Consider the following 106,206-nt stretch of genomic DNA (forward strand, 5'->3'; position numbering starts at 1 on the left):
TGATCAGTTCTTCATAAGATGAATACCTAGATGCAGGCAGTAATCTTTGATTATGGGGGTGTCATCATCACATTATTGCCTACAAAATACTTGAAAAGACTTTGTTTTGTCAAACAGACTACTTTATGAATTTTGACCTGTTTCAGTGGTAGCCAAACAAAGAAATACATTAAAATAACACAGTCATTCAAAGTTGTGTGATATTGATGACTGCTATGTACAAAGATCTATCTATATCACAACAACATAATAAGAAAACAAATTATAGCCAAACAGAGTTGGGGGGGGGGGGGTAGAGGAGAGAGGTGGGGAGGGGGGTAGGAAGGGGAAGGGGGGAGGGAGGAAGAGATCTGACACAATAGATCAACATAAACCAGCAGAGTTTGTATGGGATGAATACTTCCCATAGACTTGTGTGCATTGCATGCATCCTCTATAGTGAAGGTCATATTTCTCATTTGACTTTTAAACATCATAAATGTGTTTTTGATGATATTTGCACCTACATCATATGGGAAATTACACATTCAAGGGTTATAAAGCTTCTCAAAGGGACACTTTTGAAACTCACACCCTTTGAGGGTTTTTTTTTTTTTTTAAATAAAAATGTAGTGTTGATCAGTTCTTCATAAGATGAATACCTAGATGCAGGCAGTAATCTTTGATTATGGGGGTGTCATCATCACATTATTGCCTACAAAATACTTGAAAAGACTTTGTTTTGTCAAACAGACTAACTTTATGAATTTTGACCTGTTTCAGTGGTAGCCAAACAAAGAAATACATTAAAATAACACAGTCATTCAAAGTTGTGTGATACTGATGACTGCTATGTACAAAGATCTATCTATATCACAACAACATAATAAGAAAACAAATTATAGCCAAACAGAGTTGGGGGGGGGGGGTAGAGGAGAGAGGTGGGGGGGGGGGTGGGGGTAGGAAGGGGAAGGGGGGAGGGAGGAAGAGATCTGACACAATAGATCAACATAAACCAGCAGAGTTTGTATGGGATGAATACTTCCCATAGACTTGTGTGCATTGCATGCATCCTCTATAGGGCTCCCACCCATAAATATTTCCCCATAGGGATGTGTGTTAAAAATCAAATTTCAAAAAATTCTGTAAAATAGCTGGGAGAAATGAAGTGTTTCAGCTTCACTAACCTGGATAAGTTAGATGTAACCTTTCATCAATCAAATTCTCAGGGTGGATAATTCAGTTCAAATTCTGTCCAGGGGTCCGAAAAGCCAGACTACGAGTTCTTGTCACTCAAAAAATCACCCATTTTCCGTACACGTACCCAATGAAATATAGTCCCCTCAAATTCCACCAGAAAAGCTTTCATCTTCTAACCAAAATGCAATTTGTAGAGGAATTCATACTCAATATCTACAGCTATTCAGTTTCTTGCCAAACTACATCACTGATTTTTAATTAATTTTTTTCTTCATTTATTTTGGTATCTTTGGTACGAATTTGTGAAGGGGTCTCGGACATTCCATTGTATTTACGGGTGTGAGCCCTATAGTGTGATTATGACTACCTCTCAAGTTGCCACCCTCCAAAATGTGTTGTATTTCGTTGAATAGCGCCCTCTGGAATAATATGCTAGACAACTTAACTATGATTAATTTTGGCAAAGATTGCGATATCTACCGCGCCATGGCCGTGTATCACAATGGAAGTGGAGGGTTTTATTCATTATCATCGTTATCAATGCACTAAAACTTTCAATTTGCCCATGGACAGAGCATGTTACTCTTATGATGTGGTTATCTTTTATAATGATTAAGAATGAAGTTGGTGAAAAGGATTACCTTTCGTAATATTGCAGCATATATTGCAGCATATAATACTAATTTATACCCCCTTCCTTCGAGAACGGTCACTCCAACTAACGGAAAACTATTGATATTATTATTAGAATTTGAACCGCAACTGGAACACTTTTAAACAGGTGATTGAAAGTTTAAAAGCAAGTTTACATTGACATCCTAGGCGTTATTCTTATGAGTTACAGACCTCCCAAGTCAAATATCCAAGATTTTTTCATTACTTACAATCCTTATTACAAAATCTAATTATTAACAACAAATATTGTTATTTTATGGAAAATTTGACTGTTGACTTATCTAAGTTTTAGACCTTGAAAGCCGCCCAGATTTTTCTTGATATTATTATTTCTTCTTCTTTTCTACCTGTCATAACAAAAACCAACTCGAGAACCCAACCATTCAGCAAGTCCTATTGATAATATTAAATCTTGTAATAAAATTGTGTAAATCAAATCTACTGGTTAAAATCACGGGGGAAAACAGTTCCTTGAATTGTCTTCTTCAGCTCTGTCTGTTATTTTATTGGCGAACAAAGGCAGATGTAGAGTGGTTTTGAACAAGACTGATTAGAAGAGGGTTACATCGACAATCATCGTACTGTAATTCTAACCCTGGAGATGACATCCCAGCTTTTTATGGACTCCCAAAGATCTATAAGACGGATACACATCTCAGACCCATCGTCAGCAATATCAACAGTGTCACATACAACATCGCTAAACTACTAACATCCATATCTTGAGCTCACTAGTCGGTATTTCGAAACATCACATCCGGAACTCTAGGGACTTCATCGAAAAAGTGAGGGACATGAAAGTTGAAGAAAATGAGACCATTGCCTGCTTTGATGTGGCTGCACTGTTCACGAGTATCAAGATCTACCTCCCGACAAAGCCATTGAGGTCATTGTGAGAGAGCGCCTGAGAAGTGACACAAGTCTACATCAAAGAACCACCCTGGATCAAATTTGCCAGTTGTTAGAGCTGTGTTTATCCACAGCGTATTTTGTGTACAATGGTACTTTGTTTAAACAGAAGCATGGCCGTGCCACGCGCTAACCCATATCTCCACTTCTGGCTAACCTGTACGATATTCAATTGGATTTTCGCCTTGGGACATGTGCACTATGGAACAGTCTGTTTGAAACAACAGCTCTAGACCAGCGTTGCCAGGTCCCAACAGAGCAAAATCACCAAAAGGCTTGTAAAAAATCACCAAAAGCCATCAAAAATCACCAAATTTGGAAAAGCGTAGGTAAGGCTTCAATTTCAAGACAAGATTATGTCAATAAACCTTTATCAAACACTCTGAGCGAGTCTCGGTGCAATTTTCGGCGCACCGTAGTCACACATAGACCTACTAAATGCAAAATGTGTACGATGTGTATGGATATGACACACACAAACACTCACATTGTGAGTGTTTGTGTGTGTCGAGTGACAAAAAAGGGGCACATCTTATGTTTCTACAGGAAATAAGGGGAAAACTTTGGGCAAAATGCATTTCCGTTTTCAATTAGTGTGATTATTTTTCATTGGTCTAAAAATCACCAAAAAGTTACCAAAAATCACCAAATTTTGATTTGGTTACCAGGCTAAAATTTTGTCACCAAACAACTTCAAAAATCACCAAATTTCACCCTTTTTGGTTCCCGAAATCACCATCTGGCAACACTGCTCTAGACTCATTAGTGGAACAGCGCCCTCACACTGGTACAGGTACGTTGACGACACACGGGTCAAGTCTGCTGAATTGGACAGCTTCTTTCAGCACAACAACAGCTGTGATCCGTTCATCGAGTTCATCGTGGAGAACATTGAGGACAACAATCTTCCCTCCTGGATTGCTTGATCACGGTCAACAAAGACGGCACTTTGTGCTCTTCAGTTTACCGCAAACCTACACAGACCAGTACGTGTTGTTTGACTCTCACCATCCATTTATCCACAAACTTGGAGTTGTAAAAAGTCTGTTTCATGTACAGAGCATCCTACCTCCCTTCTTCTGAAGAGACGAAGGAAAAATAACACCAACACCTATATAGGCTACACATCGTCTTGAAAGCAAGCGGATACAGAAACTGGAGCAATGAGAAAGCCCTTCACCCTCGCAAACGTGACGTCAGAGACAGGGACCCTCCAACGATCGAGGCAAAGGAGTTTCGGTTCCATACAAGGACTGTCAGAGAAAATTCCTGTGTATACTTCAAGCCTGCCAACACTCTTCGGCAGAGACCAAATTCCAAAACACAAACGGAGCAATGTAATATTTAGGATTCATTGTCAAGGAAAGGACAGTAAGGACAATTACATTGGTGAAACCAAACAGCCTTTCCACAAACGTCTTTGGACCAACATCGCAGATCCGGATCAGCTGGGAACGATCGAGTCTGCCGTGTTTACCCACCTGAAGAACACGTGGCACCATTTTGAGGACAAAGAAGTCGACATTATTGATAAGGACACCAGATGGTTTGAAAGAAGAGTCCGTGAAACTGTGTATGTCAACGGGGAAATTCCTTCACTGAACAGGGGAAGAGACTCCAACACAACCTTTCACCAACATACAAGTCGGTGATCTGGAAAATTCCTCGACGTAAAGGCAATAACATCGTCGGGGTAACATTGCCCATTCACATCACGGGTGAATGTTCGCCAGCCAGACAGAGCTGAAGAAGTGACTCGGACGAGTCACAAAACTGTTCTCTCCGTGATTTTAACAAGTAAGTCTAGTCGAACAGATTTAATTTACACACTTTTAGCATACTACCTGCCATGGATGAATCAAAATCTACATTAACATAATTATGTTCTAATGTTGGAATTGTTTCATCAGACATACCAGATCATTAGCCCCTTTCCACTCATATTCCCGCCCTTAATCGTAAAAATACTTTAAAGGGCACATGTGTGCCGTGGACACCCCTGTGCGTCTCTGGATACTTTCCCAAAGTGCCTGCGTCAGTTTCACAGGGTCGTATGTCTGCATGGATCGAAATACATTTCTTTGATGATCACGGCCATTTTAAAAGGGCGCATTCAGCTTTGGGCAAAGTGGCATTTCGATACCCCCAAATTTCAAGGGGCATCACGGCCATTCGATTGGGCATTACGGCCACTTTTAAAGGGCAGCTTATTTTGGTCAAAAGGACACCAAGACCATTTTTTTTTCTGAATGACAAATAACGCAATGTAAGGTACTTTGGTACCAGAATTGCAATACACACACACACACACACACACACACATATATACATATATATATAGTGTGAAAAGAAGAGCCAGGTGGACGTAGCTAGGTCAACGTGTCTGTTTATTGCCACCGAGCTTTCGGTCCCAAACGGACCTTCATCAGGGCTGTAACGATACAAAAATGACTCACTCGTATGGCTACACTAATAAATATATATTCATATATGTATACTAATATAAATCTAACTGGCGTGAGTCTGTAATGACTGTGTAATCAATCAATCCGTAATTACAGCTGTATATAACATATTCCAATAATCATATACATAATCAATTGCATATTATTGAATACATTTCATATCACACTCGTGTTATTAATTGAGGTGAAGGTATATAACAAAAACACCAATTCAGTATCCTCATCTTACGTGTTGTGTGACAGACGACTGTAATAATATCAAACTAGACATTTTTATGTTGTCGACGATAATACAGCATGTGGCAGCATTGCAAGACGTAAGTGGCTGTATAATACAGTACAACAGCCACGCGTCATCTTCTGGCTATCGTATAATGAGGTAAATAATACTGATATACCACAACCATTCATATACATACAGTTGTATTATAACATATAACAGAATATTACATAAGGTACAGAACATGAACGGTTCACATAATAAAAAAAGGATTTACCTTATTAATGGCGGATATAAAGGCTTGCGGCGGTGTCTGTGTGGGTTGAGTGTGTCTGTTCGTGTGTGTGTGTATGTGTGGGTTGGCGTATGGTTGCATATGCGCATCACATTGTTGCGCATGTGCAGTTAATGGTCTGCTGGTTAAGGATCAACATTGATGCCATTTGGCTGTAATGTTTTTAGTGTGGCTATCCAGTAGGATTCACGATTTAGAATCACAGGGCGGGTCTTCTTCTTGATTAGTTCAATGGCAGTGATTTGTAAGCAGTTCAGGCTGTGTTCTGGGAGGTTGAAGTGCCTTGTGTATGGGAGGTGTTTTGATTGTGTGTTGAATGTTCGTATTTCTGAGCGAGTGTTGTTGAGTCGTGTGTAGAGTGTGGTTTCTGTTTTGCCAATGTATTGCTTCTTGCAGAGTGTACATGTCAGTAGATAGATGACCCAGGTTGATTTGCAATCGATGTAGTCTGTGATGGGGTATGTGCGATTTGTGGTGGTACTTGTGAATGAGTTTGTTTCTGTAATGTGTTTGTGTAGGATGCATTTGTTTGATTTGCATTTGTAGAAGCCAGAGCGAGGGTGGATGTCTGTGTGTTGGTGGTGTGTTTGTGTTTTCGGGTCTTTTGCATTAGCTAAGATATCACGAAGTGATCTCGGTCGGCGGTATGAGATGAGAGGGGGTTCGGGGAAAGTTTTCTGAAGTGATGATGACGACTGTAGTGTTGAGAGGTGCTGTTGGATGATGCGTGGAATTTTTTCCGTGGCTCTGTTGTACGTGACTGTGAAGATTGGTCTTTGTGTTTTTCTACGTTTGTGGTAGGTGAGGAGTTCAGGTCTGGGTTTTTGTTTTGCTCTTGTTATGGCATCATCTACGGTTTGTGGGTCGTATTTGCGTCTTACGAAATGGCTGCGAAGTTCTTCGAGATGATGCGATTCGTCTTCTGGGTTAGAGCAGATGCGTCTCACTCTGAGGGCCTGGCTGTATGGTATACTGTGGAATGTGTGTTTGGGATGGCATGATGTGGGTAGAAGGTATGCATGTGTGTCCGTGGGTTTAGTGAAGATTTCTGTGTTTAGGGTGCCATTGTAGAGTAGGAGGTATGTGTCAAGGAAGGTGATTTCAGTGTCGGATGACTGAAATGCCCAACTGTAGAAATTTCCAGACTCATCGATGTACACTTACGACCGCTTGTTCAAAAATTGCCCTCTTTCATTCAAGACACAACACACTTCTTACAACACATACAGGAAATAAACACCAAGCATGCCCCATTTTCACCACGTAGCATCCTAGTATCAGCCGACGTGTGTAGTTTGTACACAAACATACCTCACAATGAGGGTATCCTAGCAACAAAACGCGCACTGGACAACCGCATCAATCCACATCCCCCGACTGACCAACTCTTGCGCCTTTTAGAGCTTGTACTTAACCTCAACTACTTTCAGTTTCAAGGCAAAGTATACAAGCAAACTCATGGGACTGCCATGGGGACCCCCTGCGCTCCTTCATATGCAAATCTGTTCATGGGTGACTTAGAGCAGAAACTGATCTTCTCGAAAACCAACACCACAAGCATCTTGTCAGGCAGTTCTTCTTCTTCTGATTAAGTCTGCCTCCTTCAATAGACTGAAGATTCTTGCAGACTGGTGCTATTTACAGTTGGAAACGCTTCGTTGACGACATCCAATTCATATGGCTAGGATCACCACGCACACTGTCAAACTTCCAACTGTCCTTAAATGAAGCGCACCCCACTATCAAATTCACATTTCAGTCATCCGACACTGAAATCACCTTCCTTGACACATACCTCCTACTCTACAATGGCACCCTAAACACAGAAATCTTCACTAAACCCACGGACACACATGCATACCTTCTACCCACATCATGCCATCCCAAACACACATTCCACAGTATACCATACAGCCAGGCCCTCAGAGTGAGACGCATCTGCTCTAACCCAGAAGACGAATCGCATCATCTCGAAGAACTTCGCAGCCATTTCGTAAGACGCAAATACGACCCACAAACCGTAGATGATGCCATAACAAGAGCAAAACAAAAACCCAGACCTGAACTCCTCACCTACCACAAACGTAGAAAAACACAAAGACCAATCTTCACAGTCACGTACAACAGAGCCACGGAAAAAATTCCACGCATCATCCAACAGCACCTCTCAACACTACAGTCGTCATCATCACTTCAGAAAACTTTCCCCGAACCCCCATTCATCTCATACCGCCGACCGAGATCACTTCGTGATATCTTAGCTAATGCAAAAGACCCGAAAACACAAACACACCACCAACACACAGACATCCACCCTCGCTCTGGCTTCTACAAATGCAAATCAAACAAATGCATCCTACACAAACACATTACAGAAACAAACTCATTCACAAGTACCACCACAAATCGCACATACCCCATCACAGACTACATCGATTGCAAATCAACCTGGGTCATCTATCTACTGACATGTACACTCTGCAAGAAGCAATACATTGGCAAAACAGAAACCACACTCTACACACGACTCAACAACACTCGCTCAGAAATACGAACATTCAACACACAATCAAAACACCTCCCATACACAAGGCACTTCAACCTCCCAGAACACAGCCTGAACTGCTTACAAATCACTGCCATTGAACTAATCAAGAAGAAGACCCGCCCTGTGATTCTAAATCGTGAATCCTACTGGATAGCCACACTAAAAACATTACAGCCAAATGGCATCAATGTTGATCCTTAACCAGCAGACCATTAACTGCACATGCGCAACAATGTGATGCGCATATGCAACCATACGCCAACCCACACATACACACACACACGAACAGACACACTCAACCCACACAGACACCGCCGCAAGCCTTTATATCCGCCATTAATAAGGTAAATCCTTTTTTTAATTATGTGAACCGTTCATATTCTGTACCTTATGTAATATTCTGTTATATGTTATAATACAACTGTATGTATATGAATGGTTGTGGTATATCAGTATTATTTACCTCATTATACGATAGCCAGAAGATGACGCGTGGCTGTTGTACTGTATTATACAGCCACTTACGTCTTGCAATGCTGCCACATGCTGTATTATCGTCGACAACATAAAAATGTCTAGTTTGATATTATTACAGTCGTCTGTCACACAACACATAAGATGAGGATACTGAATTGGTGTTTTTGTTATATACCTTCACCTCAATTAATAACACGAGTGTGATATGAAATGTATTCAATAATATGCAATTGATTATGTATATGATTATTGGAATATGTTATATACAGCTGTAATTACGGATTGATTGATTACACAGTCATTACAGACTCACGCCAGTTAGATTTATATTAGTATACATATATGAATATATATTTATTAGTGTAGCCATACGAGTGAGTCATTTTTGTATCGTTACAGCCCTGATGAAGGTCCGTTTGGGACCGAAAGCTCGGCGGCAATAAACAGACACGTTGACCTAGCTACGTCCACCTGGCTCTTCTTTTCACACTGAATGCAAATAATGAAGGCCACACACTGGTACTGTAAATGGTCGATACCCCTTCTCACTCTCTATGTATTGATAACGGTCATCGGCCTGTATCCGGGAGTCACACTCCAGTGGATCCAGTCCAGTGAGGACGGCAGTGCAACGTCCGGGACCAGAACATCTAGGTCCCCACAAAAGGATACGACAATGGCTCACTACAACACAATAAGGAGAAATTTGGCAACTCTCAACCATCTACACGCACAGCAAGACTACCTATTTGAATGTAAAGAAAGAGACATCATTCCTAAAGGCCTACTCCTGAGGAAATCATGCGCGCTCAACTGCGATGATGACACAACCAGCGAATGGCGGACTACACTTTGGCTTGCATCTCGCCAGCTTCTAGACATCGTCTCCTCAGAAATCACGCGGAAAATAACAAGCACTCAATCGAACATAGAAACGGCCAAAGCTGAACTCTTTCAAAATACAACCCCGAGAGTTTACCATGAACCCTGAACTCAATCCATGGGAAATTAGCAAAGCAAAACCACGAAGAAAAGAAACAGAAAGAACGTAAACTGAAACGGGATGAAAAATTGTGTGAGGAAATCAGGGCGTCAATCAAACGCAACCAGAACTGTGGTCCACCGGACAGTCTACCTGCCAGCTCCTCTAAGCCAACACAGCCCGGAACAAACAGAGAAATAGGCGATACAACAAGAGAGCATACACGAAAAGAAGAAGAATCAGTAATCCAAGTAATACAACTGACTCCAACAATAATGAAACAAGTAGAGAAGGAGAAGAATTGGGAAATGTAATGGTGCCAATTGTCAACCTTTCTGACCATGTACTTAGCCCTGCAGAGGTCAGTCTCCTTTCAAAAGGTCTTACCTTCTGCCCAACCCCTCCCAGTATTGATTATTTGCAAGTAAACACAGACTTTCTTAACTTTGAAAGACAAATGAAATTGAAAGTGTTTTTCAGTGAAAATGATCGACCCCAAGATGAATCGGCTCTTGACCCCACGGCCTCATTAGCAGCCACCACTGAAAATGTTGACAATTCCATTGTGTCAGAGACACAACGACGGTTCCGCCCCCAAAGCAAGTGGAACCCACCTGTTCACAATGCACATTTAGAGGTCTTTTTGGAAAACGTCAAGTGTGACATCGACAATATGGTGCAGAGATACAATAACCGCACTGACAACCTCTCCCAACCAGAGAGACAGGCACTACAAAGCCTATGCAAAAATAGGGACATTGTAATCAAACCGGCGGACAAAGGCTCATCACTGTCATAATGTCAACCACTGACTACATCGCTGAAGGCGAACGACAACTATCAGATAACAACACCTACACACTACTAGACAAAGACCCCACACAAACTTATCTAGAACAAGTAAAGGAAGCCATTGAACCACTAGAAATTGATCCCAAGGTCAAGAGGGTACTGACCCCACCACACCCAACCTGCCCTAACATTTATTTCCTACCCAAGATTCATAAAGAGAACAACCCTGGGAGACCGATCGTATCCGGATGCGCATGCCCAACTGTAGAAATTTCCAGACTCATCGATGTACACTTACGACCGCTTGTTCAAAAATTGCCCTCTTTCATTCAAGACACAACACACTTCTTACAACACATACAGGAAATAAACACCAAGCATGCCCCATTTTCACCACGTAGCATCCTAGTATCAGCCGACGTGTGTAGTTTGTACACAAACATACCTCACAATGAGGGTATCCTAGCAACAAAACGCGCACTGGACAACCGCATCAATCCACATCCCCCGACTGACCAACTCTTGCGCCTTTTAGAGCTTGTACTTAACCTCAACTACTTTCAGTTTCAAGGCAAAGTATACAAGCAAACTCATGGGACTGCCATGGGGACCCCCTGTGCTCCTTCATATGCAAATCTGTTCATGGGTGACTTAGAGCAGAAACTGATCTTCTCGAAAACCAACACCACAAGCATCTTGTCAGGCAGTTGGAAACGCTTCATTGACGACATCCAATTCATATGGCTAGGATCACCACGCACACTGTCAAACTTCCAACTGTCCTTAAATGAAGCGCACCCCACTATCAAATTCACATTTCAGTCATCCGACACTGAAATCACCTTCCTTGACACATACCTCCTACTCTACAATGGCACCCTAAACACAGAAATCTTCACTAAACCCACGGACACACATGCATACCTTCTACCCACATCATGCCATCCCAAACACACATTCCACAGTATACCATACAGCCAGGCCCTCAGAGTGAGACGCATCTGCTCTAACCCAGAAGACGAATCGCATCATCTCGAAGAACTTCGCAGCCATTTCGTAAGACGCAAATACGACCCACAAACCGTAGATGATGCCATAACAAGAGCAAAACAAAAACCCAGACCTGAACTCCTCACCTACCACAAACGTAGAAAAACACAAAGACCAATCTTCACAGTCACGTACAACAGAGCCACGGAAAAAATTCCACGCATCATCCAACAGCACCTCTCAACACTACAGTCGTCATCATCACTTCAGAAAGCTTTCCCCGAACCCCCTCTCATCTCATACCGCCGACCGAGATCACTTCGTGATATCTTAGCTAATGCAAAAGACCCGAAAACACAAACACACCACCAACACACAGACATCCACCCTCGCTCTGGCTTCTACAAAATGCAAATCAAACAAATGCATCCTACACAAACACATTACAGAAACAAACTCATTCACAAGTACCACCACAAATCGCACATACCCCATCACAGACTACATCGATTGCAAATCAACCTGGGTCATCTATCTACTGACATGTACACTCTGCAAGAAGCAATACATTGGCAAAACAGAAACCACACTCTACACACGACTCAACAACACTCGCTCAGAAATACGAACATTCAACACACAATCAAAACACCTCCCATACACAAGGCACTTCAACCTCCCAGAACACAGCCTGAACTGCTTACAAATCACTGCCATTGAACTAATCAAGAAGAAGACCCGCCCTGTGATTCTAAATCGTGAATCCTACTGGATAGCCACACTAAAAACATTACAGCCAAATGGCATCAATGTTGATCCTTAACCAGCAGACCATTAACTGCACATGCGCAACAATGTGATGCGCATATGCAACCATACGCCAACCCACACATACACACACACACGAACAGACACTCTCAACCCACACAGACACCGCCGCAAGCCTTTATATCCGCCATTAATAAGGTAAATCCTTTTTTTAATTATGTGAACCGTTCATATTCTGTACCTTATGTAATATTCTGTTATATGTTATAATACAACTGTATGTATATGAATGGTTGTGGTATATCAGTATTATTTACCTCATTATACGATAGCCAGAAGATGACGCGTGGCTGTTGTACTGTATTATACAGCCACTTACGTCTTGCAATGCTGCCACATGCTGTATTATCGTCGACAACATAAAAATGTCTAGTTTGATATTATTACAGTCGTCTGTCACACAACACATAAGATGAGGATACTGAATTGGTGTTTTTGTTATATACCTTCACCTCAATTAATAACACGAGTGTGATATGAAATGTATTCAATAATATGCAATTGATTATGTATATGATTATTGGAATATGTTATATACAGCTGTAATTACGGATTGATTGATTACCACAGTCATTACAGACTCACGCCAGTTAGATTTATATTAGTATACATATATGAATATATATTTATTAGTGTAGCCATACGAGTGAGTCATTTTTGTATCGTTACAGCCCTGATGAAGGTCCGTTTGGGACCGAAAGCTCGGCGGCAATAAACAGACACGTTGACCTAGCTACGTCCACCTGGCTCTTCTTTTCACACTGAATGCAAATAATGAAGGCCACACACTGGTACTGTAAATGGTCGATACCCCTTCTCACACTCTACATATATATATATATATATACATATAATCATTCCCCGTCGAGACTCCTGAAGAAGGTGGAGGCCACCGAAAATTTGAGTACAATAAACTCAATCTTTATTGGCGAAATAATGCATTGTACTAGTTTATTTCTTGATTCTTCGTTTTATATATATACATAATAATAATATACATACATACATACGATGAGCCTCTGTCTTTAGCTCCTTCTTATTTCATATTCACTGTGAGTTTCAGCGTAGGCCTATATCTTGACTCCTGTTGGTCTCAGGGCCTTGGTTTCTGTGGGTTTTACCCAGTATTGACTTCGGTTTTTGCTATATAGGCCTACTTCATAGAATTTAGCATCTCGTTTATACTCCGTAGGCGGTTGGAGCTGAAGTGTAGCATAAGACGTATTTTGAAATTATAAGCAATGACTGATACAATTATGAATTAATTAATTAATTAATTAATGCATGCATGACTATATAGATAAATGAATAGAACTGTATGCCACAAATGGTTAATTCTCTACTTAGCCCACATGCATCTGGATCGATATCGCTCATCTCGTACTGAGGTATGGCAAGCATAAATTTCATTTAGTTACTGCGGTTTATTTTGCTTATGGCATACGAGGTACTTGAAAACTGATTTTTTTTCTATCAATTCACTACGTGAAATACTCTTTAAATCAACATCAGACAAAACACAAACGATAGTCTATTAAATGTAATTACTTTATTGTCTTATAGTTCATTAACATATACATGTATATAAGTTGACTGGGTTTAGGGGTCAATCTTCGAATAAATACTATTTATAATCTTGAATCGATGTTACACTTCCAATACAGATAAGCTTCTTATACTCTAATACTATTCATAATCGTTCACGTTTCGAAATGACACTTCCTCAGATTATTTTGATCACATTGCATTTTAACAATTCTTTTTGTGCGACATGTTTTGCCCAACATAAACTTTAATGACGTTGGTGAGATGATGCGAAACCTCTTATGATATATGAAAGAGCATGTAATTCTATGAGGAATTCAACGTTTATTTGATGAAAATTGGTTTTGAAATGGCCGAGATATCCAAAAAAGAGGGATTCTAATAAAGTGTGGGACCCACACTTTATCGCGATTGCTTTGTTTTACTTTTGTTTTTGGATGTTTCAGTCATTCCAAACCCGATTTCCATCAAGTAAACTTTGAATTCCTCTTAAAATGGTATGTCCTGTACTATAATCATGAGTGTTTTCTTGGTACCGGTATCTCGCAAAAAAAATAAAAGCCCAATTCTCATCCCCACCAATACTGTACCATCCCTTTAATGACACCCAAATACTTTAGGTAGGTTAAATTTTTTTTTTGTAAAGTCTGCGAATAAGTTAAAACAAAATAATGATGGACACTACGTTACGTAAGCATAATACACCGTACAATCTACCGTAAACATATGCATTTTCAGAAGGAAGATTAAAATGTAATAGACTTGTAGCCAATGTGACCCCAGCCCCGATGGGACCATCCCTGGATCTACCATACCGTAAAAGTGTGTTTGCTAATAATGTATATACAGAAATTATTTCTGTTTTTTTTTTTTTGAAGAAAAAAATGTTGTTGTTGTTTGTTTGTTGGTTGGTTGGTTGGGTGGTTGGTTTTTCAGATTCTGTAATTTTGGGGTTCTAGGGGTCCCTAAGGGGGTCCAGGGGGATGGGGTGATGGTGCCCATTTGCATAAATATATATTCTGTTACCCTAGATTCCGGTTTAGCTCTTGCCCCCTAACTACGACGTGTGTCCACACGACGAATCTTAACCTCGAGGTTACGAAACCTCGAGGTTAAGCTTCTGCCCCCGTAACTACGAGTGGGTCCCACTCGATGTTAAAACCACAAAACCGGAAGTTTCAGCCCACACTGCTAACAAGGCGTCTATTTATTCTTTAGTCCAACCCTGTCGGACTCGCTTACAGGTACTCTTTTTCTCTGTCATGGTATGCAGAGATAGCACTGCACTTATGACTTTATGCCTTTATGAAGATATTCGTCGAAAACATTTTTTTTTTTTTTAGCGTCGGAGAAGAATATAGAATACAGTAGCGAGTTCGACGTGTTCAGTTTCAGAAATCAAGCGCATGGGAAGAAAAGATGATGTTGTTGTGTCGTGCGTCATAGGTTTTTCACGTGTAGTGTATTTGTGGTGTACGTTTGGGAGGTTGACCCGGAAGCAGAGGGAAATTGTGGGGGCTGGAGTTTACGGCGAGGTCACTCTTAACTTCGAGTTCGTTGTTTTTTGTGTCCACACGGTGCTTAACTACGAGTGGGGACCCCCGCGGCTCGTGGTTAGAGCGCTAACCATAAGATTTCTCGTGGCTCGAAACATCGAGCAAACCTCGAGGTTTGCTAACTACGAGTGCGTCTTCACGGTCCCTAACTACAAGCTCTAACCTCGAAGTTTCCTAACTTCGAGGTTAAGGGCTCCCGTCTGAACGTAACTAATAACGTACTTACTAATTGCATTAACTTTTATCACTTCTGGCTCTGTAAGATCGTAAAAAGTGTATAATTTGGTGTCCATTTGAATAAATTGAGATTCATGCCTCCCTATAGGAATGCTATGAACCTGCAAAGTTTGATGAAAATCCGTCAAGGGGTTTTCAAGAAGAAGCTGCAATTTTAAAATGTTCAAGCACGACGGACGCCAGAAGATGAATGGTCGCAATAGCTCACGTGACCTGTCAAATCTTGGCTCCCCATTTCGGGTGAGCTGAAAAGAAAAAGAAAAAGAAAAATAAACCTAAGACGAGGGGAGGGGGTCTCGCGCTCACCCAGGTAACGCAAGTTCACCTTCCACGCATTCTTGCAGACTCTTACTCTGAGAACATTGCAAACTTGGGGGGGGGGGGGGGGGAGGGGCTAGCTTTGAGAGCTTCTATGCGAGCATGGTGTCTATTTTCATATTCCATCACACTGGCAGAAATACCTGCCAAGTACTAATACACTGTATTTTTGTACACTGTAATTTGACTAAGCATTAAAAAAAAAGGACGTAAATTCAATGGTACGTCTTGACAATGTGTGATGAAAGTTTCATATGATTAGCAAAATATTAGAATGACATGTTTGTCACAAATGTGTTTCACTTCACCTTTGACCTTTTGCCAAATAACTTTCCCAGGGAATCTCCATTGTGTAATACACGCATACGCTATAGTTTCAAGAAAAATCCTGCAGGCATTATTATATATGAGGAAAATAATGAAATTTTGAAGAGTTGACCTTGACCTTTGACCCATGACCTTTAACCCCATGACCCCAAAATTCCCTAGATAATCACTGCCTATCAGTACATGCATATGCACTAAGTTCCATGAAGATACCTTGAACCCTTTCCGAGATATGGAGAAAAAAAAATGCATTTTTACTTGACCTTTGACCTTATGGTCCGAAACTCTCTCTACAGAGAGTATCTTTATTGGGTGGTACATGTATCTACTAACTTTCAAGAAAATACCTCTGATAATAGGTAATCACATGTATTGATATCCTGCAGGCATTATTATATATGAGGAAAATAATGAAATTTTGAAGAGTTGACCTTGACCTTTGACCCATGACCTTTAACCCCATGACCCCAAAATTCCCTAGATAATCACTGCCTATCAGTACATGCATATGTACTAAGTTCCATGAAGATGCCTTGAACCCTTTCCGAGATATGGAGAAAAAAAGTGCATTTTTACTTGACCTTTGACCTTATGGTCCGAAACTCTCTCTATAGAGAGTATCTTTATTGGGTGGTACATGTATCTACTAACTTTCAAGAAAATACCTCTGATAATAGGTAATCACATGTATTAATATAGGTAATGATATGATAGGCTATAATTATAGGTAATGATATGATATATAGGCTATAATACATATTGTAGGTAATGATAGGTGACAGAAAATAGATATGAGGGAAATAGTGAAATTTCTAGCTTTTGACCTTGACTTTCAGCATGTGTACCCAAGAGTTGATAGGTACAACTTCGCCCACTCATACATTACATGCCAAGTTTCATTAGGGTAACTAGAACGTGTTTTGTATGTGTGTGTGTGTGTGTGTGTGTGTGTGTGCTTTATTTTGTTTTTGTTTTTGTTTTTTAGTTACGCTGTCAACAAAGTGATTACGGACGGATGGATGGACGGACGGACAACCCCAAAACATAATGCCTCCGGCGACACTTCGTGGCGGAGGCATAAAAACTGTCCCCCTTCGATTCTCGTCCAAACCTGGAGCTACTATGAATCACCTTGAAAGTGCACTCACTATATTTCCAGTTTATTTATTTATTTATTTATTTTTAAGATAGGGGGTTCTGGGTTCCAGAAGATTCTGCTAGGATCGAAAGCTCATGCCCCTTTTGACTCCATTTTACTCCATTTGCTCGCAACTATTGGATAAGCTGTTTTCAGCAGCTTTTTTTTTTTTGCTACGCTAAGTTTACAAAATGTCACCCTTGTGATAACGCACTGGGTTTGGTGACAAATTTGACCATGTGTTTTCGAGAATAAGAAAATGTGTCGCCACTCCCCCCCCCCCCCCGCCCACCCCTGCATCTGCCTCGAACAAATTAAAAGCTCCAGTCACCAATCTACGTCCTCACAACACTAACTTAGCTTAGATTTTTGATATTCATTAATTTGGGGGTTTGGGACCCCCTGGTACCCCCTAGGTGGGACATGGTGCCCATTTGAAAAACTTGAGGTCATATTTCTCAAGGGATGCTATCTGCTATGTTTGGTGAAAATCCACAGTGGGGTTTTCAAGAAGAAGATGAAAATGTACAATTAGGCCCCAATTTGGACCCTTCCATCCCCATCCCCTTGGCGCCAAGGGGGGGGGGGGGCACTCCTGGATCCGCCATGAACAAACTTAAAACTACAGGCATTAGTATACTAAGTCATATTACTTAGCTCTATCATTTCTGGTTCTAGAGAAGAACATTTTCAAATATTGCTTAATTTTCGGGGGTTTGAACCCCCTGGGGCAATGTGCCCATTTAAACAAATTGAGATCCTACCCCCTAGGGATGCTACCTGCAAAGTTTGGTGAAAATCCGTCAAGAGGTTTTCAAGAAGATGAAAATGTAAAAAGTTTATGCACGACGGACGACGCATGACAGATGCCAGACAAAGAGTGATTGCAATGGCTCAATTGAGCCTTAGATCGGATTTGCTCTGATGTAGCAGAATAATACAATCGTACGGTCATGACGGTGGCAATTACTTTAGTACTATGAAACTTTAAGTTTAGTAAGCAGAAAATATCCGAAGGAAAAGTTTGGTTAAAGTTTTGATGTCATATTGTGTCACATTTGTTTAGTTAATAGTATATATCATATATTGTATCAAGAATTTATCCTCTTGTGATTGGTTGAAAGAGCTTCACGTGATTAAAGGCATTTCAGCTATGACAGAATGTTGGCATGCTTGACACTCCATGGCGTACTATTTGCAAAATGACGTCACTTTCTATGATGACTTTTTTTTTCCAAATAGGTTTATATTTTGGATCAAAATATTATCCTCTGGTGACTGGTTGAAAGAGCTTCAAGTGATTTTAGGTATTTTCAACTATGTCAGAATGTTGGCATGTCCGACACTCCATGGCGTACAACTTGCAAAATGACGTCACTTTTATGACGACATTTTCAAAATAGTATCTACTATTTGTGAAATAATGTCACAAATCAGTTATGACGTCACAAAGCATTCTGATATCGCGCGCTGATTCGTACCGTCACTCTGTGAAATGCAATAGTTTGAGTTTGAGTTTATTTTTTAGTTTGAGTTTATTTATTTAACCACGGTAAAAAGGTTGCTATCAGCTAAAAGCTGTTTTTCAGCAAGGCCGTGAAATGATAACAAAACATAGAAATCATACAATGAAGAGAATGCAAATAAAAACTTGAAATAATCATTACAAACGAACGCCAAAAAAGAAAAAGTCACAAAGTATGCAAAGTGTAACATAAAAAGTATATACAATGAACGAAAGAAATCAAAATGAGAATTGAGGAAAAGAATTATACAGAAATGTACAAAGGTTTGAAAAATTGACAATCATAATATCGCAGTGCAAACAGATTTAGACGTTTGAAAATGACTGACGAGCTTTTAACGAGGGGGGGGGGGCGTCAAATGAATTGACAGACCTGCTCTGTGAGCAAATATTTGAATGTACAAAATATACACTTGGATATAAGTTGAATATAAATTGTTGCAATCATACAAGTCTTTTCTTTATTTCTGTTATAAATAATTTGATATCATTAATTGTCTAAAGACTAGAAGTTGAATATAGTGAGCTTTTTCTTTAAAAATTGGTTCGTGGTTTTGGGAGAACAACAGTGGTGTTATCGTTGCGGAGATTGTAATAAGACTGAGATCTAGTTTAAATAACAAATAATTGTGATATCACGAAGCAATTCTCACATCGCGCACTGCTTCATACCGTCATTTTGTGAAAAACAATTTTTATCCACACAATATTGTGACATCACAAAGCAATTCTGACATCGTGTGCTGTCTCATTCGGTCAGTGTAGGATTTCTCCACAAAATCGCATCTACTACACGACTTATCGCCTCACATTTCCCCTTCTTCTGTTCAAATTTTGATCCAAAGTATAAAACAAAGATACTCTGCCTAATATCGAGTTTCTAGTCAGCCCATAGGCCTCGGTGCTTCTAAAAGTACTATTCTCTGCGGGACTTCGGGCCCCTTAAAGGACAAGTCTACCTTCATATACATAAGGATTGAGAGAATGCAGCGATATTAGTAGAATGCGCTTATTAAAAAGGAGCACATAATTGGAGTCTTTATGGATCTTAGTAAAGCATTCGACACTATTGATCATGACATTTTACTTGAAAAATTACATAATTATGGCGTGAGAGGGGTTACTTTGTCGTGGTTTAGAAGTTATCTAAGTCATCGAAAACAATATGTTGCATTTAAATCCAGTTACTCATCATATTTGAATGTGTCATGTGGTGTCCCTCAGGGATCTATCCTTGGGCCCCTATTTTTTTTAAAATTTATATTGATAATATCATTAATTCCTCTCCTCGTTTAAACTTCATTTTATTTGCAGACAACACCAATGTTTTTTTATTCCCAAAAGGATATTGTAACACTGGGTGATACATTATATATGGAATTAAGTAATATTTCGAAATGGTTAAGAAGTAATAAGCTTTCATTGAATATTGATAAAAACATGTTTTATACATTTTCATACGCTTCAATCCCAACCCACCCTTCCTCAAAGTATTTCTATTGATGATATAAACATTGCTGAGAAACATTCAACCAAGTTCCTAGGAGTGACCCTAGATAGCAATCTAACTTGGAATACTCATGTCCAGAATATTATAACAGCAATATCTAAAGCTACTGGTGTTTTAAGGAGAATAAAATACTTAATTAATGATCAAATTTTAATAATGTTATACAACATCTTATTTTTACCATATAATAATGTACTGTAATATTGTATGGGGCAACTGTAGCAAAACCAAATTGAACACAATTTTTCTTCTTCAGAAAAAGGCTCTTCGTATATGCACACATTCAAATTTTTTGGCTCACACTGATCCCATATTTTATCGCCTAAAGACTCTAAAGGCCCATGATATACATTCATACCTAACTGCTATATTTATGTATAAACACATTCGAAATTTATTACCATTTTTCCATAATGTTCTAGTAACTAATGACTATATTCATCCATACGCTACCCGTCGTTCCCATGATTTTCATTTAAGTAATCCAAAGCTTTTACTTACTCAAAAGTCGATTAGACATCACAGTTCAAAGCAAACATAAAGAAGCATATTTTACTACAGTATACTTCGAATACGAATTAAGCACGAATAATTTATATGACTCATGTTTGTCTCCGATAATAGCAACATCGTAAGTCATTCCCTCTTCCAGCAAACCAATTTTATTATTCTAAATCCCAGCCTATCTGCCCCTGTGCACTTTCAAGCACTTGCACGCACATTCACCACCATCACACATCAGAGTTTATTTTCCCCTGCTATCTTCGTAGCAGAATTTGTATTGTTACTAATTTACCTACCTACCTTTTCCTCGGGCCGGCCATCTTTTCAAGCAATGCTTACAATGGCGGCCCTCTGCATTATCGCCTCTTAAATGTGATATTGTTATTGTAATCCCAGCTGCATAGACATGCATACTGTAATATCATTAATTTCCTTTTATATCGTTGTTTATGCAAGTCAAACGACTCTGTTTCAAATATACTTTGTATGTTTCCCATGTTCATGATTATGCAATTTATGTATATATTGATTTGCATAAAATAAAGTCTTCATTAAAAAAAAACACACACACACATCAGTGAAAGTTTGAGGAAAATGGGACAATCCGTTCAAAAGTTATGAATTTTTGAATTATCTGCGCAATTACTGCTGGATGAGAAGACTACTACAGTGTATGATGTCACATGCGTACAACGATATAAGGAAAATAAAAAGAGAATTTCACAAAACTTTACTTTTTGACTAAAGTTCACATTTCTTCATCTTGTTACTGACGTATGTTAAGGGTAATATTATTCCCCGTGCCTTCTGAAAGAGAGAAGTCAAGTGTTCTTTTGTTATGCAAGAAAAATGGAAATATGTTGAATTTTCTTTATTCTTTCTTTATATCGTTGTACTCGTGTGACATCACAAGCCATACTAGTCTTCTCATCCAATCGTGACTCAGCAGAAACTTCAAGAATTCATAACTTTTGAACGGATTGTCCGATTTTCCTCAAACTCACTGATGTGTTCTACTAATATTGCTGCATTCACTAAACCCACATGTCTATGAAGGTGAACTTGTCCTTTAAGAGAACAGTATCATTTTGGAGTCACCTCCCAGAAACCAGAAACTCTGAGGCAAAGTATATTTTTACTGTATACATATCACATGCCAGATTTTGAATTCTTCACGATATGTACTTTATACTTGACACCGTCCATAGGGCAAGGGGGGGGGGGGAGATTTCGGGAAAGGGTATCCCCCTCCCACGGTAAAGAACTTTAGCGTTATAAAGCTGTAAATCTTCTCACGCTTTGGCGCATGCTGAACATATTTTGACTTACTAGTATTGTGAAGAAAAAAACAAAATCCCGAAATGTCACCCCTTTTGGTGGTTTCTTTCTTTCTTGGGGAAGTTCTTTATCTTGTTCGTTCTGTTAGCTTGTCAAATGTATACCAAATACATTGCATTGGTGATATCTATAGTGCATGTGTCGTTCTCGGCTGCCAGTCAGGTATCATGAAATTGTTATTTTATCAATATTGTCTGTTAAGCAGTCGCAAATGATTCCTGTCGAAACATTGGCCACGATCGAACCAGGTTACATGTATTCGCTCTCCCACTATCCAAAATGGTAACGGTCTCGGTCTCGGTCTCACCTATTCTGCCGAGTATGTTCCTCTATATGCCTTTAGATTTACTTGCATTTTACACTCACACAGACTCTGATACCTTGTTTTGTCTCCTGTTTTGATATACGGGACAAAATCAGCTTTTATCAAGGTTTTGAAACACAAACTGGTCCTATTCCGCTTTAACTCAATCAAGTTTCAACTTGGACAAAATTTTGACTAGGCCATCTGACTGCGCCGGGGGGTAGGGCGTGTGACCGTAGATACCTCGGGAGCCCGTCCATATTATGTCTGTTGGGAGTCTGTTTTGGATTGCCTTCATTATGTGCTTTAATATGCTCGAAGACAGAATAAATCTTGTTTTTCTGCATTAATTTGGATATACTTTCCTTCCTGAATGTGTTTCGATTAATTCTCACTTCTCAATGCATTTCCTGTATACAAACCAACAACTACCGTCTTATTACTTTGTGTGACAATCGTTCCTGCTCGCCATTACAAAAAAGCAACGTATCTGTAAATGCATGCAACAAAATGCAAGTAGCTTTGACCTGTAAGCTATTCGATAACACCTTCTGGTATAGTCTGCCATTAAGAATCTACAAACTTGATACTGTGTTTAGAGGCGTTTTCACATCAACCCGATGTTTCGAAATAGCGCGCTATTTTCTGACTTGGGAAATAGGAAAATATCTCTTAGGCATTTTCACATCAGCCCGATAAAAATCGAAGCTCGAGATATTTTTTAACTTAGCAAGTCAGAAAATAGCGCGCTATTTCCAAACATCGGGCTGATGTGAAAACACCTAGTGATAAGCTTCATATATTTATTCATTTATGCAACGTCTAGAAAAATCCATGTACCTGCTGTTCCAGCTAATTGTTACGTAACGTTGATACTCGATCAACTCACGGGTAGACACATAGGCGTTTTCACATCAGCCCGATAAAAATCCAAGCTCGAGAAATTTTCCGCGATTGCGAGTTAGCGCGCTATTTCATTTCTTATTCACATCAGCCCGAAGAGAATCAGCTCGAATTTTTGTCGAGCTAATTCGACAGCTGAGTATATGCAAACAGCATAAGTAATGTGTGTGCCCTCTCAAAAATTCCTCGTGATTTGTGTGCAGTTTGCCTCGATCGATCGGATCACACACGCTAGGCATAATGCGATGCATCGCGCTAATTTCTCGAGTCGTTGCGTTTTCACATCAGCCCGAAAAAATCCAAGCTCGAGATATTTTCTAACTTCCCTAGTCAGAAAATAGCGCGCTATTTCGAAACATCGGGCTGATGTGAAAACGCCTGATACGCGCTACTATCCCGCTATTTCAGAAATTTCCCGAGTTTCTCGATCAGAGCGATACAATTAGCGCGTTAATTTGTATTTAGGCGTTTTCACATCAGCCCGATATTTCGAAATAGCGCGCTATTTTGCTGACTATTTTCTGCGAAAAATATCTCGAGCTCGGATTTTTATCGGGCTGATGTGAAAACGCCTATTATCAAATAGCGCGCTATTTCGCTATCGGGAAAATTTCCCAAGTCAGAAAATAGCGCGCTATTTCCAAACATCGGGCTGATGTGAAAACGCCTAGTGTTCAGAATTCTTCCTTCTTCAGAATTCTTTATTTGACGTTTTCACATCAGCCCGAAAAAATCCAAGCTCGAGATATTTTTTAACTTCCCAAGTCAGAAAATAGCGCGCTATTTCGAAACATCGGGCTGATGTGAAAACGCCTAATGGGGCGCAGTAACAGCTGGTATTTTTATTTTCACTGCACTACAACTGGTTGTTGGATGTCTTGTTCTTTTTTTTTCTTTTTTTTTTGTTTGTCTGGATTTGCAGGTGCATGTGTTCTCTTCTCTATATACTTCCCCGTCTCTTCTGAAGACACAAAATGCATGATTTTCTAAAACTTTTTAAACCGTGTACCATTGTCATTATACATTGATCCACATTTGTTATTACTGCCAAAATGATAACGGCTCATCCGCTTACAACATGTGGCTTATCCGACCCCCAGACCTGTATGAGAGATGAATTTGCAATATCCCTGCACATTTGTGTGTTTTTTTCTCTATGTTTCGGTCATCTGTTGTACCCGTGCTCCTCATATCAATTTGTAGCTCGAATTTAATTGGGACCTACGCTCCACAAGCTTGCTTTTTAGTAGGTTCCTTCATATTTCTTTAGCATTCATTCCCATATTCCAACTTTTTTCGATCGACCACTATGTGTTATAATTATGTTTACAGTATTCTATGTGTGTCTCCTAGTTGGACATCATGTATTATTCAATTTTGTTACATTTGATGAATTTGTTATTATTAATTAAGAAATATGAAAATAAATGAAATGAAATGAAATGTGGAAGCTTGAGAAAGACCCCCGAGGCGCGAGTCTCATGTCTAATGCTTTTATATATTGTCAATATTGTATCAAAATCCATAGTTGTTTCATTGTTCAATATCCGAGGTCGATAGATGTCAGATGGGAACGATTTCATATGATAACTATATCAACTTGACAATTGATTTTGATGGAGGACGATGAAAAAACAATTACTGTGAATACATACACGGAAAAGTCAAACAGATATGAGAAAGAGAAAAAATGGCTTGTTAAATGGTTACAATATCATTAGTCTTTGCAAGTAATGTGACTTATAGAGTGTAGAAATTCCATCTAGTCTCATTGATATAGGACTATAGCTTCACTGTCGCAAATGGTGAAAAACATTATATACGAGTCTATCGTCCTATCTGCACATTACATCCTCACTGTAATGATGCAGTAGTTACTAACTTCTATATAAATCATACCTGTATTGATATACCGCGTGGCGTTTTTCCTTTAAGTTGGTCATAGTGTCCTCACAGGCATCAAAACATTCTGAAGATTTTTTCTTGTGTATATGTATATCACTTCCATTCACCAATATAATGTATAAATAGAATGAGTTACCTATCCAATGTCTGCACTCCTTGAACTCCAATTTCAGACTACCCCTTCTTCAAAGAAAGATAACATGTGCATAGGTGTATGTTACTCCTAAATGTGTATGGAAAAAGTCAACGGTTAATAAAAAATGAAATGACCAAGAAATCACTACAGAAAAGATATGAGATTAATTGGAAGGAAAATTTGACGAAAATTATCACTACAAGACGAAATTGCTTTTACTGCTATGTGTGCAGCGAGTGAGTGTAACGGATGAATTTGAAATGTAACTGACAAGAACGTGTGGCAAATGACTAAGTTGAATAGACTTTGTTCGAAAATGATCGACAAAAGACGATTTTGAAACTAGGATTGGCATTTTCCAGATTTCTCGAGAGGAAATTGAACTAAAAATCCGTTGATTTTAATGAAAAAATGTTTGAAAACGAACGGGAAAACCTATACAGTATGTATATATATATATATATATATATATATATATATATACGTATAAATGCGTGTGTGTGCGTGTGTGTACAACATCTATTCAATCCCTCTGTGAACAACCAGAACAAATCCAGGAAATGGTGTGCACCCAGAGTCAACTTTCCTACTTGCACTAAAACTTCAATATCTTAACTTCCTGTAGGAAGTTTACCTAGTCAATTAAGAATACAGTTGACAACTTTTAATGTCCAGCCGTCTCCCACAAAATTGTGATTGACACCTGTTCCCCTCTTTTTAATGTCAATACAAGCATTTTTGTAAATGAGAAACTAATATAGCAATTTATCCATCAAGCAACAGAAGAAGTTAATGATGCTACGAATACTTCAAAGAGCAGAACTCACTCAACAAAACAGATTTATATGTTTTATCCCAATGAATCTCACTTACACAAATGATATTCGAATGATATACATGTATCTATCAACATACATTAGATCAATACTGTCACTCAATACCATCCCTACATAACCAATCTGAAGTAAACACATGGTCAAACAAAGATTTATCCTCTTCATTGCCATAAAAAACAACGAAATTTAGGATTTCAACAATCGACAACTGCAACGTTATAGATACCACAAGCATGACAAGATGTTAAGTCAGTTGTTACTGCATACATTAACCAAATTACCAAGCACCAACAATTCATATCAGAAAATTATTTAATCTTTTTAAATTACTTTGTCATTTAATACTTGTAAAATCTGTCAGCACGGATTAACAGTAATCATAATGAACAGATCCTCCTCAGCACACCACGCGCTAGAGAAATCCTATCCCTGTCAACAAAATCGCCTACAGACAAAACTTCATAAAAAAGACAGTCAGAAGCTTGAATTCCTGACCAATCACACCTCATAATTGAGAGTCCGTTAAACACTGATCACCTGTTAATTGTCAGGAAGCAATGATCGACATTCAGTTTTACACAGAATGATTCAAATCATACCTTTGATCTTTCACTATTGACTTGGTCTTTCCAAACATTTCAGATTTTGTTATTCCACTATTCTGATATCTTATTTGCAAAGACTCAATTCTCATTGGCATGTCGAGTAACAACAAGTACACAAGTACACAAGTATAAGCAGTCAGCGATCTATCATCGACATGTGATTGTCATGATACAATGTATTATTGACATCAATAACAAAGCGAACTCTCCACAACTTGAAACAAAAGATTCTTCAAAACAATAGTTAACCCCCACTATGTTAAACAGATTACATTCACAGTGGTCATTCAATTCAAAACAGCACAATGCCCAGCCTATGTTATAAACATTCGTGGCCCCAAATTACAAAGGAGCTCCACCACCCTCTTGATATATATATATATGTACAAGAACTATTCAATCCCATTGTGAACACTACGTTATTGCCCACCAGAAGAAATTCAAGAAATGGTATACCCCCAAAGAGTCATCTTCACCAACAATACATACGATGTGCAATATCAACACACAAGTCCAACACACTATTTAAAATGAAGTCATCCATAATCACTTGATTTGTTATATCTCACGATACGATACGTAAAACGATTAGTGTTCTGAGCCAAACATGATAATGGTGGAAATGCTGCTTAACATTTCAATAGCTATGATCATTTTAGCTGAAAACTACAATACTATGTAATTCTTGCTTATATTTTGTTAATAGAGTACAGCAAATATGTGCAAAATACGTAATACAGTCTATGGAGGCTCACAAGACGAGATGCTATGACATGAAGACATTCAAATCAGGATCCGATAAGAGGTCCTCTTATCCTCCTTGTCCCTCTTATTTCATTTTCTCACAATCAAAAGAATATGTTGGGTGTACTTTTGAAATCTTATACGCCAGGCATTCAAGTACCGAGTACCATCTGGTAAGAATTCAGCCTTGTACACACAAAGCCGTTTTAGAAAGAGTATTCCTCTTGCACAATTATTCCGCAAACATTTTTGGATCAAAAACTTCCGTATTGTTGTTTTTTGGCCATCATCACTCACGTCCCAGAAACCCTTATCACTCTGTAACTGTCATCGCTGTACAGTACTCTCCGCGTAATCGGGTATCGCTTTAAACGGGTACTCCGTTTAATTGGGTAGTAATGTCGAAATCAGTTCCAATGCACATTAAAAATTACCCGATTATCGGGTTGCCTCTCCGCATAAATGGGTAAAATAATTTTTTTCATATCTAGTTTCTACACACATTTTATCGCAGATATAATACTTTAAGAAATCATGAATGTCAAATTTTCCAAGGCTAATGGCATTCTCTGCTTAATTTGGAAAGAAGACCGATCATTTGGGGAGTGATTAAACATGAAAACACATGTACCAGTACCAATTTGCCACACGCAACATTTGCCACACGCACTCACAAATTGTCATAGACAGACAGGAGTTGAACACAATTGCGCTCCTCCCTTGCTCCGCAACATCATTCACAATACGAGAAGTTTGCAACGAAAATGAGGCCATGCACCAGTTCCATAATTTTGCTTTTCCCCCAGTCACTTCTCGAAAAGTTAGTAGGGCCTAAACCGACGTTCTACGTGACTAGTGCAAGGGAATATACGTGTTCATTTCTGAAAACGCCTGCCTGTTAGCGAGGAGTCTATAGTCAAACGACAAAGTTTTCTGAAAACATAACTTTGTCCATTAAAAGAGTGTAAATTATTTCTCGTGACTGAGCAGGTGTAAGGTATGCCGTGCAAGCACCCATGTTAAGCATACAGTGTAGATGTTTGGTACAGTGTACAATGCATAGTACATACACATTGTGTGTGTCAAATGTGAATGAGACATGTTCTTCTGTTAATCGGGTACTCCGCTTAATCGGGTAAGAAACGCTCTGCCCGACCCTACCCGATTATGCGGAGAGTACTGTATTAGCATTTTACTGCATGAAAGCAAATCCGCACGCCGTTCGGATTGCTTGGACATCAGCTGGTATATCGAAGCGAAATGGTCCTGATAGACCCAAGTGGGAACGGGCAGAGAGTATGGCTTCCTTGATAGCGAAGAAGACAGATATCGCTAGGAAGAGTGGGGGTTCCCCGATCGCCTGATGGATCATGCAAAAGAAATTTCAATAAATGCAACTACCATGAAGCAATATACAACAAGAAAGCAATTTTCATATTTATAACGGAGAACACCGTTTATATAAAGAATCTTTCCCGACTGGATATCCCCATAATGACGAAAATAACATTAATCAAAATAGTGGCTACTTATATGGGGCACAAGTCAACCTGTCGGTGGAAGATAATTGAGGATAACGAAAAACTGGCCAAAAATACATATTCAACAGAAATTTTGTTGGTGACATTTTCAAACTGGTACACATAATTGCCTGGCTGGTGAATGGTAGGATTTGCCCTTACTTTACTAGAGTAGATGGTGTTGATCCTTTCTTCAGTATCTCGCAGAAGGGTCACGTTGAATTTGGCGGGAATGTCTGACGCCAGAGGGATCTTGTACGCATTTGGAGCAGGAGATAGTAGGGGCGCCTTCGGGAGAAAACTTCAGACGTTCCATGACGAAGTAGCCATATCCTTGAACGAATGCCCCTTCGATCTATAAAATCATGTCAGGACGAGAGAGAGAGAAAAAAAAAATTCCACCATAAGTACTCCTGATGGAGTTTCAACGGCAACCGCTATTCCCTTTTCAGGAATCTGAGCAGACCCTCGAATCGTCAGTTATCATAGTGAGATTAAATATTTCTTTAATTGAATGAATGTCCCCACCCCCGCTCTCGCTCATTTTTCTTTTATTAAACTCATTGTGCCAGGCAAAGAATTGTATTGCATTTCAATGCTGTCGAGACTTGCGCCAGGTCTTTAATCGAGATATACTACGACTACACACATACACATGCATACATAAATATGTAATAATGATATATATAAAAATATGATACAATAATTGCTGTCTGTGGCGTTATGAACTTAAGATGAAAAAAAAAATCTTCAAGCTCCAAATATCCGTCTGGCAAATTCTTTGAAAGAGAAACAATGTTTTGTTAAAACTGACGAAAGTTGACGAAAAGCTGACATAAAAAGTATGGTCATGTGATAGAACTGACGCAGGCACATGCACACTTACATCTGACCAGTCGTTGCTTGAAGGCTATGCTATGCAGCACTACCATTAAGGAGGTTCAATTTCTCATAAAACAAGGACCACACGTGTGCATGTCTGACATTATATACTCAAAAGACAGAATATCTGCGTGTGCAAGAATAAAAATATTGTTGCATGCACGCTTGACATGTAAAAGAAGTAGGGCCTAAGTGTTATGAAAAAGTTGCATGCCCTTTACTGAAAAGCAGTTAAGCAATACCGCATCAACGTACCACATGCCTGTTCCATCTTAACGTAACTTAGCTGTTGTATATTATTGCTATTTGTAGGAAAAAATCAGCAGATGAGAATCCGCAGTTTTCCAGCTTCTGCCAAAATTTACTAATTCAAGACAAATATCTATCTGGATATTGGTAACACCCTGTCATAACCTCTAGGAGGAGAAGGGAGTCCCCATGACTATATAAATCTCTCATTTCGGACAAAACTCGGACAAAAGAAGGCTGCATCACGGTCATGACGGTGGGGTTTATGAGGAATCGTCAACTCGACTTTATTTCCCCGAGCGCCATGTGCGTCTCTCGAAACTCTCGAAGTTTCCACTACGGCATGGGCTCCGCTTGCATTGGCCCTACGTAATTTGCATAAATTTATGCAGATTCATGACAAACCTTTCTGACTTTCATCTTTGATTTTCGTGGTTGTGACATGAAAGCAACTTTAATTGTGCCTAATTTTAACATTACGCACTAAACTTTCAAGTTATTTGATTTCGGCAGGTAGATGATAACTTTCAGGGCTACACAAATAGCACATGAAGACTTCTGGAAGAGCAAGTCAAGCTTATTACACGGAAAATAAGTTGACATGCTAAGATGAATTCTTTGATAGACCAAAATCATCGTCACCGACCTGTCCTACGTCCAAGGCTGGATTGATGCTTCTTCCAATCTCCATGACAATGTCAGTGCGGAGGACACAATGCTCTCCAGTAAGGACATCCACCTCAACTTCGGAGACAGCTGCTCCATAGGTGTAATGGTTGAATGGGTTTCCTGACTTCGTGTCCCAGCTCCACGTTATGTCCGGCTCTCTGATGGGAAAATGAAGTATCCGGCAGTAAGGATTGATTGGCAGCAGCAGCATTCTCTTGTAATAAAGTATGAAATGAACATATCAAAATAAGAAGTACATCATAATACTGTCAAAAACGCTGAAAAAGTGACCTACTTGTAAAATCCTGTGGCTGATAGGTTGACTCTCGCAGAGTAGGCAGCAAACACCTGTAATTAGATAACAATTGGTTATATATTGATGTATATCATATTGATATATAGATATATAATATTTGTATAATGTTATGTACGTTTATTTCGTATTCAATATAATATACTGTATAATGAGTATTGTTATTTGAACATTCTTGTAGATGAAAGACACATTCATAAAATGGTTGAGCTTTGTATTGTAATTGAGTCGACGAGTGCCACAAGAAAAGGCATAGGGTATACGTAAATATTTTGCCTGAAGTCACATAGATTCGATATCATCTCCATACATGGGGCACCACGTAGTAATGGATACTGAAATGTGCAACATTGGATTTGAAAAAAAAATGGGATAGGGCATCTCAAGAAAAACAAGAACTGTATCAAATATTGCTGCATACCATTCAACCGTCTGCCTCCTCAACCCCGCTCCACGAACAAGGACCTGCTGTACGCCACTGGGTCAGTGGTCGTATTACGTCTGAATACTCATAATGACGTAGTTTGAGGAAAATTCGCAATGCTTTTACTTGCTGACAAAGCGACAATGAAGTCTATTCGAGCACCGTATTTTTAGTCTGAGTGTTACCACAACAATGAATAAAGTGAAATCAAATAAAATATATCCAGAGGTTTCATCAAAATCAACCTCAAAGGAATGTTAAGGTGACTAAGTTTGGTGCTACAGATATATCAAAATATAAAATTCGAGATTTTACTAGAAATCAATTCATCAACTATAAATTAATAGATCTGTAAAAAAAAAAACATTTCAAAATTCCAAGTACATGTGATACAAAAGTTAATCAAAAACTTGTATTTCTTATTGTTTCTCGATTCCAAAATCAGCTTGGAACAAGAAAAATAACAAGGAATTCAAAAAGCTCTAAAATAATTATCATTCATTCAACTCCCTTACATAAGGTATCAAATCGCAAAGCAGGATCTGAGCTATCAGACTAACTCACTCTTGATCTGCTGCCATCTATAGGGGTAAGACAATGCACAGCTTCTAACCTGTCTGAAGTTCCCCAAACACATATTTTCTATATACTCTGTGTGCAGTGGGCCCAAGTGGGCCCGAGTTGTGAAATGTTTTTATTTGCTGTGTTTTCTCAAAATTTTGTGTTTGAGATAATTAGGTTATGGGTTTACTTGATTGAGCTATGAATAGCGCTTTGTAAGATTGAGTTGATATTTTACACAAATCATGATAAAACGCTGCTAAATAGGATGGCTGGGAGTTTTTACGATGCATTTTGCACTAGCCCAAGCATGAATACAATATAGCTGATTTTGTGCACGATCAAAATTATTGAAAAATCTTTCATTATTCCACAGAATTTCTAGCTAAATTAAGCATTACAATATGATACGTCATCACAACAAGCAGATTTAGACTATTTTGGGTAATACAATTTGACTCCAGCTTTGAAATAGTATTTTTAAATACAGATAGTATGGCCAATTAGATTTTGTGATGTCGGATTATATGTGTGCTCAAAATGAACCTGAAGACAAGTCATGTTCACCCATGATAGAAAAAAAGAAATATGTACGCAATACTGGACCCCTTACTTCCTAGTGCATCTTTGTCAGAATAAGGTGTGTAGCACCTAAGTCAAATCATCAGCTTCAAATATTGCGTAATAATAGCCTTGATACCAACGCATAACAACAATGAACCACTCAAAGTTTTATACACATATTATATGTGTGTGTGTGTTTGTGTTTGTGTGCGTGTGCGTGTGCGTGCGTGCGTAATATATCTTGCACATAAGGAGTTTCTGTGGCTGTTTATGGAATAAATTCGTGGTCTGAGATCAGCTCAGGTATCCACTGGACATTTGATTCGTTTTTATTGTTGACATCAGAATGACTAGTAACTATATCCAGGTACACTATTAACATGTACATTAGATCGCAAATAAAAGAAGCAATGAGTTGCTACAGGAAAGACCCCATAGATTTCTCTTGTGTTCTTTCGGATAGCGGACTTATACAAACAACTGAAATTGCGATGAAAATTCGTATTAGCCAATACAAAACCCATTACATACCATCAGTTGCCATGCAAAGCCACAATGATCTCATTTCTGCCAAGACCCCGATTACGCTTACAGATAGTTATAGGTAAAAATATATAAAATCACGGTAGAGTTCACATTAAAGAAGATAGAGGTCTGCGTAGCTTACCCATTCTTCCCAAGTTCCATCAGCATTGATCTCTTTGAACGGCTGCAGTCTCTTCAGTAACTTATCACATGCGATCTGAAAACGAAGTGAACAACAAATAACTGTTTTCCTCTTTCACCTTTATTTGTACGTCCTTGATACATGCATACAGGCCTACATAATGTGTGTGTAGTGTTACATCCAATATGTTTGCACTTGGCCTAATCGATTCAATCCATTATGTGTCATAATGATTATGTAAAGTAGTTATACGAACCATGGTCTTGTTGGCCTAACATTACGTTTCTTAAGCCCCCCCCCCCCTCCCCCAAAAAAAAGGGGGGCGGAAGACTGTATATTATATAAAGTTGAAATTATTGGATATTTATAGTATTAATGAATTTCAGATTGCTTCTTTTATGTATTCCTTCACCAAAGAGTTATTACCTTATGCTTTTAATGATTATTTTATTTATAATTTTGATGTGAATATGTATGTTACTAGAAATTCCCGTAAAATGTATATTCCTTTTTACAGATATAGATTCTCCAGAACAGTGATTTCATATAAAGGTCCTGTACTTTGGAATAATATGTTAGATAAGTTCAAACAGTGTTCCACTTTAAGTGATTTTAAAAGGAAGTATAAATTTCATTTATTACAGAAAAAATAATATGCAATATGTTATGATGTATCTTTAAGTTTTATTGATTGCCTGTTGTTTGCTCATGTATTGTTTGTTATTGTTGTTGGAGCTCATTAGCTTGTTTGTATTTGTCTTTTTAGTTTAGTACATGTAAATCTTGTCATTACTTCTTTCTATCTTATTCTTGCCATGTTCTCTACTGTCTTTCTTTTTGTCTCCTATATGTTCTGTGATTTAAACACAATTTTTAAAATGCAAACTTATAAGATGCAGTCCATCAAGGGTTTGACCTTTGACAGGCCAATGGCCTTTTGTCATTCCCACACATCTGCTGCAGTTCTTACTGTTTTTACTGTGTTTATACTTCACTGTTCACTGTAACTGTCCTTGTACTGTTTATGCCTTGTTTTGTGTATATTTCTGTGTTCTGTTCTGTACATTTTATACATACATGTATGTCTATCATTGTGGGGTTTTTTTTGAAAGATGTGAAATAAATTGAATTGAATTGAATTGAATAACGATGTACGACCTTAACAGCGCTTCCGAATAACTGCGTCCCGGTACTTGCTGAGGTGGGGGTAGTATTTGGTGTACGGTCAGTTGATGCATCGATAATGTTTATCTTGCTGGCCGGTATGCCTAATGTCCCACTGGCGATCTGTGAGTTATCAGCCAAAATTCAAATAAAGAGATCACACAAAGAGATGACAATTCATTAAATCGATTGATAAGAAGATGAAAATAAAGAAATAATGAGAGCATAATTGTATCTTCACTTACAGATCAATTTTTTGTTCTCATCATATTTATGCCTCCTCACGTCTCCATTCTATATTTACGTTAACCTTGACAAAAAGCGTCGAATGAAATAGGCGGGATAGTTGTGTTACTAAAGTCGGGTTAAAACAAAAGAGCAAGTTATTAAACGCGATAGTTCCACATTATTTTCTTTCAGAAACAATGACATCGGTCACAACCTCACGAATCCTCTTCCATAGCTTAGTAACGCAAAACAGAGTTCATCACGAGTTTGGCATGGTTGATAATGTAGCAACAATAACCTCCCCTCAATATCTACCCTTGCATTTAGTGAAATTTAGACTGGTGATGAGTGACGAGATGACATCATTACTTGGTGTTATTTGCCAATGTGACGGGTAACAACATCTCTGTTTGAAAAAAAAAATCTTGAGGAAGCTCATTGTTCTGTTTGATTTTTCTCTCTCAATAATCAATTTATAAAATGGAGTGTCGCTTTGAGGACTTCTCCAAAGTCCTTTTTCTTTTCATTTCATGAACGCAATGAAAAAACATAAATGTTTGAGCGGAAAGGAACAATAATGAGAGAATATGTTTCATGAGTACGTAGTTGCGTGCCCTTTATTCATTTTTTTTTTTAATTTGTGAATAAAATGTTATTATTTTCAAACTGTATAAAGATCTTAATCAATATATACACTCGGATTACGCCATGTGTTCAACGCATATTCTTCACGTTAGAGAAAGTCGATAGCTTCATGAAAATTCGAGGAATTTCGGCTTTAATTTGATTTTCGATTTCACAACAATTGACTAATTGAAATGCAATCGATGTTGCGGCCACCTGCGGCCGACAGGTATGTTGTGGTCTTCACAGTTATTTCCAGGTCCTCATTCGAGTTTTGTCTTTTTAATCGGTTCTAAAGGCCCCGTCACACTATAGCGTATACTTAATCAGCGAATGCCTAGCGGATGGGCAAAATTTGGCAAAGTCCAGATACGCTCGAATCCGCTCGAATTCTCAAGCAAAATGTGGTTTTCGAACGTTCGCCTAACGAATGATGAGCATATGCTAACCGTGTTAAGGCCCCGTCACACTACACCGTATAAATCAGCGAATGCCTAGCGGTTGGGCAAAATTTGGCAAACTCAAGATACGCTCGAATCCGGTCGAATTCGTAAGCAAAATGTGGTTTTCGAACGTTCGCCGAACGAATGATGAGCATATGCTAACCGTGTTACGAGCGGATAAAGTAACGAATGAAAGCGAACGCGTACAGTCCATCCAACGGATGCTGAGCGGACAAAGCGAATGAGCAGCGAATGCCCAACATATGCAGAGTGATACTGCGGCAATCACGTGACGGATCTCGGCTGACGCACACTTCACCAAATCATTTTGAGCAGTGACAGTGTCAAGTAATGTTGTGACTGTATGGATGGCCCCCAAAAGAAGGAAGCAATAGTCACCACCAAGTACTCCTGATGTCACTACCCTCGACAGTTCTCAAGATTCCCCTAAAGTGCACTTTCTGATGATCACGTTGACAATAATGTTGGTAGTCCAACATTCTCCATTGCGTCTGGTGCCTCCAACTGGAGTCGAACTTTCACAATTCCCAATTTCCATGCAGAGATTCCCATTTACTACAGGTTGACTTTTATAGCAGCGGTTTAGAATAATGTTCTTGATACAAGCACTGCAAGTGCGGTTATTATCTACCATTATTTTATTACTTAATGCCAGAATACGTATAATGAACAGGTTATTTGGGGGCCGTGGCATAGTGGATAAGACTCCCGACTCCCGAACCGAGGACCCGGGTTCGAATCCCGCCCAGTGCTTACATGCTTGATGGGCAAGATTTGAAGAGTTTGTTCGCAAAAACCGATAAGTCCATATTTGCCAAATGGAGATATTTGCGATTAAAGGTCAAGAAAAATAAAGAGAATAATAAGATCTTTTGCTCCTTTTGACCATAACTTCAAAAATGTACCTTTATATGTAGTGACTAATATATCATTTAAAAGGTATATGATTTTGTACTGTATGACAGAGACGGTTCTTCAAAATCTTCAAAAAAGGACTTATCGGTTTTCGCGAACAAACTCTTCATTTTTTACCCACGGTGTCCTTCTCGACCCAGGTGTATAAATGGGTACCTGGCAACGCTAGGGTAATAATAATGACAGGGCCCTCTGGTAGAGCAGTGGCAACACTGACGAAGCTATCCTGGGTAAATAAGACTTTTATTATTATAATTATTATCATTATTATTATCATTATTATTATTATTATTATTATCATTATTATTTTTATGTGCGCTGTGAATATCTTTTTTTTTTCTACTACGTTTGATTAACGTGTGTTGCTGTGCAGATTTGCTGGGCGAATTTGGACGAACGGCGGACGAATAAGAAACGAACGCAGAGCGACCAAAACTTTCGATCAGCGGATGCTAAGCGAACACAGAGCAGATTGTCATTCCGTTCGTCATCCGCTCAAGATTTTGGACATGTCCAAAATCAAAATTTGGCTCCGGCGGATCTCTGCGAATATCTGCGAACAGCTGGCGGATACAACGAACGTCAAGCGGGTCACGAACGACGAGCAACGGATGTGAGCGTATCTCCAAATTTTCAGATCCGCTGGGCATTCGTTGGCTCGATCTGCTCTAGTGTGACGGGGGCTTTACGAGCGGATTAAGTAAAGAATAAAAGTCCATCCAACGGATGCTGAGCGGACAAAGCGAATGAGCAGCGAATGCCCAACATATGCAAAGCGATACTGCGGCAATCACTGGAGGGATCTCGGCTGACGCACACTTCACCAAGTCTTTTTGAGCAGCGACAGTGTCAAGTAATGTTGTGACTGTGAAAATGGCCCCAAAAAGAAGGAAGCAGAAGTCACCACCAAGTATTCCTGATGTCACTACCTTCGACAGTCCTCGAGATTCCCCTAAAAGTGCACTTCCTTGTGATGATCACGTTGACGATGATGTTGGTAGTCCAACATCCTCCATTGCGTCTGGTGCCTCCAACTGGAGTCGAACTTTCACGATTTCCAATTTCCTTGCAGAGATTCCCATTTACTACAGGTTGACTTTTATAGCAGCGGTTTAGAATAATGTTCTCGATACAGGCACTGCAAGTGCGGTTATTATCTACCATTAGTATTACTTAATGCCAGAATACGTATAATGAAATGTCATGTGGGGGGGGGGGGGGGGGCTGTGGCATAGTGGATACGACTCCCGACTCCCGTACCAAGGACCCGGGTTCGAATCCCGCCCAGTGCTTACATCCTTGGACAAGATTTTTTTACCCACGATGTCCTTCTCGACCCAGTTGTATAAAATGGGTACCTGGCAACGCTACGGTAACAATAATGGCAGGGTCCTCTGGTAGAGCAGTGACAACACTGAAGAGGCTACCCTGGGTAAATAAGACCTTTTTTTTTTTCTTATCATTCTTCTTCTTATTATTATCATTATTATCATTATTATTATGTGTGCTATGAATTATTCTGTTTTTTATTCTACTACGTTTAATGAACGTGTGTTGCTGTGCAGATTTGCTGGGCGAATTTGGACGAACGGCGGGCGAATAAGAAACGAACGCAGAGCGACCAAAACTTGCGATCACCGGATGCTAAACGAACACAAAGCGGATTGTCATTCCGTTCGTCATCCGCTCAGAATCAAAATTTGGCTCTCGCGGATGTCTGCGAATCTCTGCGAACAGCTAGCGGATACAGCGAACGTCAGATGGGTCACGAACGGATGTGAGCGTATCTCCAAATTTTCGGATCCGCTGGGCATTCGTTGGCTCGATCCGCTCCAGTGTGACGGGGGCTTAAAGAACTTCATCACTCTGTACTAACGACAAGACAATCAACATCAATATTCCTATCAGCCACCATTCAAATAATCATTATGTATTGACCTGGAGACATTTTGTGTTGAGTCCTTGGCCCATTTCAACTCCACCGTGGTTGACAAGGACTGAACCGTCCGTATAGATATGCACCAATGCAGCTCCCTGTGATTAGGGGAAAGGATGATGGACATAAATAAATATTTCATATACGACAGATGGTACTTATCTTTTGCATTAGGCATAAGTTTCAGGAAATACTCGGCGCTCTCCTTGAAGTACCAGAACAGCTTTTAATTAATGTTAAGAGAGAAACAGCAAATGCGCCCGTTTTAATGAGTCGAAGAATGTTAGAACTGAATAATCTGGGAAAATTCCACTTTTTGGTGCCTTATAAACCTGTTAAAGGGTGTTTTTTATCATACTCGGAAATGATGAAGCATATAGGCCTACACCTGATGTAATATTACGAGGTGTTTTCGAAGATTTGCCAAGTATTCACTTTACTTATGAAACCCCCTGGTCTATCAAACGACAGGCCCCAAAAAACTAAAAGATAGTTATGGCGAGTATCAGATCTAATCAAGATAAAACTAATCAGGTTCTCTTTTTACGCAAAATATTATTGGAAGCTGTATGCACAGAAAAAGATCAGAATAGTTAAAGACTAACTTGGTTGAGTGGTATGTACTCCGAATAACCGATGCCTTGCCTTGTCGGAACTACTGCTATCCCTCGCTTCTTCCAACGATTCTCTCTATGGAAGAAAGCACACGCCATGTCAGCAAATATACGAAATGCAAATACGTGTGTACAGGTTCAAGCTGCTCTTTTCAAATCACGGTGGATTGCCCATAAAGAAATGATAAACAATGTTACATAATTCATTATAATTGGTACAATATAAAAAAATAGTTCTTTACTATAATAATGTAAACAGAAGACACAAATATGTCTGTCACTATGAGATATATAATGGTACATTACATTGTCTGGTGACTACAAAATGAATGATGACAGTAATGGAAGTTTATTCTTATCTCTTATGTCTCGCTAAGTTAGGACTCTTTTGAAAATCTCTTCCGTGTGTTGATAATAAGTTATCATGGAAGTGTCACATAAACAATATTTGTAATGTAATTGCACGTAACATAGGCATAATGAATAGATTGAAATATTATCTTCCTTCTTCGGCTTTGATTACGCTTTATTCAAGTTTGGTATTGCCGTACTTGAATTACGGAATTCTTGCTTGGGGGAATACATATTCGACATTGTTAGATAAACTTTTTCTTCTGCAAAAGATGGCGCTCAGAATCGTTTTTAAACTTCATATCCGAGCACATACTGACAAGCTTTTCCTTGAACACGAAATTCTGAAAATAAAAGAGTTGTATTTGTTTCAACTTGGTCAATTTATGTTTAATTACAACTGCAACCATCTACCCAAAATATTTTATTCTTTATTTCACTGTAACAGCCACGTACATAATTATCATAATTATCCCACGAGACAATCTAAAGAATTTCATCTTCCCTTAGTGAGAACTGTACACACTCAAAATACATTTGTTTATACCGGACCCAGATTTTGGAATAGCTTAGATAATGATCTAAAAGAATCTGTGAAGTTAATTACATTTAAGTATAAACTCAAAAAATATTTGTTTTCTAAATATACCAGTTAATTCTGTTCAATGAAAAAAACCCGTCATGTTTCGCTTTTCCTTGAGATTTTGTAGTGTGTCCACAGACCTTTTCCATCCCTCTCCGTTTCCTTCTCTATTCTTCCCTGCTCCTTTTTCCTCGCTCTTTCTTGTCCAGTATCTGTCTGAGTGCATTTCCTCAAATTCTGTTATTTCTGTGTATTGTGTTATTGTTGTTGTTGTCGTCATGTTTTTTGTGGCCGATTGCATATCTTCCTTTCCGTTCAGTTTTCCTGGCACACCTGGCCCCATAGTGTCTGTGCCACAAATGTGATATGTTACATAGTTGATACGTTTGCATTCTAAAATCCTAGTAAGTATTGTTTATAGTATCAGCATCATATATCAATGAGTAAAATGTACCATAGTATATAGAAGAATTTAAAATGAATATGTCTTATTGGTATAACAAATTGGTGCTGTTGTTGTTTTGTTCCAGTGTTCCACGTCTTACAAGCTTGGCTTTTTTAGTGGAACACTGTTTTCCATCATTGTGATTATTTACTATTTTTGTTGCCATGGCAAAGTGCATCGTTTCTTTTTTACGACATCATTCGTGTATAATATACTTTATATTGCATTGAAAAAATCCTTCATCAGACGAGTGTAAGAGAAATGAGAAAAAATTGTATCACTTTGGATTATGTCAACTTTTTCTTTTCTTTTCTTTGTGATGATGGAAATAAATAAACTACTGAAACTGAAACTGAAACTGAAAATAGTCATATCTTGCTATCGGAATATAAATCATCTGTAGTTTTGCGGCGTTTGAACACGTGAAACGACTTCAGTATACCAAGGATCTTCTTCTATAGAAACTTTAACCTTCCTTGCTTAGTATGTCTCCTCCTATAGTCTTAGATATTGCACAATTTTCAGTGCAAGTAACCCTGCAGTAAAGCAGTGACAATGATGTACATTTACAGTTCCATCGGTCAGAAACTTAGAATGAAATTCCGCTTTGTCTTCAAGTTGACTTTTTTTTTAAAATGGGGTGACATCAGACAAAGAGAATGGTCGACTTTTCACTAGAAAAAAAGAAAGCTATGAGATTTTAAAGTTTCAGATTTTTTTCCAATTTCATGAGAAAAATGACATTTCCAAGAAGTCTCCGATTGATTACAACATTGCAAATTTTTTATACTAAGGATACGTTGTAATTATTTTCCCTGATTCCATTTCAAAGCATGAAATTTAATGAAGATTTGTGAAGAAGTTATCTGAAAGATCCTAAGGTAATGGCATCATCTCTTTCTCTCTATAACTTGCTGACGTGGTTGTGACCATTATGACTGTTACATGAGAACATATATAACTTTCTTACTTCATAATTGATGGTAATAATTGAAACTTCATCCAATATGACGGATTGATTTCAATCGTTTTATGTATGTCAATTTAAATGCGTATTAATTGCATTGCACTTTATGCATGTGCAGTCCATTGCACATTGCACAGTCAATCGTAAACGGCTTTCGCGGGGTTTCTTTATTGTACTGATATTCTGCTTTGGCTATTTACAGACATGTCATGTTACCTGTTGAAAGCGAGTATTTCTTCTTCCTTCTTTACAAAGTTACTGTTTTGTAAACACATGTCCCAGCATTTCCTCACGATGGTCATGTTTGCTCCTTTCTCTCCCGGGTACATAGCCTCTCCGTCACATTTGAAGTTGATTTCACGAGCCTTTCAGTGAGAAAAGAAATATGGTAACTGACCTCATGAATAGATCACCCATTGTGATTTAGGAGTCACAATTCAACAAACATACTGTAATATACATGATCTAAAAAAAGCGAATTCTAACAGTTAGCGGGTCTGTTTATTTTCACAATCCATATGACACTTTGTAATTCTTGCAAAGTGGAACTCCCTGATATTCTAACAAGAGCTCTAAACTCATGGCTGTAGAAGCATCGTCATAGTCTATATTAATTCTATCACAGAATGAGGTTAGAACGTAATTAAAATGACAAAAGACGGCTGAATCCGCTATATGCGTTGCTGGCAACGAAGAAATAGTAAGGTGTAATATAACGTATATGTCTTGATCTGATGTTAATACAAGCTATGTACTGTGTGTATCAGGATTAGAAAAGCCATATAGAGATAACAATACAACTATTAAACGTTTCCAAAAATGGGTGATGAAGTATTTGTACTATAAAAACAACCCTGTTGCATGGCATTGTAACATATCTACTTACCTCAAAGTTAAGTCTTAAATACTGAAGTTGCAATCGAAGGGTTCTATTTCTTAAGTAAGTTTATACACATTTACATGAAAGGAAACAATTGAAGAGATCCTGCGGTTCTATAGCGCTCATCCGATTATCACAAATCCTAAATTACACGTATTCTTGCAGGCTATATTGTCTAAGAACTAAGAAGAACTTAGCAAACTAAGGGGGTGGGGACATGGTGTCCATTATCTCACAAGGGCGATAATACCGGTTAACTTTATGGAAAATTTGACCTTGCGTTTTAAAAAAGAAGATCAAAATGTGAAACTTGTCTCCTATTTAGTCTTGGGCTCAAAGGGGCCATCCCTGTTTCCGTCACAAACACACTTGAAAGTACACTCACTCTGTTCACAGAGAATCGGAATTTTCGGTTTCATAGAAGTTTTTTTTTTTCCTTTTTTTTTTTTGATTTGCGTGGGAGTTTTGGGGCTCCTTGGGGCCCCCAATTGGAGCATGGTATCCATTTTGTGCAAATGTTCTATAATCCTAACTGTGATACTTGCTAAATTTGATAAAGAGTTGGACTGACGTTTTCAAAAAGATGATGAAAATAAGAAAATTGATCCCAATTTGGTTTTCTTCCCTCTGGGCCAGAAGGGGCACCCCCTGAGCCGCCATGAACAAACTTAGAACGTCTATCACCAATGTACTTTAATACTCATAGCACTAACATTAACAAAGCTCTGTCATTCCTGGGTCTCCATGGAAAACGAAGAATTTAAAAGATTCCGTAATTTGGGGGCTCTGGAGGCCTCCCAGGGGGACATGGTGCCCATTTAGAGAAACTGAGATCAAATTACCTTAGGAATGTACCTACTATGTTTGGTGAAAATACGTCTTGAGGTTTTCAAGAAGAGGCTGAAAAAAAATGTACAAAGTTTACACGCGACGAGCGATGAATAATCGCAATAGCTCACTTGGCCTCGGCACATTTTGTAAGTTGAGTATTTTACATTATTCGCCAGCTGGAATTACTGTCTTTTAAGAATTTTAAAAAGATAGCTAATCTGATCGCTCTCTATAAAGGTTACCTCTCTTGGAGAAATGTCACACGCAAGCGCAATATCCGAAATGACATGTTCAACACAGGCCTGTCCTTGCGGCAAACCGAAACCTCGCATCGCGGTAGAGGATGGTTTGTTGGTCTTGCATAGGCGCCCCGTTACACGGAAATTTTCCAAGGAATAGACACTGTCCAACTGTACAAGTGCGTTCATTAGAATCTATAGAAGGGTGCAAGAAAAAGTAGCTTTTACTTCTTTTACAGACAGGAAGAGAGAGAGAGAGAGAGAGAGAAGGATAGACTCCCGTCGTACGGAATTAATGCCCCAGTCACACAGTGCTTTGCGATGGGTTACGTCCGCCGCGGATAGATGCGGATGAGTGAACGCAGGGGGACGCAGCGTGGACGCAGGCATCCGCAGGGACGTATGTAGACGAAACTGTCCGTAACTCATCCGTAAAGAAACGCAAAATGACGGCGCCAAGCCTGCGAAATTTTGAAATGTTCAAAATTTCGCAGAGGGATTCTACGGATGCAGACTTACGCAAGTAACCGTAACCAAACGTAATTATCCGTATCTGAACGTAACTATCCGTAGCCTGGACGCAGACCATCCGCAAGAAATTTTACATCCCGTCCGTTTGCGTTCGTTTACGTCCACCGTAAGTATCCGAAAGTAACCGCAAGTTAACGTATCTCAACACTTTGGTCCGCTTACGGATATTTGCGGACAGTTACGGATGCTGCGGACGATTACGTCCTTCAACGTTTTCCGTTTTCCACTCGCATGGGAACACAGAGACTCGTGGGAAGCCACACAAGTCGTGTTGCGAAGCTGCAGCGCATTTACCTGAGGGAATGCTACAACACAGTCGGACAAGTGGAGAGGCAGAACCGCATGGTCAAATTATGACATATGTCCCACAAAATGGTCATTTTAGGTGGCACCCATATACTCATGACATCAGTTGACCCTTGGTGCTGAACTTTTTTTCTTGCACTCTTTGAATTTATATTCTTTTTCGAAAAGGCAATATTTTAGGTAGGGGATGGGGTGACAGCATTTCATTCACTTTTCTGGCCGGGAAAGGTGTGTGACAGCAATAACTATATAAAATTCTCTATGTCAATGATATGTCAAATTTCTCTATGTCAATGATATGTCAAAATTCTCTACGTCAATGATATGTCAAATTCTTTAAACATCCTCTCTTTCTTATTACTTGCGGATGATAATGTGTTTTATCTGATTCTGATTCTGATCGATCATTGATACTTTAAACGGTGAATTAACGAAGTTACTTCATTGGATAAGAGCAAACAAACTGTCAATAAATTTGCAAAAAACTGCAAAAAAAAATGCATGCTGTTCAGTAATTCCCTGGAAAATTTACCGAGAAATGTATTCCTGGAAGACACGGTCATAGAAGAAGTCTCTTCCATCAAATTTCTAGGTTTATTCTGGATAATAATGAACTTACCTGAGGTTTGCATATTGATTCTGTATGTCGTGTTATTTCAAGGAATGTAGGTATTCTAAACGAAGTTAAATCTTGACAATGATATAAAAGAAGCTTTAAGTTTTAATACATTTTCTTTAAAGTTAAAGAATTATTTAAAAACTTCGTATGCAGCAAAGTTATTCTTTTTTTTAAACTTTTGATTTCCAAAATCGTTGTTGCGTCGGTAACCTCACTACTCTTTGTTTATCAGCGAGCCCGTGATTCTGTGCCTCCAGTGCCCTGGTTATGACCCACCGTTTCCCTCTCCTCTCCCCCCCCCCCCCCCCCCCCTCTTTCCACCTCGGACTTCCTACCTTCCTTACTATCTTTCTATCCTCTCATCAATCTTTCCTCATGAGAGAGCCGCTTTGTGTTTGTTAATGTGCGTTGGTATGTGTGCATATATGTGTGTATTACTCTGGCTGTCTTTTTTTTTACTACCGTTTAGGGAAATTCTTGTTGTTGTTTTTTGCAATTATATATATTTTTTCTGTATGAGGGGACTGCATTCTACAAGCCCTGCTTTTTAGCAGTCCCCTCCATTTCCAGCAATATTGTTTATGTATTCACCACAGTGACGTAACAGTAGATATTTGTATCTCTGTTGATAATTTACCTGTATCTTTTTTACAATGTTATTCTGTTCATCGCATTGTGCTACTGATTTCTTAACATCTGTGTAGCAAGTGTTTCATTGTATTTCTAATTATTTTGTTTGTTGGAAGTGAAATAAATCAACTTGAAAACTGAGAACGAATTTAGTATTTCTCTATAGTCTTACCCACTTTACGCTCCATGGAATGTGTATTACATTTTTTTGTATATATATTGTACTTGGGTGTGGGAGGGGTGTTTGAAAGTTTTGATGTCTTTTTTTCTCTGGAAATTTGATAATCATTGTTTTGTTATAAAAATCTTCTTAACATAACCCAATAAGTCATGAATATCGCTGCACAACGACAACGTAACCACAGTTTGTCTATTCCATGACTGTGAGTAATAATTTTCTTATTCTAATGTTTAACTTATCGATCTATATTGTATTATATTTGTGGTATAATTATGTTATGCATTCTTTACATTTATGAAGTTTATTCATATTTGAGTTGCACAAATAAAATTTAAACCAAGTTCAAAACTTAATATATCTTTTATCCCTGTAAAGCACATATTACGATTTTTTTCACAACTTGTACATAATTCACTTTCAGTTTTCCCCAGTCATGCCAGTGTACAATGTAAGACAGTCTAATATGTGATAACCTTGCTGTCATAATACACTGACTTAGCAGGGATCGTCACAGAAAACAATACTGTCCATAATTATTTATAGCAATCTGTAACTATCCGTAACCATCCGAAAATATCCGCAACTCTCCGCAAGTGTTCAGAACTATTATGTGCCAATTCGTAAGAATATCCGCAAGTGGACGCAAGTATTCGCATCTGGTCGTATTTGTCCGTATCGCCCGCATTTTTCCCGGTATATGTTTTGAATAAATTTTCTAGTGACGGCAAAGGATCCGCGGGAGTCCGCAGAAAAATGACTTTTTTGGACGTAACGCCGGACGCAGAGCATTATGTGACTGGGGCTTAAGACCAACATAACAAAATCATTGTCCGACGTATTATTCTTCGTTTGGTCATTATTATACAGACTTAAGTGATTACATTACACACACAAAAGAACATGACTATCACGGAAACCACGTGTACCTAGGCTAAATCAAATACCTAATACGGGATAGCTTCATAAGATCATTTGAAGCAATCGGTCAAGAAATTCTCATGTCACATCCAAAACAGAAATTAACCCTTGACAATTTTCATGTCTTCAATTTAGACGTCTTTTCGGAGGCAGAAATGATTGGCGGCTTCCTCTGTCGTGGGCCTCAATGTGCCGATTCTCCTCTGAATGATATGTAAAGAATGCATTCTATTAGTTCTCGGGAAGTGTGTCAGCGTATCAAAATAAGATGTGAAGTTACTGCCTAACGCTAATAATTATTCATTTTAAAAGCACAAAATGCCAGTCTCTGATCTCTTATACAGCCTTTATTTTAGTCATCAAGTCTATTATTTAGGCTAAGGCACAACAGAGCCTACTGACAGTCTTAACACGTTTGGTTTCACCTACTCATTCTCTTGCGCCCTAAATTGAGAACTTTTGTTTCATTGCATGTTTTAATTACTTCAGGGGACAATGTAAGAGACCCGATGATTGCACGGGCTTGCAATATCACGTCACCACGTCACAGTCCTCTCATATCATCCGTCTGTCCTATATACGCAAACAAAAGACGATGATTTAATAACATTACACAGTCTGACAGATCCAAGCTCCACCCACAGTCAGCAAATAGTTCGAGGTCCAGCGCAGTGATGCGACCATTTGTGGTGAATCCAGATCGATATTTAGCCAGAAACGGAGTTCGGAATCCTTTCATCAGCGTGTCGTCTTTACGCTCCAGACACAGCCTCACCGGTTTGCCAGTTCTTGTACCCAATAAATTAAAAGAAAGCAAAGAAGAATGTATTATATGTAAGGGTGGGGCCTTAACGTACAAACTCTTCAGAGCTCACGGCATTGCCTCTTGTTCAAGTTGTCATTCAATTAATGATCAATAAGACATTGAAGAGATGCCAAAATATAGCACGATTTACTAAAGATTAATGAATTTTTTAAATTTAACTGTTTAATTAATAATCATAACGTTAAGCATCATGTATCGTGTATTTGGACGCGATAGGGTCTGTTGACATACCATACCGGCAGAGACAAAAGAGAGATATAGTTTTTTTTAAGGCAGTTCGGGTTTTGATACCGAATGCCATCTACGGACACGTCCTTTCAAAACAAGGACGCGACAAGTCTCGAGCATTTGGTTCCATTAAACATCGGCTGACTACAGTGCCAACATTGGAATCACATGACCATGTATAGACGGCGCCCCAAAGATCCCGGATTTGGTAGATATCAACTATGAGTAGCTCTCTGTGCAATGTTCTCAACACATCATTTATACAAATCTCAACTAATATCATTGCCACTTAACGCTCTATCTACACTCAAAACCTTGACACTACGTATTTACAGTAAGGGAAAATATCAGCAGTGGTTGCCAATCAGATTGACGACCCTGATCAATGACAGTGCAAACGTTGAGGAAATCCAAAAATGAAAATAACTGCCAGTGGGATGCGTTGTATCCCATTTCCACGACAAAAACAAAAAACAAAAAAACAAACGCGCCAAATAAGCGCTATCAGCAGGTTGTCACTTACATGCCCTGGCTTTTGACTATAGATACATCGCACCTTCTTTTCTTCGATGAAAACCGACACAGAGATTATGAACTATGTTGGTCCATGTTTGGAAAATCTTTGACATAAATCACGAAAGAATACAAGTATACTCGATCAATAGCTAAGCCATCGATGAAACATTTACGATTTAGTTGGAAAATGCTCTAATCATAATATAAGCAAATTATGTACTTCTGCGCAGCAACTGCAGTCACGAGGGCATACTGTATTCTGTGGTCCTTCCCTCCAAATCCTCCACCAAGTCTGGGGGTGCGACATACGACTCGACTTGCTGGTACCCCAAGACAATGGGCTACATTCATCTGCAAACAACATGAAGGAATTTGTGGACATTCGTGGTATGAACTTCATAATCAATTTAGAAGTAAGCTGCAAATGAAAGGTTAGAATGTTGATAATAGATGGTCCGAGAAAAATATTCATGTCACAAAATGAAGAAATCGAATCAACTCCCGTTTGAAAATTGATGTTGACTTTTCGGATTTATTGGGAAAAAAACGCCTGTAGAACGTTAATGAGAAATTGTAGACCTTTAATTCGATAGTAATCCAGTCAGTAACAGAGGTATCGCGTATTGAGAACTTCGACAAGCAGCAAGCATGTGGTTCCGATTATATTTACCGTATAAGGTAAACATACCTGCACGTGGTGCAAATTCTGTGATGTGACCGTGATATCCATTCCATCGCGCTCCAAAGGCTTTGCGATGCACACTCGGGGCTCCATATAAACGTGGTCCTGGCCTCCGATATGGAACTCACCTTCGAGTATACTAGAGGCGTTTTGCATTCCGGCGTCGAGGTCTCCCCTCGTTAATACCCTGGGTTCTGCAGTCAGGTACGATTTGAATTTGATGGCGTCCTGAAATAATGAAAGAACCTAGTTACCAGCAGTATTTCATTGTTCACATCCCGTAATACCCCCATTCCACAGAGACTTTTTCCTCATCGGTCACTCATCGGAAGCAAGGTTTGTTGCTTCCGGCCACTGACCGAAATGTATCGGATAACAGCCCGATGAATCCGACTTGTGTTGGGCGACTATCAGGTTAGTGTCAGACTTGAATTGAAAGGGTATTTGATTGATTGATATCCACTGTAGTCCGCAGGCTGAATTGCAGACATTATACAGAAATAAGCACGATTGTTATAAAATATGTACAAGATTGTGCAGTATAAATACATAAGATGAGAGAGAGAGAAAAAAGGATATCAAACATATTCATGCACAATATTAACAACAGCAAAACAAACACATATTATACATTTCCGTTGAGAATATTAAACATATCAGTTGAGACGAAATCGTTCGATGAAGGAACTAAGCTCAAAGCTTAGTTCGTCATCGGATGCCTTTCCTGATCGAAAGTCGAATTAATGTCGGATGAGTGTCGAGTCAGTCTGTTGTGTGTCAGTTTTGTATTGCTCAGTTATTGAGCGTGTCTGGCCGACGTCCGGCAACAATCGGACACTCATCTGATTCAAATCTGCTTTCTACCCGACGTGTTCGAGAGCCGTCCAGCACAAAATTAATGTAACACTTATTGGAGGGTAGACGATATTCTGCACCGTCCGTTTACTATCCGTCAAGAGATCTATGGGTAAATAGCTCATCAACTCAACAGTCACCTGACACTCATCGTACACTCATCGTATAGACCTAGTGATACCCGCTGGCCAACGGTCTATAAACGGAGGGTGATCCGACGGTCAGCCATCACCGACTCCTTGACAGACAATAACCCTTTGCTACATCCTGATTGTGAAGATTGGGAGTCGATGACCAAGTACCCTTTTGCGTATTAAAGTGGAAATGTGGATTGTGTGAATGCTGGATAAGAGGACTACAGCATTTGTAAAGTCACGTTTTGAAAACGAAAACGAATTCCACAAAATTGAACTTTTTTTTCTGTGAAAAGTTCACATTCCCTCGACTTGGCACTGATGATAAGAGAAAATCCCCGCCCTTTCTGGGTGAGGTAAATAAAGTCTTATTGTTAGATGACAGCAAAGTGAAACAACTATATGTTATATTTTTTCTTATATTTTCCTGACGTCCTTTTCCATTTGGAGACTTCTCATCCTGCGATGGCACCACCGAAACTGTATGATTCATAACTTTTCAACGGATTGACCGTTTTTTTTCCCCTCAAAATTAGGTCACTAACGTGTTCTACTAACGTTACTGCATGTACTAGTACTTAATCCATGTGTACATTTCAATGTATTCTTCTTCAAGGGCCAGCAGACCCTAATGTGCTCCTATAAACCTAAAATGTCAGTGGACTATCGTACTTATGCAAATTTACGCCTATGTACGGTTCCCGAGGATTCAACGACAGAGGATACTGTTGAGACCCAGGGCTCCCTCATAATTAGAAAGTACAGTTGAGTTTACGGAAGTAAAATAAGAAGTAATGAAATAAGTATCTGTTTATGGTACGAGCATTGTTGTTTTGAATTGTTTTAGCTTCCTTCTTATCTAAAGACTTCAGGGATACATTAACTTAAAACTATCATCAGGAGGCGTACTGTTTGAAAGAGTCCGTTTGACCGCCTGCTTCCGAGTTTGGCGCAAATCAGCCCAATGTCTGGTCTGAGTCTGATTACTATGCGATTACTGACTGACTAGTCGGACTGGTGTCCTGCGATCGTCGGAAGTGTTGGGCCAGTGCCAGATCACCCTATAATCACAATCAGATGAACAGATGACAGATTTCCGGCGGCTACCAGGCTTCGATCCGATTATTCCGATCAACGTCAGATCTTTGTTGGATTAGCTAGAAATCAGGACCCCCAAATTCCGCTTGTCGGCTCAGATTTCATCGGAACTCATCGGAACGCCGAAGTTTTTGGTATTTCGGGGATCAGATGAGCCTCCGATGGCCAGTGGAATGGAGCGTTTACATACACGTTGATGACTTTTACGAACGTGTTTGGTTATGTCTACCAGCTAAAATCCGATGTATAGGTCGAAATACCCCAGAACACAGTGACACAGTGAGAAATTGATTCAAGCTGGGTTGTTTTAATTCTCTTTATGGTATTTGTTATTGTCACTCATATTGTACCACTTCGTGAGATGAAGTTTAGTGCATTATTGGACAAGAGTGCGTTTAGTGTGAAAGATTATTACCGAGGTGTATAGCTATATCTAAGGGCTCTCAATTCGCATTTTCTTTAAAATGAAGTGATCTTCTATGAACAAAGAGACACACAAATGTCACCTCAAGGGTCGTAATAACTTGATCCAGCTCTTGGTATTCGACTTGTACTAAGGTAGCTGCCCTCAGGGCGGTGTGACGATCCCGAGCTATCACTAGCCCTATAGTTTGCCCTACTGCATGGACCTGCAAATGACAACAAATAAACAATACTATAAGACTCCTGCAATAAAGCGGTGAAATGTCTCCAGGAATCAATGCATGACACTGAGGTAAAATACTTCCGACCCCTTCGTCTTTACTCGAGACACCCGTTCAACATTCAGTGTTCTTTACGTAATTTTTTTTTTCAAGTTATCAAAGTTTCTTATTTCTTAAGTCTCTTTGGCAAGCATATTGTTATCAAAGAAATATGAAACCGGGTGGCATACATCAAAGTCGGGTAAAATGCAATACGTTAAACGTCCAAAGTAAACTTGTCAGGAGTAATGCCAGAGGGAAAGATATATGTCAAAGATTAAATTTAAATTTAAATTAAACATTAGCAATCAGCTAAAATGTAACGAAATGCAACCACCAATATCTGCATGTCTTCACTGCCGTATTATCTTACAACCGTGGAAAAGCTAGGCTCAGTGCATTCTATTACATCCACAAACATTTTACCGGTACTTCTTTCTTACCTGGAAACATTTAAACAGTATTTGTCACTGTAATGGTTTTATATTGAGGGATAAAACTACATTTTAGTTTCGTAAATTTTTCGTTTTCCAGCATTACTACGACATGCGCAATAATCGATAATTAAAATGCATGTATTATTTGCATATTTTTGTTTGTTTGCATATGCATTTCTAATATTCGTCAATCTTTTTTAGTACCACATAAATTATGTTGATGCATATTTCAACCCTAACGCGATTAAAAAGTACATGGTCTTCATTAAACATTTTCATAAAAACGAAAACCTCTCTCCCCAAAACCTGTAGATGCATACCTCTGAAGACACGAAACATTCTTCCAGAGGATCTAGGATCTGACAATTAGAGGCTGGCACGTCTTTGTGAGATATGAAGTCTATCACTCCAGGAAGAGCCAAAGCATGAGCGGGGTCCACAGACCTAGCGGTCAAGCAAAACAAATCAGGTTCATAAAGAAGTACAATGAAGACAAATATCAAAGGGCAACAGAAAACATACAGCCACCACTGCTAAACAAATCATTAACAAGGGGAAAACATAAGCCCAACATCCAGGGCTATAACGCTGCACACACCTAGATCACTCGGGCACCATCAATATTGCCATTATAGTGTTCGGCCATAGTAATTGTTCTGATTCTCCTGCTTTTTCTGTGGAAACTTCCTGTATGACATCATTACTGATAACCCATTTGTTACCAGAGGCGGTTACATTTCTGTTGCAGGACAAATCTTTCTTTAAAATAGTCTATATTTACACTCAATACTTACACAAGTTTGGCATGTGGTCTGATGCTGAGCACGGGGGCAGCAGATAGTTCGCCTGAAAGAATATTGTAAAAGTGAACAGTGGCTGACTACATCAATACTGTATATAAGTTCATTATTATCACGAGGGCTTTTAAAGCAAGATGGTGAAAATTCGATCAATCAATTAAGCAAAGCAATTCTCGTCTTAATCATTTTTTCTCCTTTTTAGGCTGCTAACCGTGTATGTGTGATGAGACTGCATCAGTGAATATTTTCATGCTTCAGTAAATAAAAATGTGGGATGAAAAAGTAGTTTTGGGCTGTAAGCCAGCTCAATAGATATGGAGAAATGTAGGGGTTGATTATGACATGAATAAGGGAAATCGCAAAATATGTTATTCCTGTGTGAAGTATACCGTCTGAGAAGTGTTTGCTATCTCTCACGGGTATGGGAAACATGTGCAATATTGGTTTAAGCAGATACATGTACCCCCTTTTAAAAGGGATCTATGCCGCGGTTGTTTAGGGCTGGCGTCCACTAGAGCCCCGGCAAGATGAGGAGAGTTTGCTGAAGCAAATTATGTCATGTCGGCATTCTTTCCGAATCAGATGAGAAAAAAAAAAACTATGTGAATCATAGTTTCCTGGGACGTTACTATGAATCTGTGCTTACTGAATGCAGGCATACCTGAGGGTGTAGCAGGAATCAATAGGGAAAGATGCGAAATAACGCACTAACAAGGTAACGCCAGGAATGGGAATATCATGGACTAGAATGACTTTCCGACAATTATTTACATACGCGGACAACGAGGAAAAATGCAAAGTTATAAAGCCGCGCAAACTTTTTTTTCTCATAAGAATAATAGTGCCTGCTTGCCGTCATATCAGGCTCCTCTTCATCCTCTTCCTCCTCCTCGGCACTGCTACCACCCTCGGATGAATCAGGCATCGGGGCGTCTGCGATATTGGCCTTGGGCCCTTGGGTATGTTTACATTCACCACTTCATTACAAAAAGAAGATAGCTGTCGGATGGAATCCTTGACTCTCTTTTCCGACGTCTGAATAAAAAAAAAAAAATGAGGATAAACCCCGACGCGTTGCAACCTTTAACTCTCCCTGTCTCTACCGCGAATGTTCGCAGCGACTTTGCGCACTCGCTTATACAGATCCGCATCAGGTCTGCAATTTCCTGAAACATTCCGGATGAATACCGCATGTCTGAAGCTGCCCACACCGCGGAGGCTTTCAGGACGGGGAAAGAAATTTTGCCCACTCCCGAAGTTGCGGAAGCGTGAAAGGGTTTAGGAATGATAAAGACAGTGAACGGAATCTTCCAAAAAAGAATGAATGCGGATCCACTTAATTTGCGTTCCACGTCTTATCCAGGCCCTATCTTTTTTTTTTTCTTTTCTTTTTTATCTGCTCGATACAATTTGTTTCATTGTTACATATTTTGTAAAAAATCATCCTTGCAATCTACATTTGCATTCCCTACTGAGGGGCAGAAACCAGCAAAATTGACTCCGGAAGAGGCAATTCCGTGGATGTGACGGAGGCCTCTATGTAAGATTCGCCCGAGTTTGGCAAGTGCTCACGAGGAGGAAGAGGAGGAGGAGGAGGTATAGAAAACCCAGAAGTGACGACTAGCAGGCATATGACAAAGCTCAATGTTGTTCGCTTATCCAAATGGTTGCTGGAAAGTCAACCTGATTGTCCTAGTCCACGACTTTACCTTTCCTTGTGTGACCCGCGATGCACTGTCCTACTACGATCAACATTTCGCGTCCTTCCCTTTTGATTCCTAGGACACTCCCAGGTATATCTGTAGTCAATACGTACATAATCGGGGTAATGTCCCAGGAAACGATTGTTCACACACCTTTTCCGCGTCTGACGCAGAATTGATTTGATTTGATTTTGATTTGATTTATTTACTCAACGACCCTCATGGGGTATGGGAGTACAATGTCAATTGAAAATACACAAAATAGAAAAATTTCAAATAAGATTTAACATATATACATGCATAATGTAAATATATACAAGATTTCATCATAATTATCAAATACAATTTGCATAAAAGTATGTTATAAATAATTGTACAAATGTAAATCTATCACATATATTACGAACAATGCAGGCACTGCCTGATGCAAATAATCACACAAAGGATACATAGAATAAACTAAATAAAACGAAATAATAAAGTACAGTAACTAACGGAAAAAAAAGGACAGCATTACTTTACAAAACCTTGAGATATTTGACAAAGTCTTTTTCTTAGTGGAATTGAACAATTGATCATATTCAAATGTGGTAGGATATTTCCTATAATACTTCTCGAGAAATGTTTTACGTTCCGTCTTAAAGAAGGGACATACAAACAAATAATGGAATTCATCACCAATATCGTTTTTAGAACAATGAGTACACAGACGTTCAGTTCTTGGAATGTCTTTGTAACGCCCAGGCACTATTGGAAGCTTATGATTGAGGCAACGAAAACGTGTTAGAGATTTCCTATTATTTTCATTAAGACGAGTCAGGTACTTTTCAAAGCATAACCGCTGCTTAAAAGTTCTATAAACGGTGTATTGATTGTTTAGCTCAACATCACTGTGCCACTCCTGCTGACTCATATCTTTAATTTTTGTATCTACTATTCTTTTGAATGTAGATAAAGACAGGTTACTTGCTTGACTCTTCCACACATCAGAAAGGCCTAAGCTATCGAGAATATTCTTTCGAGAATATTCTATCGATAATATTCTTCACTTTGAGAATCCAACCCATCTGATTTTTCCCTTTCAAAAAGGAGAAAAATTCAAAGCTATAAATGATGCTTGATAATTTAGCTGATTTCCCATTTACGAGACAATACCAGAACATTAGCATTCGACTAGCGACAGTTTTTTTTTTTCTAGTTTGTAGCGCCCAAGTACATCGTGAGTCATACGATTGGGAGTTCTCTTGTTCAGACCAAGCAATTCTTTACAGAACTTCAAATTAAACGTTTCAATTTGAATCACGTTTTCAAAACCGCAAACCTCACACCCATATGACAGTATTGGCAATATCAATTGATTAAATAGCTCAAGTTGAATATCGACAGGTAGACAAAGAGATGCAATTTTGCTCTTCATGGAGTACATAGCTCTTTGTGCTTGAGTCACTTGTTTATTTGTAGCTCTTTTGAAGCTATTGTTGTAGTTGAAAGTTGTTCCTAAATACACGTACTCATCAATTACACTTAAAGGTTCATTGGCAAAATAAAACTTCGGAATATTTCTCACTTTTCCTCCAGAAAAAATAACAACCTTCGTCTTCGTGGTATCAACATTAAGATGCCACAATTGGCAATAATCAGAAGAGCGTTAAGAGCATCTTGTAAATCATTCGCACTTTCAGCAAGTACGATAGTATCGTCAGCGTACAAAAGAGTGAATAGATTTACATAAACATCAATTTCTTTCTCATAAAAGCAATCGTGAATTGATGTAGACAGAGAGCTCAGACCATTGTATCTCTCTTGTAAAAAAAGATTCACAATCAGTCAGGTACAGTGCAAATAAGATTGGAGACAAATTTTCACCTTGCCTTACTCCTACGTTACTTTGAAAAAAAAAAATCTGATTTCTTACCACCGTATGAAATGCAAGATTTAGCGTTGTCATAAATTTTGACTATTACACGCAACAATTTTCCATCAATTCCGTCCTTCAGTAATTCAATCCAAAGCGAACTTCGATCAACTAAATCAAAAGCCTTTTTTACAATCCACAAAAGCACGATACAATTTTTTCTTTTTTTGTAAATGCCAATCAACAATTGCGTGCAATGAAAAAATATGATCCATCGTAGAATAACCTGACCGGAAACCGGCTTGAACTTCACCAAGCAGATCGTAAGAGTCAATGAACGAATTAATGCGTTCATTTAGAATAGCAGTGAATAATTTACCAACGCGACTTAAGAGGGTGATACCCCTGCAGTTATCAGCAGCATCAGGTGAGCCTTTACCTTTGAACAAAGGTTTAATCAAGCCTAACACCCAGCTTGAGGGTATAATGCCTGTATCAAGCACTTACATTAAACAGTTTGGTAACAAGTTTCAAAAGAGATCTAGAACTATTCTTTAACAGTTCGTTTAAAATGATATCATCCCCAGGAGCCTTGTTATTTTTAAGACGATTAAGTTGCTACATCACTTCGGACTCATCAATTCTTCGATTCATTCAATTCATAATTCATACCGATGCCATAATCAAGGTCTAGGACATCAGTATTCGAAGCTTGATTGTTTAAGCTTTTAAAGTGATCAAAGAAATCTTCTATTGAAATATTTGAAGACTCTGTAGTTCCTTTTTTGTTTCTACTTATAATATTCCAGTAGTCTTTCAAACTCCTTATGTTAGTATGTAAGTCAGCAAAGTACTTTCTTCTCTTTGATCGTACACTGTCGTACAAAGTTTTTATAACTCTTGCCGATTGCTCTCTTCTCATCCATATAATCTGATCTATTTTCTCGACATTTGTCTTTCATTTGCATGATTTTTTCCCTATATTCTTTGCACTCTTTATCAAACCATGGCTGTGATCTAGAAAGAGTCATTTTACTAATGTGCGATTTACTCTTCATTTCGTGCAGCTTTCCAGATGAAGAAGCCGCATTAACATATACATCTTGCAATAGATTGGTCGCTCTGTCGATGTCCTCTTGACCAACATCATCAACATTCATGGACTCGATAAAGGAATCTAATTCGGATATAGCAAAAGCGTTCAAAGTGTTATTATTGTTATCATCCTTCTCGGAACTATTGTCAATACTTTTCAAAAAAGGAACAGTTGATGACGATTTTACATGGATACTTAAGACGATCGGGCAATGTTTGTCAGACAAGAGTTCATCAAACATATCCACATAAAAGTTACTGAAGTTCATAAACAGGTCAGATGAGGCTATTGCGTAGTCAATGGTGCTAACATCTGCACGTGTATCGCTACCTTTACCTTTATCATCACCAACTCTACCGTTGACAATATATATAGATCTAAACATTTACACAGTTCTATCAATTTAAACCCATTGATATTGGTTATGTGATCCATATTGTATCTGTCGGTGCAAATACCAAGAGATTCAAGCTCATTTCTTGCATTGAAAATCGAATCATTCATAAAATGCAAACCGGTTTCATTTTGGATTTGATCCTCAATAGTAACAAAATCTTGGAGACAAGCCGTCCTAGAATTAAAGTCACCAACCAACAGCAAAGGAATATCATACTTGGCTTGGATATTGATGCAGTCATTTATAATAGTATCAAATACATCGCTTTCAAAATATTTTGAACCTTCATACGGAATATAAACTGCCCCTATTAGAGCTGAAAAACCAGGTAAAACAAGTTTTATCCATAAAACTGAATCTGAATTTGTTTCATCCAATATGTCATAGTTACTTCTATATTTATCTAAAATGATTATTGCGAGGCCATGAACACCACCAAGAGTATGAGAACTGTTCAAATTCTCTTTCTTTTCTAATACAATGGAATGAATGTCGAAGTGGCATGATTCACACCTGCAACCTTTCCTACTCTTGTCGGCGCTCTAGTGGACGCCAAGCCTAGTCGGAAGCTATTATACTACCTGCTAGCACGTTTGATTCTGTTATTGAAATTATGTGGACTTAGCTTTTATGAATGATTGTGTTAATTGTCAATGTTCATTCCACTTTCAATGAGATACAAATCCCTATTGGATGCAATCGAAAGTTGACTTTTGCCTGGTTTGGATATGTCTACAAACCACAAATTCTGTAACAGTAACTGTATTTAGAGCGCTCATGAAGCGCTCTCAAAAAAATGGCGTGAAAACTTTTTCAAACCCGAGTGAACGTAGAGTTGCGTATATCGATGCTTCCCTATGCTACGTCGAGCATGGATTGCCAGACCCTGTGCCTACGCTGGCCTATACGTGGCAATACGGGGAGGGACTAAAAAGGGTACCCGAGATAGGCGCAATAAAACAAATGTATTAGTATGTTTACTCTTTTCGCATACTTTTCGCATACTCTTTTCGCAAAGATCATGCTATTGATAACGATACAAGACGTACATATAGTATTTCGGACCTTTTACAGCTGAACCCTTACAATGTTTACTCAACTAAACCTTCTTGTAAGTGCCTTAGGATTAATGAAGTGACATGGCAACGAATAACAGCACTACAGATTAACAGAGTGAAAAAGACTCACACAGGTAAAAGAGTAGTAAGACAAAATAGGGATCAAACTGTGAAGTTGTTACACGAAAGAAAATTTGTGAATTCTGATATTTCATGTATGAATTTGAAATTTGTTATGTTAAATGCAAGATCGCGGAAGAACAAAACCGCTGAATTTGTAGATTATATTCTTGATCATGAATTAGACATTGTTGCCATTTGTGAAACATGGCTTACGCCTATCGATGCTGCTCCGATTGGTCAATTGACACCTCATGGCTTCACATTTAAACACATTCCCAGAGTTAGCAAACGAGGAGGAGGAAGAGCTGTGTTGTTTAAAAGTCAATTAGATGTCAGAATTGTAGATTCCCCAAATGTTACATCATTTGAAATGATCCAGATGACTCTGAATTATATGCAGAAATCGTTGCATTTCATCAATGTATACCGTCCACCTAGTTCAGTACAGTTTCAGATTTTCTTGGATGAGTTTTCTAATGTTCTCGACAAACAGCTTCTCTGCTCGTCTGACTTTTAGATTGCAGGTGATTTCAATATACCTATGGACTCATGAACTTCGAATTCGAAGTTGTTCTCTGAATTATTGTCAGCTTTTGATATGATTCAACATATTAATGAGCCAACTCATAATCGAGGCCATGTATTAGATCTGCTTGTAACTCATAAACGTAACACTGTACAACTTTGTAATACCGGTGTTGTTGAAGGTATATCAGATCATTCAGCAATAATGTGTGAATTGAACCCTCCTAAACGTTGTATCAAAAAAAAATTGTTGTTACACGGAATTTGAAATCTGTAAACCCACAAGAGTTTGTTGCTGATACTCATGTCAAGTCTCTTTTATCAGCTGAATCTCAAGTTAATAATGTTGATGATGAAGTGAATTTGTATAACACCTTACTCACTGCCACCCTTGATAAGTTGGCACCTGAGAAACGAATCAAGGTCACAATACACCCCAATACGGAATGGTATACCCCAGAAATAGCTCAAGCAAAACAGCTTCGTAGACAGTTAGAAAGGAAGTCAAGGTCCACAAAACTGGAGATTTACAAGCAGATGTATCATGCACAAAGGCGATGTGTAAATGCCTTGATTAAAGATGCTAAGTTACAATATCATTCAAAAAAGGTTACGGATTGTGGGAAAGACACAAAGAAGTTGTACAAAGTTGCTAATGCTTTACTCTACCGAAAACAGCGATCTCCTTTACCAGAACATCTCACTCATGGTGATCAAGTTGATTTAGCCAATTGTTTTAATCAATATTTCATTGATAAAATTGTGGCAATCCAACGGAGTTTCCCAACTCGTTGTGAACAGCCAAATGACATTGTATGTGAAGTCAAGTCAGAATTGAATGAGTTTCAGTCTGTCACTGTTAATGAGATAGAAAAGCTTATTAAGAACTCACCTAACAAATCATGTGAACTTGATCCGATCCCAACAGATTTGGTTAAGAAGTGTGGCAGAGTTTTAGCACCCGTTATCACAAGAATCATAAATGCTAGCCTGAGATTAGGTGTAGTTCCACAGGTGTGTAAAAAAGCAGTTATTCATCCAACTTTGAAAAAAGCAGGCTTAGATCAGGAGTGTCTAAAAAATTACCGCCCAATTTTAAATTTAACATATTTAAGTAAATTGCTTGAGAAGGTTGTTTTCTCACAACTGACAATGTATCTGCAAGATAATGAATTGTTTGATTCATTTCAATCTGCGTACAAGCCTGGTCATAGTGTAGAAACACTGTTAGTCAACTTATCAGATATTGTGTTCAGAGAATTAGATAGTGGTAACATCACTGCTCTTATCATGCTTGATATGAGCTCAGCTTTTGACACAGTCGATCATGCTATTCTGATTCAACGATTGAGATATTCGGGCATCAAAGGAACTGTTCTTGATTGGTTTATATCCTGCTTACGTGATCGATCTCATTATGTCAGAATTGGTGATTCTGCCTCTTGTAAAACTATGACAAAGTTTGGTGTACCTCAAGGTTCTGTTGGAGGCCCGCTGCTTTTTTCTCTGCATATGCAACCAATTAGTGAAGTATTTCGCAAGCATTGTATTAGTTATCAGTGTTATGCGGATGATATACAACTTTATTTGTCTTTTAAACCCACTGTGTCTTCATTGTCATCCGCCATTGCAAAACTCGAAGCATGTTTGCAAGACCTGAAAATCTTTCTTACATCCAATGGCCTTAAACTAAATGATGATAAACCTGAGTTTCTGCTATTGGGATCAAAGCATATGTTAAGCAAAGTTGATTATCAGTCATGTCATGTCAACATCGGTAGCACTTGCAATACTCCGTCGAAAACAGCCCGTAATTTAGGTGTCATATTTGATAAGGAAATGTCATTTCGAAGTCATGTAAATCATATTCAGCGGAATGTTCGATATCAGTTGCGTAATTTAAGTTTCATAAGGGAATATTTGTCTAAATCTGCAGCTGAGATACTTATTCATGCTTTGATTTCTTCTCGGTTGGATTTTTCGAATTCATTGTTGTGTAATCTTCCAAAAAAAGATGTCACAAAACTTCAACGGTTGCAAAATTCTGCTGCCCGATTGTTAACTTTTACTAATAAGTTTGATTCCATGTCACCAGTTCTCCGTTCCTTACATTGGTTACCTGTAGAAAAAAAAGGATTATTTTCAAGATTCTGTTATTAGTACATCATTCAGTTCATTCTTTTTCCCCCATATACATAAGTAATTCTGTTCAAAAATTCAATCCGACACGAAGGCTACGTTCATCATCAGATGCATTCTTACTTCAAACACCCAGAGTAAAACATGGGTATGGTGATCGTGCTTTTTCCGTTATGGGACCAAAGTTGTGGAATCAGTTACCTCTTCAGTTAAGGGAACTGTCATCTACAGAGTCATTCAAATCCAAACTTAAAACTTATCTGTTCCTTTCATACTGAGGACTGTAATTGCTGACGTCATTAATATTGGATCAATATTGTATTTTTAATTGGTATATGTTGTATTCTTTATTTGGTATATATTTGTTTTTGTTTACCATTTTCTTCTTTGTTGAAATGTTTGAATATGTATATACATGTAAATGTATGATATCTTTTCATTTTTGAAGCGCCATGAGCACTGAAAAGTGGACCTGTGCGCTATACAAGTAGCCACTATTATTATTGTTATTATTACTTTCGGTGTAGAGCACTTTAACGCAGAAAGTAGGCAGGTTTTACGCCGGTCGTACGCAACACTACGTTACCGTACGCCATCATACGCCAGCCTATGCATGACCTACGCTGGGACTACGCTAGCCGACGTAACAATACGCCAAGCGACGCAAAGGGGTACGCGAGACGGACGCAAAAAAAAATGAAAAAATAAATAAGCATGTTTAATTTCAATAAGTGTTTGGCATATAATAACAGTTGATGAGCGTCACGCAGTGGGCTGTGCCTTGTTTAGTTACAGCTGGCTCGTAAGCCGGGGCAGGACACGGCTCCAACCCATTGGCGTCTAGTCGAACCACGACGGTGAACACGTGACCCCACCTTTCCAAGGACGACGACGCAGGGTATTAAAACGAGAAGCAAACTGATCTTCACGCGGTGATGTGTTTCTTGCCACGAGCTTTAAGTTGTATTGTGAGCCAGTTGTAATTCAAATTTCCTCAAAATCAGTCAGTGTTTTAGCGCCAATGTATAAGTGCGGTTGCTACCTATTGCGACATGAGTTGTGCATTTTACGGTTGTCATTTTAGTGTAGTAAGTGATGAGTCGTAAAAGGGGGTCGTGAACAGCGAGGCATCGGGTGTTCAGCCGGACTAGGTTGAGGATAGGAGCCCGCGGTGCAGGTCGTCTTCAAAATCATTGGGATGCCGAAATTGTTGATTGGAATACTAGTCGCGCCTTGCACAGAGGCGGGGCAGGGTCCCACATGGTGTGAGACAACGAGGTGCCGTAGTCGGCGAGAGTATAGCAATTGCATTTCGTGTATGGGTTTTGCAAATATTTCGAGCATTTTTTATGTAGTATTATCTTTCCCCTCCTTTTCTGTTGTTATTTTTTGTTTTTGTTTTTGCATCAGACGATGCAGTTATTATTTGTATCCAGTCAGTGTCGTGTCTATACTAGGCTGAAAAACACATACACAAACAAACAAGCCCTTACACCACCCTTACCATCGACCGGAGGAATATCGTCAACATACATAGCTTCTCCAGTACACTGTTCGAAAGCGGACATATGCAATAAGGGGCGTCCCACAGGGTTCATGTCCGGTTGATCTAGAGGAGCTGGCTGCAGACAAAGTGATATAATGACAAGTGTATTTTTGCACTGGTTAATTTGCTTTATGTTTACTCATTTTGTTTTGTATAAATGTATTGTACATGTGTAGTAATGTACCTTAAGTGAGAGGACAGCATTATACAAGTACACTTTTTAGCAGTCCCTTAATTTTCATTACCATCGTTAGAGAAACAAGATGCGTTTCTATGTTATACATGTTTATTTTGACGTTTGTGATATACATGTTGATTGTTTGGAAAGGAAATGTGAATGATAATAATTGTAATAATGATGATAATAATAATGATAATAATAATAATAATAATAATAATAATAATAACAATAATAATAACAATAACTATGACTAACATGGAATATTGCGCCAAATCTACTCTGTAGAGTGTTCAAGGGTCATACATACTATTATTACCCCGGTCACCATAAGGAATGAATGAATGAATACAGAGAAGGAAATATAGCAACAAAGCAAACTAAAAACAGATACATCCCGTCGTGCTACATCTGACTGCGTGCTCTGAAAATCAGAGCATTGGTTGAAGATTCCATGTATCAATGTGTGAAATGTTCCGGGGTCTTAAAAGTAAGGTAAAGAAATAAATTATACCTTCTCGTATTAGTTTTGACTATTCATAAGGGCATCATTGTAATCAATATTGTTTACCAGCGTGCTTACTCAGTATCAAAAATAAGCTGTAGTTTTTGTTTTACTGCTATGGTTACAACAGAAGATTGATAATGATATTTTTACTCCGAATGTGATCGCTTCATTTCACGAGATTCTGTTTAAAGCAAAGCCCGTTTCTCGATAAACATAACTATGGTATATTTTCCAAATAAAAGTAAAAGCTTGATGATTGTCGTTTCGTGTGTTGTTACGCTATGCCAAAGGAAAAAGAAAAGACGCAATACTCCATAAAAAACACACAATGTTGTTGACAAAATTCATGAACCTTGCATGTCTCCAATGTCATTGTCCATTTTGGGTTAAGTGCCACGTCTAACAATAAGATAAATGTACAGACACAGACACGAACACTCACACACACACACACACACACACACACACATACACACATACCGCTGGTGGTTCAGAAAACTACTTCATGTTGTTCAAGAATGTTTCGTTTCACCTGAAATAACTGCGTACTTGAAAGCGTGGACTTCGTCAAATCTGAAGTTAAGCTGTCGTCACTGAGGTAAGAGCCAAAGGGAGCATCGGTTGGGATTCCCTGTGTAAAACAGAGTGGCAAGTAGGGAGTAGATTGAGAAAACAAACAAAGAAACAAACCGTTATTAAGTAAGATGGACAGTGTTTATTCCAGATCGTTGTATGAACACAGTGAAAAGTTGCAATGATCTATGTTGCTTGCTAAATTAGTGGCGTAGAGAGATAATCAAATGTGCCAATGATCATTTACCTTAGACACACTGTGTCAGTCCCCAACAACCTCCAAGCATCCGACTTTATTACTGATACACCACGTTTCGTCTCTAACACCAACTTCAAAGAGAATATTGTCTTCTAAATGGACAGAAGACACACTTGTTACCATCATGATAAAGATTCAAACTTTATTAATTTTAAAATTCTGTTATTAAGGAGATGAGAAAAAGCTACAGCAGGTGTGACGATTCCTAGGGAGATCAGAAATTTTTAACGTAACAAATCGGAATTCAAATCTAAACACTTAAGTTCATGTAAGGATCGCAAATAGTTCCAAAACCAGCCAGTCACCGCACTCGTTAGTCAAAATGATGTCATCTGTAGTCATGTAAAGAGGCAAGAATGAAGATCAAATTAAATTTCTTTTCTTCCTCTCGTTTCATGAGGAGGGAATCTGGCTTTGAGTAGTCAAAGAGGTCATATCGGCGTCGAGAAGATGGTTTACAATTATTGGCGAGATTTGAATAGTGCGCACCCATATAGAAGGGTACACTCGAATTGCGCGATATTCTAGACGGCATATCTGTATATCCCACGACATCGTATTTTTACCTCCCAAAATGAATATCAAGAAAGTGTATATTAGCTTTTGTTCATTTAAAATTCGAACGTCCGACAGCCAATTCAACCTGTTTGCTTTACATTGTATGTCCATCGATACGTCAGGCTTTGCTCGTATCTTAGTGTACAATGATTCAAATCCTTTCACCTCGCCTATGTTCGAGTATCATTTCAGTCCTTCCTACTTTATTGATGCCCTTCTCGTACCTTAATTTATTGTATGTATTGTCCTGTGAATTCATTGTTATCAACTCTCCATTGTGCGATGGTTTCGATTCTTTCACTTTATCAGTACTATATTACAGCTACGGTTTTTCATCATTCGCCAGTGAGTAGGACTTTTCCCCTTATTCTCATAAGCTTATAATAGCCAAAAGTAGACTTGATGAGATTGCTTAGATGACAATAGACCTGGGGGTCTCGCACTGACTTGACAACTGCAAGTTTACCGTCCACACGTTCTTGCAGTCTATTTACCCAAGAAGAACAAAGCAAACTTGTAAAGCTATGGGGACCTCCACGAGGGCATGGTATCCATTTGTACACTCTATTCTATCACAATTGCAATGATACCTGTCAAGTTTGTTGGAAATTTGAGCATGCCTTTTCAAAAAGAAGACTGAAATGTGAAAATGGCCACGAATTGGTCCAGCAATGCTACATCTGCCTCAAAGAAGCTTAAAACTCAGTAATAACATTGCATTTACTCAGAGTATTTAAGGTTTTTTGACAGATTTTTGTTTTAGAATTTCTCTAGTTCATGGGTTCTGGGACTGCTGGGAGGTAAAATTATTTATTATTTGGTAAAAAATATGTATTTTATCATTCTAGTGAAAATACCTGTCCACACTGAATGAAAATTTCACCATGCACTTTAAAGAAGATGAAATATGAAAATTGGGAAACAACCCCCCCCCCCCCTTCCTCCTTTCCGAGTCCTGAGGAGAGCACCCCAGATCCGCCAGAAACAAACTTGAAAATACAGTCACCAATGTACTTAACTTATAGCACTAACTAAGCTCTATCCCTTCTGGTTCATAAGAAGAATATTTTCAAAGATTCATTAATTTGGGGGCTTGGGGTGCCCATTTGAACTAATTGAGATCCTATATCACCCTAAGAATGCTACCTGCCAGTTTTATGAAAATTCGTCTGTTTGTTATAGAAGCTGAAAATATAAACAGTTTACACATGACGCACAAGGCATGACGCACGAAGAACGCCGGTACGATAAATAAACGCAATAGCTCACCTCAGTGAGCTAAAAATCGGAGTATATGAATTGCGCATTAATAGAAAGTGGTTCAAATCATGTGCGTGATGTCACATTACTGAACGGTAACAATGAATAAGATTTTTTTTTTAAATTATCAACTTGGACTTGTTCATTTTGTGTGTACCTTGATGTTGTGTGTGTTTTTACACAGAGTCACAAGACTTCTGAAGAGACACGTGCTCATAAGTGAACTCTTGAATTCAACGCTGTTCAGGTCACTATCAGGAGGATGTACTTCTTGTGTCACTCTGCTTGACAGTGTAGCCAACGCCTCGCCAAGGAAGTTTTGATCAAGAGACCTGTAAGCAAAAGCACAGTTTAGTGCAACAAGTGTCAGGTCTCACTGTGTAGTGCGTGGATACCATGACAGTGTTAGAATCAACATTTTATGACAAGTATCACATAAGTAATAACATTCGAGTTAAAAGCTGATACGCAAGATAGCTGAGGAAGGAAGGCAGGAAAAAATTAGGTCAATAATATGCGGACAAAATAATAAATGGAAGGAATAACCAATTATACATTTTGTCTTCTTTTATGAAAATAAGTGGCCAAAAAAAAATTGTTTTAAAAATGTATTGTCAGGCTGTACCTTTCTTTGAATTCTAGTGGACCGAGTGAGTTTTCCCCTCCGAAAAGTACGGTAATTTTCCTGATTTTGGTGTTGTCTGCGGTATCCATGACAACGAAGCATCCAGAGTTGACGGTTGCCAAGCAATGTCTTCGTCTCTGACTGATTTTGTGTGCATAGCAAAATTCGTTCTGCATCCGAAAGACCCGAAAAATCAAATATTGTATCATCACGTTATCATATCAGTAGTTTTGGATTACAAGATGAATGACGTATATAGTACAGGAAAGTTTATTACCTCTGAGGCCCTATTTCCGTTCATTCGATGAGTCCACTGCAGACAGCTTCGCAACACGTCACCCGTCAGCTGTCTGCATTAAGTAATCTCTCGATTCGACAACATGCATACTCCTCATTGTGGAAAAAACAACAGCAACGAAAAAACTTTCTCATTTTGAAGGTAAAAACTTTTGCGTTGTGAAGACACTATATTGAAGAAAAAAATGCAACTGATTATGGCTTTCTATGGTCAACTCGTTAGAAAAAATGTACCCTACTAATTTTCCTTTTTCTCAAGCTTCGTTATCTATCTTCTACAACATCTCCAAACTACGCTACCCTGATCACTTCTCGGCCTTTTGGCTATAAGGTCATGTGTTTCTACCCCATAGAAGAATATGCACGAAATAATTTCTACTGGCCTTCAAATAAATTATTCACGTTTTTCTGAACACTTTATTTGTACATTATCAAAAACGAAGCATAATTTTCATCTTTTTCTTCTTTTTTTGGACAATAACGAACCTCCTTGGTAAAGGGAACAAAAATTTCCTTGATCATTTCCGTGTCCTTCATAATGATCCCCGTTTCAGTTTTGCACATCTCGTCAAGCTGTAGTATCCTTTCACCTGCAAACACGTAAAAGAAAAATGAAAGACATTATTTTCTCCGCAGTTCATCGTTAATTGTGCTTAACGACATACTTGTTATGCCAGTCTTGGAGGAATTCTAGTGCATTTCAAAGTTAATCTAAAAGAAGGAGTGAAATTTTCTTAGCACAACAATGACAATTTGATCAAAATTGGATGAAAAATAAGGAAGCCAGGACATTTTGAAGTTTTTGCTAATTTTTCAGGTAACAGTTATTGAACAGTCATCATGACTATGCAAATAGTGCAGTGTTGATGTCATCCCCTCACAACTCGCCATACAGTTTGTACATAAAATTGTTACATTTGCTGCTTTTTATTGAAACACAATTACACCCCAATATGAAATGATGACACATGTAGCTGAAGTTATTCTGAAGTTATTCAACAAGGAATAACATTGTCTTAACACTTCAATAACATAAACACTGAATTTTCGCCATTTTGTTGGGTTTTTTACACGGTAATTGTGAGGTGATGACATCATCAGCTCACATGTGCATATCTATATTAACTGTACAAGAACTGTTCCGCAGAAATTAGTGAAACTTCACAATTTCATAACTTTCCTATCATTTATCCGATTTTGATCAAATTTTCACTGTTGTGCTAATAAGATTTACTTTTTCATATCAGAATAACTTATAACTGGGCTGAAATTTCTATTTCAAGGACATGTTGCACAACAATTAATAAAATGGTGCTCGGAGAGAAGGTAGGCAACCGACACATCTTTCCACCTTTGTCTTGGTGAGAAAAAATATATATAGTTCTGAAACACCGAGGTAGCAGCATCGCGGCAAAATATTCTAGAGAAATGGGTTGGCCAAAGTCATGTGGCAACGTTTTCCAGCGAATCTCATGTGTGTGTGTGTGTGTGTGTGTGCGCGCGCGCGTGTGTGTGTTTTCTTTTATGCTTGCTTGCTTGAAATCTTTTAGAGAGCCATCACAGCACAAATGAGATGCTCAGTACATACAAATAAACAAGCTGAAGCACTCTGATATTCAGTCACTAGTTCATCTTCAGAATATATTACCTCCTACTTCTGCTAGCGTCACTGTCGTTCCACAAAGCCTTAGTACAGGCACATGATCTGCACATTTGGAGAAGCCGGCAATCGTTCCGCCTAGCGTCTGAAAGATTAGATCAAACAAAAACAAAAACAAAATCCCGAGAGTACAAGAGCAAAAACATTTTTTGTTGAAAAAAAAATAGAACAGTGAATGTATGAAACAGGACGGTATATCCACTGATGTCGTGCGGCACGATAAAATACCAGTTTAATGCAGATTTCATGTTAAACTACATTTCTATTTCCTCTCAATGTTTTTTTACAAATCAGACAGTGTATCCTATGACGTTTAGTATAATTTATACGTGACCGCGCATCACAAAATCAACAAAAAGTCGCTCGCCCCGTTTTTATCAGGTGAAATGGATCAGTCAAACCAATCTTTACTTGTTTATAACTTCTGAAAGAGTAATTCTTCTTCTACATAATGCCTAAAAATGTAGGGTCATAGAATGGCAACTGTGTTTTTGCAGTTTTTCTACAACACATTTTTTTTTTGTTTTTTGGTAGAACATTTTAGCTGTGTCTCACAGGACCCCTTCAACTGTAATAACTTTGATAGGAGGGTGCTGCTGTTTTAAATTTAGTATAAGTCATTAATATGTTTATATGTATTAAGTATGCAAAATTTCAGCTTAATCTGATAATCCATCATTGTGTTTGCTGTGGACTTTTACCTCGTGTATGTTTGTTTGTTTGTTGTTGTTGTTTTTTTTGGGGGGGGTGGTCCCCTTGATTCATTGTACATAAAACAGCTTTGTAACTCGCTTGAATAGACCCTTACCTTCAAAGCCTCTTTTCCCAGTAAACAATCTTTCAGAGTGTGCTTTCTTTCTGTTGTTGAGATAGGTTTGGAAAGTCCATTTGTACTGAGTTACTGTATACATCATTATAAAACTACTCTTTCAGAATATGGCCTTAACTAAAATACTAAAAACCCATGTCGGGCGACGTTTTGGTGGTTTTGTGTGCAGGGTCACAAATGCATCGCATAGCCATGATATATACATATTTGTATTGCTTCTCGTGCCTCTACACTCGGTTTACAATGGTGGCCTTTGTGTGTGTGTGTGTGTGTGTGTGTGTGTGTGTGTGTGTGTGTGTGTGTGTCTGTGTGTGTGTGTGTGTGAATGAATCGCTCTCATATTCACGAAACATGTTGATTAATTTAATGTTTGCAAGTACCTTTCCAAAGTTTTGTACCTTCAGTCTCGTTCCCTTTTCCGGGTGGATATAATGTATTATAAGCGAATAAAGACAAAACTTTATTTTTACTCACCGCCACATTTCTGATTTGTTGATTCGAATGTTGTTGCGACATTTTCTTCAGTGCCGATAATGTCCTTGTTTGGTGCTCTTAAATGCAATAAACATTACATTCTTAATATAACATTTTCTTTTGTATTTTGTAGTTACTCTTTAATATCTATCTTGAAATATTGATGGAGTGCATCAATTCAAAATTTGGGCAAGTGACATCACTTCCGCATATTCAATTAAGAAGAAATTGATTTCAGCTTCACCATAATGCTGCTAATATCAAACGACGGTAAAAAGTGTACAAAAGTAAGGTATATCTAACTTGTGATTATCCTTGTATACATTCTACAAAATAATTTGAACTTATCACGTTACATATCTGTTGACACTGATGATCTTTCAAAGTATGCTTTTGTTGTCAGCTTTGTGCATCAACTTTTGACAATACACATTTGTTTGTTTTTTATTGTTCCATATTCCACATTTCAACAAATACATAAAACATAAACATCACAATACAAAAGCCTGGATGAATTGTCAAGTACAGCTTATAAGACAATAAAACATGTGAAATATGAGGAATCTACATAGAAGCATTGCTTGTAGGGTGTAGATTCCCAGATACGGATGTGAGATTATTTCTTACTTGGTTATGTAATTAAAGGAATGACAATTTGTGAATTGGAGAAATATAAACGCCAAAAAGTAAAAAAGAAAAAGAAAAAACAAAGAAAACAATGTCCGCGGCACAGACTTCTTGAGAGTTGCGTGATCACCCGAGCGAGGTACAAGTCAGATGCAGTGTACAATAGCAGAGATACCAAATGTGTACAAAGGAAGTTCAGGAGATAATACAGAAATCACGAGCGAGGCACATGTTACATAATCGATAATGTCAGTAATGTGAAGTATGAACAGAGAATATCGAGAAGGATTGAAGAATAGCTATAGATATGAATTCAGAAAAACTAGTTTAAGTTTATGCTGAAATGAATAAAGAGACTGAGATTGGATTATTTCTCTATCCAACTCATTCCAAAATTTAGGTCCTGTAGTGGTTATTGTTTTTAAAGCAGATACGGTTCGTACAGGAGAAAGATGAAAAGAATCTTTTTGTCTAGTAGGGTAAGAATGAACTTCAGTATTTTTGACAAACATCGAGGAAAACACATCAGGGAGACCACCTGAATTTAATTGATACATAAATGACCCGATATTAAAATGATATAAATCCTGGATCTTAAGTGTTCTACTGGAAAAGAATAAGACATTAGTGTGTTCGAAAAATGTGGCGAAGTTAATTATCCGTATAGCTCTTTTCTGTATCAATAATAAAGAATTAAGTCTAGTTGTACAGCAGTTTCCCCATGCCAGGATTCCATAACCTATATAAGGCAAAAATAGAGTAGAATACAATGAATGCAGAACATGTTTAGGAAAAAACTGTTTTAACTTATACATAACACCTACATTTTTTGATAATAATTTACGCAAAGAATCAACATGAACTTTCCATGTCAACTTACAATCAATATAAAGACCAAGGAATTTTATATATTCCACCTGGTTCAATTCTACGTCGTTTACAACCAACTTACCCGGTAAGATATTGATTATATTGCTAAAAACCATAAATTTTGTCTTGGTCAAATTCAATGACAATTTATTAGCCTGAATCCACTTAGATACTGATTTTAATTCAGTATTTATGGTATTCAGTAAAACATGAGGGTTTCGATTTGAATAAAAAATACTGGTGTCATCGGCAAAAAGTAGAAAATAGAGCAGAGAGGACGAACTGCGAAAGTCATTCATATAAAGAATAAACAATAAAGGACCTAAAAGGGATCCTTGCGGTACCCCACAAGTTATAGGCTGTGAGCTTGACACATGGCCATTCAAACTAACAAATTGAGTTCTTCCAGTAAGGTAACTTCTAAACCACTCCAAGGCCCTCCCACGAATCCCATAGTGTTGTAATTTGTATAATAATATTTCATGGTTGATTGTGTCAAAGGCCTTGGAGTAGTCAAGAAAGATACCTACTGTGTGACACTTGGCATCGATCGCTTTGATAATTTTCTCTATCATGAGTAAAATAGCATTCGGCCACATCTGTTGCTATTGATGGTTTTGAAATTCTCGTATCTTTCTCTTTCTTGGGTCCATAATAATTATAATCATTGATCACAAGACCAGTGCAGTTTCAGTAATGGTAATAATAATAATCATCATTATAAAACTATTGTCAGTCCAATACCTGGTAGCTCCTCGATCAGCCTGTCGAGCTCGCTTTCCAATTGTGTCATTGTCACCCCACTTCCAAATGTGACTCCCGTTTCTGAAGACGTTACGTGAGTAAGCTCAGTGACTAACGGGCCGAGTGACAGCATTATCGAGTCCTTAGTGTCGTCTCTGCTTCTCTGGATACCTAAAGAATTTGATCATTACTTCAGATTTCACTTTAAATTGTTGCAGAATACATGTGAATGACGCAGTCCGTAAAACCTGCAAACCTATGAAAAAAGGCACGATATGTAGTGCAGAGGGTATTACAAGCACACAAGAGGGTTTTACGCTCATTTAAGCTTCAGAGCATGCAAAGGGTTAAAAACTAAACGAGAACGGCGCCACAAACGATTATGTATATAGACTATTGGATACATAATTATGTATATATATATATATATATATATATATATATACAGGTGTGTGTATATATATATATATATAATGATGAATTGTCAGAAATGTCAGAATTGTCATTGTCCACCCTGAGGAAGACGAATGTATTCGTCGAAAATTTGGTCTGAATAAATAGCACTGTTGGAGTGTCAAAATGCATTACCACTCTACTTCGTCATCTTCTATAATAAAAATGCAAAATTATTCAGGAGAAGCCAAAAAGCTGCTGTAGCAGTGACTTCTTTCGCAAAACATTATCCCAATTCACCGCTACGTGAATCTCATTAGAAGATCCAGCTGAGGCACGCGACTGGTTGTTATTCTTAACTCTCTGCCCCAAAAATGCGCATAAAGAGTTGAAAGGTTGGTCCGTCGGGTATTCGAGCTTGGGTCTGCCTGAACCGCTATGACGTCTCCGTAGCCGAGCGGTTAAGGCGTTGGCGTTCCATGCCAAAGACCGGGGTTCGATTCCCGGCGGAAACCAATTTTTCAACTCTTGCGCTTTCCCGAAAAGGAGGAACAGTAAGAGGAATAATGATGTCAAAGCTACGCACCGATTTCTCCTTCCTTTCTCATATCTCATATATATACATGTATTTATATATATATATATATAATGAGATATGAGAAAGGAAGGATGTATATATATATATATATATATATATATATACTGACATCAAAGGACTTAACCACAACATGGCGGGGCGGTGCAAGGACAGTAAATCTATTGACAGCAAATCTTGCACATATAGACGTGGCTGGTGTTGGGTAGCACCCCTTTAGTCATCAAGCTTTCGGGCGAAGTGCCCTTCTTCAGGATCTACACAGTCAATGACAACAACGTATAGGCAAAATCAACCTAGGTGTAAAATCATACTAAACTTAACTAACCTTATATATCATACATTTCAAATTATACTCAACATAAAACAAACCTTAATTCAGCGCATTTTATAACAAAAAACAAACAAACATACTGTTACTTAATACAATCTCAAAACAAAACTTACTGTGTTGGTGCTGAGTGTGGTCTTGTAATGTTGTCTGTGTGAAAGTTATGATCGGGTGTATCTTATATGTGTTTGTGTATATGGGGGGGGGGGCGTTTCTACTGAGGCTCGTTCTCATTTAATCGATCATAAACTACCAATACTCAATTTTTTCACCATCCAACAATATAAAAAAAAAAAACTTCCAAATTACAATTACAATTTCTACATATTAATGCACTTCTTATAATACATACGAACACACACATCCGCATACATATAAAGTAATCTGAGTGTAGTCTTGTAATGTTGTCTGTGTGAAAGTTATGGTCGGGTGTATCTTATATGTGTTTGTGTATATGGGGGGGGGGGGTAATGTAATAATGATATATGTATTTTTGGAAAGGGTGAAATGTTGTTAAAGAAATGTGGGCGTAGGTATGTAAGTATTTGGATAAATAGAGTTATGTGTATGAATTACTTATGTATGCGGATGTGTATAATTGTATGTATTATAAGAAGTGTATTAACTATGTAGAAATTGTAATTGTGATTTGGAAGTTTGTTTATATTGTTGGATGGTGAAAAAATTGAGTATTGGTAGTTTATGATTGATTAAATGAGAACGAGCCTCAGTACAGAAACGCCTCCCCCCCCCCCTCATATACACAAACACATATAAGATACACCCGATCATAACTTTCACACAGACAACATTACAAGACCACATTCAGCACCAACACAGTAATTTTTGTTTTGAGATTGTATTCAGTAACAGTATGTTGGTTTTTTTTTTGTTATAAAATGCGCTGAATTGAGGTATGTTTTATGTTGAGTATAATTTGAAATGTATGATATATAAGGTTAGTTAAGTTTAATATGATTTTACACCTAGGTTGATTTTGCCTATACGTTGTTGTCATTGACTGTGTAGATCCTGAAGAAGGGCACTTCGCCCGAAAGCTTGATGATTAAAGGGGTGCTACCCAACACCGGCCACGTCTATATGTGCAAGATTTGCTGTCAATATATACACACGTATATATATATATATATATATATATATATATATATATACATGTATATATATATATATATATATATATATTTATTTATTTATATATATATATTATATATATATATATATATATATATATATATATACATGTATATATTATTTTGACTTGCAGAAGAAATATGACAGGACACTCACCTCGTAAAGTGTTACCAAATATGATTTGGGCAGATGGGAACTGTTCCTTGTGCTGAAGAAGTTCCTGCAGCGAAGAGGTGACGACCCATCTGACACGACCCTTTCCAAATCTCATTGCCCTTGTACGCTCGCTGTTCTGCATCTGAAACGTGCGCGGCAACGTTTGGTAAGTAATGTAATCCACACTTTTTGTAACGAAACTGCATAACATTCCATGATAGAAAATTTCACGGTTTCAAACTAACATGAAAATTCTTTTGTAATCACGTCAGTAATATGCGTTTCTACCCATTCTAAATGAGTGACTTTCCTCAAAACACATATCCCATAACTACATGTCATGGTCTTGTCAATCTAACGAGCAAAATTAATATGGATACTTACGGATTTGCATAAACCTTGGCTGAACAAGCCCCACCTCCTCAATATCGTATTGTAAGGGTCAGACCACTAAGAATACAAATTCATTCAGAATCGAGCAAACCTGATGTAAAAACGTCTTCAGCACCAAGCCTGACCAATCGCAATTTGAAAATATGCGTTGGACATGAAACGTGGTTCTTACAAACGCGTCATAAAAGAGTTATGTTGCCAATCTGAAAGGATTCCTTTTCCCCTACATTATCAACTCTTTCCATCCCCCATGAAGGGCTTATTTTGGGTTACAGTTCGTGATTTCGAAGGTTTGTTATTCCGAAGGTTCGTTTACCCCAAAATGAATTAAGATTCGTTATTCCAAAGGTTCGTTAATCCGAAAATTGGAAAAAAAAAGGTTCGTTATACTCGCATTTCGAAGGATCGTTAATCCGAAAACGAAATGGGTTCGTAATTCAGAAGGTTCGTACTACGCACATCCTTTTCATTTTCGAATCAACGAATCTTATTAATGGAGTCCATTCATTGATCGTGTTGATACGCAGTTTGCATGTCAAGTCTAAAGGTTGAGTCTGATTTTAAGAAGTTGATTGTTTCTTGTAATCTCGAAAGTTTTGATTTATACATCTAGTCTCTGTGGCAAAGTCATAATTTCACAAATTGGAGTGTATATGAGACTGGTTCCAGGAGATGACACTTTAGATAAAACTAGAGACTGACGAGATTTTAGATCCACATACTGTTCCTCGCACTTTGTTTCAAGAATCTGCAATAGATATTTGACAGTGATACAAAGTGCATATGTTACACAACACAAGCAGGATTATAATTACTTTATTATAGAGTGACTGAAAATAAAATTTATCCATCGATCCATTATGCATAACTATGACTCTCCAGCTATATAGAGAAAAAATGTGATAATAGCTATGAAATACACGAATACATACTACCAAACAATTTCCGGTTTATCTTAACACAAGATTGCAATTACACAAGTGTTCATGATAGAAATACATGATTGTACGATTTATACGGACAAAAACAACTAAGCATAATTATAATAACGACAGACTACGATCGGCGTCTTAAATGATCCCAATTTTGATGGAGCACTTGACGAATAGCTGATCAACATTAAGCAAGAAAAAATTGTGTATCAGCTGTAATTGCAATGTATACGTGGTAAGCATAGAGGTACATGTACATCGTTTGTAGCTCCATGGTATACTGGGTAAGCCATTTCGTAATTAGCTTGCGCATATTTCGGAAAATGACTTTTCTTTTTTCTCAGTTGGTTAGGCACTTTACTCGTTTAAAAAAAGACATAATGAAAAAGGTTGTCCGACGTAACAATTTACGGAATTAATGTTCAAACGAAGAATGAATTTACGTAGACCAGGTGACCAGAAAAGCCTCTCCAATCAACAATGGGGGAAGCACCATTTCATAATTAGGCATTGTATACAATAACAAACTACATGTATTTCTAATTATCATTGCTAAGTACAAGGCTTAATGAACACTTTGTTATTGTCAGGCGGATGTGCTGACAAGCACGATTATTAAAGGATCACATGACTATTACACCACAGATTCTTATCTCAACTGATATAAACCAACATGCCTGTTATGGTAAATTACCCTTTTTTTTCTGCTCATGCGCAAAGCCGAACTACGAAATGGCTAATTAGACAGTGTTTAAAGCCCATTTTACAATTGGTCTCTTACCAGTTTGCGACTGCCTGCAACAGTTTTTCGGGGTGTTGCACGACCAATTGCTTGGGGTCATGCGAGTACTCGTATTCGTCGCAGGAGGTCGCACGAGCCTGAGGCAGTCGTGACTGCTTGCATCTGAAATCTGCACGTGCTCAAAACCCGGAGGCGACCAGATGCTATTGATTCACTTGCATTCAGTCGTATGTCCAGTCGTGCGATTGTCTTACGAGCGTTGCACAACGTTTCATGACTTCATGCGAGAGTTCGCACCACTCACTGGTCGCATTTGGTCGGCTGGAGGTCGTGCAACACTCGTATGAGCGCTGGTGGCCTAAAGGCCACCAGCGAAGGGAGTGAAGACGAGGCCCAGTGACTTCGACGAAATTGGTGGAAAGTTTTGGCGGAGGATAGGGAGGAGAGTAAGGCACCGCACACTACACGATCAGACTGGTCTCAAAGTCTTAAGGCCACCGCACACTACAAGATCCGACTGGTCTTAAAGTCTTAAGCCAAGCTGAGTCTTAAGACCAGTCGTACGACCGGACACCGCACACTATACGACCAAACCTTACGAGTAGGCTTACGACTGTAAAGCGCGCGCAGTGCGCACTGCGTGCGCTAGCATTTTGTTGCATTGTGAATGGCTGAAAGCTCACGATTGGTCGTAGAAATTCAACATGTCAAATCTCTACGACTGGCGCTAAGACCCAGTCGTACGACTAGAAAATGGCAAGACTGTGACGTCACACGTCTGGTCTTAAGGTCTTAAGACCGGTGAATCGGGGCAAAATCGTGTAGTGTGCGGCGGGCTTTAAGCCAAGATGGGTCTTAAGCCCGCTGCACACTACACTGTAAAGCGCACTGCGCGCGCTTTACAGTCGTAAGCTTACTCGGTCGTATAGTGTGCGGTGTCCGGTCGTACGACTGGTCTAAAAGACCCAGACTGGCTTAAGACTTTAAGACCAGTCTGATCGTGTAGTGTGCGGTGGCCTTTAAGACCAGTCGTACGACGGGACACCGCACACTATACGACCAAACCTTACGAGTAGGCTGACGACTGTAAAGCGCGCGCAGTGCGCACTGCGTGCGCATGCATTTTACTGCATTGTGAATGGCTGAAAGCCTACGACCGGTCGTAGAAATTCAATATGTCAAATCTCTACGACTGGCGCCAAGACCCAGTCGTAAGACTGGAAACTGGCAAGTCTGTGACGTCACACTTCTAGTTTTAAGGTCTTATAACGGCCACCGCACACTACACGATCAGACTGGTCTTAAAGTCTTAAGCCAAGCTGGGTCTTAAGACCAGTCGTACGACCGGACACCGCACACTATACGACCCGACTGTAAAGCGCGCGCAGTGCGCACTGCGTGCGCTTGCATTTTACTGCATTGTGAATGGCTGTAAGCCTACGACCAGTCGTAGAAATTCAACATGTCAAATCTCTACGACTGGCGGTAAGACCCAGTCGTACGACTAGAAAATGGCAAGACTGTGACGTCACACTTCTAGTCTTAAGGTCTTAAGACCGGTGAATCGGGGCAAAATCGTGTAGTGTGCGGCGGGCTTAAGACCGGTGAATTGGGGCAAAATCGTGTAGTGTGGTGCGGGCTTATATTGACCAGTCTTACGAGTGAATGAGATTGTTCCTAAACCATGAGACTATTGCACGACCGATTGCAACACATCGTGAACGACTGTTTGACTGTATAGGTGACTATATTCCTTGTGGGTGGTCTAAGGGGATTATGGAGATGAGCTTCAGAACGTTCTCAGCCTTGCAGGAAGAGAGATGGATGCTGTTGCTAATCATGAAAAAAAAAAGATATTAGGATTTTGACAGGACCTAAGTTTCATTCAGCTATTAAGAGGAGAAAAGCAATACAAATTGTGTGTATCATTTTGAGTTCTTTCCTAAACTGTTCTGAGCAAATCATAGCATTTCATTCAGAAAATTACGTTGAAATACAGCTTGCAATTTAATGATTTATGATTTCAAAGAGTAAAGGTATGTTAGACATCTACTTTATTGTAATGCTTCAGAAACCAGTCGTGTGTTTGAATGGATTCCGAAGAGTGGCCACTTTATCAACTCTATATAAACACCTCCTTTTTATACCTCCACGCTACTCGCACGACCACTCGCACCGGTTTCATTCAATCGCACGAGTGATCGCATTGTCTCATAGGTGTCAAGCCATTCGCAATCACTCGTTCACCACTCGAATGTGAATGCACGACCATTTGCACGCGCATATGCTAGCAAATGTTATACTTACTCGTGCAACGGTCTCTCCTAGTCACTTTTGTTGATTGTTGCATTTGTGAAAGCCTGTTTTTTGCGACGTGATAAGACAGATAGCGATGGAAGTCTGTTGCAAGCTGTTGTGCGACCAAATGTTCGCAAACGGTTATACGCCAATTGTGAAAGAAGCTTAAACATTTATACACACCATAAGAGTGTATCTTTGTTTGCTTGTTTTTACCTTATGACGCAAGATCAACGCTTTCAAGCGTACACAAAAATGAGTGACGTACCAGCAACTCTGGAGGAAAGATGGGTTCCTGTGTCTGGTCGTACAGAATATGGTTTGGACTGTCATGCAATGTATTCTGCAAAAATATAATTCGAGAAGGGAAAACACTAGAACTCAAAGTTATATCTTACTGGTCATGCTTGAATAAGGTGTTACTTCAAATTATAAAGTTTTCCTTTTGTTCCATGAGTTAGCGAAAGTGAATATTGTTTTTTTCCTTAAAGTAATCGAGGAAGTTTTTACAGAGGACAGTGTTCGCAGGAACATGTACTCGACGGAAGAATCATAACGCCATAAAGATGAGAACGTGCCTATCACTGCTTACAAAAATAAAGATGAAATAGAAAGAGGATGTATTCTTCTCATACCTGCTGAATGGTTTTAGAATTGCTGCATGACCCTCTGGCTTGTCCTGCACAGCAGCAGTTTTCCTGCAAATAGCAAACAATTATTGTCTGATAGAAAATGCCTATAATAGAATAAATATGATAAAATAGCAACACATTATTTCATTCCATCGCTGTACTGTTACCTTTGTTTCGATGACTTCGCTCATTACATGGAAGTGGAGTCTCAGTATTTGCTCACAAGAGAACATTGTTGTGTTTTATGCCGTGAAGTTTTTGTGTTGACAGGCATTCATGATCTGTCTGTTTGTTGGTCTCACCAAGGAGGTTTAAGAGTTGGAGTTCCAACTGGCTGTAATTATATAAACAGTTGTCAGATTTCTATTGATGTACAAAAGAATTTCACAGGTGCATTTGTGCCTTTGATGATCGATGTTCGAAGCCGCCGTCTTGCTGAGCAATCTGAAGATCCATTTTGAACGTTAACATAATATTGGCCATATTTTGCTTATATATTCATTTATGAAGTGAAATTTCACTAAATGATAAAGCATGTAAAACAAAAGTCAATCCCGTGCAGAAATTTGTGCAAAAGTGTAAATCAGAGCCGTATCATGTGAAAATGCTTAAAACTGTACCATCCTGGAAAGCCGGTTTTATCATTTTTCCGCTTAATTCCGGCAAATAAAACTAACATGGAATAATCTTCAAATATAATTCTTTATTGATAGATGTATCAGATTGGTGCCCGGGTATGCCCAGTCGAGTAATTTTCATCTTTATTTCAGCATTTTTGGGGCAATTTCTATTGGCACATCCTCGTGTCTGTACCACCTATCTTTTATAAGAAGGGATAGCGGAAAGTAATTACCATCACAAAGACATATCTTCCTTAGAAAGTGTCTGGTGATTATGCATTGAGACACGAGTCATATTGTCTTCCTATCTGCGTGGCAGATCCTGTTTGGCACATGCTTCAAATATTTTTGAGCGGCGGCATCGAACATCTAGCAAAGGAAATAAGACAGTTGTGACTCCATTCTCTTGAACCTCCTTGGTCTCACTAGGCGTTTTCACATCAGCCCGATGTTTCGAAATAGCGCGCTATTTCCTGACTTGGGAAATTAAAAAATATCTCGAGCTTGGATTTTTATCGGGCTGATCTGAAAACGCCTAAAGACTTTCCTCTCAGGTTGGGATCACGCATTCCGCATTTTCTTCTTCTTGCAATGAGTGAGGGATGCTGCAGATAAAGATTTTGGTGCATTATACAAAATCTCTGAGAACTTCAAGATGATGTTGAAGGAGCACTAGTCAGAAGAATCTTCGTGACAAGTTTATCCTTTCGCGTTTTCAGTTTACTTGGCTCTCCGAATGAATTGACAGGATATCCTCATTTTGACTTGATCATTGCTTGGCATTGACACACAAGAGGGCATGAAATTTAGGTTTGGTAGATACTTGAAGCGGATACTTGAAGCGTTGCGTTAATTAACAAGGACAACAAGTACATAGAGAGTAACATGACCTACACAGTTGTAATGGAAGAAGCTTTGTGTGCCACGAGAAGGTGACTTGTTGAAACTTGTCTAAACTTGACAACTTTTCAAATATCAAAATTAGTCATGTTCTCTCCGTATCGTCAAGAACACGGTCCTATGTGAGTTTCAGCAAGTCACCTTCTCTTAGCACGTGTATGTTTACGTATGTACATTAGTGACAGGTGATCATGTATAGTTGCTTTTTAATGAGTCGTGTGCCGTGAGCATTGTGAGACGTTCCCTGAAAAAAAAAAAAGTTTTAATTGGACCGCAAGGGAGGTGTATGAACTTGAAAGTGGTCAACTGCGCAGCTAAGTGTAATCCGCAGAACCTTTTTTTCCCTTGTATTTCAACAGGCATGTTGCCATATGCGATGACGCCCACTTTCCAAGGTGAGTAAGTGTGTACATGTGTGTGCGTGTGTGTGTGATACACTCACCTCACAGAAAATCTTAAACGAGTCCAGAATAGGTCTGTAGCCCGTGCAGCGGCAGAGATTTCCCTCCAGCGCCTTAAGAACCTCATCTATGCACGGCTTGGGATTGGTTCGGAGAAGAGAATACATTGACATAACCATACCAGGACTGCAAAAGCCGCACTGGGTACCATGGTTCTTAGCAAGAGATTCCTGTTGCATTAAGCAGAACATATATGCATACCAAACGTTATCGAAAGTTACGAACAAATATTTATGCACAAACCAAAAAGCGTTGATCTTTTTTTAGATCATACGGATATACTTGAATTATAAAGAGTGGACCCACTGAGATAGGCAACCGACCCAAAGAAGACGTGCGCCTCTTCCGAAGGGTTTCGTGTGCACACAAATGATTATACCTCATGAATGAACTTTGATATATAATGGTGAAAAAGGTAATATAAAATAAAGCAACTTGTAGCATTTGTATTGCATTCAAAGAGCGTCAAGGAATCTCAGTAATGTAATCCTAATAAAAAACATTTATGGAATACTGAGTGCCTGTAGAGTTAAATAGTCTATAGGCTGTTAGACAGCTGCGTTCGTTCGTATGCCTATTAATTTGACTCTACACCTCCTTGCGCAACGATTACTCCGATTCGTTTTTTTTTTTTCTCAGAACTGTTCGGGTAGTCAGTTTTCAAAGCTAAATTTCAGATTTATTGGCGATTTTTATGTATAATTATTGTCATATTCAAATCTTCGTCAAAAACTCTTGTGAATTATGTTACATTTGAATTTTAGCCTGTTTGATTGCAGATTTTCAAGGTAGCTGAGCGCGAAAGCGATCGCCAGCTTTCTGTATGATATAATGTGCAGCCCCTGACACTCTATGGTAATCCAACCTTCTCCCCACATCTTAAATGATGATGTCATCCATCTCTTCTTTGCAAGGTATTCGAGAGCAGCAATTAGTATACGAATAATTTATGAGTTGTGAGTGCATAGGGCACGAATATCGCACGAGGCGCGAGATGAGCCACTGGTCTATTCAACAAGGCGCGTAGCGCCGCGTTGAATAGACCAGTGGCGAATCTCGCGCCGAGTGCGGTATTACGTGCCCCAATGCACGAACAAAATCATAAATTATTCGTTTTATACAACACCTTGTCCACAATCACAATACAAAATTAGTGACCGCCAACTCAGGAAGGCCCAAAAATAAATGTAACAATTAGGCAGAGAATTGTAAACCACCCTGTGTACTGCTTTCAAACACTCGTCATGATTCGACCACACAGTCACAGGAATCACGAACTCCGCAGGGTCTATACCCATTCTACGCTAACGTTAGATCGAGTTAGGCCTGACTGTTAGGCAGTGGCGTATCTAGGGAAAACGGCGCCCGGGGCAAGCGCGAAAATTGCGTCCCTAATTTCTGAAAAAGTGTTCAACCCCAACCTCATCCCGGTAGGGACTTTAAACAAAGTCCACATGATATGCTTTTTCAAGCACTTAAAATGGGTCTTTTGAGGGTGATATAAATGTAATGAATTTTGATAAATATTGGCGAGCGAGCGCAGCGAGCAAGCCGAAAATTTTTATGTTTCAGCTTACAAAACATGGAATTCTCGTCATTTTTTGCTCATCAAATCTTACAATTCTAATCAAGATATAGTGACGGCCTTATAGATAAATGTATATCAACAAACTGAGGACTTAAAAAGATACTCTAAATTAGTACGCGCGAGTGAGCCGAAATTTGTATATTTCCGCGTCATCATCACGTTTTTTTCTTATCTTCTTCTTTTTTTGATAAATTTTGGCGAGCGAGCGCAGCGAGCGAGCCGAAAATTTTTGTATTTCAGCTTACAAAACATGGAATTCTTGTCATTTTTTGCTTATTAAATCTTACAATTCTAATCAAGATATAGTGACGACCTTATAGATAACGATTTATACCAACAAACTGAGGACTTATAATACCATGGTACTTTAAATTAGTACGAGCGAGTGAGCCGAAATTTGTATATTTCCGCATCATCATTACGTTTTGTTCTTATCTTTTTTGATTTGTTTTTTTTTGCGCCCCCCCCCCCCCGTATGTTCGAATCCGTTGGCGTCCTCTTTTGATCAAATTGGCGATCGCTTCAGAACGAATGAAATTGCAGCTGCTGCTCCGTGTAACAATTTTCCTGCTGAATATAAAATGACATGTGTGAACACAATAGACATTGTCATTTTGTCCGCGTCATCGTCACGTTTTGTTCTTATCTTCTTCTCTTTTTTTGGGGGGGGGATAAATTTTGGCGAGTGTTTGGCGAGCGAGCGCAGCGAGCGAGCCGAAAATTTTTGTACTTCAGCTTACAAAACATGGAATTCTTGTCATTTTTTGCTTATTAAATCTCACAATTCTAATCAAGATATATTGACGGCCTTATTTATAGATAACGATTTATACCAACAAACTGTAGACTTTAAAAAAATACTCTAAATTGTACGAGCGAGTGAGCTGAAATTTGTATATTTCCGCGTCATCATTACGTTTTGTTCTTATCTTGCTTGATTTTTTCTGCCCCCCCCCCGTATGTTCGAAACCGTTGGCGCCTTCTTTTGATCCAATTTGCGATAGCTTCAAAAGGAAAGAAATTGCAGCCGCTGCTCCGTGAAACATATTACCTGCAAGGTATAAAATGACATGTGTGAACACAATAGACATTGTCATTTTACCGCGTCATCATCACGTTTTGTTCTTACCTTCTTTTTTATATAAAGTTTGGCGAGCGAACGCAGCGAGCGAGCCGAAAATTTTTGTATTTCAGCTGACAGAACATGGAATTCTTGTGTGAACACAATAAACATTGTCATAATGTCCGTGTCATCATCATGTTGTGTTTTTATATTGTTTGATTTGGTTTTCTGCCCCCCCCCCTCCCCCCCCCCCCCCGGCGAGTTTTTTTTTTTCTTCTTCTTCTTCTTCTTCTTTTCTTTTTCCCGTTTTTTTTCTTCTTCTCTTTTTTCTTTCTTTTTTTTCTTCTTCTTCTTCGTTTTTTTTTTCCGTTTTTGCGCCCCCAAGGAGTGGCGCCCGGGGCACGTGCCCCCCTTGCCCCCCCCCCCTAGATACGCCACTGCTGTTAGGTCGATCTGAGAATGAGATGTCGGTAGATCTAGTAGTAGGTCTAGACTTTGTCTATTTCCGAAAATGATTTTGTATAAAAACACAGAAAAATAATCAAATTACGGTTTCTCAACTTGAAATGAAGTCTTGATGTTGGGATCACTGTGGTCCACGTAGCAGATCAGAGTCAAAAGTAAAAACACAGCAGTACCGCTAGGTGTATACAGGCCGCGATACATGCAACTAGCTAGGTAAAGTAACTGCGCGTACACGTTAACGTTGCAGTACTCCGCCGCGCCTGGTCTGTGAGACTTACCGGCAGCGCAGCGCAGCCGGGCAGCGCAGCGCAGCCGGCCAGCACGTACACTGTACAATGTAGTTTGCTGGCGCTTTGCTACGGGTGTGAGCCACAGAACTCTGTGAGCGGCCATGCATTAGTAGCCCCCCGCGAAGCCGTGCTATAGTACCTTCGAGCCGTGCTATAGGCCCATGCCAGGGGCCTATTGTATGGCTGTCACTCTCAATGAGTTTGATAGGTATTTTCTATTGAATGTCATGTGACATGTTCTTGGCCAATCACAATTCGACATCATTCTGAGGTGTTGTATAATGTACGATAGAAACATTTTTATCTGAACATCGCATTCCAGTTCCTGCCTAATTAACTGCATAAACAAAATCATTTGGCTGCCCCTGTATCGAATATTCGCTCATACATTTGGATTGATCCTTCTTTTAACGTTTCAGCTGCAGTTGATGTTTCATGACTGGCCAAGCTTACATTTGAAAGTAATAGAGTATATCGTATAACTGCACAGCGAGAGTTCATAGACAGGGATATTACTCTATTCAGTGCATCTTCGCTTCAGGTAGCATACCTCTTCAAAGTATCAACGAAATCTTTTCCCGATTAGAAATAAACGCAAACAAAAGATGCAGTGCCTATCGCACCCTGTAATGTGTGAGTAGAGGCAAGATATAAAATGGTCTTAAGGAATGGAGAGAGAAAAACTAGTAGGCTACATAAATCATAGAGCATGTGTGATTAACTTATAATAACGGGGTCGTATATTTCCATATACGTTTTCATACTGCTCACCTGCAAGACGTGTAACCTAGATCGCACATTTCCGATTCCCTCGATGGTTGTCACTGCCTTCCCATCGATCCGGCAGAGGGGAAACAAACACGCCATAACGGCTAGGTGACTATGGAACGGAATCAAAGTACAATATTTATTGGGATTAGAAAAAACAAACAAACGAACAAGTGATCAGCGCCTACTCTATATTCTGTACGTAAATAAGAGTGCCATTCCAGAATATAGAGCTACGTCTAGCCAAGGAGGTTCAAGAGATAGGAGTCGCATATTATAGTCTTATTCCCTTTGATACCATATTCGATGCAGCCACTAAATATATATTATTAATATATATATGCATTACGTGCCAAACTGGATCTGCCTCACAGGTAGGAAGACAATAGATTGCATAATAACCAGCCACTTTCAAAGGGTGTTTTGTTTTATGATGGTAACTATTTTCATCATCCCTACTTACGAAAGATGCAAAAGTACTTGACTTTGACATGTCTGGTTATACTTATGTGCTTATAGATTTACTCTTTTGCACATATTATTTTTTTTGAACGGGATAGACTTTTGTTGTAAATGCATTATGATTAAGTGAAGTTTCATCTAATCTAATGAATAAAAACAAGCAAAATGCACCCGATGTTAGCGTTTAAATGAATTTGTTCAGAATGATGGCCAAACCCGATTATCAGAGGCAATAATGCACCCGTTGCATGCATTTGTGGATCCACAGAAAATTAACAGCTGTTTAAATTACTCCAGTTCTTGTACCTTATTGGTACACATGGAGGTTCATTAGATATAGTCACAACAGTCTTATTGCCTCTGATCCCATATTTGATGCTACCACTCACAAACATTTGCATGTGCCATACTGGATCAGATAGGAAGACAGTGGACTCACTTCTCATTGCAGAATGACGTAACATGGGGTACCCTATATACTGAATCACGCATTCGTAACAAGCGCCGCGCACAGTCATGTATCATTTTGTACATTTTCAGTTTGAAACATGGGTCAGGTGGAAAAATCTCAATTTTAGAGAGGCTTACGGCAGTCTCTGCAGCTGTATAGTATTGTCAGTTCTTGTAACAACTTGCATATGACTCACTTTAGCATACTTGCACGTTACAATTATCGATGTGTTAATAAATCGCCTTATTGGACTGTTCGTTTCTATATTTCTGATTGCAAAAAGTAAATCACAAGAATAGTAAACAAATAGAAAAATATATCAAACAACAACTCCACAAGAAAAACACCTTATATAAACCATCACAATACATAATGCAAAATCACCATCCTCACACCCGATTAGTACGTACATTGCATACCATTTACATGAATTAAACGCCGCTCGAAAGGTATGTTCAATCTGACAATGGAAGAAAATTCATGGAGAACTAAGATTGAAAGGTTTTCGGGCAACACGGAAAGCTGTCGCTACCACAAAAACATTATGCAAGTGAGATGACGTGATGCATCGCACTCTCCCATTCGTTTGAACCAAAAAACCTAAATGAAATTCCTTTCTTCGTTCAGTGATTTTTTTAATACTATAATCTCCTACTTTAAAGTGAAGAAAGAATGAAACAATCCAAGAGAAAACTGGGCAATCTATCTCCCGATACCAGAATGCATTTGACACTCTGACAGATAGGGCTTCAACATTTAAACAATAATGTTGTAGAATAAACATAAACAACGTTGCGGAAACTCGCTAGGCCATCGCATGCGGAAACCTTGTGCGTAGATGCCAAATGCAACCATCTATCAAGGAAAACATATACTGTGTTGATTTGTTCTGTTTTGATCATCAGTTTGCTTACTTAATGACTTTTGTCTTGGGATGAACAGAAGACACCATCACTGTGCATGCACCGCAGCCGCCCTCTCCGCACCCGGCGTGGGATCCCGTTAGTCGTACTGTTAAGAAAGCCCGGTGCAGTCGCCGTTGTTATGGAAATTCTTTATGTTTCCTTGTTTTTATTCAAAGAATATGATATAGACCTTAAGTGTATCAAGTGGCTATTCTTGCATGTTGTGCAAATTCCTAACGGCACAACATCTTACTTAGCCCAGGACTGCAAACATAATGGACTTTTGGGATAGTTATTGCAAAACAGGACGATCAATGCAAAATAAACAAACTAAATGAAAAGGCTATTTTTGATGTCATCATTGTTTAATTGCTTCCAAGAATGACTTCTACAAATTTGCTATTTTGAATGACTGAACGCACTGTGGGTCATTTTCTTTTTCGTTTCATTTTATTTTCCTATTTCTTGAATGAAGATATAATTATCAAGATAGCAAATACGATATGCACATCTGAGGAAGTTTAGTGGCCCGTGATCAACGTTTAGTGGCCCCACATAGATAAGATATCCGATATACATATAGGCTTACATACATTAAGATAAAAGCAAGCTTGTTTGATTGCAAGCCTCACGAAACCAATGGTCTTTTGAGATGATGAGATCGGGCAGCAAGTCATTATTTGAACAAAAAAAAAATGATGAAGCTGTAGAATAAACATTAAAAATGTGATAGCACACTATCGTCGGAGAAGTGATATTTCCGGTATATCAAGGTATAAGCGTAAAATTTCAATGATCTCGATCGTTCTATTTAATGTGCTACGTGTTCTCCCTTGATGCATGATCCTCAGCATTTTCACCCTGACTTTTTACCATGACATTTGTACCCCTGACAATTTTACCTTTGATATTATTTGTGTGTGACATTTTCCCCTTTACACTTTATCCGCTGTCATTTTAACCTGTGACATTTTCCCCGATATTTTTACCTTTGAACTTTCTACCGGCCACATTTTGTACACTTGACATTTCCCCTGATATAACCCCTGACAGTTCCATCCTTGACCTTTTTACCCATGGCATTTATACCCATGACATTTTTATACCACAAACAGCACTGACCCGAACTTTAACAGTAGCACATTCACAGCATGGGAGCGACGTTGTCAAGATCTCTCTTGATGTTATCTTAAACCAATAACTAGATTTCTCTTTCAGGCGAAAGTAAGTTGGCTCAATAAAATGACAGTGCGGGATCATGTGTATTTATATGTTGTCATGTCATGTTGTATCATAATCATATTCATATCAAATTAGATTGCGTGGACGATCGAAATAAAGATTGCAAAGTTCAAAGTAACAATTAGGTTAATTGACAATTGCGTCTATTGTGCGCTTACTGATGACATATAAGCAATTTTACGGGCAGAGTATTGGAGAGTCGTAGAGGGAAATAGAGGACCGAGTAGGAAAACTGTGGCTATATGAAATGCACAGTGCACGTATTTACTCAAGAATTCAAAAGGATACGTTTTGTTCGAAGATACGTCAGCAATGACATTTCCGGGTCGACGCTTTCCTCAGTAATCTGAAGGTGCACAAGAATATTTATATGAATGATAATGATTTATACATATAAAGTATTTATTTCTTTTGTACATAATGAGCACAAGTCGGTACTGCCACCATTAATGATATCTATTGAATAATTATGAGATACAGGATTTCCTAATATTACTTCTTTCCAGTTTTATCAAGAATATCGTTGATATAATGTGTCTCCGATCGTACTTTGACTATACCACTATATCTTTACCTAAAATCAAGTAATAAAAAAATATGTAGTACTTACTTGCTGAATGACAGAAATATGAATTTAGTTAGCATATCTTTTAGGTTTAATAGATTATGATTTGTAGAGAAAGGTATTCGCATTTTTAGCCAAATCTTATCTTTTTTTTTCGGGGGGGGGGGGGGCGGGGGAGGAAGCCTCAGCAGCGAATTTCTTTTTATTCTAAAAGTTAGAGGGCTCGTTTTACCCAACTTCTCCTCCACCTATACTCAATCTTCCACAAAGCGTGAGTTTAATTAATCTAAAATAACGGAAAAAAGGTGAAAAACTTGTTCCTTCGATAACAGCATGGTACAGTCCGGTTTGCACGAATGCACTACTATCATCAGCACTGGTGGACACCCAATACGAAAAATGTTCCCCTCCTGACAACACACGTCTACGTGTGATGTCTATTATGTGACTTTATATGTGTAGGCTACTTATATGACCTGACCTACAGTAATCGTAACTCGGTACTCCCAATATTTCTATACACCATTTCCCTCTCAACGCCGCTGCATTTCGGTCCTATATAATAGCATACCTACCACACCGAAAATTCATTCAAAGGAGACAAATCAGCGCATCGTGTAACGCTGGGTGACCCTCAAATAATGGAGATATAAATCCGGGTATTCACAAATCGGGCAATCTTTATGCTTTGGTCTACCAAAATACTATGGTAACAACCCCCATCATCCCCCCCCCCCCCCAAGAAATGAAATATATATATATATATATATATATATATATATATATATATATATATATTATATAATATATATAACCAGTTCGACTGTTGGGCAAGGAGTTTGTAGCTATTTTTGCCCGCACTCCAGGAACTCCCTACCCGACCTATAAACCTGCAACAACCCCCCCCCCCCAAAAAAAAAGACCCTCTACAACATAGTGTAGAGGTTATTGGTTTCTTGATTATCATTGTATATACATGTACATGCATATATGCATACGTTGTTCGTGCCATACATATACATAAACATATTAAGTTGCTAAAGTATTTTTTTTTCTACTTTGCCTTTACACAATGTACAGCAAAACGTATCAGCAATACAACAATGAATAATACAGAAGCTTACCTTTATACCGTTGCAGAAAAATACCAAGGAGCCGGAGCTTGCCATGATGACAGTCTGCAGTAGACCACAGCTTGAAATAGATCAGCAGTGAATATTGAGGAAGCAGATGATTTCTCTAGTGGCTAGTAAAGTCGGGACCTGGCGCATGGATAGCATAAATGAAGATCAGAATTATGTGTGCTATAAGCGCAGTTTGTAGTGGGCCGTATATGCGTTTATTTGATACTCAAATTGATTTTACAGCAAAATAAACATTATCCAGATACACACATGGCGAAATTATCAGTCAAAGCAATCCGTCTTTGTTGTATATGTCTATCATCTACATGTCGATGAAACGCGATAAACAACTGTTTTTCTACGCCGTTCTCAGGACTTCTGCAATTTGCTTGAAAACGAAAATTGGCGATATCGGATTAGCGATGTACTTGGGGGCCTTGGGCAATATCGAACCCCGAGCCTCGCTCTAGTTACTAGCATTATTTACACTTCATAATGACGTGACCTGACCTGATGGGGAAAGCGGAATAACGATCTCCCAAAATCGGGAAATTACATTTGTGCAATCGCATATAAAGCAGAATTATGTTATATAAAATTGAATTGCAGATTTGTCCGAATATACATGTATCCGTCAACTTTGCGTGATATACCGAGATGTTTTCGTAACTGGGTATGCCCTGGAGCTGGCTAGCATTATGATGAGTGTTGTTGATAACGTTGGTCTAGCTAGCATCCGTTTGCATTTTTGTGATGTTGTGCAGTTCCATTTAATTCCGGTTATATGATAACTGGCATTAGCAAAAATTTGATCTCACATTAATACATTTATGTTATATGCCCCTTGAAATTTGTCGAAATATAGTCCTACAGATAAAAAATAAAACAAAACAAGGAATGTCTCGCCAACTTCAGTTTCAACTTTCTGCCGCATTCTACAATATTCATGATGGGTATAGCAATTTCATCAATTTTTAAAGCCGATTCGTAAGCTATGTTCCAATTTTTGAAAAGCTAAGATAAATTACTAAGAAGATTGTAACATTCCATGTGCAAATTGATGAAAAGATCATTAAGGATACAAACATTTTTTTTTATTCCTCGCGCAGGTATAGGCCTTATTTTAAAGAAAACCAAAGCGCAAATATAATGTGGAATGGGTGAAAGCAGCAATAAAAGATAGAACACAATGAGGGAATGTTTGAGAAAAAACATTCGGTTTAAAAGTTATGAACTTTAAAAGTTATGAAGTTTCGGTGCCGTCATCGTTGAATAAGGAGACTGCAGTACTACACTTCATGACGTCATTACGGGCAACAATATATAATAATATCAATAATAATAATAATAATAATAATAATAATAATAATAATCATAATCATAATAATCATAATAATATTAATAATGATAATAATAGTAGTGGCTACTTGTATAGCGCCCAGGTCCACTTTTCAGTGCTCATGGCGCTTCAAAAATGAAAAGATATATATACATGCATAGTACATGTTCAACCATGTCAACAAAGAAGAAAATGGCAAACAAAAAACAAATATATACCAAATAAAGAATACAACATATACCAATTAAAAATACAATATTGTTCCGAACATTAATGACATACAGCAATTACAGTCCTCAGTATGAGAGGAACAGATAAGTTTTAAGTTTGGATTTGTATGTCTCTGTAAATGACAGTTCCCTTAACTGAATAGGTAACTGATTCCACAATTTTGGTCCCATAACGGAGAAAGCACGATCACCCCATCCATGTTTTACTCTGCGTTTGGAGTAACAATGCATCTGATGATGAACGTAGACTTCGTGTCGGATATATATATATACAGGGCTCCACACTTACTTTTATTTTTGGTGGCCCGATCGGGCCACCAAAATCATTGATTTTTATTTTTTGGTGGCCCGAGAGTAAAATCTGGTGGCCCGAAGAAAAAAATCAAGAAAAACATAAGAAAAACTTAACGGTCCTACTAAACGTAGAAAATAAATATTAAGTATTGCTGCAGTGATACAGGTACCATGTCTAAAATGAATTAATAGAAAATTCAATCATATTACCATTATTCTGAGTTCTAAGATTTAGCAAATATAGGCTTATAGATTATTATAAAAGTTGATGCCTATTTAGGCGGTCAAAAACTTATGTTTGAAATGATAAAGTGGGAGCATTTGTGGACATTTGTAAACATCCGACAAATTGTTTTGGCATTATAAAGATCTGAAAGTTACCGTTATTCATTTCTGATTGTAAAAGCAATCTTCCAACACTTACTAGCATTTTAACACCTTACGGAGCCTAATGTTACTGTTAATCATTTTCAAATGTAAAGCAAACAACTGACATTCATTTTAGCATCTTACGGTGCTGAATGTTATCCGTTTTCATTTCCGAACGTGAAAGCAAACATCTGCTATTTATTCTAGCATCTAACTGACCGGATTGATACCGTTAATCACTTCCAAATGTAAAAGCAACAATCTGTTATTTATTTCAGCATCGTACGGAGCCGAATGTTACTGTTTTTCATTTTTGAACGTCAAGGCAGACATCCGACATTACTTTACCATCAAACGCAGCTGAATGTTGCTGTTATTCATTTCGAAATGTAATAGCAAATATCCGACATTTATTTTAGCATCTGCCGGAGCTGAATGTTATTGCTATTTTCTTTCGAAAGTAAAGCAAACATCCGACATTTATTTAATCATCGTACGGAGTTGAATATTATTCGTATTCATTTCAGAACATCAAAGGGATCATTACGAAAATCATTTTGATAGCATCTACCGGAGCTGAATGTTATTGCTATTTACTTTCGAACGTGAAAGCAAACATCCGGCATTTATTTTATCATCGTACGGAGTTGAATATTATTCGTATTCATTTCCGAACATCAAAGGGATCATTCGAAAATCATTTTAGCATCTTCCGGAGCTGAATGTTATTGCTATTTACTTTCGAACGTGAAAGCAGACATCCGACATTTATTTTATCATCGTACGGAGTTGAATATTTTTGTTATTCATTTCAGAACGTCAAAGCAAATATCCGACATTTAATCTAGCATCTTCCGGAGCTGAATGTTGTGGTTATTTACATTCGAACATAAAAGAAAACATCAGACATTTATTTTATCATCGTACGGATCTGAATATTACTTTTATTCATTTCCAAACGTCAAAGGGATCATTCGACATTTACTTTAGCATCTTCCGGAGCTGAATGTTAAAAACTATTTACTTTCGAACCTAAAAAAAGCAAACATCCGACATTTATTTTATCATCATGCTGAATAAATTTGAAATGTCTTACTATGTGATATTGTGGTATGTTATTGTCCGCTCAAACATTCTTTTCAACGCGCTGCTGCAGATTGCGCAATCTCGACCTTGCCGTTAGGGTCACCAGTTCCGTACTCTCCATGTACCTCGTCTCTTCCCCCCCCCCCCCCCCCCCTCTCTCTCTCTCTCTCTCTCTCTCTCTCTCTCTCATTTTCTACACAGAGTTGCCGCCTGGCACCAAATGGCTCGATACAATCATAGCTGTAGGCCTACATGTCACTTGTTGTGTTTTGCTGAATATAACCTTGTGATAGATTTTGATTACATAATAGGCATACCCCGCTTCTATATCCCGCTATTATTTGGTACTATCAAATCGCCTCGGGTCTAAACTTCTATCCGTTCTTCGTTTCTTTTTCAAAAAAACATTAATTACTCGGGGCTGACAGCCAAACAAGCATGCTTTCATGTAGGTCTCGTCATACTTCTCTTTGTACAACCCCATTTCGATTTCGGCCCGTTATCATCAAACGCAGCTGAATGTTACTGTTATTCATTTCCAAATGTAATAGCAAATATCTGACATTCATTTTAGCATCGTATGAGCAAAATATTACTGCTATTCACTTCCATACGTAAAAACAATCATCTGACATTTATTTTAGCATCTTTCGGAGCCGATTGTTATTGCTATTATCTTTCGAAAGTAAAAGCAAACATCCGACATTTATTTAACAATCGTACGGAGTTGAATATTATTGTTATTCATTTCCGAACGTCAAAGCAAATATCTGACATTAATATTATTCTATAGCATCTTCCGGAGCTAAATGTTGTTGTTATTTACATTCGAACATAAAAGAAAACATCAAACATTTTATTTTATCATCGTACGGAGCCAATGGTGGCCGCTGTCCATTTCTAAAAGTAAAGGCAAACATCCATTTTTTTGGTGGCCCGATGGGGCCACCAAAATCTTCATTTCTGAAATTTTGGTGGCCCGACTTGCGTTTTTGGTGGCCCCGGGCCACCGGGCCACTGTTAGTGTCGAGCCCTGATATATATATATATATATATATATATAAAATTCAACATATTTTCACTTTTCTAACGTTATGAAAGAGCATTGAGTTGCCTCTTTCGGAAAGCAGAGGGAATAATATTACCCTGCATTGTCAGTAACAAGTCGATGGAATGTGTACTTTTCATGAAAAGTTACATTTCTTGGAATTGTCCATTTATTTTCTTTATATTGTTGTCCATAATTGACGTCATAAAGCGTACTGGTCTCCTTATCCCTTTTGAATAACTTTTGAATCGATTGCCCGATTTTCCTCGAACTTTGTAGCTTTCTTTGTAAACTTGTAGCTTTCACTCAATTCATAATCATTTCTATTTGGGCTTTGGTGTCCTTTGTTGTAGAATAAACATCTTTGTATGAGAAAAGTGTGAAATAGCGCTGTTATAATATGAATTCACTTGGATAACACCGAAAATGCCAAGTGTTAGCCAAAAGGTACTCCGACAGTATTGCACTCTGAGTATACATCCGACCGTGTTTTTTACAATCGATTATCAATAAACGACAAATCAAAACGGAATAGCATAACACCGGCCATCGATCTTCCATGGTTAAGAGAAATGTAAATGAAAATGGGATACTGATCTGACAAATCTGATAACATAATACCAGAAACGTGAAATGATTAACATTGCAAAATATATTATCAATGACAGTTGCTGAATGACTGCTTACTCGCGTAGGTTTGGTTATTACGTGTAAAAAAGATGTAGACATCATAACAAGAAAAGACTGAGCAGCAAGGGCGTACCGAGGGGGGGTGTTTTGGGTGTTCAAACACCCCCCTTTGCCAAAAGGGGGGTGTTTAAGGTGTTCAAACACCCCCCTTGGGCAAAAGGGAGGTGTTTGAGCTATTCAACACCCCTCTTCAGCAATGCTTAGATGTTGACAAATGAAACAAAAGCTGTCTTTACCGCTTTTATTTCCGTTTTTAATTCCGCCTTTCCTTTCTTTTGCGTTCATTCTCTCTCTCTCTTTCTCTTCCTTGAATGTTTGTGTGGATGATGATACATTATGGAGTTACATAATATCATACGCACTAAAGAACTCGTGTACAGTACGTGTTCATACTACGTTACTGCACCGCGCGCGAAGTTGACGCGCAAACAGTAGACATGCCCGATCCCTGCTTTGCTTTCTGACCGAATCGCGAAGATACATTGCGCATAATGTTCACCGTTTACCGGTATTATACCGTACGCGGTACCGTAAATTGTGTATGATGTGTGTACAATGCATGCTGCGCTGCAGCCTATTATAGGCACATTGCATGCTAAGTCAGTAGTATCACTACCAACAGTGGCGTATCTGGGGGGGCAAGGGGGCACGTGAAAAAAAAGAGAAAAAAGAAGAAGAAGAAGAAGAAGAAGAAAAAAAAAAAAAAAAAACTCGCCCGGACGGGGGAAGGAGAATGGGGGGGGGGGGGGGGGGGCAGAAAACCAAATCAAACAAGATAAAAACAAAACATGAATTCCATGAATTCCATGTTTTGTAACGCTGAAATAGAAAAATTTTCGGCTCGCTCGCTGCGCCCGCTCGCCAAAATTTATCAAAAAAAAAAAAAATAAGAAGAACAAAACGTAATGATGACGTGGAAATATAACAATTTCGGCTCACTCACTCGTAGAAAGTTAGAGTATTTTTCCAAGTCCTTAGTTTGTTGGCATAAATCGTTATCTATGAAGCCGTCACTATATCTTGATTAGAATTGTAAGATTTAATAACCAAAAAGTGACAAGAATTCCATGTTTTGTAAGGTGAAATACAAAAATTGTCGGCTCGCTCGCCAAAATTTATCAAAATTTATCAGATTTTATATCACCCTCAAAAAAAAAACCCTTTTAAGTGCTCGAAAAAGCATATCAAGTGGACTTTTTTAAAGTCCCTACCGGGATGGGATTGGGATTGAACACTGTTGGTATAAATCGTTAACTATAAGACCGTCACTATATCTTGATTAGAATTGTCATTCGAAGATTTAATAACCAAAAATGACAAGAATTCCATGTTTTGTAAGCTGAAATACAAAAATTTTCGACTCGCTCGCTGCACTCGCTCGCCAAAATTCTTCAATATCTATTACATTTAAAACACCCTCAAAAGACCCCTTCTATAAGTGCTTGAAAAAGCACATCATGTGGACTTTTTAAGTCCCTACCGGGATGGGGTTGGACACTGTTGGTACAAATCGTTATCTATAAGGCCGTCACTATGATTAGAATTGTAATTCGAAGATTTAATAACCAAAAATAACAAGAATTCCGTGTTATGTATAAAGCTGAAATATAAAAATTTTCGGCTCGCTTGCTGCGCTCACTCGCCAAAATATATCAAAATTTAGGGTTGCCTATTACATTTAAATCACCCTCAAAAGACCCCTCTTAAGTGCTTCAAAAAGCATATCATGAGGACTTTTTTTAAGTCCCTACCGGGATGGGGTTGGGGTTGAACACTTTTTCAGAAATTAGGGGCGCAATTTTCGCGCTTGCCACGGGCGCCGTTTTCCCTAGATACGCCACTGACTACCAAGTACAGTCAGTATAGTAGCCTACTGGAAGCAGCAAGCTCTGGAAGCTCTGGGAGTAGCAAGTTACTTGCTACTCAATGTAATTAGTAATAGGTCATGGACTTGGTAATCTTTAGTAATAGTAGATATGAATTTTTTCAATGACTGATAGTTAAAACTGAAAGATAACTGAGTGTGAGTCTACAAATTGTGGTTGGATGACTTTATTGCGCCTAAAATTCATTAGATATCTAGGTCTAGGAACAGTGGCGTAACTACGGGGGCATGGGGGGGGGGGGCACGTGCCCCCCCCCCCCCCCATCCGCTCGTTAAAAAAAAAGAAAAAAAAAGAAAAAAGAAAGAAAAAAAAGGAAATGGTAATTCAAGGGTTAGTAAACTGCTTTTGAAATCGACATGAAAGGATGATCAAGAAAAAAAGATATTTTTCTATAAGATTTCTTTTAACCATATAATTAAAGAGGTACACTGTATAACATTGTTTAAAAAGCCCGGAGACGACAAAAGATTGTGATTCAGCGTGATTCCTGGTTGGCATTTTGAATACAAGCAGGATGTGCGCAGCGTACTCAGAATATCGGAATGGCAAAAAGCTTGATCATTGATTTTGCAGTGTTGCTTTACATACTAGTCTATATTAAAATGCCTTGCATTGCCAATAATAAGACTTGACCTTGGCTATTTCCTAACTTTTCCATCTGTATGAAACACACACACTCACAAACACAAACAAATTAGGGGATGCTCTATATAAAGTGCAGATTTTGGACATCCTTCTCCCGCTTGGTCACTTCGACGCCCCGTCGCTGGTCATACCTCCCCCAATCATAAACATAAACCGACACCCTTGACTACCAGTGGCGGATCCAGGGGGCGCACCGGGCGCCCCCTCCCTCCAATGCGAAAAAATATACATGTAGCTACAAACGACAGTTTTTGGACGGTAAAATGTCAAAATTTTCAAGCTCGCTCGCTTCGCTCGCTCGCATTTAACCGTTATATGCCATTCTCCTGATGTTACTGCCAGTAATTGCCAGCAGTTGCGCCCGGTGCGCCCCCCCCCCCGAATTTCTAAAGCGAAAAAAATATAGCTTCAAACGGCAGTTTGGGGACTGTAAAATGTCAAAATTTTCAAGCTCGCTCGCTTCGCTCGCTCGCATTCAATCGTTATGCACTTCTCCTGATGTTGCTGTCAGTAATTGCCAGCAGTTGCGCCCGGTGCGCCCCCTCCCCATAATTTCTAAAGCGAAAAAATATAGCTACAAACGGCAGTTTGAGGACTGTAAAATGTCAAAAATTTCAAGCTCGCTCGCTTCGCTCGCTCGCATTTAATCGTTATGCAATTATCGTGATGTTGCTGTCAGTAAATGCCAGCACTTGCGCCCGGTGCGCCCCCTCCCCTTAATTTCTAAAGCGAAAAAATATAGCTACAAACGACAGTTTTTGGACGGTAAAATGTCAAAATTTTCAAGCTCGCTCGCTTCGCTCGCTCGCATTTAACCGTTATATGCCATTCTCCTGATGTTACTGCCAGTAATTGCCAGCAGTTGCGCCCGGTGCGCCCCCCCCCCCCCCCCCGAATTTCTAAAGCGAAAAAAATATAGCTTCAAACGGCAGTTTGGGGACTGTAAAATGTCAAAATTTTCAAGCTCGCTCGCTTCGCTCGCTCGCATTCAATCGTTATGCACTTCTCCTGATGTTGCTGTCAGTAATTGCCGGCAGTTGCGCCCGGTGCGCCCCCTCCCCATAATTTCTAAAGCGAAAAAATATAGCTACAAACGGCAGTTTGGTGACTGTAAAATGTCAAAATTTTCAAGCTCGCTCGCTTCGCTCGCTCGCATTTAATCGTTATGCAATTATCCTGATGTTGCTGTCAGTAAATGCCAGCAGTTGCGCCCGGTGCGCCCCCTCCCCTTAATTTCTAAAGCGAAAAAATATAGCTACAAACGGCAGTTTGGGGACTGTAAAATGTCAAAATTTTCAAGCTCGTTCGCTTCGCTCGCTCGCATTTTATCGTTATGCACTTCTCCTGATGTTGCTGTCAGTAATTGCCAGCAGTTGCGCCCGGTGCGCCCCCTCCCTTTAATTTCTAAGGCGAAAAAAATATAGCTACAAACGGCAGTTTGGTGACTGTAAAATGTCAAAATTTTCAAGCTCGCTCGCTTCGCTCGCTCGCATTTAATCGTTATGCCATTCTCCTGATGTTGCTGTCAGTAATTACCAGCAGTTGCGCCCGGTGCGCCCCCTCCCCTTAATTTCTAAAGCGAAAAAATATAGCTGCCAACGGCATTTTGGGGACTTAAAATGTCAAAATTTTCAAGCTCGCTCGCTTCGCTCGCTCGCATTTAATCGTTATGCCATTCTCCTGATGTTACTGCCAGCAACTGCCAGCAGTTGAACCCGGTGCAACCCCCTTAAAGGGGAAGGCTAGTAACTGATCAGTGGGAATCAGTGGAAATGCTGGGAGATGATTGTTCCAATCCTTATGGGATTCATTCAAGAGTTCATTGTATATCTATTGTTGTGTGAAAATGATTTGCTTCAGAATGGTCTCATATTCAAGTAATGTGCAGATTAATGCTCCGTCACTGACCAGGGACGCTAACCTGGAAGCATTAAACTGCACATTACTTGAATATGAGACCATTCTGAAGCAAATCATTTTCACACAACAATAGATATACAGTGAACTCTTGAATGAATCCCATAAGGATTGGAACAATCATCTCCCAGCATTTCCACTGATTCCCACTGATCAGTTACTAGCCTTCCCCTTTAATTTCCAAAGCAAATATATATATATATATATATATATATATATATATATATATACATATATTATTATATAGCTACAAACGGCAGTTTAGGGACTGTAAAATGTCAAAATTTTCAAGCTCGCTCGCTCCACTCGCTCGCATTTAATTGTACAGTTATGCAATTCTGATGTTGCTTCCATGAGGTGCGCCCCCCCCCCAATGTCTTGACCCACGGTACGCCACTGAACACCCCCCTCTAAAAAATCCTGGGTACGCCTATGCTGAGCAGTATTTGTGTTTTGAAACGTAGGTAAGTCAACATTAACATCTCCTATTATATAGCAATCCTTACATTTATTGGATTAAGTAGCAAAGATTGTAAGTAATCAAAAAAAAATCTTGGGTATTTGAATTAGGAGGTCTATACCTTATCAACACAATTATAATTTTATAATGGGGGCCTTAGTTTCTATCAAAAGTGATTCAACAACTCCATTCATACAATTTAATCCACTAGTATGAATAACGTAATCAAGGTTTGCTTGACGTATAAAGCAACTCCCATTCTGTTATCTCTACTGTTATCTAAAAAATCATATCCTGGGAGTGAGTATGTAGATATAGAACGCTGGGTAACTCACGTTTCACTAAGACCTATAATAGAAAAGGATGAATCATGAGTGTTATGAAAAAAAAAAAACACGACAACAATCAAAATTGCAATTCAAACTTGTATTTAAATGCAATTATGAAAACTTACCATTAATTCCAGTCAACAATTTAGATTGATTTTGTGTGTATATGTGTATATGTGTGTGTGTGTGTGTGTGTGTGTGTGTGTGTGTGTGTAACAATTTCAACTTGGGTATTGTTCATCGTTCGTTTCTAATAGCAATGGGCCGTATGCATAAAAACTAGCAATTGCTTGTGCTATATAGCCTTTTGCTAGAATCCGTTGCTTGGGAGAAAAAGCTTTTACCATGGCCGGCGGAACCGGTGGGAGGGAGAGGTGCTCGCCCCTCACGTTTATTAGATATTTTTTGGACCTTTGCTTCTTCTTGCTAGCAATTGCTTATTTCCAAGCTCTAAAATGAGCTTTCGCTTGTAAGCATCATTTTTATTTTCATAAATTAATTTTATTGTTATTGTGAAAAGCGTCACAATAACATTTTAAATCTCACCGTGAATCACCGACAGCAAGCCTGGAGTGAAATCAAGACAGCGCTTTGAGAAATCTAAAAACTACATGCGCAGAAGATAATAACTCTCTTAAATCAAGAAAAATGCACGTGCAGTTGTAGTATAAATTGGGAAATCATAGCTCAGTTAATTTCATTTGCGAAATGCACCAGCAAATATTTCGGCAGGTTGGTTGTAATTTGTAATCCAATTTTCCCCATTTTTCGCACATTGTTTCAGAGTAAACATGGACAGTAAAGGTAAATGACATGTATGTCTTACCATTAAGCAACGTTATATGCGCGTCCACAAGCGTCCACTTCAGTAATTACCAATTTTGTGACATGAAATTTGTCTTGATTTGAGGTTTGCTGCTCCCCGTCATTGTCGATTTTACAAAGGCAATTAAGTCTGAAAAGGCACGTCAGCGAAATAAAACGAAATGAGGAAAATGGTTCACATATAACAGGTCACATATAAACACAGATCCTCAAGGATCTGCACGGTGATCCGGGGAGATCTGGGGAGATCCGGGGAGGTACGGGGAGATCCGGGGAGGTCCAGAACAGTTTCGACCTCGATGGAGTGTCGACGAGCGATGGCAAAGCCCCTGTCACATAGAAACACGGATCCTCAAGGATCTGCATGATGATCCGGGGAGTTCCGGGATAGTTTCGACGTCGATGTAGCGTCGACGAGCGTTGATATGACTGTACACACGGCATCAGCACGGCAGCTAAACGGATAAGGCCGGAAGAGCGCGGCGTCCGTACACGGACCAACACGGCATCTACACGGATCAACATGGCAGCTACACGGCAGCCACACGGACCTTCCCGGAATGTTCTGCCAACACGGCAGTCCCCGGATGAGGTCGGATGTTTTTGACCTCCAAAAGTTGCCGTGTTGGCCTTCCGGCGTCAACACGGATCTCTCCCCGGATCACCCCGCATCAGATCCGGGGTGGTCCGGGATGTCTATGTGACAGGGGCATAATATGACTATACACACGGTCTCAACACGGCAGCTACACGGATAAGGCCGGAAGAGCGCGGCGTCTACACGGACAAATACGGCATCTATACGGATCAACACGGCATCTATACGGATCAACACGGCACCTACACGGCAGCCACACGGACCATCCCGGATTGCTCTGCCAACACGGCAATCCCGGATGACGCCGGATGTTTTTGACCTCCAAAAGTTGCCGCGTTGGTCTCCAGGATGTCCCCGTATCTACACAGACATACACGGATGTCCAAGGATGTCCAGGGCGTCAACACAGATCTCTCCCCGGATAATCCCGGGTCAGATCCGGGGTGGTCCGGGTGATCCGGGATGTCTATGTGACTGGGGCATTACAGTACCTGGATCTGCCATCTGCAGATCGCGCGTGGAGAGAGGTCTCCGTGCTCTCCACAAATGTCAGACATTCCAATTTCTCAAGAGTCCAAATATAATCCATTTCATCAATAATATCGATAGATTATGAGTGCCCCTTTTGAAGTTTCAAGTTTATAAACAACAACAACATGTAAATGAGTAAATGAGTACATGAATACATGAATACATGAATGGATACAAAAGTTCAATACATTACCGCAGCTAGACAAATACACATGCGTAAACATTAGAACTAAAGTGGTTTTCATTTGCAAGAACATATTACATGTATAGAACACAAATATAAAATACAAAAAATAAGAAAAAGAAAAGAAGAAGAAAAGAGAAGAGAATAAAAAATAATACAATGTATATTACAGGATGTAGTTGTCAAAAGGATCAAAGATAGCACAAATGCTAGTAAGGACTGATCCCTTGTACTTATTGTCTGTATCACATACTATACTTGTATCGTCTTACAACCATACATACTTCTTACACAGTGTAATTTATATTTCAAACAAAATAATCCATAAACTATTTTCGAAATTACTTTCCATTTTTAATGATCTGTAAATGTTTAGGCAATGAATTCCACAATTTTGCACCTATAAAGAAAATGCAAATTGTCTAAAAGTTTTGCATTTTGGTAATTGAATCATGGGCGTAAATCCCGGGGCGGGGGTGGGGGTGGGGGGATATATCCCCCCTGAAATGGAGGAGGGGGGATGGCCTATACAATCATTCCCCCCCCCCCCTTAAATTTGAGAAAAAAATGGAGGAAGCAGAAATGTGATTGTATCAATCTTGGCATATTGCATGACGTTCGTACGCCCGCCTTCAGACAGGTAAGAGAGCTGAACAGTATTCTCTCTTGTAGGATAATGTGTTCATAATTTTCTCAAGCGCTCGCTAGTAAAAAGTAATATCGACATAAGGTATGGTCCAGACGTTAACAACGTCAAATAGCATATAGGCTTACATGTAAACATGCTATGGCGCGAGCAACTCGGGACCATCTGCAAATTATGTACGAAAACAAACAAACAATAACAAAAACTATACCGCCATAATTGAACCCCCCCCCCTACATTTCTTGAATCATTCCTGAAACGATGAAGACTCTGATACATCTATGGGCATACCCAGGGATGATCAGGGGCGTCAAATCTATCTCGGGGGAACCTACGGAACCTACCTACCTACCTACCTACCTTATATACCTACGGAAATGTTGGGGGCAGACAAATCATTTGTCCCCAAGCAATTCCCGAGACGAGGACAAATCTCGAACTTTCTTTATGGAAAATTGTCCAACTACCGCCAGAACTATGCACCGGATCGTTGAATTGCAATCACAAATATGCAAACGCTCCGCTACTGGGTCCCTTTCTACAGACTTTGTACACTTGAGATTGACGTATTTCCTATATATTTTATCAAAGAGTGTGCAGCAGATCTTTCACTTACAAAAGCTCCCTTATATGCAGAGGCGTCGATGGAGGAGGAGGGGGATGGTTCCCCCATAAAAGTATTGGGGACAAACATAGTGCTCCTCCTCGTAACTCCCGAGATGTGGAAATGTTTTTTTTTTCTTTTTTGATAGAAAACTGTCTAAATATTTCACCCAAAGATGGCTGAATTTCAGTTCTGAAAATGTAAAATCTCCCTCGGGTAAGAGGGGGATAGGCCTAACCCCTTCCATACCCTCCCCTTTCAGTCCTTTCTACTTAATACACTTTAGATTGACAGATTTTAAAATGTTTCATTTAAAGTGTGCACCATGTTCCGTGGGTGGGAGGAGATATCTAGATACTTTAATAAACGGAGGATTAACCCCCCCCCCCAAAAAAAAAAAAAAAATAAATAAATAAAAAAAAATAGAAAAATAAATAAATAAAATGAAATATATAAATAAATAAATAAATAAATAAATAAATAAATAAATAAATAAATAAAAATAGTATACACTTCTGGGATTGAAATTTTCCCAGATTACATCATAAATGTGTTTACGAGATATTTACATATGAATTCTAAAAATGAAAAAGCACCCTCGTATCATACATACATATCATTATGATCCCCAATGATTCCCAAAATGAGGAAAATTTGCTTGCGTTTTTTTGATAGAAAACTGGAAGGGTGGTGTTAGCACTCGCCCACGCCTTCTCCCTGCTCGCCCGTCCCCTTCCCCCTCCCCTATATGCATACAAGTAGACTGTG

At 38.8% G+C, this 106,206-nt stretch overlaps 1 pseudogene; it reads right to left on the bottom strand.

Annotated features, from left to right (window-relative positions):
• Nucleotides 1–28,983: 28,983 nt before the first annotated feature.
• Nucleotides 28,984–91,802, bottom strand: LOC139716659 (xanthine dehydrogenase/oxidase-like; annotated as a pseudogene).
• Between the last annotated feature and the right edge of the window lie 14,404 nt (nucleotides 91,803–106,206).

Source organism: Diadema antillarum, unplaced genomic scaffold (assembly GCF_040938485.1).
Source record: "Diadema antillarum isolate AM-2024a unplaced genomic scaffold, OU_Dant_1.0 scf00000068, whole genome shotgun sequence".
NCBI lineage: Eukaryota > Metazoa > Echinodermata > Echinoidea > Diadematoida > Diadematidae > Diadema > Diadema antillarum.